Source organism: Ceratotherium simum, chromosome X (genome assembly GCF_057802395.1).
Source record: "Ceratotherium simum simum isolate JZ-2026a chromosome X, ASM5780239v1, whole genome shotgun sequence".
Taxonomy (NCBI): Eukaryota; Metazoa; Chordata; class Mammalia; order Perissodactyla; family Rhinocerotidae; genus Ceratotherium; species Ceratotherium simum.
This window is the reverse complement of record NC_141940.1, coordinates 19,729,220-19,873,398: the sequence shown is the minus strand read 5'-3', so window position 1 is coordinate 19,873,398 and position 144,179 is coordinate 19,729,220. Positions and strand designations below refer to the sequence as shown.

The window sequence follows — 144,179 nt, the reverse complement described above, 5'->3', positions numbered from 1 at the left end:
CAAATATACATACACACACCAGCATAAAGCCATTGTTCTCAGGCCATACCCAAAAGCAGCTTCTCTAAACCCTTAGAAACTCTCAGACAAAAGAAAAAAAGAACGTCAAAAGTCACTTGTTTTACATTTGAAATATGCAAATCGCCATTATTAGAACCCCCCCAAGCATGCAATATCACATATATTGGAACTGAACATTCTTGAATAGAATTTCCCTATCAACACAGATAGATGAAACGGAAGCGAAACAAGCTGGGACACACTATGCAAGCATGCGTGTGCACACGTGTACACAGACACACACACACACACTCACCTCAAATCATTACCTAAATTTTGTCCCCATGGAACTCAGAACTACATGGGAGAATGTTTAAAAACAGAGATTTAAACTTAATGTAAATTGTACTTGAGTGACCAGGAGGAGAACAAAACTGTGAAGTCAAGTCTCCAGTGGGTTTTGTAAAATCAAGAAATCAACAGAATATTGAAGAAGATATTCTGGCAGGAGATAGAGGAGCTGCCTCCTTTAAATCCACATAAACCACAGAACAGCACATGCTGCTTTCCACACAGCACTCTCCATCTCTATTCACATCATTCTTCCATGCTGTCTTCATCACTCCTTGTAGTCACTAAACCGGTTCTTCACCCTCCCTACAACATCTAATCACTCAGTACCTCCCATTTCATTTGAATTAGGACCACATGATTTGGTCACAACAGTCTCCCTTCCCAGGTCACACTCCGTGGTCAGCTAATTTAATGGTATCCTCCTCACTAACTTAGACTCTCTTCTGTTCATGAGTTTCATCTAAGCTCATCACAACAATTTGAACTCCTGGCTATGGGAAACAGCAGCCCAGCACGATGGTAAAGAATTCAAGCTCTGGAGTCAGAATTAGATTTGAAGCCCACTTGCTAGCTATATGATCTTTGGCAAATTAACTTCTCCAAGCCTCAGTTTCCTTTTCTGAAAAATGGAGATCACAATAGCACTTAGATCACAGGATTGTTGTAAGGATGAATGATATCACCTATGTGAAGTGTCTGGCCCAGAACAGGCATTCAGTAAACGTTAGCCATCACTGCCATCATCAATATCAGCAGCAGCAGCAGCAGCAGCAGCATTATTTCTGCTTCTAGTGTGACGAAACTGTCCAGATGACCCTTATACAGAAAGTTTCTTCTGTTTAACTCTGAAACATTCTGTTTGTAATATCCACTGAGATAAAGAATTCTTTCTTTCATCCTCTGCTTCTAAGACTATAGATTCATTTCAGTTGCTATCCTATGCCCCAAGTCTTCCATCGTGATGCAGTTAATTCCAGGAATTTTCTGACAGTTACATGCCTGGTCCACGGCTGCATAGAGTTGTGGAGAGCAAGGTTCTGGCTCTTGGGATACTGTGATAAAGGTAAGCACTGTCTCCCACTAAGACCATATGCAATGAGAAAGTCCTCCAAGAGAGACTGGGGCACTATTAAGAAGGAGGATATGCTGGATAGCCAAACCATGGCAAATGTCTACTACACCTGGGAGTGTAGTGTGAAAACTACTGACCTAGACCTTAGGAAGACAAATCTTAATAAATGTTGGCCAACTTCTCCCTTCTCCCAACACCACCATCCACACCGAAGAAGAGTAGATAGCAAGAGAATCATTACGTTACAGGACATTGTGTTGGTCCACTGTCCTGGGACTCTCCTCTCCAAGCAGTCTCTTGATTCCATGAAGTTAGACGGGTATCAGCTCTGCTCTCTTTGTCTCCCTCTTTTCACTCTCTCTCTCTTTTAGCTTGATTCCTTGCATGAGGTAAGGAGATAAGAAGAGGGCAGGGATACAGAAAGACTGGGGCTAGTGGTTCTAGGTATAGGGGAAAATGCCCTTGCTCTGATTCTCTGAATCTCTCTTTCCATCTTTGCCGTCTAAGATCATCCTCAATTGTTACATATTACTACTCTGGTAGCAAGAAAATACACGTCAGCCAGTGGGAAGTGGATTAAAAGATTAAGGCAACAGAGTAAGAGAGACAGAATCAGAGTCAGAGCTTAGCCCAAACGTTAGCCCAGCAGTCCTGCTTCCCAAGAAATAAAAGCCCATTTGAGCTTCTCTTGATATAACAGGTTTTGTTAGAGCTCCACCTATGTCCCATGGACCTTTCCATGTGCTCAGACCAAGTTCTAACTGCCAGGATCAGGCATGACTGCTTGAGGACTCTTTTCTCAGAACTGCAGATCTCTGTGCTGTCTACATGAGCAGCAATCTAAAAAAAGCCAATAAAGTAACACCCCCCCAGGAGAGGTGAGATGTGGCTCATAAGTTGGTGTATAAATACTTCGGCTCCCTCACCCCTTGGGTGGGATAATTCTGAAGTATGTGTGTTATACCATTTTCCATAGTTTCCCCGTAAGATTAAGTGTCAGTCCACCACTGGGGTAGCTGGCTTAGTAACACACTCTTTATTGACTGCCTTCATTTCCTTTATAACTATCCCATTCCCTTACAGGGGTTACCTGCAATTCCCAAACAAACCACTTTCATTCAAATCCTTGTCTCAGGGTCTAATTCCTGGAGAACCCAAGCTAAGATTCCATGATAACCCTTGAGTCAGTTAATAAAGAGCCCTGAATGAGATTGCATCTTCCCCAAAGTATTTTTGCTATTTTGTCTTAACAATAATCTGTATAATGAACTTTTGGTTCTTAAACCATTGCCTAATGAGAACTTATTAGCCAAATGGGATATAGAGAGAGTAATTATAGATAAGATACAGTATAATATGCTTAAATAATTTCCTCTTGAGAATATCAATCTTCTAAATGTAAGTGACGTGGAAAATCATCATTTTACTATGGAGTAGGAATGTTGCAATCAAGGGTCATTTTCACAAATTGGCAAATTAAGGGGATTAGGAAAAGCCACTCCTGATCACTAAAAACTGTAAACTTTCTCTGAATAATCCCAATGAATACACAAACGCTTGCCAAGATTTGTTTGAAAAAGTTGTTTGAAAGAATTATGGATAAAGATTTCTGGAATGAGCTGAATATATTTAAAAAGTATAAATGGAACAATATGCTATCAGCTTCAACAATAGATGAATGACAAAATCAACAAAAATAAAAACTGTCATTTTTTGAGCACTTAAGTATAGACAGTTTGCTAAATATTTTATGTACATTATTTTATTTAATCCTCACAATAACTCTTAAAGGTATTATTTTCTATCCCCATTTTACACATGTGGAAACTGAAGCACAGAAATGTCAAATAACTCTTCCAGGGTTTTTCTACTCCAAAGTGTATGCATTTTCTAATTTACCTCTTTGTTTCTCACTCATACACGTTTTTATTGCTGAATTTTGTATTTTTCTTCATGTGTGTTTATTACTTTCAAAAAAGATCAATTGTAAAATGTAGAACTAAATGTTATATAATGTTTAAGCCTTATAATAATTTATAATAGCTGTTTGTAAATAAATTCATCATGAGAAAAAAAATCCTTAGTCAGATCATGTGTTTGATCTGGGATTCATAAATTACAGTTGTCATATTCATAATGAGTCAACAGCACATCATATGTCCAATCAGATCTGTAGATTCCATACACTTGGCTTTTTGACAGAATCAAAGCTGGCATGGTTTACACTCTTGATATGGTTTTTGAGTTCCAAATTATCACATTCCTGAATCAAAACCTAGCAGAGTGCCTTGTACATAGTAGGCTTTCAATAAATGAATTGAATTGAGTTGAGTCCCAAGTTTCCTTCTGACTGATTTCCAGGCCCAAGGCCCTTGCTTAAGCTTGAAACTGTAATCAAGCCAATCACCAGGATTTGAAGTAATTGCTTTCTCCTCTCTGAAGTCAATGATGAGACACTCTTTCCTTGACCCTCCCTCCCCAGCCCCGGGCAATTTTCAAGGAGTTCTCCTGGGTCTTGAAGCTTGATTCCTAGGTCCACAAGTTTCTATCTCCTATGTTCCTGGGTGCTGACAAGAGATCTTCCCGATTTCTCACAAGTGCTCCCTGCCTTGCCGACTCTGTCTTTGTTCATAGTATTCCCTTGGTCTGGGATATCCCCCTCCCCCATGTCTTGGCTTCTGCCTGGCTCTTGTCTCAGATTCCTGAACCTTGCCTAAACCAGGTGCAGATGTAATTCCAGCCCCAGTCTCCAGTCCCTGTTCTACAGACCAGCTGGGAGTACTTATTTCAGCCTACTGGGGTCTCCAACCTTGACCTGGCCCCTCAGATCTGGTGGCTGGCCAGTGTGAGCCTGATAAGGAGGCAGAGAGCCCTGAGAGGTCGCCACCAGTATGTCTGTGTCAGCTGGAGGCCTGGTTTCCAGCATGTGCCTGCAAATATCTAACTTATTTACTCATCCTGCCTTTTGTTTGAGTTCTTTGAACACAGCGGGTTCCCCCAAATGATTTCAGACAGCATAGAAAGAACCCTGCCCTTATCAGTCCATAAGTGAAATGGCAAGTCAGACCTGTAAATAGGATTCTGTAGAGACACGCAGCCCTGCAGCACACCCCCACAGAGACACATGGCCCAGACAGGAGGTGGTAAGATGAGTATTGACATGGTTTGTGCACCTCTAGATATATGATTCTATTTGAAAGAGAGACTAGACTCTTGGTGAGAGTCCTGTTGACTTCATCAAGGACAGCATTGATGTGATGTATTGTAACAAGGGTCCTACTGGCTATTTAGAAAATCCAGTCAGTTGGCCTGAACCATGCCAACCCTCAGCATATATTGTAAACAATTTTCACACTCTCTTCTTTTATTCTTTTCAGAAAACTGAGCGTGCTTTATATACACTTCACGAATATAAAAAAGCAAAGTGTTGCTGTGTTTGCCTGAGGTACATTTTCACTCATGGTTGATGAAAGATAAGTCAGAGACTCCCTTCTTGCTACACTTGCACCTTCAACTGGAAATGAAAGCTCCAGGTGGTTGGCACCCTAACTCTCCCTGCTAATGAGCCAGCCCAGCCCAGCATAGGGGCTCCTTTCCATTATTGTGCCCTTGCAGAAGCACATGTCATCATTAGCCTGGATGCTTGTTGTTTTGTAATTGCCTAACCCTGACCATCATCCTCTCCCCTCCTCACCAACTCTGCAGCCCCCTGAAGCCTCATCATAGTCCATACTTCCACCAATGCTATTTAAAATTATTATAGCACATATATAATGATCGCTTTCAGCTCTATAAAAACATTTCTACACGTAAAAAAAGATCATCTGTTGATTTTGTTTCCAACATGTTGGTATTTTTTTCAATAGAGTCGAATCCCATTTGTTAATGCTGCCTTACTCTATTGATTGGTAATACCAGGGGGCCTTGTTCCCTAAAGCATCCATTCACACAGTAAAGGGCAACTCAAATTGGATTAGTTTATTTAGTAAGGGTGTCAGCTCTTCTCAGACATCAGTGCCTCTGAGACAACCCCTTCCATTTTAAGTTACTGTTCTTAAGAAAGTTAAGATCCCTTTGAATAATCTGAGATGTGTGAAATAAGGTTAGTCACAGGATTTCCTGCCACCAGAGCTCACAAACAAACTTTCCTCACTTCCTCTTTTTTAAAGTTCAATTTAGGCTCACTGATCTAGTTGCTTTTGTTTTAGTGGTTACAGTCTCCACCCTGTTACCAATGGTTAAAAGGGCTGACAGAATCTCCAGTTCTTTCTCTCTCTTTCTCTGTCTTCCTCTGTCTCTCTTTGCCTCTCTCTGTTTCACTCTCTCTCTCTCCACCCCCGTCACACACACACACACACACACACACACACACACACACACACCAGAGGCATTATATTAAAATGATAGACATTCTATCCATCAGAAACAGACTCAGAAAACAGTTTCCTCCAGTTTGGGCTTCTTCTCTCTTTCTTATCTGTCTTCCAATCCACAGAATTTACTATCCTCTAACCCAAGCCCTATTTTGCTATCATCCTCTTTAAATCCTCCCCAGGCACTTAGGTTGTCATCCCTCACAGAACTCCAGCCTCTGAACTTTTCCTAGCCCCCCAAAAAGTCTCTCTCTTTCTACCATGTAACCTCACCTCACTTACACCTAATCATAAGACTAATTTTCCTGTACCATCCTCATGTAAGGACAGGGCTCAGCTAAACTGTGAGCTTCTTGAAGGGAGAGGTTAGGTTTTATACATATGTGCATCCCTTAGCACTCTGCAGTCCCTCAAGGTTTGTTGAACGAATGGAGACGAAACTAATGAATCAGATAAAGTGTTATTCTTCCCAGGTAACAATATCTTAGTTCAATTAAAGTGTCTGTTTCCACAAGGCCATGAAACATAGAATCTAGTGGTGGGAATTTCAGACCATAAGGCATAGTCTGCCCACTTTGACATATCTCAGGTTCTTAAGATGCTATGTGTGATGGGGCTGGAGATTTCTTTATTCAGTTATAGGGTCCCCATTTTCACCAGACCGTCTGGATTTTCCAGTAGCATTCCTCTCCCTCCACCTTGTCCACTGAGGACCAGCACAACAAGTAATTGAGATTTATAACTAAATCTCCTTCCAACATAAAAAAAATTCCACACTATGAATTATGTACCTAGAAAGTCTCTCCCAGGTACAGTTCACTTGACTCACTTTGCACAGATGTAAGCCACGGGTAGATTCTATTCAGGATCCATCTGCTGGCATTCCTTTTTAATCCATAGGCCTTTTCTTAAAGTGATAGGATTCTGGTTGGTTCACTTTACTTCCACTCTCCAGTCCATGATGGAGCTATTATCTTTGATTCTCATTCTAGTTTCTGGAGGAGTAAGGTTCTGTTTTGTGTGAACTCCAGATGGAATCCATTTGCTTCGGGTAGAACCCATTTCTGTGTATGCAGTCTGCACCTTCATCACCAACACAACTGGTACATTCTGACTGCTCTATAAATTTTGCTTCTTCTTACCTCCCTGCCTCAGTCCATGACATAGGCCTTGTTCTCTCCATGAACATTCCCATGTACTTTTCCGTCTTAGGAGGTTCTGCCTGGCATTACCCACCACTTACATCTAGAATCCTCTGCTTTGGATCTTCCTTTTTTCCCTTCTTAACTCTTCAGCCAATCTCTGTCCCCCAGCCTACAGTCTCCTATCATAGTTTGTCTGCTCTATTAGTTTTCTTACAATACCACAATTAATTCTTCATAACATAACAAATGAGGGTCAACTTCACCACCTCCTCCCATCTCTGATCTAGCTAAGGGATCACCCTACCACCTAACTAAACAATTTAAGAGCGAGGACCATGGTTTATGCTTCCACATGTCCCACATAGCAATAAGCACAGGGCTTTACACATAGCCAATACTCAATAAAAATTTGATTTGGTTTTCTTGAATAATATCCCCCATTTAGAGCTCCATAATGCATATCTGTGTTTTGAAGACAATTTCGATTTACTTCAACTTTACTGGGAAAATACTTAAGGCCCCACATTTATAAATGAAAACTACTTCCAACTCTTTGTAGTGGTGGTTGTGGGGCTGTTCAGAATCACTTTTAAGGGAAGACGTGTAGCTTTACAGTTAGCTAACTGATAGTGGAGGTTGTGCTATATGATTAGAGGGATCAAGCCATAAACAAGAAAACCAATGACATCACATTCCGTTTGAGTGTAAGGGGAGACTTGTCAGTGCTAACCTGGGAAAGGCAACCCAATGGGTAGCACCAAATGTCCACCCTGATTTATTCAAACTTTGGTTAAATGAAAAGCAAGTGTGCTTTCTTCTCCTCAACAAAATAATGGATATGAATTCCCTTAAAAAAGATATCCCAACCACGTTACATCCCAGCCAGGTCAAATTCTGCCTCCTAACACTCGGAGGAACTTAGTTTCAGTTTCTAAGTACTTTCTTTGAGTCAGTCTCCTGGGGGATGGTATTTCTCCCTAAATAACACAAAACACCTTCATCTTTAAAAGGACTTGGGTTTATTAAATCTGATTTACAATGAGTACTATGACAGTTGCCAGATGGCAAATATTCAATAGCTGTCGGCCTTTCATAAGTAATCATCATTTCTAAGGGAAAGAGGTACCTCCCTAGTTTGAAATCTTCTGAACTGCTATAGACTTTCAGTCAGTACCACACAATATCTCAATTATAAAATGTCTTATGTTGTTCCTTGGCAAAATGAATTACGTAATTCTCCTCTTTTCAGTAAGGCTTGGAACTAGGACCTCCCTACATGTCATAGAGTTGGGCATATGGTAGATAATTATTCATTGCTTATGAGTTTCATGTAATAAACATTTTTCACTCCTGCTATGTTCCAAACACCATGGTAGGCAAAAAGGCTGGGTATACGTTTCATAACACAAGTCTTTGGCCCTTATCTCAGAGTCTAGTGGGTCAGATAAACATGTAAATCAATAATTACAACTAAACTTGTTAAATGTCATAAGAGTTTATATGAAGACAAATGGGAGCACTACATCAGGGTTAGAATATCTCACTGAAGACATTTGTTATAGGCTGCTCTTACATAGTAAGATAGACAACAAGAAGAATTTTTTCCAATAGAGTGAATAACACAGAAACAAGAAAGGTCATGAGAGGTTCAAGCAGAAGAAGAGAGCTAGTTCTAGCCAGAGCATAGGGTGTATAAGAAGGAGAGGAAAGGATGACGGAGGGCCATACTAAGGAATTAGGATTTCATTCTGAAGTTGTTGAAGAGCCATTGATAGGTTTTAAGCAAGTGAGTGTCAGGTTCAGATTTGCACTTTTAAATAGCCCACTTTAACAGCAACATGTAGGACAGATCAGAAGATCACAAGCAGACCAGTTAGGACACTACTGCAAAAGTCCAGCTGAGAAACAATGATGGCTTGGGCTAGGGCCATGGAATTGGCGATAGGGAATTGAATAGTGCATAGATATGAGAAGCATTATGGAGGTAAAATGAACAGCATCTCATGACTACTAGAAGAAAGTGTTTGAAGGAGAGGTCAGACACAGGATTATAGACTGGGAACCCTGGTAAATGGTAATGGTGTTAATCAAGATTGTGATGTTCAAGAGCTTAGAATTTGAAGTCAACACTGGAATGTTCATCACTTATCAGCTGTGAGGTTTGGGCAAGTCTTTTCACCTTAGAAACTCAGTTTCTTCACAGTAGAAGCAAAAATTGCTATGGCTTATCTCACAGATCTGTTGTAGGAATTAAATGAAATCATGTAGGAAAATAGGCTTTATATGTTGGAAGGTGCTATATACAAATGTTAATTGTTATTGCATTAACTTGAAAACTCACATTTCTTGAATCTAGCAGAACCAAACCATGATGTTTTTCCTTAGAACCAGTTGCTGACACTATGTCTATCATAATTAAATGTTGCTTGTGCAGGACACGTAGGCAGAAGAGATTATTCAAATCATAATGACAAGTCAAGACGACAAGTCAGTCACCCACACTCCCCAGCCCTCTATCCTATGCTGCCAAGCAGGAAATGGCTGTCAGGGGTTATTGTACAGGTGACAGTTAACAGCCACACTTTGAACATTCCATCAAACCTAGTGATTTGGCCTGCTTTTAGTCACATAGGTAAGGACTCATTGTTTATGTCCTAAAAAAGCAACAGTTGTAGCTGGGCGATTTGAGATTTGTTTATACCAGCTAATCAGCAGATTCTGAACAAAAATAAAAAACGTACTTGGGCCCAAGGAAGACACAAACACAAATGTAATTTTTCTGAACTGTCAATTAAAAGTCTACATAAATAATTGTAAACATGACCTTTGAATTGGTCATCACTCATATCTTGCCCTCAAACTCCTATCTTGAAAAAGAGTTGCATCTTCATTCTCTTCCTCTAAATTGTTTTCATAAAGAAAACTACATCTTGTTTCTACATGTTGACCAGAGATCATACACAGTTTCTAGGTGAATAGGTAATGTTTGCTTCTGCTTCCAGCTCTGTTTCATCTGCTAATCTTTTACACTGTTCTGAGTTGTCATGGTACTAATTTAGTTGTCAACTATCCACATTTGATTAGACCTCATATTTCCAAAGGATGGCTTTCGGGTCTCTGTTGGAACACGGGCATCCTTCTGTCCTCATGTATTTCTTGGGCTTATTTCTTACGTTATTTTAATCAAGTTTATTTCTTCCCAGCATCAAAGAAATTTGCCTGAGTTTTTGTTTTGAGGTGGTATAAATGTGACTCCACTAGTCTTCCACTCAGAATATATTATATATACTTGAGAATAAGCAACTTAAAATTTTTACTTATATAATAATAGCAAACATTTCTTGATCACTTACTATGTCCCAGACATTCCACTAAGTGCTTTACATGAACCATCCCATTTAATTCTCAAGACAACCCTATAGTAGGTACTATTATTGCCTATAAAGATCAGCAAATCAAGGATCAGAACAATTAGGAAATTGCCTAAGGCCACACAGCTAGAGAGTGGCAGAACTATAATTTGAACTCAAGTCTGTCTGATGCCAGGACTTGGTTTCTAACCATTAAGGATGCTGTTAATACAATACCATTTCATGTATTCTTATTATTGCCGGCTTAAAGCCAAATGGGGATATAAGAGACGCTTGTCTTCTTGTACTGTTCTGCCTTTCTCTTCTAGGAACATCCCTACTGCACCCCCATGTATCCTATCCTGTGCCTTTATAGTGCCCTCAGGATCTGACCTAAGTCTGTTCTTTGGGAATATGAACCTTTGCCTCTACTATCTTACCATCAAAATATTCCAGTCAGGTGTCTGCCTTAAGGCATCTCTTTTAGTTAAGTGTTAGGTGGAAGGGATCTGACAAATTAATTCATACCTGGGTGCTAATGACTGACAATAATTTATTACTCCTTTCAGAGATATCTGCATATTAACAATGGATTCTTGCCTTAACCCAGAGTAAATAAGAGGGGACCTGAAAATTTCAGATCAGGGTCTTCTCAGTGCTACTATACAGGCGACTTGTAAGGCCATCTGTACAGCCTGATGCTCATCACACCTCTGTGAACAAGAAAGCAAGTATAATCTGTTTAATATTTTGTTATTCATTCAAGAGAGAATGTAGAAATTAATAAGTGGAATTATCACAGCATTTATCTGAAGCTACATTAATAATTGTCACCTAAGTCATCAGTAGAGATTGAATCAGCATTATTAGACAAGAATTGTATAATTAGGAAACTACTATTGGAATGAGATATTTATGGAGCATCCTTTAGGGTCCTCAAAGTACCATTTTGGAGAATCATACTGTCTCTTTGTCTAGATTATCGTTACTAAAATTCTTTTGTATAACTGCATATACAAAAATCCATATAACACTGAGGAGTTACCAATATATTTGAGTTTTCAAGTAACAGAGATGGAATCATGGTGTAGATTTATCCATATTCTGTTACCCATGTTCCATTGGGACTTGCAATTGTGAAATAGCTGGCTGAGGTTAGGGTTAAAAACTATGTCCATGAAACCGAATGAGGCTAACTTAAACAAATGGGAATCGAACCACCAACTTTGACCTCAGTAATTGCATGCTCTAAACAACTGAGATTTGCCAGCATTTGAATAATATTTAACAAATTCATTTTCTGGAACTGAAAGTTTGAATTTTCTTTAGGAGTACCTAATCTACTCAGCCAAATAGATCCAATACATATTTAATTTTTAATATATCCACTGCATACTATGTACCATTCACTATGCATAAAAGTTATACTCTCTCCTCAAATATAGAGATAAAATAATATCTCTGTCATCAGATTACTGTTAAAAATTATATAATAGCTGTGACAACACTCTAAAGCACAATACAGACATAGTAGATCAATATTATTGTGATAATTAGAAGAGCCTGTCTTCTAGAAAACCAGAATCATATATATAATAACAATCAGACAGATTCATGGGAATGAATAGTGTTAAGAAGAGGAGTGACATGATCAGATCTGAGTTTTAGAAAAATTACTTTGGTGGAAATGTGGAGAATGGATGGCAGGGGATGAAGGGCATGTTAGAGTGGGACCAGGGGAGAAAGAGACACTGGCTGCAGGGAGACCAGTTATTAGGATACTATTAAACAGCTCAGGCAAGTGATGATAGATTCAAGAGACATTATGGAGGGTAGAATTAATAAGTCTTGGCAATCAATCAATGGGTGGGCTGTTCGGGGGATGTGGATATGAAGGAGAGCAAAACATAAATAGTAATTCTTCACATCTGAGAAGTAAGAACTACAAAATAGTATATACTATAAACCATCACTTTTCTTCCTCATCTACTTTAGACAATATAGAAATTCAGTTGGCTCTTCTGTATATAGTCATTGGGCAATCAAATTCTTTCCTTTCCATTTGCTTTCTGTTGCTTCTGAGAGCAGTATCAAGGAGCCACAAATCTCTCAAGTCTGAGCTCTGCTCCCAGGACTTGGTGTATCAGGCCCCTGCCTTCCATGGGGGCCTGGGTAAAAGTATTAGGTCCCAGGGAGCAGGTTGGTCTCAGTGGGGCACCCATCCATGAATGCCAACAGCAGTCTAGCAAAGATGGGAATCTGATTTTTGGCCAAAGAGGACTGCAAAAAAGTTCAAGTTGGAGAAGTAATACCAGGTGCCAGGACCTAGGGTGAGGCAAGGTGGTAAGAGGAAAAATGAGTCACGAGGTCAGTAATTAAAACAGACGGAGGAAGAGTTAGGAATGAATATGAGATAAGCTGGGGTGAATGGTTCAAGACAGAAGCCATGAATTCTGAAAGAATGAGGGAGGCCTGTTTTCATGTAGTGTGGGCAGGTCAGTACAGGCAAATACCTGATAGCTTAAAGGCACCAAACAGGCCCAGACACTCTATATAGAATCCCTAATACAAAGTATCTCTGCCTCAAGAGGTAAAGAAACTTACATTCTTATAATTATAGCAGAGCATCCTATTTGTGTTTCAGTTTCCTAAGATTTGCCATAGAAATACATATTTTCAATAAGTAAGACCATAAGTTCTTTCTCCCCCTTGAAATTAATGGGACAGATGATTTCTAATCCAGAAGTCTAAATCCAAGGCTATCTGTCTCATTCTATTGGGTTACTATTTTCAAAGACAAATCCTCTAATTTATAAACACAGACTGCTTCATTAACTGTGTTTAACAGGTAGCAGAGGCTTAGTTACTGACAACTGCCAGGCAGTGACTTGGAACACAGCCCTTGGTTTTCAAATTTGCTGTAATATGATACAGAGCACAGAACACACATTTTACTTCAAGAGAGACATCTAATTTCGTATCGTTCAACTTTTTGTTCAGGCTGCTGTAATCTGTGCCTTCTGTTCTAGGCTCTCCAAGAAGTTCATATTGGCCTTGTGATTGACAAAGAGTAAAACAAGGGAGTGCAAAAAGAAAATGCAGTGAATCTTTTCCCCAGCCCCCAAAATATAGTAGTAGTTATAAAAGGGATAAAAAGCTTAAGCAAGAAAAAGCTTATGAGGGAAAATCCAAGCTGGGAAAGCATCAGTAATAACAGCTATCTCTGATTCTTTCCCGTCTGAGTTTTAAATTTTGTTCTGCTCTAAGGCTTCTCCCCAGCCTTCTAGCTGAGGCAGTCATTGTCACCACCATCCCTGGTTTCCAGCAGCCTTCTGATTGCCCTAGCTCTCTTGAACCAGTTATGGGCAATTTCCCTAGTTCTACGACTACAGGATTGGCATTTTTCAAGTGGATTTTTACTCAGAAGGAAAAAAAAGCAAGGAAACTGTGATGCCTAGAACTGGACAGGATTCTTTATTCTAAGACAGCGATTCTTAAAGTGGGCTCCCAAGATCAGCAGTATCAGCCACACCAGGGAACTCATTAGAAATGCGAATTCTCAGGGCCAACCCCAAATTTTCTGAATCAGAGACTCTGGGACTGAGGCTCAGCCATCTGTCATTTAACAAGCCCTTTAGGTGATTCTAATACAAGCTCAAGTTTGAGAACCACTGTTCTAAGGAAACTGCGACCTAGTCTTGGGTAGCCTTAACCAGTCCCATCTGCAGAGCACATTAGCCTCCTCTTTCTTTCCTTGCATCAACCATGTTTGGTTCTGTTTGCCTATGGCCTGGTCACAAGTGGCTAACTCTACCTTTGGGCCAGTGGACTCCATGTTCTAGGCTAGCATGTGTACCAAGTATTATTGCTGCCTCCACACAGTCACATAACTCCCATGCCAGGCACCATCGTCTAGGCAGCTTGTATCATTGCATGTCAACTCATTATCTTGGCAAGCTGACTCCTCTTCTTATACACCAGCCCTTTCACATATTATCCCAGGACAAGTTACTTAACCTCTCTGAGCTTCAGTTCCCTTTTCTGTAAAATGGGGAAGTAATTCTTACCTCAGAGGGTGGCTGTGAGGATCAAATAGGTAAATGTATGTGAAAGTGTTGTCAATTGCAATAGAAATGAAAGGTGTTATTATCTCCATTCTACAGATGAGGAAACATAAGGTCAGTGTGGTTACCTGACTTAGACAAAAAACTGTTGGCTTTCCACCTGTTATTTGAGGATGCAAGGAGGCCCCTGCTCTCAAAATATCTCTACTTGCAACTATAAGTAGAGAGCCATATTTAATAAGTATTCTCTATTAAGATGAAAGTGTTCTCGGGCCAAGGTAACAAAATGGGCAGAACACAGACACATTTTGATCAAGAGAGGTGAGAATGGCCTAGAACCAATGGCCTAGAACATAGAGAACTACTGGCTTAGCCACTAGCTGACAAAATGGGCTTTGGGTAGCCAGAGGGCACAGGGTCAGGGTGAGGGGTGTGAAGAGAGGGCAGAGACTCTGCTAGGAGAAGTAGGAGAGCACAATGGATTAGGCAGTTGCACCATTTTCCTTATGGCCCAACTATCCATATTACCATTTAAACCCACATTTAGTCCTCTCTCTCTTTTTAAAACAATTTTTAAATTGTAGGATAATATACGTCAGAACAATCCTATCTTTTCATTTGTCCCTTTCTCTTTCCTCTGTTTCTCAGCTTTTCAATTTTTTTCATTTTTCTTTTCATACTTCCTTCCCACAGATAAGGTTAGTTCTCTGTAAACTAGCTGTTTACTCCTACTCTCTCTTCTTTCCTCTGTTTCTTTTTCATTATGTGCTCAGAGCACAGACAGTGTTTCAATAAGGTAGAGGTCACCAAGCCAAGTGAGGATGTTGGTGCATTTTGTGGAAACTAGCAGTGTTACACCAACAAGACAGAAGAAGCCCCAAGTAATAGTAGATGGGCCTGTCCTTGGGTTTCCTGAGGATTGATCTGACAGAGAAGGCACTATGTAAGTTTTCATGGGATGGTTTTTACATGGGGATACTCTTTCAAGCTACTTTCCTGTTTTTCCTTGAGTGAAATGTTTTTTTTCTGTAATGTAATTTCTTAAAGAAATATGGGCATGAAATAACCCAAAAGAAATGCTGACTAGAAGATGGATGTTAAAGGGAAAACCCTCTACCTGCTCTCTTTGTGGCAATTCATTCTTCTGCAAGTAATTTTTTTAAAAGATTCCATTTCTAAAGGGCAAAGCTTTCCTTTAAAGAGGAGTCTCTGTAATTTAGGCTATCAATGAAAACAGATACAAGTATAGTATAAATTACAACCATCTTGAAATACCCACAAGGAATTCACATACCATTCCTCTACTTATGTCATAATTAAAAAGGAAAAGTCACACTTGGCCAAATTTCTGGTCTATCCAGCCCAGAATTTTTAGAGGGGGACTCATAGACATGTTGGCAGTAGGGGTGGAGATGGTGTGATTATCCTCCTTAATGACAACTTCAAAGTTGAAAGACGTTTCGCAAGATTCTCTTTAAAAGCTATCTTGGTTTTATCTTCCACAAATATAGTTTAAATCCATCTTGAATCTCTTTTCAGCTCAACTTGTACTGTTGCTTGAGGTGGTGAGTTCTATAGGTTTTACTGCTCACTGTATAAAGTCTCATTTCCTTTTGTTTGTCTTGGATTTGACCTTTTTGAGTTTTAAGGTCTGTGCTGAGCTCTAGTCAGTAAATAGCTTTGATCTCTATTTACTCTGTACAAATCTTTTATGATGCTTTATAAAGAGGATAACAGTGAAACCTACCATACAGGGTTAATAGGTATTGAATGATTCAATAAATGTCAAGTGCATAGACCTGTGTCAGGCACAGAGTGAGTACTAAATAAGTAGCAATTATGAGTAGTACTACTATTAGTATGAAATTTGGCCGTTGCCTCTATCTTCATCTTTTTGGATTCAAGAATCCTAATACTTTGAGTCTGTCTCAGTATAGCTCCTTCTCATTTCTTCATTCTTGCTGACCATCTCTACACCACCTTGAGCTTCATTTTGCCTTTCTTGATTTATGGCCCCCTGAATTAAACATTATGTTCCAGGTATGGCTGCACCAGGCTTTTAAATTTATTTTCAAAAATAGGATAATGTGTTACTCTGTTTCTAGCTTGTTTTCTACTGATGCACAGCATTTTGTTGACCTTTCTAGCCAAAATGGCACAGCGTGCTGAAATTATTCCAGAAATACCTACAACTCCTAGATCTCTTTCCAGAGCCATAAGCAACAACATATCTTATTATTTGTATTGTATAGTTAGGATTTTTTTCTGTAAATGCTTTACCTTGCTGAGATAATTTATTGTTCCTTTTTTCCCATTCCCCCAATTTTGAGAGATTTTCTTGCCATTTATTCTATGTCAGCTTGGTATTTCACTACTGATAAGAGTTTAGTACCAGCTACAAGCACAGGAATACCACTGTGTCTACCTCATTTTACACCACTTATAACACTTATATAAGCCTGGGACTATGGGAATCTTAATGCTGACACTTCTCTATCCAGAGAAGTACCCACTTTTTCCTATCCTCCATTTCATTCTGTAAGTTAGCTCACCTTCCATGAGATAATGTTTCCCCACATCCCATAGGGACTGATTTAACATCAACAAAGAGTCAACAGTATGAAAGCTTGTCAAAGGCTTTTTAAAAACTCTATGTAGGGGCCAGCCCGATGGCGTAGCAGTTAAGTGTGCACGCTCCGCTGCTGGCAGCCCGGGTTCGGATCCCGGGCACACACTGATGTACCGCTTGTCAGACCATGCTGTGGCGGCGTCCCACATAAAGTGCAGGAAGATGGGCACAGATGTTAGCTCAGGGCCAGTCTTCCTCAGCAAAAAGAGGAGGATTGGCATGGATGTTAGCTCAGGGCTGATCTTTCTCACACACAAAAAAGAAAAGTCTATGTAAATTCTATCCCCTGGTTCCTTCTTATCCATATGTAATTTACTCTCTTGAAGAGCACTAATAGATTAGTCAGACATGATTTTCCCTCACAGAAACCCTGCTGCCTTCCTTCTGAAAGGTCATGTTTGACTGTGACTCTAGATTTATTATTTGGCTATAAAACAATGGTTCAGAGATTTCCAGATTTTGCTTTTTAAGAATTTTTCTCATATATTCATTAAATGTCAGTGCTGGAAAGAACCTTAAAGATGGCCCAATTCTCTTCATTTTATAATGAGGAAACTGAGACAAAACTCTTTTTTCATTTATTAGTCTTTTAACAATTTGAGTAAAATTCTTATTCTGGATTGTGGTAAAATGTTTGGGTATATGTTTTCTCTGATGTCTCAAATGAAATGTATTTTTCTAACCATGGAATACACAATAGACATAATTTATAGAAGCTAAATGTCTTCAAGAACTCTAATATTTTTTTAAATAGGCTTGTTACCTTTAACTTTATTGTCATATGCTTTAACTCACAAGTTTGCATTTTATTTTGTTATTCCTATTAAAAATTCTACCCCCAAAACATACCTGCTTTCTTGTTATTGTTAAAATCATATTGTCAAGCTTATATCGTGTTTACCATGTGCCAGGTGTTGTTCTAAGTACATGACATAAATCCTCATTTAAAGTTCAAAGGTAGGCAACATGAATCCATAATGGTTAAAGACAAGGAAGTGGATACATTTGAGCTGGAGGAGGTAGTGACTAGGTGAAGGCATCAAGACAACTCCTGGGGTGCAGGTAGTGTTCTGTTTCTTGATCTGAGTGACAGATACGTGAGTGTGTTAACTTTGTGAAAATTCATTGAGCTGTTTGACACTTATGATTTGTGCAACTTTCTGTATGTATGTCATATTTAAATAAAAGTTTAATGAAAAAATAACACTTGTTTAAGCCCTTAAATCAACTTGATTAGGTAGGTATTTTTATTACCTATATTTGACAGATGAGGAAACTGAGGTACAGAGAACTAAATACCTTGCTGAAGATCACAGAGCTAGTATGTAAACAAGACTGGGATTTGAATCTAAATAGTCTGGCTCCATGGTCCATGTTCTTAATTAGCATAATATATACCACCTCTCGGAAGTGATATTTTCTTTTTTTTTTTTTTTTTTTAAGATTTTATTTATTTTATTTTTCCCCCCAAAGCCCCAGTGGATAGTTGTATGTCGTAGCTGCACATCCTTCTAGTTGCTGTATGTGGGACTCGGCCTCAGGATGAACGGAGAAGTGGTGCCTCGATGCGCACCCGGGATCCGAACCCGGGCCACCAGCATCGCAGCGTGCGCACTTAACCACCAAGCCACAGGGCCGGCCCGGAAGTGATATTTTCAAATAGCAAGGTTATTTGCTTTCTAATCTTATGATTACTTTGTATTTGACCATAACTGTACTTACTTTCATATTTCCTCTCATTATATATCACCACCCCTTGCTTCAATGCACATGCACAAATACACACAGAAAAAAATGCTTTAATGACATAATTTTCTTGCCCTTGCCATCTCTTTTTATGCCTCTATGCATCCTTCAGAGATGTCCATGGTGAGTTTCCCCATGAAACTAAAGTATATAAACCCCAACCTGAAACTCTGAAAACATTCTCAATATAAAAAAAAAAAGCACCCTAAAACTCCATGCAACTAATCTCTAAGAGCAGAAATCCCACTGCAGTCTTTTGTTCTAACCTAAACATTTTAGGGATTCAAAAAATCACAGAAGGAAGGGAAACATTTTAGGCACTCTGGGTTCCAGTTGACTCTACCTCTGATTGCTATGTAACTTCTGGGCAAGTCAAAATGCTTTCATAGATGAGGGTTAGATTTTCAAAGATTCATGGGGGTTGCTGAGAGTAGTGGAGGCTCAGAGGAAGAGGCAAATGGACAGAGGAAAGGAACTACCACTATTTGTGAAGTGTCATTTCTGTACCAGATACCACATTTGAGCAGTTATGTTCATTATCTCATTTAATCCTCACCATCACCATTTGAAGGAGGCATTAACAACCCCCATTTTGCAGATGAGGAAAACGAGGCTCAGACATCAAGTTCACAAAGCTAACAAGGTCTGTCTGGCTCCAAAGCCCATGTATTTTCCATTAAATGGCATTACCTTTCAAAAAGTAGATGCCCCTTTGCCTGTTTTACAGTAAAATTATCAAAGGAAGAGAGAAGAAAATGGTGTGAGGAAATATATATTTTTCTTTTAAAAAGCTCTTACTAAAAGAAAGCTCTTACTCTTTACAAACAATACAAAGCTGCTTTGTGAAGGAAGAGAAAGGTGTTTTGAACAACAGCACTGATCAGTAAATTCCACTCATTACAGTGCATCACACTTTTTCATTGAGGAAAAATTATTTCAAAAATGTTATAGATCTTATTACTCTTAGAACAAAAATTCTCACCAAAAATACTGTGACCAAATGATATTAAATATTAGTGTAAATTAAGATAAATTCAAACTTGTAGACCTATGATCCTACCAATGAGGTATTCATTAGTCCTGATTTTTTTCAGTATTCCACATATAGGTAATGAAGCACACTACTCTCCATTCCTTATAATCAGTAGAAGTATAGTGGTTAGAAGCATGAATTCTGATGTCACACTCCCTGGGTTCAAATTCTGGTTCCACCCTGCATTCAAATTCTGGCTCCACCCCTTAATAACTATATGACTTTGGCTTGTGGGCTTGTCAAATTCAGCAAATAAAAATAGAAGACAGCCAGTTGAATTTGAATTTCAGATAAATAATGACTTTTAAAGTATGTCTCATGTAGAATTATTCATCATTTATCTAAAGTTCAAATTTTACTGGGCATCCTGTATTTTATCAGGTAATCATACCTTGTATGCGTTTTTGAATATCTCTGTGCCTCAGTTTCATCAACTGTAAAAAGGGAATGATATTATGATAGTAGTACCAGCTCATGGAGTTTTGGTATGGATTATCTGGGAATACATGTAAATTGCAACCATTCCTGACACAGAGTAAGCACAATATAAATGCTAGCTCTTATAATTACTTAATTCCTCTATTTATATTAATACGAGTTTGGCTTGGGCTTCTGCTTTACAAAGGACGATGAAAGAATTACTTTACACCTCATTTACTATGTGCAGAACCAAAGTAGGAGAGTGATACTGAAGTGTATTGTTATGCATACTCACATTGAATACCTTAGTGTTTTACTAGGAAACATCTTCAACAACCCAGCATTTTACAACCCAGACACAGTTTCTTCTGTTATTCATATAAATGACCTTTCCATACAGCAATAACCTTTTTATTCTTTGAGAATCTGGAAATAAATTAAAAAAATATCATTTTTTAGTATATACTTCATGAACTAAACCCATCCTTCACAACATAGTAAGCACTCATTTCTTTATATTTGCATAGCAGGAATCTGTATATTGTCAGATGCAAAAGTAACATGAAAATTTAAGAGCTGATATATTTCAGTTTCTTGTAACACCTGAGAAAAAACCAAACACATAATAAAATGTGTTGTACAAAACATTTAAAATATAATCTATTTGTATCTGCTTTCATGATCTCAGATTGTAAATGTCTACCACTATTTTCACAATTTATATGAAAAGCATGATTTATCTATGTTAATTTCAAGTTGGCATTTAGCCACTTGAATGCTTACCTTCACATATGGTAAACTATAGGGATGTGTGAAGTTTCATAACAGGTCAATAGCACAGAAAGAATGGAAGAACCAGAACAGTATGAATGATTCTGAAAAATTGAAGAAATATTAACTAAAGTTGCTATGCACTTTCACAGCAGGCAGATATCATGGCTTTGCCAGTAATCTGTGCTTTAGATTGCAATAAATTGTTCCTGTTTTTCTTTCCATTGTAGAAGACACTAACTTGGCTTCATGAAACCAGGCATGCATGTCATCTCCCACCTCATTTTCTTTTGAGTGTAGGAGGGGAAATATAATACAAACTGTTCTGGTGCACAATAATCTATTTTACAGTTGCATGCAAGAAAACCATCCCAGAAAACCTGGCAACATAGCATGCAGATTTCTCCACATCATTTCTGTCCCTTACCCCATTCCTTTCTTTACTGTCATAATCATGCATTCAAAGGGCCATCTATGTATGCAGGAACACAGCAGAAATATTTAGTAATACACTCTTATAGACATGAGATTAACAATGATTACTTTGAAGAAAACGGTATGCTTTCTGCAGATAGATATGATGTCAGTAGGCAGAGGCAGCATTTGACTGGACCAAAACATAGGCCAATTATTTAAGAAGTGATTTTCTAAATAAGTGAACGGTTCCAACTTGGTTTCTACTTTTTATGCCCTTTATTGTCACCTTGCCATGAGGTTACAAAGGATTTCTCTCTGCAATTCTCAAATCTATATTTGCAATCTGACCTCTTGTTATTTTCAACTGCCACTGGACATCTCCACTTAGTTGTCACACAGGCACCTCAAACTCAATGTACCCAAACTGAACTCTTTATCTCTTCCCCAAACCTGGTCCTCTTTCTGTATTCCCTGGCTCAGTTCCAGGTATCAACATTTACCCATTTCCCCAAGCAAGATGTCTCTGGCATTTTAAACCTCTCCCTCTGGTCCAGTCCATATCCAATCAACCGAATGCTGTTGATTCCACCTCCAAATTGTTTCTGGAATCTATCCCCTTCTCTTCATTCTCACAGCCATTAATTTAGTTCAGTCCCTCTCCTGTACTTGTACAATGGCCTACTAATGGCCTCTTAATAGGTCCCTCTGCTTCCAGTCTTCCGTATCCAATCTATCCTTCATGTACTAACCAGAGTTTGGTGTGTGTGTGTGTGTGTGTGTGTGTGTGTTTTGAAAACACAAATCTGGAGCAAATTCCTCTTTTCCTCAAAACCACTCAGTACTCCTTGGAGCCTATGGGATCAAGTCCAATGTCTTTAGCATTGCATACAAGGCTCACAGTCTGCCCCTCACTTCTTCCAACCTCATTGCTGGGATGCCTCATGTACTCTATGTTTCTGCCTATTAAACCAAACTACCAGCTAGTCCTCAAAGAAAGCTTGTCATTTCTCTAAGCTAGTGGTTCATAACCAAGGGGACACATCATAATCACCTGGGGAGTGTTTTTTTTTTTAATAAAATACAAATGCCTTTTCTCCATCTCAGACCCACAAAATCAGAATCTGTGCAAATGGAGCACAGCATGTCTATTTTCATCAGGTGATCAGGTGATGGGGGATACACACGCCTGGCTTAGGCATTTGTTCATGCTGTTCTTTCTATCTAGAATGCCGTCTCTTCTCCACTCCCTCTCCCTAATTCTCTACCTGGCTACCTCCTCCCTATTTTTCAAGGCTTAGTTCAAATATCACCTTCTTTGTGAAGCCTTCCAGGACCTACACAGGTAAAATGAATTGCTCTCTGGTGCCTGCCGCTGTAGCACTTTTTACTATACTGCTACTATGATCACGTATTACTTTGAGTGCTCCTTGTTTTTTATGGTGTTCTCCTGTGAGAAAGCAAACCCCTTGTATTTCTTTTTATTCCCAGCACTTAGCCGAGCAAGAAAGAAATGAAGGGAGGAGAAAAGAAAGAAAAAAGGGAAAAGTAGTGTGGCCTAGGCTGGCTCTGGGGCCCAAATGAAAGTATAAAATGACATTCTGTCTTCTATTTCTCAGCAAAAATCCTGTTACAGTCTACAGTCGGGGTGGGCCTTATGGTATAAACATACTGAATTTTAACTAATCTTAAAATATTGATTTGGCACAGGAAAAAAAAATGAGTAGGGTGGGGGCTTTGCTTGTCTACAAAGTTGTTTCTGCCCCAGAAACTTCTGGTAGTGCCTGATAACAGTCCTGCAAGAGGTGCCTGTTATTCCCTTGCTCTTTTCATGTTCTCTTGAGTACAGCAGTAACAAAACTATGGGAGCTTTTACCACAGGGTGACAGAACCTCAGCAAGCAAGTTGAAGGGTGGTAATTTTACACAACTGCCTTTCTTAGAGGTCCTGGCAACAACTTCCTTTTCCTCAGTGTGAGCTGATGGCATAGTCACTTCCTATTTGGTCTCAACTGCCAGTTTTTTTTCCTGTTTTTAACTGCCACCTTTGACTAGAACTGTTTTCTTGAGAAGCCTACAAGTTAAAGAACAAATGGTCAATTCAATACATTTTAAAAAGTTAATTCAGAGGGAAAAAGTATCACCCGAATTGGTTGTTTAGCATCATTTCATGGTAACACATGAAGGGTTCTCCTGTGACTAAAAACTACACACTGGAGAGCACAGAGAAGTTACCTGACTTCATTACAAAGAGCCCAGTCTCCCAAAGAATCTCTCCTAAGAAACTCCCCAGTCTCTTCAGGTACCCCTATTGGCAACACAAAACTGTCATTATAGGATGACTGGTGCAGCATGCCATGGTTCTGTCACCATTGAGTAGACTGTGAGTGAATGCACGCAGGCTTCTGAAGGCCTTCACCTTGGGTTCAAGGCAACTAAAGATCAAACGTGCAATTCTGTGCGAGTTCAGGCAGGCAGCAAAACTGGAACCAGGAAGATCTATCTTAACGTGCCAACTTTTGACTCCTACCTCTATGTGTGAATCAGATTGCCTGGGTCACATTTACCCCTCTCAGTTCTGTAACCAATTGGTGAAGGCAAGAAGTAATGAGCTCACTTCTTTTGGTACCAAAATGCAAATATTTCAAAGTGAGTAAGGGTATATGTAAAGAAATGTTATAAGCAGGAAACCACTTAAGCGGCATCTGCTTCGACCCACCTCCTCTGTTGCTCTATTCCTCTCAGTAGTGTCAGGAAGTAAAGTTAGTAAGAAAATTCAGCTGCGACGAGTCTTAGATACTAGTTTTTGTTATAAATGATACTATGGTAGAGTACTGTGCAAGCCCCAAAAGGTGCAAGGTTATTCAGGAGAATTAAGCAATTATACAGATTTAATGCTCCTTGACCAAGAATTGATTCCATAGGTTTTTCCTTGGGATGCTTTGCTGGAACAATAGCAAGGATACAACATCTGCAAGAACTATTATATCATGGTTTCCAAGAGAGAAACCAAGAGAGTAAAGAAGAGATTTGAGGTATCACATATGCTTTTATATATATATACGTATATACAAAAGACTCTTGAATGTTGTACTTCCAAATATCAGTACAGAGTCTGGTAGCTTGAATCAAAATATTCCTATCACTGGATGGTGAGCTTCTAGAATTACCCAGATAACTTCCTTTGGTTTCAAATATTCAGTTAATTGAAAGAAATTCAGATAATTGTATCCATTTGCCCTTACACTTCATACATTTTTACACTTTATACATTTCAATGTAGTTATTAGGCCCAAAACGTGAAAGTCCAAAATGTGAAACCCTACCTTTAAATTTTGTAAAGTGGGGTAAGAGGTCAAACTTACCTCAATGAAGTAACATATTTGAAGGCTCCTAGGTATTGCCTGGTACATTAGAACATGCTACATGATTAAATTATTTTTTAGACAAATCATTAAATTTTTCTTAAAGTTATTTTATGATCGATATTATTTTTCATTAGGTAGTATTCACTCTTTTGAGGCAGATGATCTATGGTTTAATACAAGGTAATATAAAAATACTGTTTTGTTTCCAGTACCCCCGTGCTGTGGCCCAATATCTTGTGAGGTTTTTTGGTGTTTTTTTTTTTTGGCCCCAGCCATCACATGGAACTGAAATCCTCAGGGAACAGTGATTCCCAAGTCTGTTTTTTGGTTAGTAACCTCTATTGCAAAGAGTATAGAGCATGGTTTCTCAAACTTTGGCACCCTTGACATTTTGGGCTGGGTAATCCCTCGTTGTGAGGGCTGTCTTGTGCATTGGAGTATGGTTAGCAGCATCCCTGGCTTCTACCCATTACCAGTAGCACCCTCTCCTCCCCATTTGTGACAACCAAAAATGTCTCCAGGAGTCAAAAATGACCCTGGTTGAGAACCATGGCCCTAATACATTATGTCACTTTTGCCTACATTAAAATTTGGACATTTCTGCCTACTTACACTTTAGCTCTGAACCAGGCCATTCAGTAAATATTTATAAACATGGATAAAGGTAAATATTTAATATTGAGGGTATGACAAATGTAGGAAACTGAAACCACAGATTGTAAATTTAAATTATTAAGTTTGGTGGGGATCAAGGACACTGTCTAACTTGGAATTCACTGACTTCGCTTAATCTGTATACAATCTTACTTTACCTATATGGTTATTAAGTATTCATCACCACTCAGGTCACATCAATCAAGCAGGTACCAAATCCTATGTGAGGTACTATGTTACATTCTATGGGGCTGCCAAAGAGTGGAAGATGTGGTGTCTCCCCTCGAGGAACTTTTTCCATCAAGCTGTGGGAATATGTTGTAATATATTATTAGACTCTGGCCTGACATTTTGAAGTAAAATATTCAAGTGTCCTTGTTGAGGGGGAGTACCAAAGCACATCTGAATTTCTTATCATTTTATTAAAATTGAAATATATATATATATGAAAAAGCATACGCAAACCACAAGGAACTCCATGTAAAAACTCAAGTGATCTCTATCAATAATAACACCACCAGATAGTTTATTTAATAACAGTAGGCCTAAACAAGGTCAAAAAGTTTACTAAGATCTTAAAGCAGTATTTTTAAGGAAATGTCTCAATAGTTCAGGTCTCAAAATTTAGCATTCAGTCTTCCACGTTCTTTCATAACTCTGGCCCAGAATGATGTCAAGGAAAGTGACTTCAAAGATATGCTTAATTTACTTATTTATTAAAATTACACAACTTGCTCTTAGGTGGTTGTGAAATCAAAGTAACTGGAAAGAATTTAGAAGACAAAAAAAGTGAAAGGTGTAACATATTATAAAGTTAACAATTTAAAGATTCAGCAAAAGCAGTGCCTAGGAGTTTAACCAGGCATCAATAAAACATACAGTGTACCCAGAGTGTGCCTAGCACTATACTAACCTCAGTGAAGAATTCAAAGGAAATCCCTTCATTCATTCACTCAACAAATAGCTATTGAGGGGTTATTATGTACCACACATTGTTCTAGGTTCTGAGGATACAGCAGTGAACAAAACAGACAAAAATCTTGCCCTCAGAGAGCTGACATCCTACCTGAATAATTCTTATGTAAGAAAAGCTGGATCTCTGGCCTCAAGCACCCAATAATCTTGTTGGGCAGAATAAACAAATGAAATGCACGAAATAAGAAAAAGCTACAATGTGGGTGCAAGAGGAGAAGTTTGAAGGAGGGCTTGGAGCAATGAGGAAGGCTAAATCAAAATCCGCACTATGGACATTAAAGTTGCGTGGCACTGCAGGTTTCTGGTCAGGCTGGCATTGTTAAGTGTGAGCTGGGCTGGTGGAAAATAGAGACTGGGTTGAGGCCTATCACCAGGTTAGAAGTAGTGAGGGCCTGGACTTGGGGAATCGGGAATAAGGAAAATGCAATTATATCCTTTACCATCTGAGTGGATAATGAAAATGTGGTGTATATACATAGAATGGAATATTATTCAGCCATAAAAAAGGAAATTCTGCCATTTGTGACAGCATGGATGGACCTTGAGGGCATTATGCTAAGTGAAATAAGACCTGGGTTTGAATTCCCAGCTCTACCACTTCTTAATTGTGTGATATTTTCTTCCTGTGTAAAATGAGAGAAAAGCAATACGACCTCAGAGGGCCCTCGTAAAGATTCAATAAGATAACATACATATAGCACTTAGCAATCCCTGGCACAAAGAAAATGGCATCCATTAATAATAACGATATTGATAACAGTAATATGCTATCTTTTGAGAAAGATTCAAAAGGAATAAGAGAAATATTTATTGAGCATCTACTAGAGCCCCAACACTGTGTTGGGTACAGACCTACAGCAACCTGCAAGGTAGGGAATTTCATCCTCATTTTAAACTGGCACTTGGATATTACATTTTAAAAACGTAATTAACCCCTTGCAGGTTCCCAAAGGTACCTTCATAATGCGATTCCCGTAATTACTATTATTATCGTTGTTACCGTTGTTATTATTAGGGTGCTCTCAAATGAGCTTGTCTCCCTCCTGGAGTGGAACTTAAAATGGAGTGGAGGCTGGGAGTTGCCGAAACCACTGCTGTGTATGCTGAGTTCAATAATATGGACTGCTAATGATCCGATCTCATTTCCCATGCCTCTATTATCCTCATTAATTTTTCTGCCCATATACCATCTGTTTTCCAATTTCCCTCTCTCTTACACGTGCAGAACTTGTGGTGAAGAGAAGCCCCAGTCTGGCCGTCCCCCACCAACTGATAGCCCCAGAGGTAGGCGTAGCCTCAGGTTTAAGTCACCTGAAGCACGTCTAGGGGCAAAGAATCCGGAAAACAGGAGAGTGGCTACGGATCCGCCCAGTGGCGCAGCCGCAGGCTGAGGAGACCGGACCGCGGGAATGAGCAGGGGTCCACTGACTCGGTGGCTCTCTGTGCCCCCACCCTCGACCAGATCAGGGAGCCAAGAAAGATTTCCAACACTCCCCAAGTTTCAATTCAAGACGTCTCCTCCGAGGCTGCGTGTGCCCCAGCCTCGCACGCCTGCCTGCAACGTGGCCGCGTCTGGGACGCTCTCATACCCCCAGGGTCACCAAACTCTTTCATTCTCTCTCCAGGCCGAGCCGCGTTCCAGGTCCCCCAGTCCTCAGGGTCTCCTCTCCGTGTGCCGGGAGAGTCTCCCCCTTCGCAGGCTCCAGCAACTCCAGCCAAACCCCTTCACTGCGTGGAGCCTTAGCTCTCCTGACACCGCCCGGCTGCGGGGCGGGGGCAGGGCCAACGGCGGAACCGCCCCCAACCGCCTCCCGGGCCAGGCGAGCGGGCGGGTTGCTGGGGCGCCTCCACCTCCTCTTCCTAAAGCGGCGAGGCGCAGACAAGCGGCATCACTCGAGCCCAGGTCCCAGCCACCGCCACACACAGCGCCCCGCATTCAGGAGGAGGAGCAGCAGCGGCGGCGGCGGCAGCAGCGCCGGGCGGGCGCCAGAAAGGTAGACTGAGTCCCAGAGAACCGCGCCGCGAGCTGCCCACCTCCCAGTCTGGGCTACGCGCTACCAGCCCAGTAACCCCACTTCTGTGTGTCCTTCCAGGCCCCGGTCGAAAAGCCTGGGAGGGCCGCGGAGCTACCCCTGGAGGAGGAGCCAGTCCGAGCCCAAGGCGCCACCGCCGAAGAAGCAGTGTGGAGCAGCAGTCGCCTTCATGGCCCACTCACCGGTGGCTGTCCAAGTGCCCGGGATGCAGGTGAGGAAGCCCAGGCCTCCCCCGCCGCCCACGTGACTGCCCGGGAGCCCGGTGCGCGCTCCGCGCTGGGCACCGGCGACGAGAGGCGGCCCCAGGGCTCCCCTCAAGGCAGGGCCGGGTGCTCTGGCCAGGTGTCCCAGGAAGCGGGCTCTAAGTTTTTCTTGGAGTTTAGGCTAGGTAGTGCACTGCGCGAGGAAGGCAGGGAGGGACTGGGGCGCGCAATGAGGTGGGGATGTGGGGGGGGGGGCTTATAAAAATAGGCCAGAGCGAGACACCTGCGCCTGCTGAGCGTGATACGGTTGGGGATTGGAGGTGGGAGGACTTAATTTTGGAGAGATGGAGGCGTCTCGGAATTTGTGGGGTAAAACGCAAGTCGTGCTGTCCTACCATACACACAAGTTGGGGCGGAGCAAGACAAGGGGGTGTCGGTGGCGGCGGCATTGAATTGGGCTCTTCCTGTGTGCGTAGAACGAAGAGCGAGGTGACTTCTTTTCCCCTTTTGGTGCTGCTTCTGAAGGGCAAAGTTGTATCTCGCTCCCCCAATGGCCCAGCCCATAGTATGGCGTGAGAAATGCAGGGTCCTAGGTCCGAGTCGCCGAGATGATGACTCCCCAGTCCCCTCCCGCTGCCTTTCCCACAAGATGACTGTTGAGTGTGCTTAAAGAAAGCTTTTTGTCCTGGACAAGGGACTACAGCATGGGACCCAACTTCTTACTCGAGATCTACCCAGCCCCCCATTATTTTTCATTTTATTAAAGAAGAAATAAGCTATGTCCATACACTTTTTATGCTATGTTTTTAAATCCGTGCATTTCAAGCTATCTACTAGATTTTATCCAAGTCTACACTACTTTTAAGCATTCACGTTTTATTTTTTTCCTTTGCTAGATAGCCTAAACAACCCATTTATGAATAGGTCGGAGGCTAGCAACACTAAAGCCTCCGTCCCTCATTATCTTCGAAAAATGTGAAAGCAAACTTTTTCCAAGTTCAGAAAAAAAATGTTTAGAGTAGTAAATAGACTGCTTATGTTTCTAGTAGAAATCAAAGTGCTGTGCATTGGGGCCTCAATTTACTAACTGATGCATGGAATTCATCCTTTTTTAGCAATTGGTCACATTTTATGCATGGTCACAAAAAAAAGTGATTTTTAAAATACCTTCCCAAACAAGGACCATTTGTGTCAGACATATATCAAACCTACGATTCCCGTGTGTACTAAGCACCAGGCCTTTTCGCTGAATGTAGGGCAAGTCTGTGTTGAGTCCCAGGAAGTCGGTGTGTATTTAATAAAGAAGAGAGGAAGAAAAGAGGAAATGAGAAATATTAGGGCTTTTTAAAAGGTTAATCCATACAAGCTTTACAAAACGCTTCAAACTTGCTTCTAAGGCCACCCCCCATCCTTCCCTCCCTCTTTCCCTCATCCATCCTGCCCCACACTCCATTCATTCAGTCCTAACTTTGATTGTATCAAGAGAATTAGTAGTTTGCAATAATAACTACAGTTTTGCTCTGTCTGATGTGGAAGAAAGTGCGAAAAATTTCCCGCAGTGCTCTCTCTTCCATTATGTGGAGGGTGGAATGTTACAGATGTAAAGTTTGTCTCTAAGGGTCTCCATGCTTCTCTCTCCATTGTGTGCGCCCTCCTGCGTGCGTACGTGCCTGCGTCAGCAGGGTGAGTGCCTCCAGTTCATCAAGCTTGTGATTCTGGGGAACACTGTGTACTGAGGAGAAAATGGTTTCTGGTCTTTATTCATTTATCTTGACTTTATTTGATTTATATGGTTTCTGGTCCTTATTTGATTTCTCTTTATTTGATTGGTTTAGGAATTGCTTGCTGTTCAGTGTTTCTTTTTGCCCCCTGCTTTGTTTAATTATCTGAGTTCACTATCTCTTGAATTTTTAAATCTTAATTAAGGTGGCTTAGAATGTGAATCACATATTTTAAATTACAAATTCTGCCTTTCAGTTTATGCCTTCCCAAAGTTGTGAATACTTTGTCCAACCTAATTTGGGGAGGGCTATCATTCAATATTAGCAAAGAAGAGAGGAATATTTATTTGTCACTTTCTCTGTCTTAATGAAATGGTAAATTCTTAACTTCTTATTTCCATTTTCTTTGTGGATGTGGTTCTTAAGCATTTGGTGCAACACAAAAGTTTTCCACAGTTAAAATTGTACAGTATCCTAAAAATAAATTTGATGGCATGCAGTGTGACTCCTGAGCCCAGACTACTTTTACTATTCTTTTGTTCAAAAATATTGCAGATGAGATGCAGAAATATACCATGAGCTTGTAAAGTTCTCCTACAGTTTTGTTAAAGAGTTAGGAGCAACTTTTAAACCTTTTGAGTAGTAAGAAAACTTGAGTTAGCCATGTGTTCCTGAAATTAATGTATAGTATTTCCACAAATCAGGGTGAAGTGGTCGACCGGCCTATAACTTTTTAACAGTTTATTTTAGAGAATTATGAAGATTGATGGAAAAAATGATTTTTCCAGAAATAAAAACAAAATTACTTTATCCGCAGTGTTTTTCTCCCCCTGAGGAGAGACGTGAAGTACAAGCTGAGCTACCTGTTCTATCACTTAAGACTTCCAGCATTCCTGACTTTCGAACAAAGAAATTTCTGTTGCCACTAGTTTAAAATAGAAAAGAAACTTGGAGTGACGAAAGAAAACCCAGGATTAGGTCCAGTTCAAACTCTTCCTTATGAATTAGTTATTCAAACTCATATTGTTGATATTTCTTAATATTGTGGTAATGAACATTTTTGCCATATTACACCAAATGTTGAGGGTATGAATTTTTCTTGTATTTAATTTGTGCTTACTTCTTTAGTATATAAAGGAATTTTCCATACCAGGAGCTAAGCTCTTGAAAAATATTTAAAGCACTAGTTTTAAAAAATAAACCAATAAACCTGTTTCTTTCCACTGAAATATTTACTCTTTAATGACTTAAAACATGTTTTTTTCTTTGAAGTTTTCAGTTATAAATCATACTTGAGTTTAAGATATTTCCCCTTATAACCTGCATTAGTATTTATGAAGACAAGTATTCTAGATAGGTTGTTAAATCTTTCATAAAATGTAGGTGGGAGAATAAAGTTAAATGTTGGAGTACTAAGTATTATTATGTTATGCTTTGTGTTATGCCTCTTGTGAAAGAATTTTTTTAAAGTTCCTGCTAAAGAATTTAAAAACTAACCTTCACATATCTTTAAATATGATCAAGGTGGTATGGTTTTTAAATGGTTGTTATTTGAGACGTAAGATGAAAATGAAGTTTAAGGATTAATGAACACTTTATTAAAGACTTTTATCTAAGACATGGAAAACATTGCCTTGCATTGGTGAACCTAGTTACTGTGTTCTGGGAAGGATACAGAAGTATGCTACGTAATCTCTGCCCTTAAAGATCTTAAAATGTGGTTGGGGAGTTAAAATCTAGCACATGAAATATCAAATAATGCAAAATCTGTGATACTTACTCTATAATAGAAGTTTCTGACTAGAAGAGTTGAAGGCTTACAGAAGGTAAACTGACCCCAAAGGATTGTTAGGATCCATATTGGGGAGGGCATTTCCAAGCAAGGAAATACCCTGAGCAAAGGCATGTAGACAGAGAAGGGCACACCCACAAGCATGCATGCACACACAATCTTTGAGAGTGGGATAAAATCACTTGGACTTTGGTGAAGAATTCCTGTAGGAAAACAATAGGGGGTAAGATTGGAAAACTTGATTGGGTCCAGGTTATGGTGGTTCTTGAACGCTAGGAGAAAATTTTGGCCTTTGGACTAGCCATTAAACATTTCTGAGTAAGGGAGACTCAATGAACAAAGTTATGTAGAGGAAGAGAAATCTCAAGATTGGATGAATGGATGAACCAGAGGACTGAGAGACTTGAGGCAGTTTGACCTGTCGAGCCTATTTCAATGGGACAATCATATCTGTACAGATGCAATGGACCTTGGACTGGGTAATTGCCTTCCATATGCCTAAGACTGTAAAGAGAAAAATATAATTACCAGATTTAATGATTAGCTAGTTACAGAAGGAGGATTCAAAGCCTTTTTGGTGTTGAGTATGGGGAACTGGGAGAATTATGGTACAGCGAAAATAAATTGGAAAGTCAAGGGGAAGAGCCAATTATGGTAGGAAGTTAATGATTTCTGTTCTAGACTTGTCAAGTTTGAGGTAGCAATGGGGATGACAAAGTAAAAATGTAGAACAATAGGTCTGTTACCTTGATTGTGGTGATGGTTTCACAGGTGTATACGTGTGTCCAAACTCATCTAATTGTGTACATTAAATAAGTACAATTTCTTGTATATCAATATGCCTCAATAAAGCTGTTTAAAAAAATGTCCAGCGAATCCTTGAAGACATAGATCTGGAGCTTTGGTCATTCATCAGACATTTACTGAGCGTATACTAGATGCCAGTCTCTTTAGTTGAAACTGAAGGATGGGAACCGCCAACCAGGGAGAGGTTCATAATGCCAGAGAGAATATGTGGAAGTGAGGGCCCTCGTGAGACAGGAAGCATAGATGGAAGATTAGCTTGTAAGAAAAGGAAGGGTGACTTTAAGATGCATGGGAGGATGAGAAACTGTGTCAGGATCAAGATTGAGAGGAGTTAACTGGGGGGAATTCTTGAACTATTTAACTTTCATCATGAAACCTAAATTGGAGTAGGAATTCAGTTTGGTTCCAGAATCTAGTATATGGAGTTCTTACCTCCTTTACACCTTCTGAAAGGACTAATCAGCTTTGCAATTTGAGGTGGAAAGAGGTGGAAAGCATTGCCTTGCGTTGATAAACCCAAACCATTGTCCTTGTTGGTAAGTGGTTGATACAGAGATGTTGAATATGCTTATAATCCAGCTGGAACAGAATAATCAAAGACAACTGTTAGCTGGGTGAGTTGGGGGTAGTTAGAAGGTATAGAGTTAGGAAGCTAAGGGCTGTAGGGAGAGTAAATAGGAATTGGACATCATAGGGCATGTGCCTTGAAGACTAATGAGGGTCTAGAAATGACACTTGAGGACAAAGGTCCATCATGTACCTCCCTTACTTGAGTCATAGAAAATGAGAGAATATAATTTAGCTAGTACTTAGGAACCATTGAACATTGTGATACTGTGTTTTTTAATTTGCCTTTCATTTATTCAGTAACCTTGAGCAAATCATCTACAAAATGGGGAATAATAAAAGCTGCATTTCCTTTGCCTCAATGACATGTTATTAGGATGGATTAAGTATCATCTGTGGAGTATATTTTGAGCTCCTTTATAAAAGGTGTTATGATGTATATGGGCAGTTCATCCTGCAAAACAGTGCTAGGCTAATCACATGAAAACATTGTCATTACCTCATCTCTCTCCTGCTTGATAATCCACATTTTTCTGTTGAAATCCATCCCCCCTCCACCACACATACCACCACCACCAGACCCAAAGTCCCGGGCTCAGCTTTCCAGACTTTGTGTTATCTGGCTTCTCTCTACAGGTCTAAACTTCGTTATCACTGCTTTCCAACAAGACCTCTCTTTTGTTGTACCATGCCAGTTACAATTCAGTGGTCATTGACTAACCAAATCCTACCTGGTTTTCAAGGTCTCCATTTTACTTTCTCTGTGAACTTTCTCTGAATGTTCCAGGCTACAGAACTCTCCCTCATTTCCAAGTACCTATTATATTTATTGTCAGCAGCATACAGTCCAGTCCTTGATTTATATACTGCTTTAGATTTTCTCTGATTATATATGTTATACATGTCTCCCAAACTAAGTTGTAAATTTCCTGAAGGGACCATGTACTTTACTTTTCTTTATACCATTAGGTATGAATTATATGTAAAAGTGTGGGCTAATGAGTGCAGTATAGACTAGACTTTTTTAACTTTTTTCCATTCTGTTTCTGTTTCTTTAAATATATTGTGTAATCCTTGAATTCTTGTAGACCATGAAGGCTAATTTATGTCTGCACAATGTAGACTTTTTATACTTACTAAAATGATTTTAATGCATTATATGTAATATGTCTAACAAAATATACTTGTAACTAATCAGCTGTCCACACACCGAAGCTCTCATTTGCTTGCCTTCCAGGGCCTTTGAGAGAAAAAGGAGCCTCATGGCTTTCGTAGTAACTAGGCCTGATTTCAGACGAATTTGTGTCTTTGGGGAAATAACCTCTTGTCCCTTCTCTCTGTTTCCACTCCCCCTACCCCCAAAAAACAAACAAATAAATAAATAAACTTTTTCAGTTCTCTGTCCCAGCTGTCGCATTAAAAAGAATCTGATGTATTTCATTCATATTAAGGTGTTTTTGATTGATGCCTCGGTGTGTGACCTCTCCCATGGATGTTCACATTTCAGAGGGAATAATGCCTTTAAAAAAAGGAAATCTAGTAGTAGAATTTCAGGCAGCTTGATAGTTTTTGACTGAGTTGTGTCTCCTGAAAGAGTGGTGGTTTTACACATTTTATTTGTTGCTAGAAAATGGAGTTAGAAGAACAAAAATTAACACTATTATAAGGTGTAGTGCAACAAACTCCTTTTCGTTTCTCGTAATTAAGACCCAAAGAGTTTCCACCACATGTACATATAAAACGATGTCTCTAGAGGAATGCCATGAGGTAACTCACTTTTAAAAGAACAAAAATCAATAAAATATGCACAACTAAAATTTTGGCTTCATCTTATGTACATTTCTCACTTGGTCATCTGCTGCCATTTTAGACTAAGGTGTTATATGGCAGGGACCACATCTTTGAGTTAATGCTTGTAGAAATCAAACATTTTATAAAGATGATAACTAATTCTTCTCAACAATCCTATGAAGTTGGAAGAGTTATCCAATAAGAAAATGCCTTCAAATTTGGATTTAGAAACAAAGGAGCACATTGCTGGCCAATCTACCTGTCATCCTCTTTATTTTCCCTCCCCCAAATCCCATATAAGTCAGGCAGATCACCTGACATGCACATTCAGAGAAACCTAGTTCAGAGCAGATCCCACACTTCTCCTCTATTCCTGCCTGTTTCCCCATCACCTCTCACCAGCATTTACCTGACTGGGGATAGAGCTATTTATATTCACCCTTAGCCTTTTCTGGACTTGTTCCAGCATTCCCCTGACAGTGGCCCTCTGGCCTTTCTTTTCTTTCATTTATCATACCATCATGGATTAGAATGATCTGTGTCCTAAAATATCAGATTAGTCATTAGTATGGCATAGCTTTAGATATTCTAGCAAAATTAGAACAAATTTGTGGTTCGTATTTCCTGGGGACTAGAGACAGCTTAAGTGAACGAGTTAAAAATATTCTAATTATCTTTTTTTAAGTGTCCACTTTCCTCCTTTTTGGTCAAGTAACTTCAAAAATGTGCTGCTGAGGAAATTCAAGGATTGGGTTTTTGTCTTTTTCTCTTGAAAAATGTTTACCGAAAAAACTTTTCAACCTTTCTTTGTGATCCTTGTAACAGAGATTGTGTGTTTTTAGTGGTATTCTTTCCCCTCTCCCTCTTTCGCTTGTTTAAAAAACAAGTGGGGAAAAGAAATCTGTAAAACCTTATCAATTTAAGATGCAAAGGACTGAAAAAAGTAGGTTCAAATCAACCATCATTGAATTTTTAAATTTGCTTATTACAGAACAATCAAGTGTGTAGCTGAAGAATAACAGTTGCTTTGAATTATAGAAATAGCTTCCTGTTATCAACTTAATGAAGTTTTACTGGATTTGAAATCCATACCACACTAGATGTGTTAGGGAATTTCTAAGCATACTAGTGAATTACTCTACCAGGTTTCAATAGTGCCTGGTAACACAATCCTAGGAGTGAATTTTTGGCAGGTGGAGGAAATACTTCAAGGACATCTGGATGCATCCAGATTTTTCTTTGAAAATGTATTTTTGAGTTGCTGGGTTACTGCCTTTTTATCCCCCTCCCCCAGCTTTCCATTAAACCATTGGCTTTGGGACATATCACTTTACAGTGTGTTATATTAGGCTAGGACTTTACTGCTTGGTGCAGTATAGTATAAATAACAGCAGTGGGTGATGGGGAAGGGATGGGCATCATAGATAATCAGGTGGGGCATAAGTTGTTATTAATGCAAGAAAATTTGGGGGAGCTGAGCCAATAGAAACCATAAAGTCATAATTTCTTCAAAAAGTCTCTGCCTCATCCTTATTGCTGCCCACTAGAGCTGAGAAAGTTTCTAGACTCCCTGGTCTCAATTTCCTGCTGCCTGCCATAACTTTAAGCAGAAGCACAAAAGAAACCAATCAGCAAAGCATGCACACATGCTACTAAGTATGGTGGTAGAAAATAGAACTTTGACCTCTTGTGGTTAAAGAGACTACAGTCACTGTGTCTAGCAGCCTCAGGGAAAGAAGCATATTTCAGATGTGTGCTTTTTAAGTGCTACTGACCCCATGGGAAGCACAGTTAGCAAACTCATTAATTAGGGTCCTGTTTGCTTCTCTAGTTTTAGTTCAAATCCTTTGTTTAAACTTAGCTCTGAGCCTTCCTATGTGCCTGTCAGTAAATGGTAATATATTGGACTTTGCCAAGTTGGACACTGGTGATCCAGGTTTAATGTTTTTACACACTTAGTCTTCATAAAACAACTAGGTGTGATTTAAACTAGAAAATTATTATCAGCCAAGTTTGGAAGGCCTACTTTGTGTAGGACATAGTGCTTGATACCTATCTTTGAGATGCAAAAAGTATGTCTCTCTGACCTCAAGAAGTTTATACTGTAACTGGAAAGACTATACACCTAAATATTTAGAGATCTGACAATGCAGAGCAATAGTGATGAATCCTAAATGAGATAGAAACTGACATAGAAGCATTCCAAGGCAGACCGCACTAAGGAAGGGAACTATCATTTATAGAATACCTTCATGCTAGGCACTCGTGCTTTTGCCACTGCACTACTTTGATACCAAGCTGGGCAGCCCTCAACAGACCCTTAAAAGAGGGTAGAAGACAGGTAGGAGAAAAGGCACAAAGAAGCACACACAAGGTTCCTTCTATAACAGAGCTTTGAGGTAGGTAGAGCTTATTGGCATGAACTATGTTAAGGCCAAATTATAAAAGGCCTTCCATGCCAGACTGAGACCATTATTTTTAACTCAGTCTACAACAAGGAGATTTTCAGCAAGAATAAAAGCAATGATTTTTTGTTTGTTTTTAGAGGATCGCATTAGCCTTTCAACCCAACAGGCTGGGTTGGAGAAGGGGAAGACTGAATGTAATAAGTGGACATTGTAATAGCCCAGGCTTTAGTTGATAAGGGTTTGACCTAAGGCAGTGATGGTCAAACTTGAGCATGTGTCAGAACCACCTGGAGGGTTTGTTAAAACACAGACTGCCAGGCCCCATCTCCAGAGTTTCTGATTCAATCGGTCTGCGGGCAGAGAGGGGGGGGGTGTCTGTGAATTTGCATTTCTAATAAGTTCTCAGCTGCTCTGCTGGTCTGGGGACCACTCTGAGCACCACTCAAGGAAGACTAACAGACCTTGGTGAGTAATTGGATATGGTAAGGGGACAAACATGATAGGAGAGTAAAGACTCAAAGATATGGCTGAGTTTGGGAGAAAATGGGTTCATTTTTAGAAATGTTGAATTTGAAGCACTGGCCACACATCCAAACAGAAGTAATTAGTAACAGGTTTCTTCAGGAGTGAAGATCGAGATCGGAGGTCCTACATGGAGGTGGATAGTAGATGAAATTGTGAGAAATTAAAATAACATGATTTTCAATTATCCTTCCAAGAAGCTGAGCTCAACTTTGTGGTAAGTTCTACAGCTTCCAAAATCTCACTGTCATCCATCACTTCTGTTTTCTTTGATCCAGGTAGGTTTGACAGCTCAGTAAATGCTCTTATCTTCAAATGCAAACACTTTTATTAAGAACATGAAATCTATTTATGCTTATAGTTGTGAAAATGCAACTTGGCTAAAGTGAAATAAAATGCCAGTAAGCGGCAATATTTCCCCGAATGACATTTTTAAGACTTTTTCCAATTTTGATACATCTCATCAATTTTTATTGCTCAGAATCCCTTTCCCTCACCCTGTTTTTACACCCTGCAAAAAAAAAATCCTGGACTTAATAACTCTGAGCTGCTATTATGTCAAAAATACCCATTCACAGTCGTGACATTCCGAAGCCAACTTGTGTTTACATATGTAAATTCCTGGAGAGGAGAGGAAGTTACTTCTGAATCATTAAGGAAATATCAAACCACTTCCTAAATGGCCTTTCTGACTCCAGCTTCTGCTCTCTAAAATATTCTCTGTACCTGTCACATTAATATATTACCATTTGCCAACAGGTACCATGTAGGAAAATTCAGAGCTTAGTTCAAACAAAGGATTAGAACTGAAAGTAAGAGAAGCAAATAGGGCCTACTTAATGAGTTTGCCAACATCAAACAATGTGAGCAAACCTGATCACCCATCTCACTCACCAGCCTTGGATCTAAATCACTTTCAATTTCTAAAATGAACACGCAACCAACAAAAACAACATTATCCTTCAGAATCAAAGATTTGCTACCAATGAGGATGTTCAGAAACATGTGTAGAAATGTACCTCTAAACACATTTTAAACAATATTTAATTATCATTAGAATAAAGTCCTTGAGTCTCTAGGTGGCCTCCTCCTCCTTTAGGGAATACAGTTTGTTTGGGTGTAAAAATTCTGATATGTTTACCTTATACCTCACACCTCTTATGTGGTAGCTGTCTCTATTCCAGGCTACTTAATGACTCTTGTGACCCATTTTTCATTATTCTGGGTGGTAGATTAAGTTTTTGTTGGGCAAAATTTATAGGAGGGATATATATGCACAAGCAATGTGTATTGTGCATGAAGTATATTTTGTGTTTGAAAACACTTTTAATCTAGTCAAGAAAATAAGGCTCAACATTTGCCTATAGAGTTTTTAATCAACTGTACCAATTTTAGACATACTTATTTTTAAAAAGTAGAAAAGTGCATTGTCAAAATAAAAATGGGCAAAAGATAGGATGGTCACTAAGTTCAAGAAGCAGAAAATTATGATTTGGCCATGACATGTAAGAAGGTCTGCATATAAAAGGAATTCAGTAAAATTTATGTAAAAATTATGTACTCAGTAAAAATTATGGTATCCATGGATTTGCTAAATATTTTTGTTATATAAAAAATATATAGAATTATTTACTGCCTTTAAAATATTTACCCTAAGGTAAATACATATATGTATATGTACCTATGTCTAAATACATGAAGGGTTATCAGGATTTTAAACATGTTGCATTTTTATCATGGCTAGTTCTTTCTGCCTTTAATATTTAAACTATTATTATTCTTGAAGAAAGTGGACTCAGCAGTCTATGCCATAACAGGATGCAGATCATGGGAAATGACTTTTAATGACATTCAATACCAGTGTTAAGCTGTTTTGGTGAATTAGAATTGAATTGAACATTATATGGGATTATATTTATCAAGATTCTCAATTCGCTGCTTAATTTCTTCCATAGAATAGTCTTACAGAGAATCATTGCATCAAAGGAACTGCTTTTGATAAATACAAATTGGTTTACCTAATAGTAAAATCAGAGGCATGTGGGTAGTATACAAATGACTTCTAGTTAACAGAAACTTGTGATCATTGTCTAAGCTCTTATTTTGAAGCTAAAATTATTATAGGTACTTTACACTATAGATTCTAAGGTGATAGGGAATGGAGGGGATGGGGCATTGGACACCGTTTCAGTGACAAACAAAATCTTGTATCCAGAGAGCTGCTTTTTTTATTTAAAGTATTTATCTCTTCATGAAAAATGGTGACTGTCACTGAAAGATCTTTTTTACTCTGTCACAAGCTTCCCAAAGGGCACATAAAATGAAAACGTGGGATTTGACTAGTTAAATAATGAATCAATTTTGAGGTTTGAGCATAGGTGCCACCTCTATGGTCGTCTTTTTGGACTGTGATTTCTGGTAATAGCAAGTGAAAAAAACTCTTAGCGCTGTTGCTATGGATCTTCTATCTGCTGAGGTTCAGGCATCGTTTTGGAGGCTGCAGTGTAAACCCTGCTTAGGGAAGGTAGAATTTCATAATACCAGAGGATTACTGCTGGCTCATGAGCAAACAGAAAATGTAGGTGAGGGAAAAGGTGTTGGACTCTGGAAGAAGAGAAACACAGTATTTCCAAGCAAGGGGAAAAGTAGTCTTTTGCTTTAAAGGTTGAGAATTCTCTCTGTATTCTTTAGAATGGGAAATTTCTCTACTTTCTGCAGAGAGGAGAAAAAGCTAACAGAAAAGGAAATTGGGGAGGTAATAGTAATTCATTTCTTTCTTGTTGCTTATGACTTCTGTGATAAAAGTTACATTTACATAATTGATTTGTTATGGCAAGAAAATATCTATAAAGAGTCTTTTTGGTTGGGAGAAAGCTTGTGCAAGATCAGGGGGAAGAGCTGACATCATAGGGATGGTGATTTCAGCTGCTTTTCTGTTTTAAGATGTGCAATTTTGGTGGCGTGTGTACTGGGCCAATAAATTGTTTCTAGACACTTGGAGTCATTTGGGGTGGCCTTTTTTTTTCCCTCTGTAGGCAAGATGAATACTTTTCATTAACAAGGAAAAGTGCCAGATTATCACCGGATTATATTTGGCTAATTTGGACTGTTATTTCAGGGGAGGAGGGAGGCTAAAGAGAAGGAATCTTTCTTTCAAATGACTGGACTTAATATTATTGTTACTTTTCCAGTAGGTTCTGGCCTTAAAATTCTCCCTCCGGGAATGATTAAAACAGTTCTTTGGAGCGTTTCAAGGCTGAGTAGCATCTCAGATTTACTTTAAAATAAGTTTACTTAATGACTTTTTAGCACCACTTGATTTATGTCTTGGCTGAGAGAAGAGTTCTAAGCAGTATGTAGTCCAATTATTTTTTTCTAAGAACGCTTATGGATACTGAATACTGTATTATTCTATTGTTAGCTTTTAACTTTCCAGTAGTTTAAAAGGTATAAATGTTCTCATACTTACAAACAAAACATTGTTTTCTGCTCAGGAGTGCCACCCGCTCCCCACGTTCCCAGATAGAGACAGCTCTCTCCCATTGTCCATTCACATACCTGAGTTCTCTGGGAGAGTCAATCTGTATGACTATAAGCATTTTAATATGATTACTTGGTGTGTATTTTTTTTATCACAGTGCGTCGTGTAGTTATAGTGTAGTATGATCTTGATTGAAAGATCAAGCATATTTTTTGAGGATTTTAAAAAACTCCTTTAACTGAAAAAATGATCTGTACATTATGAAAGAATATTCTTAGTTAATATGATCAAGTGGTTCCAGAATTTAATTATTTTTTCCTGGTAGGACACTAAATTGTTTCCTCCTAACTACTAGAATGAAGAATGCAGTGTATCCTGTTCCTTTATACTGTGAAATAATGCCTGCCCACATCTCCTCAAATGTAAAGTGAGAAGATTGTATAGATAATCCTTAAACTCTAAAACTGTGAGCTTTGGGGATTCTGCTCAGGAGTCTAGACTAGGTTATTATTTATCAAAGATAAGGCACACACAACTATTCATATATAAAAGGGATCAGGTACTCATTCCAAGCAAATTTTGAATTAGGTGTAATTAATTTTCTACTGAGACAATTTATGTGTAATTGCTTTTCTAGTATGTGTAATTAATTTTGTACTAAGAGGTAGTGAGGCTATAATGTTTGGCTTATGCTTTGGACAAATGGAAAGTTTCCTGAAATTTTGGATTTTAATTTCTCCCTAGGAAATATCTTTGAATGCCTGTATTTTTTGAAAATGATAATGATCACCTTCCTCCAGTAGTGTTTTTGGAGCTTTGTTAATCTAATGCAGCCTTTCTCATACAGGGTTGTCTTCTGAAGCACAAAACAGAGAAAATGATTTGAGTTAATGTTTTCTCAATTCTCCCAAGAAGGATACATAACTAAGACCATTCTAGATGTACTAGAGAGGAGTTTATTTATTACTTATGATGAATTCCTTAGAGCAGCGGTCGGCAAACTATAGCCAAGGGCCAAATCCTGCCTGCAGTGTGTTTGTGTGTAGCCTGCGTGCTAAAAATATTTTTCATGTTTTTAAAAAGTTGTTAAAAAAAAAGAATATGTGACAGTGATTGCAGACTGTACCTGGCCCACTAAGCCTAAGACATTTACTATGTGGCCTTTTACAGAAAAGTTTACCAACCCCTGTCTTAGGGCATGGAACCACATTGAGAATTGCTGACCTAAAGAAAGGAAGCATTTTATAGCGTTTGCTCTGAATTTGGGGATACAGTAAGATAATAGGAAAGTTTCTCTTTATTAAGGTAATTGACTTGTCTGTTGGTCCCATTATTGTAATGCTTAATTCAAGGAAATGCGCTGGATTATAGTAAAGAGGTAGACATATTTTTGTTTTCTAGACATAAATTTTAACAGTTGAATTATATGGAAAGTTGTATTGGTAATAATAATGAATGATAAATTATGTGTGTGTATCTTTCATACTTTCTAGAGCAAGACAATAAAAGTGGGCGAATTTTATACAAGAATATAAGGGAGGGCATTCATTGCTTTTATCACTATTTTAAATTGAAGGGCCATATCTGTTAGAGAAGGAAAGTGAATAGAGAATGTTAAGTGTCAGATATAATCACATTTGTTTCCTCCTTGTACTGAATAAGTGTCTTCACCCTACAATTAACATCTCAGGTACCTTGTCAGCAGTAAGGAGAATAGTACTTAATCAAAAATGCATTAAAATTATTAGGTCATGGCATATGAAATAATCAGACTCTACCAAATGCCACTTAACTACTTGATTTAGTGGGGGAGGTGCCATTAGCCATAAAACATATATTGGTAAATCACAGAATTATCAAGGAGAAAAAGACCGGCAGGCGTTATTTGTAATTTGCGGCTGATTTCCTTTATCTCCATATTCAGTTAATCATGAAGTTGTATCAGTGTTTTTTCCCGGAAGATGTCAGACATCATCCGTTCTTTTATCATGCCATTCTGACCTTTGTCACTAAGTAGACTCGAGGCTACACACAGACATGATGGAGCTACCTGAAACAGACTTTATTTTTGCACTCATCTGCTGAAATCTTTCAGTGGCTCCCTACTAACCTGACCAGAAACTCCTAGGAAAGATGAGTCAAGCCAGGCTGCTGAGATGGTCAGGAAAGGCATCACTGGGTGGCTGAGCTGGCTTTAAGACTGGGTGGGAAGAAGGAAAAGGAAGGAAGGGAATGAAATTAGTCAAGGCAAGAAAGGACAAAGGGAGTTCTAAGGTTGTATTTTTCAAAATGTTTTATGGGTCCTTTTTGGGTGGGCAGTGAGGATTTGTTGGTGAAGGGTACTTTCTCTCTGGTTAGACCTGTAAAATGATAGGGTACAAGTCAGCTCAAGTTGTACATCACAGATCTTTTTGGGTAGCACACTGTTCACAGCATTTTAATTACTTTGAATTGCTCATCAAGCTTATTTTGTCTATGGCAATTCAAGAACTAATTAAGGAAACTGTCATTTGTCTCTATCCTGAGGTTACTTGTTTGTCATTGCCCTCCCCACCCCACTCCCAGCTGGAAATCACTCATTATAAAATCAAAAAAGCCAAGTATTTTATAAGGGTCACTTCCAGTTCTAAAATCCTATGGCCCTTTATAGTTCCCAAACAGACTATATAACAGATTTGGGGGGAGGAAAAACAATCAGATTTTGTACTTGTATTCAAATTTGCTGCTGGATGTTGATTATCTTTATTAGAGAGTTATAGTTTTGCTAAGTTGATTGCTAAATGACCAAGGAATATAAATTTCAACTAATAAAATATATTATCCTAGCTATAGTTGTGTGGAGAACATGTAAACAACCTTATGTTTATAACAGTATTTGTTAAAATTAGTTGAAGCTTTTAATTTTTAGTAGATATCTCATTATTTCAGTAGCGTTTCCCCCTTTATTTGAACATTTAATTTGTCAAATGTTTTGCTTTGGTGACATGAACAGATTTCAGCACAGATCAATGAGGGTAAAAACTGGTGAATCTGTACCTTTAGAAATAGAGATTAGGATATTCATGAGTGCTATTGACAGTGGGGTGTAGGGTAGGATAGAGATTGATTTGAGAAATTTCAGTTCCGGAAAACTTGATGAAGTTCGAGAGAAGATTAATTTACAGCAAAAAGCAGAAGAGTTCTCTAAGCTGGAATTCTTTGGGAAAATGGAAATATAACAATATTTAGGGTTTTTTTTTTTCAAATGAGCTGGTACTCCCTGTGCAAGGGAAAGGGAATAACGATAATAAAATTATCATCAGTGAGGATGTTGAAATCCAGTCCCTGTTTTGTTAATGTAACAAATTTAACATAAGCTCATTTTTCATGTATGCTGGGTACATCATGGTGCTGAGTGCAGAGCTAACTTTTATGCTCATTTATAGTAGTTCTTCTTAGCTTAGGTTTTCAGATACACCTATCACACACACACATATCCCATTTTACTTGGTTTCTGAGTATATTCTTATTTATTAATGCACTGCTCTAAATCTTTTAAAGAAGTAGATAGGGCTTAAAAAGTAAAAATAAGCATTATTCTTTTAGCCCTGCATCCATGCACACACATAAACATACACTCTGATGATGTTTTTCACTTTGGGGAAATGAAAAGTAGATTGTTGAAAATATTAGAGACCATTCTTGTAGAGTATTCTGTAATCTCTCTGCTTCATTCTTAGTATTTGCTAAGATTAAAATAGTTTGCTATTGACGCCATCGTGTCATCAGTGTCATTGTCTTGGGATCATAGATTGCTAAAGTCAGCAGGACCCAAGAGATAATTTTCCTCCATCCTAAGATTCCAGCGGCTAACTTCTTGCAAATGCTATTTGATTAAATTCATTCAAAGTATAGATTTGATTAAAGAGAAAAATATTGGAGGAAAATTATTCTGCAGCCACTTTCTCATTAAGAGTGAAAAGGTAAGTCTATGTAAAATTCCACTTTTTCAATCAGTGTTAATTTTCTAAAAGAACTCATGGTGTTAATAATTTAGTGCTGTGCTTACAAGCTTCAAACCTATTGATTTTAATTGGAGTTCCACATCTAGGAGGAAGATAGGCAGTGAGCAAATCAATTTTGTTTTAATCCAATGAATTTTAATATGTGTGCTAAAGATTCACCATAACATTACCTGTAATAGTTCGATCTTTGCTATAAGAGGCCTCTGCCTTAGATTCTATCCAAAGGTGTTTATTTCTGAAAGTACTAGAATGACATCCATTTATTTTTCCTTCAGTATGAATAGCACAAAATAAGGCTGTCATTGTCCATCATGTTAAAGTGCCCTGTGTGGGTTTGATTGAATAATAGCCTGAATAAATTAGGATACCTGTTTTATCATTTATATGTGAGCAGAATCTTTGTCTTCCTTTCATTGTATGGCCTTATCCCCCTTCCCAAATGAATATTTTATAGTTAAGGCTCGTTATCAATCCCAGGGCATATTTATGTAACATCCTGTCTAGTCAGTAATAATCCTTTTAATTTTACCATTAATACTTATGGTTAAACCTGATCCCTGATTGAATTGTGTATTTCTATATGTGTTTAGTGCAACTAAATTAAAAGAAATTTACAGAAGAGCGATAACACAGACTGTGGCTCTTTGAGGCCTCTAATCTTTGCATTAGAGTATGAAATCATCCTAGACTCTCCAGGACATACAGTAGTCATGTGGCTCTGGTTAATAGTGACTGCAGATGTGCTTCCAGAATCAGATTTGCATATACCACTGATATGCATCTTTGTATGTATAACCACTACCAACTCTCCTTTGGTATCCATATTATTCAAGAACTGCTGTTTTGCAACCTAAAGAGCTCTCCAGTAGAAGGAAAAAGAAATCTCAAAGTTGTCACTTTGTAAAGTTTTTATTATGTTAATCACATGTAAGAATAGAGATTGACTTAGAATTTCATACCTATTTTAACATCGTGCCGGTTTATTGAATGTAATCTCCCTTACACCAAAAGTCAGAAATCAAACTGCAAATGAAAGGATAACCTCATGCCAAAGATTGCATTGTAGGAGGGCCCCCAGGTAGGCATCCTGCAATCATCCAAGGGCCACACAATACAAAGCACTGTACTGGGTGCTGTGAGGGTACCTGGTGCTTAGTGAGACAGAGGCCCATCCTCAGTGAGCTTACTGTTGAAAATAGAAAGGTCGTGGCAATGAAAGAGAATGCAAAAATAATAAAATGTGTGCAGTAACGGAGGTACGAACACAATGGAGGCTGTGGGAAGGCAAAGGATGAAGTAATTGATTCTGTTTGGGTGATCAGGTTTCCCTGGGGAGTTGGGAAGGTTTTTGTTTTGTTTTGTTTTAATTAGAGGTGCATGATTTCCAGAGATGGAGGAGAGGTAGGGTATTGTTGACTGAGAAAATGGCATCATTCAAAGGCTCAAAAAAACCAAACTAGAATTGTCCCCCAATGGAGCATTGCATTTGAGTTTGTATGTATAAACTCCTAATCACTGATGCACTGGGTTTGAGATATGGTAAGATATCTCTGAAATTTTCCCTTTGGGCACTTAGTTTTGTTGGGTGTTCTAGGTCCTTGTATGGGCAAGTATAACTACGTTACTTTCTGAATGCTACTTTACATTCTGAATGAATTTACTTTACAGTTAAAGGAGAGGAGGACTAATAGAATCTTAAGTCCTGTATGAGCTGAACTCCTGGTTCCCCTTGACTTCCCTTGGAGCAGTCACTCATATATAATGGGACATGGCCAGTGTGAGAGGCGAGAGGTCAGTCGGGACGGTGACTCTGCTGCTCTTTATCCATCTATCCTTGTCTTCTCAGCCTGCTTCATTATAGTATCAGAGAGTTGGGACTTGAATGCAGCCTATGAGTGATTCTGAATTTATTACTGGAATAATGGGATAGTATATAGTTTTCATTTGAGCCCTTGTATACCACTATACAATTGGTCGTGTGGCCAATGCCAATTCATCCGTTACCTTAATGATTGCTTCAAAGCTAGAGTTGGCAACTACTAGTGATAGAAGGAGGGGAACAAAGGGATTTGGCTTCTAATAGTTCACAAATTCACAGTGTCAGAACAGTAAGGGATTTAGAGATCGTTTAGCCCACCTCTCTCTCTCGTTATACAGATGGTGAAGCCAACATTTAATCACTGATTTCCTGTAATTTGCAGGATAAACGAAATTAAGCCAATTTTGCCTGACCTCTCTGCTCTCTTTACCTCTGTAATACTTATAAAAAACCAGATCTACTTTTTCCTTTGGAATGGCTCTCAAGTCAGAGAGAAATGAGCTAAATGATGCAATGGAATTTGCATCCAGCGTTTATTGTGATGATAACCTTGACTTTTGGTTTATTGAAAGAAGAATGTGATTGTTTGCAGGATGTTTCGTTCCCCTTCCCCATGGATGTAATTAAAGGTTTAAGAGAACTTCAGGTCCCAGAGAGTTAGTCAAAAAGACAAAATTAGTTATTTCCTTTAATTTAAGAGGTCTTAGATCCAAAGATGATTTACCTGGCTGAACAAAATAATCTGACATTTCTACTCTCAATTAAATTTAAAGATCTATCTAGGAAATGGAGCTAATAAAAGTGTTACCTGTTATGACTTTGTTTCTTGCTTGAGGATTTCTAAAAATGGGGGAAGTTATGATTAAATTTCTTCTCATTCTTTCTGTATTTCATTTTCTTTAGAAAAATGCGGTATGTGGTAAAGTGACAATAGAATCAAAGAAATGTTTCCTTCTTCTTTACTTGATTGTAAATTGAACTGTCTTACAAACATATGTAAAGAACTGCATTCTTCACATCCCAGAATGTGTTCCGCTTACTTCATTGTTCTTTTCCTCTGATCTGAGGTAAAGAGAAGAATGCAAGTTAGGAGGCAGAGGAAGCTCTTCTCTTATCCTCTCTTGAGTAGGTGGAATTAAGATGAAGGAATATTATCAATTATTCTTTTGTTCTTAAAGATGAAGTAGACTCAAAATTATTAATCAGGAGAAGCTCCTCAAACCGCTAGGTTATTCACGCAGCTATGTCAAAACCTTTGTAATAATTTTAACAAAGTTATCCTTTACTAAAATATTTGCATTCTAAGTATTTTTGCTAATGAGGTACATTTAAAAATAGAAATAATAAAGGGAAGAGGAAAAAGTACTTATACATTTAATTTATATTTGCCTTATGAACACATTTTTCTTGTTGCTAAGCACAATATTGCTAAACGTTTAAATTGTTTGTTGCCTTAAGAGTACAAAACGATACTGCGTGAGACCTTTGACTTGATGCTTTGCCACTAAGACCAGGGCTGCCTTTTAAGCGGGTGAGTAAAGACAGGAACTCAACTGTGAGTTGATAAAATGCTGTCTGATGACCACAAGGAAGCCCAGGGTGTTGTAACTACATTTCTGACTACATTTCATTTATCTCATTGCATGTATGTAAAACCAGACAATTTGACTTCTACTTTGTTGCAAAAGCAAGTTATAATAACCTTTGAGAGAGATGTAAAAATGTGAGTATGCCATAAAAATAGGTAAACTAAGCATATTTTCTTTATGTGCTTAGGTAAATATTTTGAGCTCTCATAAACATGGAAATACAAACTCAAATGACTGACCACCTAAAGAAATTTGACCTCAAGCCCAATTCTTCATGTTTAATTTGAAATGTATACAGACATACTTAATTTTTATCTTAGTTCTTCTTCTGTCATATGCAAAATATAGTGAAGCTGAATATTTTACTTCAGAAATATAAATCACAGAGGTGTCTTAAGAATTCCGTAAAATTTTATCAGATACTTGTAATATGAACCTGAGGTGGTGCGAAGTAGAGAAATACTCTAACATCAGTCTTCAAAAGTTTATATGAGGAGTTTGTTTTATCCTTATCATTATTAAGGTAATCTGAGTATTCGTACAGTCATTTGAACAATTCTATGCCTATATAAAACCTAGCACAAAATTACTATTTTTATTCTTGGACAGTTTCATCAATTTGAAGGTCTTGTTTTATGAAGAGAACTGAAAACCTTAGTGTTAAGGGCTACTGAATTCTACAATAAATCACTGGTAAAGCTGGAATTGGAGCTGTTGCCTTCTGGACATTGGCTCCTATGGGAATCATGGTATAGAATACCAGCACTACCTTGTTTCCCATGCTCTAGAGGCTAGCCCATTCCAGTCTAGTTATTGACATGGAAAAATATGGGCTGAGTATAGTAACCTTGCCAGAAAGGCAAGATTACATGCAGGTCACTTCTCTGAAAGATTGTAGTATGAAGTATTTGGTAATTGTGCATATATGCAGAGGTCAGTCAATTGCATAGTGGTTCAAAAATTATAAGAAATTGTATCATTCAAAGAATAGGAAAGTCCTATTTTAAGTTTTTGAGATTCCTTTAAGTTTAAATTTTTTCGAATTCTTTAAATGTAGGGATATTACTAAATAGACATTGGACAATTGTATGATCTGTTCATAATGGAAAATAATTTTTGTTTTATAGCAAAAGAGTGTAGTTTAAGTTACAAATTAATCCAAGCTGTAGTGAAAGAACCTTAGACTTAAGAGTCAGGAGACTTGAGTTCAAGTTTGAGCTTTGCCACTAGTTAACTGCCTTATATCCTTGAACAATTTATAACCTCTCTAGACTACGGTTTTCTCCCTGTAAAAATAAATTTTGGATCAGATGTTTGCTAAATTCCCGTTCATCTCAAAGATTCTATAATTCTTTTAATTCCAGAATTTCTGTTTCCCTTCTTAACCTCTCCCTACCTCTACCATCGTTTTGACATTTTGACATGGCCTTAAATGAATGCTTGTTGCTGATGGTGATGATAAGGAGTTGGATTAAATGACCTATACATTTCCTTCCAGCTCTAAAAGCCTGTGATTGTTGTAGTTCCATCCAGGGAGAAGTCAGTTTGTGCTTAGATCATATATAGCCCTTTAAAAAGACAGATAGTGTCCTGTGGTCTTTCTTGAATTCAAGCCCTGCTAAGAGGTATTTGGCTGTTGATTTTTAATCTTTTTTTTTTTTTGCTTCTGACAGTATCTTGATTAGGAAACACTCAACAGACTTTTGAGGCAATGTTCATAGGGTAATTGAAAAATCTTAACCTAGTCAATCATAATAGAACTAATTGAATTTGAAGCTCATGGAACCACTAGAGAATAACTTTATATTTATATGCATCCTACTTGTTAGATGACAGGTTATAGTATAGCCATGGAAGTAATCCAGAAAAGCATTTCCTCTCTAGCTTGGGAGAACTAATCTGAGCAAGTTAAATAGGTAGCTAACTGGCTGTATCTCTAGTTTTTAGTACATCATTAGGCTAAAGTTTTTAGTTACTCTCTGATTGTCAGGGCATCCTGAGTTCACTTCAGGCACTCCTGGTGTTACCACTTGAGAATTTGCAGGGAATAAGAGGTATTCCTTTCTCAGCACTGATATCATTAGCACATTCTTTGCTCATCATTTCCTGTATACCCCTCCTCATCAGTGAGTCACTGAAAGGCCTATACACAGATCAGTCTTTGCAAAGTGCAAAAAGTATCATATAGAAAGGGGCATTCATAGTATGGATTTTATTAAGGTAGGGAGGCAAGTGCAAAACCTAGTTTGAGTTCAGCCTTGCTCAGCCTTGTTCTTGGTTCTTGAAGGTTCTTTCACCTGAACTCAACCCTTCCTAGTCAAATCTTCTGAGAAATCTATCTTCTCTTCCCTGAATCTATGATGTTTTCACTCTCAGCTCCAGAGTAGCGGTCTTACTTAACTACCTCAGATTCAAAGAAACTATGTATATATTTTTTTATTTTTTTCCCATTTTTTCTTTTTTTAATTATTTTATTGAGGTCATAATAGTTTATAACATTGTGAAATTTCAGTTGTACATTATTATTTGTCAGTCACCATATATATGTGCCCCTTTACCCCTTATGCCCACCCCCCAACCCTCTTCCCCACTGGTAACCACTAATCTGTTCTCTTTGTCCATGTGTTTGTTTATCTTCCACATGTGAGTAAGATCATGTGGTGTCTGTCTTTCTCTGTCTGGCTTATTTCGCTTAATATCATACCCTCAAGGTCCATCCATGTTGTTGCAAATGGGACGATTTTGTCATTTTTTATGACTGAGTAGTATACCATTACATATATATACCACATCTTCTTTATTCATTCATCAGTCAATGGACACTTGGATTGCTTCCATGTCTTGACTATTGTGAACAATGCTGCAATGAACATAGGGGTGCATAAGTCTCTGAATTGTTGACTTCAAGTTCCTTGGATAAAGACCCAGTAGTGAGACAGCTGGGTCGTATGGTATTTCTATTTTTAATTTTTTGAGAAATCGCCATACTGTTTTCCATAGTGGCTGCACCAGTTTACATTGCCGCCAGCAGTGTATGAAGGTTCCCTTTTCTCCACATCCTCTCCAGCATTTGTTATTTTTTGTCTTGGTAATTATAGCCATTCTGACAGGTGTAAGGTCATATCTTATTGTAGTTTTGATTTGCATTTTCCTAATGATTACTGATGTTGTAATCATGTGCCTGTTGTCCATCTGTAAATCTTTTTTGCAAAAATGTCTGTTCAAATCCTCTGCCCATTTTTTGATCAGCTTATTTGTTTTGTTGTTGTTGAGTTCTATGAGTTCTTTATATATTTTGGAGATTAACCCCTTGTTGGATATATGATTTTGCAAATATTTTCTCCCAGTTGGTGGGTTGTCTTTTGATTTTTTTCCTGGTTTCCTTTGCCTTGCAGAAGCTCTTTAGTCTGATGTAGTCCCATTTGTTTATTTTTTCTTTTGTTTCCCTTGCCCAAGTAGACTTGGTATTCGAAAAGATGATTCTAAGACCGATGTCAAAGAGTGTACTGCCTAGGTTTTCTTCTGGGAATTTTATGGTTTCACATCTTACTTTCAAGTCTTTAATCCATTTTGAGTTAATTTTTGTGTATGGTTAAAGATTCATTCTTTTGCATGTAGCTGTCCAGTTCTCCCAGTACCATTTATTGAAGAAACTTTCCTTTCTCCATTGTATGTTCTTAGCTCCTTTGTCAAAGATTAGCTGTCCATAGATGTATGGTTTTATTTCTGGGCTTTCAGTTCTGTTCCATTGATCTGTGTGTCTGTTTTTGTGCCAGTACCATGCTGTTTTGATTACTATAGCTTTGTAGTATATTTTGAAGTCAGAGATTGTGATGCCTCCAGCTTTGTTCTGTTTTCTCAGGATTGCTTTAGCTATTCAGGGTCTTTTGTTGCCCCATATGAATTTTAGGATTCTTTGTTCTATTTCCATGAAGAATGTCGTTGGGATTTTGATTCGGATTTCACTGAACCTGTAAATTGCTTTAGATAGTATGGACATTTTAACTATCTTTATTCTTCCTGTCTATGTGCATGGAATACCATTCCATTTCTTTATGTCATTGTCAATTTCTTTCAATAATTTCTTATAGTTTTCATTGTATAGATCTTTCACCTCCTTGGTTAAATTTATTCCTAGATATTTTCTTCTTTTGGTTGTGATTGTAAATGGGATTGTATTCTTGACTTCTCTTTCTGTTAGTTTGTTATTAGAGTATAGAAATGCATCTGATTTTTGTAAGTTGATTTTGTACCCTGCAACTATGCTGTAGTTGTTGATTATTTCTAATAGTTTTCCAATGGATTCAAAGAAACTATATTTTTTACCTTTTGGTTCTTTCCAACCTGGCCCTCCAGTCTCCATTCTGCTAGAACCCCAAGGCTAATTCTAGTTCTATCTATAATTTTCTTGTTTCTCCTGATCACCTATTCCTAATGCCCCCTGATGGGGTTCAGGACACACTACCCCAAAATATAGCACCTTGGCATATTGAACATTTTAAGCTGAAGGAGTTTGAGGAAACGGCAGAAGCAGGAAGGTCACTCTGACTCCTCTGCTTCTCCCCTGAAGCGGGTCATGAGATCCTCATGTGAGAGGTGCTCTCCCTATACCCAGAGGAAAGGAGCATCCTTATCTCCAAAGACAAGGGGACACCAAGAAAAGTCTGAACAAACACGCCTTGCTAACTTTCCCCCAGTTTACTATACTTAGCTTGTGCTCTTGGCCCTATAAAATCTTTCCACAACTTTCCACCCTTCATCAAACCTAGCATAAAAACACACAGGTTTAGCTATTTCCTTGAGTCTTTATTTCCTTATGGAGGCTCCAGTATCACATAAAACTTATATTAAATAAATTTATATGCTTTTCTTCTGTTCATCTGTCTTTGTCAGTTTAATTTTCAGACCCAGCCAGGGACACCAAGAGAGTCAAGGAAAACTTTTTCTTCCCCTACATCCCCCTCCATAGTTTGTACCCACATTCTACTAGCTAACTAGAATTTTAAACTTTTACTCTTTGCCAATGTTGACTGTTACCTCAAAACTGTCATCAATTAAATCTTGACCTATTATACACCCTATTATTACATAGACTATATTGGGTAAAAAAATGTTCAAGAGTACATACAGAAACAGTATGGGATCTATTGCATGTGTTTTGGTAAATATTACATTTCTAGTCTTATTTGAGAGTAGGTACTAATTTTAGAGACGTGTCCTTAGAAGAAGTATAGCAGACTTCATTTTTAAAATATAGGTATGTATATATAAACACCAAAGTCCTCTTGGTTTTATTTTAATCTCCAAGTTGTCCACTTCTAGTGTGCAGAGTTAGAAGAGAGCCACATGCTTGCCTGGGGAAAATAAGGGTAATGAGTTCCCTGTAATCAAGGATATGAATTTCAGATCTGTCTGCTCAGTGGTTCCTAAGTGCTGATCTTAAGACTGCTGCCAACATGACTACATAGGAAATAGTTGGTAGTACTTTTATTTTATTTTATTATTTTTATTTGTGTGTGTGAGGAGATCAGCCCTGTGCTTACCATGTGCCAATCCTCTTTTTTTTGCCGAGGAAGACTGGCCCTGGGCTAACATCCATGCCCATCTTCCTCCACTTTATATGGGACGCCGCCACAGCATGGCTTGCCAAGCAGTGCATTGGTGCGCGCGCGGGATCCGAACCGGCGAACCCCAGGCCAACGCAGTGGAGCGTGCGCACTTAACCGCTTGCACCATTGGGCTGGCCCCAGTACTTTTTTTTTTTAAATACTGATCGCTGGGCCCCAATCTTAGAGATTCTGAATCAGTCATTTTGGAATGAGGCCTAGGTATCTGCATTTTAAAAGTTGTACTGGTGATTCTAACATGCAGGCAGGACTGGAGAGCACTTAGAGAACCTTTAAGAGTTCTTCCATCTGCCCCTGACTTTCCACAGCAGACAAGCAAGATGATCATCTTACATGTTTCCCTTTTGGACTTCCTAAGAGTATTTCCATACTGAAAGGTTGTTGTTATTGTTGTTGTTTTGGTGGTAATGATACTTTCTGTCTAAGACTTAAATTGGTAACAATGTACTTGGAGCTGAAGAGTCCAAATCCAAGCAAACGACAGGTAGAGAGGGTGAAGGAATAATGAGAATGTCCTGAGGTGAATCTGTGACGTTTTCATTTTCACAGACGCGTTTTTTGTGGGGCATGTATAAATCATCTACCGTTAGTTGTAAATCAACATGAAGTTAATTTAGTCATTCCTCCTATTTGTTGCTGCAGAATTTAGAGCTCCTTCCTGGGCTACGTCTTTGAGAAGGCATTGCAAATACAGATATAGTAGTAAACTATAATTTTGCATTAGAAGGAGAAAGATTTGGAAATTTTAATATTCTTAAAAGAATATTTGATTTGGGTGGAGAGGGAGCTGACTTGACTTGATTTTCTTAGAGGCTCTGAAGAAGAGTGATGTGAATGATTGGGCAAATCAGCTTCCTTATATAGGTTGCTTTTAAATTGCGTTGCTTGAGATATTTACCATTTATTTATTTGAGTTTTGCGCTGTACAAAAAACAGAAAGGAAATCTGACTTAATAAAGACTTAGGATACTTTGGTTACAGAAGCTGGTGAGGTATTATCTACTTAGGTATTATCTATCCACAATTCAGGAATTGGTAAATAGGGCAGGGATCTATCCCTCAGGTAGTCAGAGAGGTGAGGCTATAGTAGTGAAAACTTGGTTTCATGATTCCCTCCATTCTGAAAGTTTGGGTTTTGCATGAGAAGTTTTAGCCCCAAAATAAAAGACTGGGAAGTGCAAACATTGTGTAAATGATGGATCTTTCTCTTTTTCTTTCTCCAACTTGGTATTCATTGATTTAAATTCTTAAACTACATTGATGAGTTAGGATTCACTTCACAGCTTCTTTAAAATGCAAAATGTGACTTGATTTTTGAATGTTTGATTTACATACTTTCGGGAACTCATTTATTATAGAAAGCAAGAACAGCTGTGTTCTTCCTGGGGTTGATTGTTTCAGTCAAATCCTTTTAAAACATGAATTAGGAAGATTAGGATTTAATATTTGTTTCTTACAACAAACATTTCTTGTTATAAAGTTAACGACTACCCTTCCTAGTCCAGAGTGTGTTATCAGAAAGTACATACTATGTATTTTTTAATCAGTAGTATATTTACAACTTTTAGATTTGTTTTGTAGTTACATCAGAAAACCTGAAAGATTTGATTTTTTTTTTATTTTTCTGAATCCACTGAATATAGTAAGTTATAGGGAAGTGAACTTATCACCAAGCTATTTGGTGAGTATTTTTGCTACAGGGTACTGGAAAGACAAGAACCATCACCAAAAGTAGGAAGGGGTAACTTGTGGGTTAGCTACTGTGTAATAGTAATCACAATGGATTACAATGTCTTGGTAAAAAAGAGAACACCAAGGAAACCAATAATGATGATACTCAAGTTTTGGTGAAGGTATTATAACAAAATGTGAGTATTAAAGTGGCATTTGCAACCTACTGGAAGTTTAAATTATTTTTAAAAGCCCGTATGGGAAGCTCAAGATGTATTTGTTCCATGTGGGTATTGCTGCTGGGTGGGGATAACAAGCGGCTTGCAATATCAAAGACTACTACATGGCAAGTGCATCTTTTAGAAATGGAAAACTCCAATCAAGGAGAAGGGGAAGCTTATAAAGTAAGCAGGTCATATGCAAACTGTATTTTAGGCAAGTTGAGAAAGAAAGGTTGGTGAAATTCTTTAAAAATAGTCATAAGTATTTACGTTACTCAAAAGCAGGCAGTTTACTGAAGTAGTGGATCTATTTGGTGATGATGAGACAGAGAACTTGAGAGAAAAATAATAAACTTTAATGATCTCTTTGTCTAAGGTATAAGGTATACGGTATAAGGAAACACGCTAACTCTGTAATTATCTCCTGAAATTGAGGACTAGGTAACATGATAGTCAATGAACAGATAATCTAGGTCAAATTGACAAAGTAAATATAGACAGCTCACCAGAACTAGATAGCGTCCTCCTATATTTTGAAGAAACTCAAAGTAAAATTTTAGATGTAGACTAGTTAAGCACTTAAGTATAACTTAACATGCCTTTTGGGGAGGTTTGGAAATCTTTAGTTTCTACTTTATCAGTAGTATATGTTCAGCAATATGAGTTTAAGGATATAAAAATTGTGGGAATAAAATTTTAATTCAAAATTGTATAAGATAAAGGATATTTCTGAATCAGGAAAGGACAGTGAATTTATAAATCTAAGTCATGCCTATACATTTGTTAACCTAAAAACCTATGCTTGATTCCAGATTTTATTGTAGCCAAATTTTCACTTATTATAGATTCCCACTGTGAGATGAGTTGTGAAAGTTCAGCATATTACCATTTCCCTCATGATTACTAGCAATTATGATAAAGGTATAGAATCTTATTTCAGCCATTAATGAGTACATTTCATACAGATAGAATCCCAAGTAAAGAAAAAAAGGCTTGAGGGGCCAGCCCCGTGGCGTAGTGGTTAAGTGCACACACTCCGCTGCTGGCAGCCCGGGTACAGATCCTAGACACGCACCGATGCACCGCTTGTCAGGCCATGCTGTGGCGGCGTCCCATATAAAGTAGAGGAAGATGGGCACAGATATTAGCCCAGGGCCAGTTTTCCTCAGCAAAAAGAGGAGGATTGGCATGGATGTTAGCTCAGGGCTGATCTCCCTCACAAAAAATAAAAAATAAAAAAGGGCTTGTAAATTCTTGAGTGTTCTGTGTTGTTTACATGGTGGTTTAGAAGTATAGGTGGGGTGATCGGGACGTCGGAGTTGGAGAGAGTGGAGGAGAGTTGAAGGATAATATTTTGCTGGCAGAATGTTAGGTTAGCTTAGGTATCTGTCACTATCGCTACCGTTGCATTGATGTGTGAATTGTGTATAATCAGCTGCTTTATTCTCAAAAGTTCCCATCTGTTTTGCAGGCACCAGAGACCACATTTGCTCTATGGGATTGTTTATGGTAGTAGGATCAGCTAAACCCAGTTAGTGTGGGTGATTCAGTAGAATACAGACTAGCTGGCCATTTAGGATTACAATTGTTCTAACAAAGCACGTGTGGAGAGTCAAGGGAGTTTGTATGCTTTTAAAAAATGTGATGTCTTATATGATTTATTTTCCTTCGTTTAAAAAAATGTGATGCAAAACATTTGTGTTCTTTCTTTTCTTTCTTCTCCTCCTTAGAATAATATAGCTGACCCAGAAGAACTGTTCACAAAATTAGAACGCATTGGAAAAGGCTCCTTTGGAGAAGTTTTCAAAGGAATTGATAACCGTACCCAGCAAGTGGTTGCTATTAAAATCATAGACCTTGAGGAAGCTGAAGATGAAATTGAAGACATTCAGCAAGAAATAACTGTTTTGAGTCAGTGCGACAGCTCATATGTAACAAAATACTATGGATCATATTTAAAGGTAATGTGTGTGCTGTATTATTTAAGTCACAAAGTATTTTCATTATAAGTTTTTTCTTTCTTTTTTTTAAATTCTATTTTTTGAAAGGCAATGTCTTAAATTAGGATTTGGCAGTCTTTGGCCTCCAGGCAGAATCCAGCTCCATTTATAGTGCCAAAGAGACTGTTTTTAGATTTAGCAGCTGTATCCTGAATGCATCCCAGTCCTCGGCTGCACCGTTTTTCCACACCTGAACTTCTGGGTTGATGGAGCAGCAGAAATGTAGCTGGTCCTTGAGACATATCCTTTGTCAGAAAAGAGCTTTCCCCCTGGGCTTCCACGCATTATTCTTGAAGGTCCAGTCTGTCTCAGAATTGATGGAATATGTAAATACTGTATGTCACTCCTTTGAGTTACAGTGGTTATTTACACATCTGTCCCTCCAGGTTGTGAGCTCCTTGATGGCAGACAGTTTATAGCTCAACCAGTCTTGGTTTTATATCACTCAGCACAGGGCATGGCACATCTTAAGTACATGATAAACATTTGTTGAAATGGAATTAAATGGAATAGTATCTATTCCCCACCTCCTCCAAAAAAGAAAAGTTGGATTTTTAGTTTCCATGGAATTAGCAGACACCCAAAGTTCCAGCAGATGGAGATGTTACTGCATAACAGAAAACTCTTTGGTTAGTAAAACCCAAGCGTTCTTGGGTTCCAGAGTTAGAAGTCAGGATTGATGTCTATTGAAGTGTGAAGGATAAATAGCAAGAAAAATCTACCTTATGTTAGAGTTTAAATTATTTTAAAATTAATAATTTTTGTGCTCATGTTGAAGTTTTTCAAAGGAAGCCAGTATTAGTTAGATCGTTGCTTTTCAGGGTTTACAATGGGGGAACGGTGTTTCGTTTGGTTGGTGTTTTGTTCATCTATCTCTAGGCCAAAAAGGGTGTGTTTATAACTCATCAAGCTGTTGGCCTGCATAAAAATTAATGCTATCTTTTTATGTTCTGCTGACCAAATAAACCCTAGGATAATCTATCTATATTAGTCAATACTGATATAGAAATTCGTCATCAATTTTACTGCCTTTTTACAATGTCTGATTTATTCTAATATTACATGAATTTTATTAATGTGGAATGAATGCATAGTAGAATGAATCATTGAACAGCCAGTCATTGTGTGTCATACACTGTACTAGGTGATAGAGATAGAAGAATGAACAACTCACTCCTGCCATTAAGGAGCTCACAGTCCCATAGTGCACTAAAATGGTGCAGATTTTGTGATTAAGTATGTATAAGGTACAGATGGGGCACAAATAAGCAAATAGTCACTCTGTCCTTTTTCTGAGGGGTGGTGTGAAGGAAAGGCTTCCAAGAGGAGGTGATACTGCTGGTAATTCCTATCCAATTTACTTCTAAGTGTTAGCCATTACTCTATTTTACTATATACATAATTATTTGATTCTTTGTGGCATATTTTGCTTTGGTATTCTTTTCTTAAAAACTTATTTAGTGGATCAGATTCTTTTTTAGGAATCCTATGAGTTGTCGCTCAGTCTCACTAGTTTTAAGTCCCCCTGCTAATTCCTGTAGCAGACTTGGTTGTAGGTAGCCCCAGGAATTTGTTGTCTCGTGTGTGTGTGTGTGTTGTTTGCTAGTTCTGGTTTACTCTTTCTGGATTAAATCCTGGTAATTCCAGACCCACTCTAGAGCAAACCTGAACCTTTGCTATTTTTACGCACCTGTAACAGATAAACTATTTTCGATAACTGACTTAAAATATTAAATAAGCCCTATATAAAATTGGCTATTCTATATTATATTGAAAATGAGTAGTGAACAGTATGCCTGTTTTATTGGTTGCTTATAGCCTTTGTTTATTCATATTCAGTACTCTTATGGAAAATAAATTATAGCTCTGTTAGTATTATTTATTCCTCAGATTTCACATTTAAAAAAAATTCCCCTCATAGTATACATGTACCAGTCACCCAATAAATACCTAATCTTTAAATAAATAAAATGGATAGTTTGTTTTGTCCAAATCTTGATTGCAGAATGTTCTCAGACCAGTCAGTGATATAAAAGCATTATCCATGATGTCTTCTTAAAGGATTAAACTGAATTATTTTTCTCTCTTTTACCGATCATTAATTAAAGTCCATGATGTGAAAGACTACTTTGAAAAAACATGTCATTTCATGATAAAATTGTAGAAATTCACAGCTGGCTAATAATTATTCTTTTTGTCCTGAATCTGTTTACATTAAAGTAAATATGTATGCATTTATTATCTCTATATAGATGTACACATATACACACAAAGAAAAAGAAATATCTTATGATTTTATAACCCTTTAATACCATTTATTTAAATTACTTTCTTAAATTGACCAACTTGTTTATTTTCCATTTATATTAAAACATAGTGTGACTTTGTGGGCTTGCATTTTTTTTTTAACTAAAATCACATCAAATATAACAGGGTTCTGTTTATGCAGTCAATGTAATTCAAGGCTACATCCTCTAAGTACCATCAGAGAACTGCATTATCAATCGACTTATGTTCTTATTGTGGCCCAGCCTTCCATTTGAGATGACCTGGGAGATTGTGAGTCAAATTAATTGAGTAAAGTAGGATATGGGTTTTTCTCAGGTTGTCCTTACACAGGATATCATACATAACCAAGACTTCTCTAAGCTGGAGGAAAAGTTATTGCATTTGAGACAAAATTATATGCTCTCTGAAACTGTATACAGTTGTAGTGATTTCCTTGAAACATGCAAAAATGTACTAGGTATTCATTTTGACTGAGCTCGCTGTATAACTTCATTTTTAAAAACAAGAGTAAAAACCAGACAAACACATCAGTATGACCACAGTATTTTCCTTTAATTTTAGTTCACTGCAGATTTTCTTGAGAGACAAAGTTAGTCTTTATGAAGAGTGCTAAAATAAGCAAACCTTCCCTTCTGATCTCATAATATTGGAAAAATCTTTTATAAAATCTTTAAATATTTTTTCTAGTTCGATGTAAATCTTAAAATGAAGCTCACTTGGGCATTTAATAGAATTTGAATCATGCCTTTATTTGCTGCTGAAAATTGCCTTTAGATTTCTGTTTATGTTAAGGAAATATGCCCCCCTCCACATACCACCACCACTGATATTTATCAAATGACAAAAAAAAAGAATTGAATGATTGAAATAAAATATTTCAGAATAGAGTCTGTATAGATTTTTGGTCTTCTCATTTTTTCTGAGACTTTTGTGTGTGCTTATTTCCAGTTTATGATGACTGTTTCTGGAATATTCTTTAATTTTTTAAAATTTTGGAGTTTTCTTATATAACTTGAGGGAAATTGAAGAGGGACAAATTTTCTCCTTCTTACAATGTTTTTTTTTCTCAAAATAGGAATAGCTTTAAACTTCATATAACACACCTCTAAGAAGCCCCATATTGGATTCAATTCAGCAGACATTTATTGAGTGCTACTATGGATATTCCTCTCATTCTGCATATTTGCCCTTGTCAGTTTCATCCACTTCATTTTGACAACCTCTAAATTCATGTCCCTGGTTCCAGCCTCTCTTCTTAGCCCTAGATAGGTATATCTGACTTGCTTCATATTACCTGCTTATCTGTAGCTACATCAAGTGCAATAATTCTAAAACTGGGGAGTAGCATTTGAACTAGGTCTTGAGTATGATTTGGTGGGGGTTGGAGTGTGAGGGTGGGGTATAGACAAGGCATTCTAGACTGGAAGAAAATGATTCAGAGGTGGTAAAGTATCTGGCAAGATGATCTCTACTGCCCCTTACAGTTCTATAAAATTTTACATGCTGTTTCTTCTTTATTGTGATAAAATATACATCATGAAATTTACCATTTTAACCATTTTAAGTGTACAGTTCTGTGGCATTAAGCACATTCAAGTTGTTTTACAACCATCATCGCTATCCATCTCCAGCACTTTTTCATTTTCCTCAACTGGAACCCTATACACCTTAAACTGTAACTCCCCATTCTCCCCTCGCCATAGTCCTTGGTAACTACCATTGTACTTTCGTCTCTATGAATTTTACTGCTCTAGGTTCCTCATATAAATGGACTCATACAACATTTGTCCTTTGGCGACTGGCTTATTTTACTTATACATGCTGGTTATGTGGTCAATATTATGATCGGCTATTAGATTCACAGACCAGTCCACTTAATTCAACATGTACTTGATATGTAGTACAATAAGGATCTTTCAAATACATATAATGGGTATTTTAAATATCTTTTCTATGAGCAAATGAATTCCAAGTTCCATAGTACCATTTCTCCCCTCTTTGGCCAAGTGTCTGCTTTAGGGACAAACAGTGGGATTCAAAGGCCTCATGGGGTGACAGAGTTGATACTCCAGACACCAGTAATTTGTTAACACTAGGCTCCAACTTCTCCCCAGTAAATAGTACAACTCTAGAGTACAGACAGTCCCCAACTTATGATGGTTCGACTTATGATTTTTCAGCTTTATGATGATGCAAAAGCATTACACATTCAGTAGAAACCGTACTTCGAATTTTGAATTTTGATCTTTTCCCAGGCTGGTGATATATACTGTAGGACACTCTCTCCTGATGCTGGGTAGCGGCAGCGAGTGTAGCTCCCAGTCAGCCACACGATCACGAGGATCAATGACTGATATACTGACAATTATTCTGGACCCATACTACCATTCTGTTCTTCACTTTCAGTACAGTGCTCAATGAATTACATGAGATATTCAACACTTTGTTATAAAATAAGCTTTGTGTTAGATGATTTTGCCCAACTGTAGGCTAGTGTTAAGTGTTTGGGCACATTTAAGGTAGGCTAGGCTATGCTATGTTGTTCCGTAGCTTAGGTCTATTATGTGCATTTTCAACTTAACGATATTTTCAACTTATGATGGGTTTATCGGGATTTAACCCCATCGTAAATCAAGGAAGATCTGTACTTACTCTTCAGGCATTCTGAATTTTGGAACAGAGCCATTTCTTAACCCCTAACTGACCACTCATGTTGATGCAGGACTTTAGACTTACTCCTCCAACCCATTGTTAAAATATGTGGATCATCTTTTAAGCGGAGTTTTTCCTTCAGAGACTTCCTATGCTTAAATGTGCCGGATGTATGGTTATGGTTTACAGTCACTTGGCTCTTTTGGAATTGTAAACCAGTATGTAAATATCATCTTAGCCTTTTAAATTATTTAAAAGCAAACAAAACATACTTATTTGCGTTCTCCAAAACAAACATCTTTTACAAGAAATCAAAGGTAGAAGTTGTAGTCCCCCCAAAAAATACAAACACAGGGTCTAGGTTTTTTTGTTTTGTCTTGTTTATGATGGGTGTTTTCCTTGATACCTGCGGTGGACAAGGAACTAGTAAGAAGAGCTTCTGTGGGTTAAGCTTCCTTGAGCAGGGAGGAGCCCCACCAGCTCACCATTCCTACCTGTGCCCACTCAGACCTTGCTTCAGTCCCCATGCCTGCCTAGCCGTCTTCTCAATGTCCTGACCTATGGCCATCCTCCAGTGAGGCTTATCTCCAAAAGTGGCAATCAGAAGGAAGCAGCCAGAAAAGCTATCAGGCAGCTCTGGTTCCCTGCCTGTCTCAGAAGAGTCCTAGTTCCACTGAACAGCTCGCTTGCTAGGAGGAAGCCTTCTTTTCAGATCTGGAAGTTGCTTAGTCATAACTTTAATTACATTTTAAGCTTTCTGTGAATACTTTTTAGTGAAGAACAGACAGTTGGTAAGTTTCTGTTTTGAATTGTTACCCAAAAAACCCACACACATTGTTTTTAACTTGGAAAACAGGTGCTTTCATTCATGCAGAACTGCAAAACAGATAAACATGTTTTATAAGATGTTTTTCTTTTAAATGTCAGGTGAGTGGGAAGCATTCTAAATTCATAAGGTAGAATATAGTACTTATTAGAAACAAACTTGTGGCAAAAGAAAAAATTCTCAGGCTATATGGCATTGTGAGAAACACTTTTTTCTTCTCTTGAAAAAAGTATAAAGACACATCAGGTTCATAATTCTCAAATTCTGAGTGCTTAATTTCTATACATAATAACGAGTTACATGAATGATTTCTGGAACTCCTCTCTCCTCCCCCCTATTATGGAGATTTATTTCTCTCTTTCCTACTCTAGACACCACTGATAGCAAAGGCTCTCAGCTCTTTCTTTCCTCAGTTCAAGCTGGCCTGCTGTGACAGGAGAGAGTGGATGTCAAGATTGGGGGGAGGGTGGTTGTTCCTCTTTTCTCTTATACATCCTACATAGTGACAGCATCAAAAAAGAAGGGAATCCTTTCACCTTGATTTAACTGAGCCCTCCTTCCTCCGTCCCTAACCCTAAGCAACATCCCAGTTCCCATACTACAATGTCACCTAAACACTCATGTTACTGGAGTCCATTCTCCGCCATGATAAAGCCCACGCCTTACGGAGACACTTGGAAATTTTAAATGGAACTCCTTAGTACTTCCCAGGAATTTTAGAGTTTGAGGACTACCAGCAGTAGCTTGAGAATCTTCATGCCACAGCTGGGGCTGTAAAGGTGAGAAATGTGTTCCTAGTATCTCAAGTTGAAGCACAACACTGCTTATGTTTTTCCCCTCAAAACATTGTTATGGTGTCAATAGTAGTTAGTTTCTCTGGTACTCTTTAAGCTATACTATGGATACCTTTGCATTAAATTGTCTTTTGAGGGGGACTACCCCAGGAACCCAGACATTATTTTTATGCGAAAATGCTTGCTTTGCAAATTCCAAAGATCTTACTTAAAAAAGGACTTTTGGAACACAAGCCATCCACAACTTGTCTACTTGCCAGTATAGCAAAACCAACCATTCCACTTCCAGTCAACTTTCTGATCCCACAAAAATTCAGAGAATACCACTCTTGAAATGGTATGGAGAGAGAAGTGCCCCTAGTATTTCAAGCTATAGCTCAAAGAAAAAAAGATTTAAAAATTTATTCCAATTTTTATCTTATAGAGCTGAGTGATGTGTGTGTGTGTGTGTGTGTATACACTTGTTTAGGAATTCATACACAGGTACTGCCCCATGAGCCTCATTTCCTCATGTACAACTTAGAGTGAAGTTAATTCTACCTGGAGTAATCATATGCTTTTTAAGCTACGCAATCCCTTTCTCTTATCCATTTACCTTGGGGGATGAGGGGAAACAATATTCTTTCTAGGTTCCATATATGTACCAAAAATGCCCATTAATCGTGGCTGATAAAAGTTGTAAAGGACATTAAAACAAAAGCCAAAAGCTGAAATAAGGCAAAATATCCAGTGTCCTCAAACTCTAAAATCACATGGGAAGCACCCAGAAGCCCCATTCAGAATTTCTACAAGAGTCCATTTACCTCCTCATTTTTAAATGTAGCTATCTTTTCTTTTCAATATCATCATTCAAAATAATCATTTAAAGCTATGGTTCTTTTTTCTGGGTTTTATAAAAATTGTTAATAATTTAACAATAAGAAATAATAATTTGTTACTTATTTAGCTAGATCATAGGCTAAATAGATTTGGGGGAGGGTCAAGACTCAGAACTTTCCTTTCATTTGTACTCTTCTATGGAAAAAAATATTCTGGTTTCCAAACAACTAATTTTAAAACTGTATTTTAGAACCAGTACATTGGTATGTCAGATTTAACATTTATGCTCATAGATTATTTGGCTCAGGTTTATAATTATTAAATTGTTTCATGGTTTTTTACAGGGTTCAAAATTATGGATAATAATGGAATACCTGGGTGGCGGTTCAGCACTGGACCTTGTAAGTATTTTTAAATCATTACACACACACATATACATCCATACTTTAACTTTTCTTTTAATTGGTGTAAGGAACAGCTTTTGGGCAAGCTAAGTGGTTGCTTTAGTTAATGTGTTCAAATTAAACACTTTCTTCAGGACTACTACACTTAACGTAGATTCAGCCGTATTGCAGGATTGAGCATGTTGCTGACATTCTTAGAGTACATAAGAAATGCAAATAGCTTAATAAAATAAAGCCCCCCAAATTAGGAATGAGTGTGTGACAATTGCTATCAGTTTGGAGGTTTACTTTTGCAAGCTTATCCCTGAAAACACTGAGTATTCTTAGATTTTTAAAAATATATAATTCAGATAACTGTCACTACAAGTGGTTCCTGGGTTCTGACCATGTAGGTCTATAGACCCAGGTCTCTACAGAGTTCTCTCTGCCCCTCTATAGGTCATTTGGAAATGTGATGGCATTTTTGGTTGTCACAATGACTTGGAAGTGCTACAGCCATTTTAGTGGGCAGAGATGAGGATGCTAAAATCCTGCAGTGTGTAGGAAAAGTTCCACCCCGTGAAGATGTGTTCACCCACAAAATGCTTTTGAGAAACACGGGTTGTTTTCCTCAAGTTAGTGTGATTCTATCAATGTTGGTTTTTTACCTTTTTAAAATCTTTATTAATATGAAAAGAATTTTAAATTATATTTAAAATTCAATATGAATTATTAGAGGCAACTTTGTGTAGTAGAATGACCACTGGGCTGGCCTATGGGAGTCTGAGGTTATAGGGCTGGCTTTATTCATAACTAAATCTGTGACTGTGAACCAGACCCATAAATTGCTTGGACTTAGATGTCCTATAAAACAAAGAAGTTGCACTAAGTTATTTGTAATTTCCCTTCCATCTTTAATGTTATATGACATATTTTATTAGCATGCTTCTGCCTTTAAAATTATAAAGTGTGCTGTTTCTAAAAATAAAGGTTTTTTTCTTCTTCTGGAGGAAGATTTGCCCTGAGCTAACATCAGTGCCAATCTTCCTCTATTTCTTAGTAAGTGGGCCACCAGCACAGCATGGCCGCAAACCAAGCGGTGTAGGTCTGCGCCTGGGAACCAAACCCAGGCCACCCAAGCAGAGAGTGCCAAACTTAACCACTAGGCCACGGGGGCTGGCCATAAAAATAAAATGTTTTGATGATTAGGATCATCAAATAATGTTTTAATTCTTATGTTTTTAAGTGGAGATGAGTTTCCCTAACTGAAAGTGATTAAATATTTTTAAAAGGCTGTAGTCCTGACTGCCAGTGACTCCACAGTTTCAAATAATCCTGTGAACAGAAATGACCATAAGAGATTTTCTTTCCTTTAGACAGAACCATATTTAAACCGTTCGAAATAAATGGTAATTAAACTTGAGGGAGAGCCTCATGTCTTTCTAGGAATTCATCTCCGTTTAATCAGTTGCTGAGTTAGGTAATCCTTCCTTGTGTCTAATCTAATTCTTATATCCTAAAGCTTGAGCTTGTTTTTTCTTTCTCTCTCCTCTCTAGTGAGAGAACACAACTGGAGTTTCTTTATATAATAATCCTTCGTGCATATGGAGTCAAATCTCATTCTCCTCTTGAAGTTAAATGGTCTCATTTCTATTTGTCTTGTCACAGAGTTTTATTATACAATCGTTTTTTCATTAGCTCCACAAGAAGCCTCGCAATTGCTCCACAATCTTCCTTGCACTTTTTAAATATTAAGAGCCCTTTCCAAATTTATCACAGTTACCTTGTCTGGTCCCCCAAGGTGCTCACCGTGTCTCTTCCCTGCTTTGTGGGCATTGGCTTTCATCAGGATCACTGCTAGCAATGTTAAGCACTGGACACTGGGCCACTCCTAACTAACGCAATCTGTGTCGCCCAGGAATAGTTTGGTCAGTTTTATGAAATCTCTGAATGAAATGATTGTAAGATCTTAGTCTTATCCTGCCATTCTGATGTCCACCTAATAGAACAAATACCAATTAGCATAAATTCAGTGAACTTAAAATGTCCTTAGCCCCGTAGCGGCTAAAAATCAGGAGACGAGGGCCGGCCCCGTGGCTTAGCGGTTAAGTGCGCGTGCTCCGCTGCTGGCGGGCCAGGTTAGAATCCCAGGCGCGCACTGACGCACCGCTTCTCCGGCCATGCTGAGGCTGTGTCCCACATACAGCAACTAGAAGGATGTGCAACTATGACATACAACTATCTACTGGGGCTTTGGGGGAAAAATAAATAAAATTTAAAAAATAAAAAATCAGGAGACCTAGGTCCTGGTCCGGGTTCTGCCATTGACTAGCTGGCTAATATTGGGCAAGCCATTTAACTTTTGTGCCTTAATTTCCTCAGATGTTCAATGAAGAAATTAGGTTAGCAATCTCTCTAGTTTTGTTTTTCTAGCTCTAAAATTCAATAATATTGTGATTTAATTATATACCTCATTTAACTGGACATTGTAGGGAGAGCAAATGATGAGAAAATGTGCTATTTCTTCTCTATGAATAGTCCTATACAAATGATTTGGGGAATCTATCCCCTATCATTTGGGGAATCTAAGAAAGGATTATTCTTAGAGGAGGGCACTGCTACCAGGAACAAGAGAAAACAAGAGGGACACTGAGCAGAGAGTGTTTATCACTTTAAACTGGTGCCCGATTAATGGAATATGATTATGACTTGTAATTTATGTCAACATTATATAGTGTATATCTCAAGATTCCCTCCTATTATTGAAAAAAACTTAGTTGTATGTGAACAGACTTTGAGCATACTGTACGTTATTTTATTGAATTTATTATACTTCACTTCTTTCCAATAAGAATTACAGTGGCTTACAATAAAAACACATATAATATGGTTAATAGAATAAAACATGAGCACCAAGGAAAAAAGTTGGAAACAATATGCTTAACTGTAAGAGAAGGCATAACATAGCATGCTTCATTAGGAACCCGCTACAAGTCACAGGAATGTGGGGAAAATCCCCAAGCCCATAAGTATCTAGTCTTTGAAAGAGCAAATATCCCTCTCCTGCATATCCTCAGCTGACAGAGGCAAATTACCCAAGGCCAGAACACTGCCCTGGAGGCAGAGGTATTAGCTATTAGAGACGTGGCACGAGCTTCAGCCATTGGAGAGAAGTTCAATTATGCACTCCAAGGATAGTGGACCAAGATCTTGGCATTATCTCTCCCAAGTTTGCATTGGAAATAAAAGAAAACAATGTTTGTCCCATCTACTTTACCTTCCTTCTCTTTCCAACTCCCTTTTTTCCCTTTTTCTAATCATTATCGACATGGCTAAGGAAACGTTTTAACCACAAGATTTAGGATAGTTTTCTGTCTGATAATTAACCAGAAAAACCCAACTGTGCCACCATCCCATTCCCATTTCCTTGCTATGGAGTCTCCTCTCCCATCCTCCTCCAGTACCCAGTTAACTGAGATTTTACTTTTACTGAATCTTAAATTTTACTAATTTTTAAATATACCAGATAAGCTAATGGGTGTTTAGTACCCCTTTTTTGTTTGTTTTTACTTAAATATATTTTTTAAATTCTGTATTAGGTAATACACTGGCTTTTCCAGGCCATTTTAGAAGTCATTCAGAATGATAGCTAGTACCCCTTATAAGGACCTTTCCCAATTTCTTAAGTAACGGAGGGTATACCTCCTCTGGCCCTGTCAAGATTTTATGATCAGTGATGCTAATTACTAATTTTAAGTAGTATGACGTTTGTCTTTCAGTTATTTGGTTAGTAGCTCAGAATTTCATTGCCAGCAATCGATAAAATAATATGCCATTTTCACCTTTTAGAATGACTTTAATCACTACTGTTTAAATAGAAACATTTGGGGTGGAAGTTGACAGATTTGAAAGTAAATAGATAATGTTACCTAGGAACCTATTGAACTACAGATGTCCCTGTAGTATATACTATATATCCAGACCACAGTTAATATTAAATAGTGAGACCAAAGTATGGGTTCTATTTTAAGCTGTTAAATTTCAACATGAAAGTGCCCTTTATTCAGAATAAATATGGCATTCATGAAAGATGAAATACACAAGGTGCCAAAGAGCTGTGAATCCCTCCCAGTGTGAGGCAGACTGGGCAGTGTTTGATTTTCACCACCTCTTCCCTCCTTCCAGCAAACAGAGCTCTACCTCAGCTCTGACTTTCGATTCCCACCCTTTTCCTGTAATAATATTATACAGTCCACTGTTTGTGCTTTATGAGGTACCAGAATTTTAAAATAACCATTTATTTTAAAGAGAGATTTTCAGATATTCCATTACAAGTTCTCCTGAAACCTAATCATTGCTTTTCTTGTATTCCAGTTTGGAACTGTTGGCTTTGGTACAGGGATGGGGAAAGAAAGGGAAATGTGTTACAGTCATTTGAAAAACTGTATCCCTCCATGATTTGATAACTTTTTTTACAATGAAAGTCTGAATAGTTTAATTATTATATTCCTGTCTAAATTTTAAATTTGAGTCTCAAAAAAGCTCTATGCTTTGCAATGTTATTGAAATACATAAATTCTAAGAAGTGTGCTACGGTGGACCTGTATCAAATTGGGTTACTGCAGAAATCTTCTGGACTTTCTGACCTGAAAATCAGTTCAGTGTAAATATTTAATAACTTTTAAACAGCAAATGCCAAAATTTAAGTAGCTGATTTCTTTTTTCTATCTGAAGAAAAGAAAACTAGTCTGTCGTTATTTAAGCATATTTCTTAAATCTTTGATGTCAAGATTTAAGAATCTCAGGATTTGGAGCTAGTATATAGGTAAGACCGCTTGTATTATCTGTCAAGATTAAATCTAATCATTTAAAAACTCTTTGAGCCCTTTGACTTAACTTTTTTACTCTTCCTTCACCTTTTAAATTTTTTATCATTTGTTTAAATATTGGTTTAATAACAGAACTGCTTCATATATGTAAGTGATTCCCTTATTTCAGAGATAATATCAAGTTTGAACTTAATTGTTCCAAACATTTATATGTGTATGTGTGTGTGTTTTTCTCCCTAAGCTGAGAGCTGGTCCATTTGATGAGTTTCAGATCGCTACCATGCTAAAGGAAATTTTGAAAGGTCTGGACTATCTGCATTCAGAAAAGAAAATTCACCGAGACATAAAAGGTATACAGAAGTCTAATATGAACCTGAGAAAAATAGATGCATTCTGAGGAAGCTGAGGTTTTTTTCATTTCCTTTTTCCTCCTAGCTGCCAACGTCTTGCTCTCAGAACAAGGGGATGTTAAACTTGCTGACTTTGGAGTTGCTGGCCAGCTGACAGATACACAAATTAAAAGAAATACCTTCGTGGGAACACCATTTTGGATGGCTCCTGAAGTTATTCAACAGTCGGCTTATGACTCAAAAGTAAAGTGTTACCTGTACAAACTGTTTTGTTTTGAATAATAAGTTTTATATAGCTTACTATCCTCTTTAATAAACTGCCTTAATTTTCCTTCCTTTTATAGTATTTTTAAAGCTAGAATTATGTCACATGTTGCTGCTAAATCATAAGTTCCCTTGATGCTGGTAATATTTGGACCCTATTCCCATCAATGGCCTTCCATCCCACTTGGAAGTAAATCCAAAGTCCTTACTTTCACATACATGGCTCTCTATGATCTGGCCATTTTCTGCCTATCCAGCCTCATCTCCTATCACTCTCCTGTATATTCTATCTGCTTCAGCCAGAGTGGCTTCATTGCTGTTTCGCAAACATAGCAAGTACACTCTGGCCTCAGGACCTTTGCACTTGCCCTTCCCTCTATCTGGAATAACCTTCCTCCCGATCAGGTCTCTGCTTAAACATTACCTACACAGAGTAGTCTTCCCTAGCCATCCTGTGTAAATATGCAGTCCCTTGATCCTGTCATTCATTATTCTTTTATCCTGATTTATTATCTTCTTCACAGGACTTAGCACCATCTGACATCATATTGTTTATTTATTTATCTGTTTCTTCTGCTAGAACATAAGCCCCTTGAGAGCAGGGATTTTTGTCTGGTTTATTCACCCCCTGAATCCTCAGTGCCTAGAATTTGGTATCTGGCACAAAGTAGGGAATTTTATAATTTTTTTAAATAAATGAATTCTATTAATAAAAATTTATTAACATCACATTTCTTGAAACACTTTAATATTGTATGACCATTAGATTCCACAAGTTATTTTGTGGCAGGATGCTGGAATGGAGTTTCAAGGTAATTCCTTTTTCTTTCTCTTGCCTTAGGCTGACATTTGGTCATTGGGAATTACTGCTATTGAACTAGCCAAGGGAGAGCCACCTAACTCCGATATGCATCCGATGAGAGTTCTGTTTCTTATTCCAAAAAACAATCCTCCAACTCTTGTCGGAGAATTTACTAAGTCCTTTAAGGAGTTTATTGATGCTTGCCTGAACAAAGATCCATCATTTGTAAGTATATATTGCTATTACTACTGTTTTCTATTATCAGATATCCATAGAGCAAATGTGTTTTTTTCCTACAGTGAGGAATACAGTGCAAGTGAGAATTATCTAAGATGCATCCAGCAATCTGGTTCTTCCCTCTATATTGCTAATTCTGTTCAGTTCTTAACAAGATCCTTACTTCCTTTTCTCCTTCCTGTGCATCTTTTTCTCTTTTTCGTGGTCCCTAGCTTCTTCCTTATTCTATTGATCTTTCCTATTTCAGGGGGAAAGAAATTTGAGAAATAAAGTTCATTTTATAGGATGTCATTATTAAAGCATATGTGTAACTATTCACAATGATTTTTATTCAACTGTGTATTTATTTTTCATGAAAAGTTATGTTTGCGTTTCACTATTTTTTCATTTAACGTTTAGGAATTCCAACACGAAGTTGTATACTTTTCCTGAAGTCTAGTGAGCTCCACTCATTTACCTCGCAAATTTGATTACCATTGTTTTATTGTTTTTGAAATAAAGCTGCCTGGTGACTTCTAGAAACTAGAAATATACAAGAACTAAGTTTGATGTAACTATTTTTAAGTTGATAATGAATATTCTAATATTAATAAAATACTAGGGGGAAATATCCCCGCAGCACCTGGTATTTGTATTGAGATGCAGTACAAATTAATGTGCGATAGAGAAGGGATTAATCTGAGGATCATACGATGTGTGCAGATAATAACAAAGTTACAGCCTTGCTAGTTTCCATCCGTTTTTTTCAATTTACATTAAGTAAAAGTATTTAGAAAGCATTATTTTGAGATGCTTTTAAATTTTTACTTTACTTTCAAAATCCTGCCATATGTTTCTCGGCTTTTGAGAAGGCCCTACCTGCCAGTTTGCTAGTAGGTAGGCCGCCTTTTGTCCATTGGGCTTTAACAAATTGGTACCAAAGTAGTGAATTTACTTGGGTTGCCTTGAGCCACTTCAGAAATAGAATTAGCTATTGTCCTACAGCATTTTAGTTTTTCTTATGTTTACAGACATACTTTTACATCTTTCAGCTTAATAACTGAAATGATTTCTTACCACCCCTTGTAATCACAAAGAGCCTAGAAATATTCATGCATCCTTCATTGTTTTCCTTAGCGTCCTACAGCTAAAGAACTTCTGAAACACAAATTCATTGTAAAAAATTCAAAGAAGACTTCTTATCTGACTGAACTGATAGATCGATTTAAGAGATGGAAGGCAGAAGGACACAGTGATGATGAATCTGATTCTGAGGGCTCTGATTCGTATGTACAAATTATTTAATTTTTATGTAGGTAGCCTGTTTTAATATTGCATATCTTTTAACTATGATCCAGTATGCTTTCTCTAGCATAAAATGTAAACCATATCCTAAAGTTTCACTTTAGAAACTGTGAAAATCTTTTAAAATTACACTCTGTGGAGTACAATGAATTTGGAAACATGTTTTTCTTAGGAGTGAATTGCTCCAGTTTTAAATGGTCTTGGTCTAACCCCTAGTGGATACTTGAGTATATTACAAAGTTTTGGAATAAGATTCGATTCAAGGTGTTATATTAGTTTGCCCAAAGTGATAAGGGGCTATGTCTTCTCATTCTTTGGTGGCAACCTACAAAATCCCTCTGAAGAACTGACTGCCAGGCCTTTCCCACCTCTTGGCCATGTACCAAACCATGATCAGACTGGTACATTTAAATATTCATTTATATATGATTTATACCTGCTTAAAAAATTGCACTGTTTTTTAACTGCAGCATTTACATTAACATTTTAGCCTCTAAGTCCATAACTTAATTTAGACTAGGAAAGTCTATAGGCTACACCAAAATTTACTCCTTCACTGGCTGAATTGGCACAAAGGCAATACCAAATTTCTTTAAATAATACTCTCAGAGTCCTGCATTTATGAGAAATTCCCCAGCTTTTGAAAGGGATAAAAAATATACGGATAGTTTTTGTACCCTGTTCTGATACTTGTTGGCCTTAGCTGCCCATGAGAGTTGCCTGTGAAGCCTTGAAAAAAATCACAAGCCATACTATAAGAGATCCTGATCCAGTCAGTGAGGAGGGGCAGGAGCAGGGATTCATAGATGGTACGAGGTCTCCACGTGTGATTCTGATGTACACTTAGAGTTGAGAACCACTGCTACTCTTCAGTAAAATGTAGTATCTACCTGAAACTGAGATCAAATGCTTTTTTATACTATGATTTTTTATATGTTGGGACAGTTCTCTCTTCAGGGTCTGGCTGCAGTGATTTGGTATTTTCACCTAGCTGAATTATTTAGGAACTTAATAGAATTCTCTTTGGCAATCTCTTTAGGGAATCCACCAGCAGGGAAAATAATACTCATCCTGAGTGGAGCTTTACCACTGTGCGAAAGAAGCCTGATCCAAAGAAACTACAGAACGGGGCAGTATGTACATGGAGATGATCAATTCCTCTTGATAGACTTTTTCAAACTATGTAGTGAGATTATGATGGCCAAAAATTGTTAGAATTTAGTATCCCTAAATGCCTATCTACTTCTCTGTGTCCATAGTATGCTTCATTTGTAATTTTTTGAGCTAATTAAGAAAAGGTCATAGAAGTCATTTAAGTGGCCATTGGTATGTTTTTTAATGGTTTTACCTAGAGATACATAAACCCAGTGGAATCATGGATGTATATTATAATCTTAGAAGTTAGACGCCTTCTGGGTGATGGATGGGAATTAGTGATGGGAAGAAAGCATGGAGGCTTGCCTTATATTGGGTCTTTTGGGGAGGATTCAAATTAGTGCACATTTGTTATAGAATAACTAAGAAAAACATGAATGACTATTTCAATTTCATGTGTATAACTATACTATTTGTTCAAAGGAGCAAGACCTTGTGCAAACCCTGAGCTGTTTGTCTATGATAATCACACCTGCGTTTGCTGAAGTAAGTAGATTCATTAGCTTTGGATATCTATTTTAAGAAGTACAGTAACTTTAAATGTTATAGCTATTGATCTTTCTCAGCTTAAACAGCAGGATGAGAATAATGCTAGCAGGAATCAGGCAATTGAAGAACTCGAGAAAAGTATTGCTGTGGCTGAAGCCGCCTGTCCTGGCATCACAGATAAAATGGTGAAGAAATTAATTGAAAAATTTCAGAAGTAAGCTTGAAATGTGATTTTTAAAAATTATTTTTACATTTTCTGTTGGGTGTTCATTTATGATGCAATGTAATTACCTTGAATCAGTCATTTCAATTATTCCCAGCAAAGTAACTTCTTAGTAGTTGTATGCTTGAAAACTGTTATGTTTCTTGCCCATCTTAAACATTAGTTTTTGGAATTATTATCTTCAGGCATTACGAGGTACTTTTCCACTGAATGAAATGGGATTTTTCCCCTTTCCCTGTTAATAGGAGTATAGACAAAAGGTCACGGAGCATATTCTTCTTTTGGCCCTCATAAACACCCTTGAGGAATGCTTTCATGTAATTTCCAGTGCTCAAGTTCATGAGTGTAACCCCCATAAGAAAAGTTAAGGAAAGGATTTTAGGTAGAAGAACTCAATCAAGACTATAAAATAAAAGGTCCTTGACTTCAGTTTCTATACTGTCTCCTGAACTATTGGTTTAACTTTGTTCACATTTAGTGAAGTTCTCACATTTAATTTTAAAATTCTCTTTTTAAACAAGACTTTTGTATGCATACACAAACATACACACAACTCCTTAGCTCAAGCAAGTTATAAAGCAATACTAATCTTAGCCTTAATCCCATTATATCGCTTCTCAGTGCATCTTTATATTTCTTCGTATTTGTGATGCCACTGGGATCAAATTGGAACAAACTATACAGACTGTAAAATCACATACTCTCATAGGTCTTCCTATCTGATAAAGCCCACTTGCACTTATAAACTAAAGCCACTTTTAAAATCCCTTAGATTTTTTGTTTTTTGATGAGGAACATCAGTCCTGAGCTAACATCCGTGCCAATCCTCCTGTTTTTTTTTTTTTTTGCTGAGGAAGACCAGCCCTGAGCCAACATCTATTGCCAATCCTCCTCCTTTTTTTTCCCTCTTTCTCCCCAAAGCCCCAGTAGATAGTTGTATGTCATAGTTGCACATCCTTCTAGTTGCTGTATGTGGGACGCCACTTCAGCATGGCCAGACAAGTGGTGCGTCGGTGTGCACCCGGGATCCGAACCCAGGCCGCCAGTAGCGGAGTGCGCGCACTTAACTGCTAACCCACGCGGCTGACCCCCTAAAATCTCTTAGATTTTAATGGAAAACTCCCCTCTCTTTCTGATTTGCAAACAAATCAATTGGAAGTTGTAAAATTAGGCGCAGAAGGGATTTTTTTAACATCTTTATATTTTAACATCTACATGATGAGACTCAATAGAAAGAATTTAGTTTGCTGAATTAGTTCATTCATTGCAGAGTTCATACAGATGAGAAATAGAAACATGCATATTGTGTATCAATTTAAGTTTTTCTTAATTTCCTAGGTGTTCAGCAGATGAATCTCCCTAAGAAACTTATTATTATTAGCTTCTATTTCATATGGACCCAGAGAAACCCACCAAAGCTACTTCAAGCTTAACGATGCTTAACTCATGAGCTCCGTGTGCCTTTTGGATCTTTGCAACATTGAAGATTTAGAAGAAGCTATTCAACTATTTTGTGATGGTCTTTATCATTTTGTATTTTAAAGAGATTATTTTGTAAGGAATAACTTTTAATACTATAGTTTCATCAGTATTCTAGTCAATGTTGAGATACAGTTTTGCTTTTAGGTATCATTATTACTTAAGTTACTAGGATGAATACCTTTCATGTTTTGATCTTTAGTTAACTATACACTCATGAAACATACAGGTCTTTCAAAGTCATCCTAAATATTCGACTTTTGTAAATCATCAAGCCTCAAAAAGCTTTTTTTTTTTGAACATAAGCATATTCTAAAAAAATGACTATTGGTGGAAAGGTGGAAACAAGTCATACCTTCTTAAAAAAGAAGTTTTTCATAAGCTCTTGGAAATGAAACTTTGAAAAGTATTGACTCTTCTACCAAGTTGGTATGAAATTCCAGGCAGCTCAATGACGATTGCATTCGAGAGCCCTGTGTTGGAAGCATTTATAGGCAACGTGTAGCAACAGAGGTACCTTTGGTGTGCAGTATTTACCCTCTCTTTTAGAAGAGGCAATTAACCCTTATTTAACATGGTTGGAAATTTAAAACAATACCAATTAGCCAAGGATGGGTTTTTAGTAATACTGGAGGAATTAGTCAGGCTTCATTTTTAAAATCTTCGACTGAAATTGCATATTATATGCTTGGATTTGGAGAGTTTAAAAAAGCTGTTCATCATGTGATTAAATACCTGATCAACAGGTATGAATATAATTTACACCAGCATATTTTTGTCATGGTAGTAAAATGTCCTATAAACTATTTATACATTTTTGTTCTTCGTAATTATCCAATACATAAGCAGCATTTGTTCATTTTGAAAGGGTATTTAAATAAGCATTTTCTAGTTCATATGAAAATAACTGTAGTACAGGATGATTTCTGTCTGTACAAAGGTAAGTTAGACTGTACAGTTAATTTTCAGTTATATTTATGGTACTGTTATGTGGGTAATACCTTTTCTCTTTTAAGCCCAGTATATATATTATGCCTGCCTAAGTTCTGAACTGGGGCTATATTTCAGTAGTTGTAGAATTATTGATATTAATTAGCTTTGATAGTTAATGTCTGGATCTGCACAACTTGGTTTTTGCACAGAAGACATTTTTAAAAATCTGAATTGCCAAATATTAGAAGAAAGATGTTCTTCAAGTAAAGAATACAGTTTTTAGTCAAAGTGCCCATTACCTCCTCTTTTTTTGTAATAATACAGACACTTGAATAAGTTGTTGTCATATCATATGCCAAGAAAATTCTTTTCATTGGTGCCTGTACTGTAACAATACTTTTAACATATTGTATTTTGAAGTAATGGTTCAGTTAAAATTTTCACCTGCTATGTAACTGAAATTCAATTACAGTTTATAATCTGTAGAGGTCTGGAAATAATTTTGCAACTCATATCATTGATTAAATGAATATTTTTGTAAAAGTAAAAGCAACAAATTTATAAATTGATTATTTGAAACTTGACAACACAACTGTATCATGGATAGAAATTGTATTGCTTATTCATTATAGTTATTAGTCCTGTAAAATGTTTCTAGGTGAAGCATACACCAGTGTTTTGGGGAGTTTAAAAATAAATTCTTGAATTTCATGGTCCTCAATGTTTGTTTTCTTGAGGGGGGTATGGTATAGTATTTTAATTGTTTCAAATTATTTCTCCTTTGCCCTTTAATCTATTGTTGGAACTTTAACGCCAATGTTTCCATTGAAAATTAGAAGATATTCTTCACATTTTATTAAGCATTGATTATAGCTACAGTGAACATCGTCCTCATTTCTGCCTCCTGTCCTGACAAAATTATTAATAGCGTCCTCTCTTTCACTCAAAAATGTCCTAGGTTGGACAATAAATTATATGATCACCCTAATTATAGTTTTATTAGGATATCTTATACAGATTGGAACCCTATAGTTCTCCGGGGAAAACAAATTTCACAAAGACTTCCAGAAACTGATGTGAGAAATAGCATATAAGCCTGAAGGAATTTGAGTTTTTCCTACAGAAAAGGTCAAAGAAAGATGAACTTAACATAGCTTTGAGGATCCATAGGGTTAATATATAGGTGAGTGGGCTTCAATATATTCTTATTATTAAATATCTAGTCTAGACTGTGAGTTAGTTACTGGATATGATTCCAGGAGCAAGAAGGAAGGTGGTAGACTGTGGGAAAGGGGTAGAGTAAGGTATATTAAAGGGGATTTTTCTGATGTAAGGACTAAGAGAGTAAGGAAACTATTCCATCCATCTTTTCTCCCTTAAGTCGTATATAAAAAATAGCTTGCTTATATAATTTAATCATTTCTTTGAAGTTAGTACCTAAAATTATCTTATAAATATATTGTACTTAACAGAAAATCAATAAACAAAATAAAGTTCTCAAATAGAATGCTATACCTTCCGGGGGGATAATAGAGAAATTCTGAATGGGTCAAGAATAGAATTTTGGTTCATTAACTCAGTCTGGTTTTAGTACTATCCTTTTTCTTTTCAGCTACCCCAATTCTACCACTTCTCCATCCCTTATTATGCATTTTCACCCGCCTCCCTCTTTTTCCTTGTTCTCTGTCCCTTCCCTTAGTAATAGGCTAGAACCAATCACTTCTGAAGTTGATTAAAACAAAAGGAAGATCATACTTACAAATTATTTTTTAAATAAATGGATTTCCATCACTCTTTATTAAAATACTATTCATCTCATTTCCTTGCCTACATTACATACATGCAACAAGCAAAAAATCAATTCTTGCAGGAGAGATTAGATAAACCAACATGTTAACTTTTATCCTTCACTACGTATAATAGATAGTTAAGGATAGAGAAGTAATAAGTCAAACATCATAATATCTTCATCAGGCATATATTTGGCTTTAGAAGTTGATTAATTCATGAATTTTCAAGGTTTAGAATTCTGCCAGTTCCTAGATGAATTATAAACTTGTGTTCTGTTGAGAGGATCTGTGCCACCATCTCATTCCTGAGGCATAGGAGGGCCATGCTCCCCCTAATATATGTTATAAAAATTAAAGTCTCTTAACATATAACAGAACCATTTTTACTGGGCCCCACACAAATAATGAGGACTAAAACCTTTAGTCATAGTATTGTTCAAGAACAAAATGACCAACACAGTCACAATCTACTAAATCACTAAATGACATCAGAAGCCAATTTTATATGCCAACCCACACTGTCACCATTCTTCAGTGTTGAAGAGCCTGACCTTCATTTATACTGTCTCTATGAGGAAATGTATAATGGAGATGACAAATACCCACCTCACCCCGCCACAGTGCTAGTGAGGAGAGGGCGTGTTCCAGAGTCCCTTCAGAGGGAATAAAAGAGTGGAGCTTGAGGAATGAGGCAGCAGCTGGATCTTTCATAAGCTAGGTGCCAAAACTTAGAAGATTCCCTTAATACCAATGAATAGTAACTAAAGGAAATGGTTTATGCGGAAGGTTCCTTATTTTTTTTACCTAAGTTGGTAATGTGGAACTGGCCCAGAAATGTTCACAGAGTTCACACCTTTAAGTTAAAAAGTAATTACATGGTTTTGGCAAAGTCCTGTCTTCAGCAGTTGGTGTATTGAAAGAAACATCTTCATCTTCTTCATCTAGCTGTAGACTACCAGAAGACAAGCGGATTCTGGCCCTGGGTGACCTTATTCCTTTGCCATACAAAGAGTAGTAGTCTGGTTTAAGAATCTCTGATTCAGAATCACTGGATTCACTAGCTACATATCTTTCTGCTGCTCCTTGATCCATTGGAACTGTTGGAAACTCTTGCTCTGCAAACATATACGTAAACAGGTCAGCTTTACGACTCAGAGCAGGACAAGGCCCTAAGGGTCTAAATTCTGACCCAAAAGGAAAACGGATAGTTTTCATGTCTGATTGGCTCTGGGATCGTTTAGGGGTTTGCTCTTGAATGTTATATGCAAATGCATCTTCTAAATTTGGGTCTTCCTCTTCTAGATCTACATTGATGTTGCTTCTACCACTAGTCCTGGCCATAGCTTCTTGGAGTTCTTGAAAGTCTTGCTGAAAGCTCTTCATTCTGATATTCCTTGGGCTTTTTTTGGCTGGCTTCATTGCAGTGGGCTCTAGACACCTGTCTGGCCTTTCCCTTTCCTCTGCCATGATTGGAGACCTTCGGGGCACCTGGGATGGTCTGTCCACATAAAAAAAGACTTGAGGAGGCATAATATCAACCTGCTGACCAGTACAAGGGATATAGGGCACATCTGTGTAAGTTAGCTGCCTTGCTGGAGTCACTTTGCTTGTCAGGCCAGAAGATGTGCTCATGTGATTGTCAGCAAACTTACAGCTTGTTTGGAAGGAGCTTAGAGGACTCCTTTCCTCCAAGTAGTCTCTGGGATCAGTGTCAGGATCGGGGTCAGTGCTAAAGACAGGGTCTGTATAAATAAAAGAGAAAGAGGAACTGCTTTGGGACTGATGTAATGGTGTGGGATCTGCCTCTGGTTTGGACCGCTCCAGCTTGGCTGCAAACGTCACTTCCACTGCAGAGTTTCTCCTCCTACTGTCTAGCACAGGCTCAGATGCGTGCACTCCACTCACGTTTCGATAGTACCCACTGCCATATGCTAGTCTCAAATCTTCCACCTTGAGAGAAAGGACATATTATTGGTGAAAGAAGGAAAAAACTGTTGGGTTGGGGTGGGGGCAGGGATCTAAATTAACCTTGAATTTTGCAAAGGTAGTTTTTCACAGTCATTTCAATCCATGTTCTATTCGAGGGTTGATAAATATATAACAGAAGGATAATAACTTGTACCATATCCCAATTCATGTGATAAAAAATACATACAACACTATCCTTTCTCAATGCCATCCCACTCACAGCCTCCGAGTTCTCTGTGTAGTTCAGCCAGCATTGTACTTCAAGCAGTATGATTTAGCAGCTGTATCAATGGGCCAGGAGTTCTGCCTCCTTTCCTGGCTCTGCCTTTGACTTGCTGTGTGACCTTAGGCAAGTCTTCTAACCTCCCTGCTCTAGCCTCCTCCTCATTTTCTGTAAAATGGTGGGGAAGAGGGCTATGAATGGCATGAGAGGGTCATATATTAGATGGTACCTTCCAGCATTATATCTCTGTGATGGCTTTCAGATAAAAACTGCCTGTGATTTGAAGACATGAGAGTTTATGAGACCTATAATTAATTTTTTTTCAGAGAGAGCAAAAGAAAAATAATTAACATGGTCCATACTATAAAACTCAAGTGAAGCCATCATCTCACAGTTCCAGGAGAATGGCACTTCGTTCCTAAATTAAGTTGCAAAAGTACTTTAAAACCTTAACCCAAGACCGCATAGCTTCCTCTAAGCCTTAAGATTTTCATAGGTAAAAACAGCAGAGCTTTTAGTTTTAAAAATACAAAGCCATAGAAATTCATTTGCATCTGCATTTTACAAGATGTTAGCAATACAGGTTGCAATTTAAAGATGTGCCAGATGCTTCCAGTCTATAAGGTACACACTAGTGGTAGTTTACTAAATGGTCTTCTATTGGCTAGAAAGACTGAGCTGACAGAACTCCCAAGGAGGCTAACCTACTTGAACAGAGTAACCTTTTTACACACTGGGAGATTCTGGCAGAATCGATTCTTGGAAGCATTTGAAATGTGGGCGCATTACTTTTATCTAAAGAAGAAGTTTTCAGAAACCTTACTTGTTTTGACACATCAGAGAGGAGGTCTGGTGAGGACCTGCACTGTCGTTCATGGTACTGAGATGGATAATGTTTCCTGAAATCCCCAAACAGAGAAGGAATTGACATGGTCTTCATGTGAATACAGGATACATATAAATCTCCAAATTCAACTTAAAATCAACATGAGAGAGAGAAACAAAACTATGTACCTTTCAAATGGCAAGCTCTTCAACCTGCCTTTTTTTCCATATTCCAAAAGTTGCCTTTGGGTTCTTCCACTAGTATAATAACGAGACAATCATTTTATTAATGCTAGTAGTAAGCCAGTAGGCGACTAAAACTTGAAAGCCTCATTTATTGTTGAAATCAAAAGAGTTTGGATGAATGACACATGTCATGGATCTTTGGCCGTCACATGAATGATAATACTTATCCAAGGATCAGGCATGGAGCAATCTTAACTACTCAGAACCACAAAACTTTAAAAAGCCTCTGAACAGGGCTATATAACAGTTAAAAGATTCTAGCCTTGAAAACTAATATACTTTTCTTTGAAGGCCTTTGCCCTACCTCTGAATTTACACACAATTTCTAATGAGGCTATTTATCTGGTTTTCCAATCCATGACAAAAGAAAAACAGCTAACTAAACAGTAGAAGCTCTAGTCAGACACACATTAGCAAAGAAAGCCAGCTGACTGCTGGGAGAAACACAAGAGCCAAAAAAGAAATCACAAGAATAATAAAATCCAAAAAGTCTGGGCCATTTATCACTGGGGTGCAGGGTCTGACAAGCCTCCCCCACCCCGAGGCCATCACTGCACTACAGCTGCCTGCAGAGGATAGTAAGCGATGTTTGTAATAACTCAGGTCATTAAGAAAAGGGCAAAATATGCTCAGTAGCATCTGTTTAAGAAGGCAGGGATTTGTAGAATACATTTTGGAAAGATTCCATCAAAAATAAGTATGTTTTTAAAATCTCAGTTCTTCCTGGGGCAGGCTTCCATTATTTGAAAAATTTCTTATGGGAAGCATTTGATTAGAATTTATCTTAGCTAAGAGTTTTGAAAGCTTCTTACAAAGAATTCCTAATATGGTGTGTTCAAGTAAAAACAAGATCTTATTTAGACCTCGCTTCCACTCCTCCAAAGTGTTACCTGTAGTAAGGAGCCTCTACAGCAATATTGCTCAACCTTTGGAATCCCTTAGGCCCTCCAGTGATTTCTCACACTATCTTTTGCCTAACCACCACCAAAAGGATGTTGTTGAGGTTTCCTTTTCCTGGCTTGCATATAAATTGCATATAAAGAAAACAATAGGTTCATTGAATACGTTTTCTCAAGCTGCATATGTCCCTCCATCCTTGTAGAGATTCTAATCTAACCTCTTAAGTAGAGTGCTCCCCTCCCCCTGCCTCCCAGTTAGGAAATCCGGATTTAATGTGTCACACAGAGAATGAGCAGTAAAGGGTATCATCCTTTAAGTGATTGAAATGGATTCTTTCTTGCTTCTAGAATTCAAGCTCCTCTTACTGCCTTCCATGTTATTGAAAAGAAGTCGTGTGTGTAGTTTGCCTATGTGCAATATTTAATTACCTATAGCGGAAGCTAGAACCTTTGCTGCAGAGTAGGGTTTTGGGCTTTGATTTGGGCTCTTCAGAAAGTCTGAAGAAAGCATGGTACTCCACACAAGTCTTCCAGAAAGCCTTGCAGGCATCTCGGCTGGCCATGGTGAATTCCAAGGTGTCCTTGCACAACACCTGTATAAACCAATTTCCATCAAACAAAACATCCTTCAAGAATATCCAAGACCTTGAAATCCCAACGCTTCCAAACTATTGGCCCAGGGGCCCATGCAGCTTCTGCTTTTCTACTTGGCTCCCTATAGGCTTCACACCTACTGAAACCAAATGATTGGCAACCATCTGAGGAACAGACAGGGCCACTGCTCAAAAACAGAGCCTTCTCTAAAAGCAAATCTTGCTTTGCACAACCCCCTCACCTCAAACACTTTTTTCCTCCCTCTTCTCTGCCAGGAACATTTTTATAAAGTTGTAAATTTGGTTAAAATGGACATCAAAAGGTATCCTTTCAAGGTGACAAGACATTATAAATGACCAACAGGAAAGGGGAGAGAGGAGGAGATTTCCTTACAGATGGTAGGCTTTATAGGATGATTACATGTACATGAGTCTTTTTATTATTATTTATTTATTTATTTTGTGAGGAAGATCAGCCCTGAGCTAACATCCATGCCAATCCTCCTCTTTTTGCTGAGGAAGACCAGCTCTGAGCTAACATCTATTGCCAATCATCCTCCTTTTTTTTTTTTTCCCTTTTTCTCCCCAAAGCCCCAGTAGATAGTTGTATGTCACAGTTGCACATCCTTCTTAGTTGCTGTATGTGGGATGCCGCCTCAGCATGGCCGGACAAGCGGTGCGTCGGTGCGCATCTGGGATCCGAACCCGGGCCACCAGTAGTGGAGCATGCGCACTTAACCACTAAGCCATGGGGCCGACCCCTACATGAGTCTTTTTAGCATACCGGCTAGAAACACTTCTTCCTCTCTATGCTGCCGTGTTGTATGATGCTCTGTATTGCTCATTTAGCATATTCTAATCTGCTTCCGGGAAGCTTAGCCTTTCAGACTTAAAGTTCAAGTTTTCCCCATCCCCCGATTCACTATATACCCCCATATGCGCATGTATGCATGCAGCCCCGCTAACCCACTCTGCTGTCCCCCCTTCTCTTATTCTTTTCCAGGTGCCTGTATGCAGCCCTGGGACTCTCCATGAGCTTCACACTGGACAGTCTCCCAAACTGCTCACGTGAACATTTTTACATAAGACTAAGATCCAGAGAATGAAGCCCAAACTACTGGATCTTCTGTAGGTCAAAAAATTAGTTGATAAACATTTTTCATTTCCTTTATTGTCACAAAAGAACATCCTTTCTGGCACCTTTGTCTTACCCCGTACGATGCAGCCTTGACCAATAATTGCTTCTTTTGCTTAATGTACACTCACCCCCCCACATCCTGCTTTGGCATATAATAGGTATTCAATTATTTTTGCTTAAGGAAAGAAGATAAAAATACTTTCTAAAATGGAGCAGATAACATCAAATAAATATGTCCATAGTCCTAGATCTGGTCACTTCCATTTGACTCATCAAATCCCTGAAAAATGGTTTCCAAGGAGACTTGTCTTTCATCCCAACTACCCCATTTTCCTATTATTTCATTCATTCTGAACTGCCAATAGGGTTTCTTAGTGTTTTGCCTTTAGTAAAGATACGACTAAAGCTCTGGCTTATTTATGTAGAGGCAAAAGAGGGAGCATATCCCCCTCAGGGCCAGCCAGCTTTCACCACTCACATTCAAATTATTTGCAGACACAACCAAGAAATCTCAAGTGAACCGAAAGTAAAAGAATTTATTAGAAAGCTACTTACCAAGAGGTTGGCGTGAAGCTTGATGAGAAAATGCTTTCTCTTAAAACTCAATTTGCGGATTTTAGCCCAGTTGAAAGTATTGATCTTTGTATTTCCCTATAATGAAACACATGGCAAATTTCAGGATGAATGTTAGCACAAGCTGGTTTGTGACACAATGCAAACCTGTTAGAAAATGTACTTCATGAACAGGACTATCCTTGATCTATCTCTTGCACAGATGTGATCCTGTCATAGTAGGCATAAGCTATGGCCAAAGAAGGCATTCCAGGTGGGACACAAGGCTGCTCTGAAATGCAAGCAAAAAGGAGTATGCCTGGGAAAGGTTTCTAACCAGGATAGAGAGATCACAGTAGAAAAGGATTACTTCAATAGCTTCTCTAATCTCGCTCCTTCCCATGTTTCCAGATTCAACTGCTTAAAAAAATCCTATTTATCCTGTCACCCCATTTACTCAAACACCTTCAATAACACTTCTCTGTCTGCATCATCAAGTCTAAACTCTTTTGGTTGGATTTTCTTGCCCCAATTATATTGAATATTCAACCTTCTATCTCACTGGTCCTAGAAAACACCCTTCCATCCAACTCTGTACTTTCCTTCTCATAGGTTTCCTCATTCTCCTTACCCAGAATGCCTTCCCCATAGTTAAGCCTTCTTGTCAGCTCTGGTAGCACCTCTTCTAGGATAGTCTATATAATTACCGAAGCCTACACCCGTTTCTAACTCCTCTGAACTCCTCTGGCTCTCTTGGACTGCCCAGTTTTGCTCTTTTGGTTGGTAGGTTGATTGGTTGGTTGGTTGGTTGGTTGGTTGGTTGGTGGTTGGTTGATAGTTGTTTGTTCACCCGGTCCAAAAATGAAAGGTGTACAAATATATATATATTGACAAGTCTCACTCCCACCACTGCCACTCCTGCCTCTGTCTCCTCATATCCATTCTCTACAGGTAACCACATTTATTAGTGTGTTGTGTACACTTGCTGTGCAACTATAAGTAAATATGATAGATTACCTTGCTTACTTACTGTCTGATATTGACCACTATTTTTCTGATCTCTCCAAATAAATTGTGTCTTAATGACAGGAGCCATGTATCGTGATTAATGTTAGTTTTTTGATTATGCCATCCTTCATCCTTCTCAGGGCCTTTGTCTGTGTGCTTTTTCTCTGGAACACCCTCTCTCATCTGCCAACCCTATCCCTTTGGTCTGGATAACTTCCTCAGGTCTCAGCTTAAATGTTAAGCCCCTTTCACATGTGTTACCTTAGCACCTCATACTTCTAGCACAAAGCACATCATATTTGTTTATAATTACTTGTTGAATTGTCTATCTTTCCCCTATTAGAATGCAAGTTCCATGAAGTCAGAATCATTCCTATTTACCTCTGTAGCTCTAGTGCCTGGCCCAACTCTGTAAATGTACTCAAACCCACTGAATTATACAGTTAAAACAGATGCATTTTATGGTGCGGAAGTTATATCTTAATAATGCTGATGTTTTTTTAAAGAAAGAATACTACAATGAAGAACACATAGAAGGTACTCAATACACAAGTATTCTTTGATTGGATTTGGGGTGGGACAAAATAGACCAGCTATATTGTTCCCAACTGTCCACAGAAGTAATCACACTAAAAGAGATCACAAGTAACATGACGGCCTTGCTCCCTTCCACTCCCCATCTTCTCCCATGGGGTAGGGAATGGCAAGGATCAGGGCTTAGAGTGGAATGGGTAAAAATTTCCTCCTGGGTGAACACATGTGCTGTGATCCATTGGGACTTTTGTCCATCAATGTGACTCCCATGCTGTAAAGTTTACAACCAAATAAATGAGAAGGTAGCGATTCTTTTAGTCAAGTCTGTACCTGACCTGCTTTGTGACTTAGCTCAGCGCTGTAATTTGGTCCGGGGGGTCAGTGGGTCTAAGGTCACCCCTTCCTCTCTCACAAGTAATTCATTCCCAAACCTGTCTAGGTATCTGCCTATCATTTCGAAGATTAGGCAAGTGTTCTTGAACTTTAACTTGGATCTAAATTCATTGAATGCTCAGGCATGTGAGGAGATGTAATAGACTGAAAAACTGCTGAAAAAATAGCCTCTGGCCAAGTTCCCTAGAGTGAGGATTAATGATGATGGAGGATCACAGAGCCTTGAGTTGGTTTCTAACCTGGAAAACAAAGTCCTTGGGAAAAGATGAGCCAGTAAACAGCAACAATTGCTGGCAGGGTTGGTCACTAATTCCCTACCAGCTGGCACTGGGCACCTCCAATGAAACCAGTAATGGAATGAGAACACTACATTTTGGACACTTCAGGCTGTTTCTGCTGGATTTGAACAGGGTGAATGTACTTTGTGTCAGAGCCTAAGCTTTTAGGATGCCAATATCCATATTCTTATTTAGGGTCTAAAATTTCCAAAGAGCATCTTGACCTCATCTCTCCACCATGCTGGCCTGATCTAGCGTATGAGCTCCTCAGAGCCAAAACAGTCAGTTACAGACTGTAAATGGAAGCAAAGCACACTGAGGGGAGAGAACTTACCCAAAACACTTCCAAGCATCACTTCCCTTTCTGGCTGGTGGTAAGACTGAGAGGTGAATTCACCTTGGGAATGGACACCCAAGTTTGAGCCAAGATAACCCCCAAAGCTGAAGGACTTGAAAGGAAAGAGTTGTTACCCGTAACACCAGTACTCCCATGTGTGCAACAGCCAGGTGGATCTGCATCCCTTCGCCATCACTGGCGGGGTGAGGCCTGATGCCGTACATATCCAGCTTCCTCGCTATGTCCAGTAGCAGAATGTCAGATTCAGCTGGGCTCCTGCCACTACAAGAGGAAAGAACTTTTGAGCCTAATAAATGCAGCAAGAATGGCACTTTCCCCCTGAGAGCTCCATGAGGAGCTCAGTGTTTTCTTGAGCCTGAAGCTTCTCTGACTTAAGGGCTTGCTTTTTTTAGTGTTCCGTGTTGGTGGAAGCAGGTGCCAGTTAAAGTACTTACATGTGCTTCTGATGAAAGTGCATGATCTTGCTCTCTAAACAGTCTTGGTTCGGTAAGTACCGGGTTCGTGCCAGATGTTTCCTATCTGTTTCTTCATGGAAGTCTCCCAGTTCTGCTACATGACAGAAAATGACATTTTTCACATTACTGTTGAGGACTTAAGCAATGGAGCACCCAGCAGACCCTCTGACCTCCCCCAAACGGCCCTTTTTTGGTAGGCAATGCAGCCCTAGGCCTCCCACCCATATGTTATGTATATTTCTGTTTTCAGATATAGGGGGAACTAACTGGTTCTTTTTCAAATCAGAAGCAGTGGATTGCTATGAAGTCTCAGTATAGTAAGACACAGACACAGTGTAGTTCCGAAAGGCTCCAGGATCACAGATGACTATTTTGTCATTTTTTTTCTCCCACATTCTGTTTATGATTTCTTCTACTTCTGATCAGTGCCCCCGTTTCAAATGCATATGTTGAATTCCTAACCTCCAGTACCTCATAATGTGACTATATTTAGCAATAGGGCCTATAAAAGTGATTATATTAAAATGAGACAGTAGGGTGGGCCCTAATCCAATCTGACTGGTGTTCTTATGAGAAGAGGGAATTTGGACACACAGAGAGGCACCAGGAACGCAGGTGCACAGAGGAAAGATCAGGTGAGGACGCATCAAGAGGGCAACCATCTGCAAGCCAAGGAGAGAGGCCTCAGAAGAAACCAAAACTGCTGACACTTCGATCTTGGATGTCTAGCCTTCAGAACTGTGAGAAAATAAATTTCTGTCATTTAAGCCACCTAGTCTGTGCTATTTTGTTGTGGCAGCTCTAGCAAACTAATACAGACCCCTAAACTTACTCCACTCTGATCGTACATTATCAAGAAAGGAGAATAAAATGCCAACTACAATGCAAGGCAGTCACAGCCACTCATCATTCTGTACATTGGGAATCTAGTAAAACCCCAGCTATCTGGAATCCTCAATAGATGAATCATTTGGAAAATCATTCTGGCTTTTCCAAATCACTGGCGGTTTATCCTTGATCATCATCTATTCTTTTCCAGATGTCTCCAGTTTATTGTTATCAATATCTGTTATAGCACTACACCTACAAAGGTAATTGAGGTATATAGGATTATCTGCCCCTACAATAAATGGCTTCAAACTGTTTTGACTTGAATTTTTGTGTCTTCCTTATAATCTCTATGCCTTCTCCCTCTCTGTCAGATTGATATGAATCATTTCCTGGTCATTGGCTTCTCCTGAAAAGGTTTCCACTTGGTTCTAAATTGTGACTTCTAATCTACCATAAAAGGGGAACTCAAAACAATTTTTACAATTAAAATTCACATTTTAACATGAAAAAAATGGGAACCCAGATATTCAAACCTATTAGCACTTTATGAATTGTCTAAGTAAATACATACAACTCCATGGACATTGTATATATACAATGTCCATGGAATCCTGTGGTGTTCTCCTATTGAGTTAAATGCATAGACACAGGGGCACTGATTTTGGGTGCTGGAAACTTGTTATTTTCTCTTTTGTCTTGGTTTTCAATTGTGTTTTAGACAGATGGCATGCTCATTTTTAGACAGGTGGGGTGTATATATATATTTGGAAAACCACATTATAATGAAAATCTCCATATAACAAGCTTTTTTTTAAAAAAACAGAAATCAATGGCTCTTTATTTATTTTTTGCCAAAATTGATAAATATACAAATCTCATTAAAACTCAGTCAAGCCCATATGGTTTCACTGATGAATTCTATCAAATATTCAAATAAGATATAAATACTAATCCCTCACAAACTCTTCCAGAAAATAGAGGAAGGGATACTTACCAACTCATTCTATGAGGCCAGTATTACTCTGATACCAAAACCAGACAAAGATATCACAAGAAAAGAAAACTACAGAACAATATCCCTCATGAATATAGAGACAAAAATCCTCAACAAAATACTAGTAAACTGAATCCAGCAACATTTAAAAAAGGATTATACATCATGACCAAGTGGGATTTATCCCAGGATTGCAAAATCAGTTCAACATGTGAAGATTAATTAATGTAATATACTATGTTCATAGAATAAAGGACAAAAAAATTACACTCTCATCTCAATAGATGCAGAAAAAGCACTGGGCAAAATCCAACACCAATCCATGATAAAAACCTTCAACAAACAAAAAATAGAAGGTAACTTTTTCAACCTGATAAAGATTATCTATGAAAAACCTACAGCTAACATCATAATCATACTAAATGGTGAGAAATAGAATGCTTTCCCCCAAGACCAGAAAGAAGACAAGACTGTCTGCTCTTGCCACTTCTCTCCAACATTGTCCTGGTGGTTCTAGTGCAATCAGGCAACAAGAAGAAATATACAGAATTTGCACTGAAAAGGAAGAGATAAGACTGTCTTTATTTGTAGTCAATACGGTCCTGTGTGTAGAAAATCCTAAAGAATTCACACAAAAGCTCTACTAGAACTAATATATGAGTTCAGCAAGGTAGCAAGATAAAAGATTAATATACAAAAAGTAATTGTATTTGCATATACTAGCAATGAACAATCCAAAAATGAAACTAGGAAAACGATTCCATTTCCAACAGCATATAAAAAGAATAAAATACTTAGGAATAAATCTAACTAAAGTGGTATAAGACTTGTATACTGAAAATTACAAAACATTGTGCAGAGAATTTTTTAAAGGTCTGTATAAATGGAGACACATTTCAGGTTCATGGATTAGAAGACTCAGTATTGTTGAGACGGTAATTCTGCCCAAATCGATCTATAAATTCAATGCAATTCCCACCAAATATTTTTGTAGAAATTGACGAATGATCTTAAAATTCACATGGAAATGCACAGGTGCAAAATAACCAAAACAATTTTGAAAAAGAAGAACAAAGTTGGAAGACGTACACATCCCTATTTCAAAGCTTAATACAAAGCTACAGTGAAGAAGACAGTATGGTAATGGCATAAGGACATTTAGATCAATGAAACATAGTTGAGAATCTAGAAATAAGCCCTTACATTTATGGTCAGGTGGTTTTTGACATAGGTGCCAAGACAATTCAATGCGGAAATGTAGTTGCTTTTCAACAAATGGGACAAAAAAATCCACATGCAAAAAATGAAGTTGGATTCCTACCTCACAATATACACCATACAAACATACAAAAAAAAATTCAAAATGGATCATAGGCCTAAATCTAAGAGGTAAACCTATAAAAGTTCTAGAAGAAAACCTAGGAGAAAATCTTTGTGACCTTAGGTTAGGCAAAGAGTTCTTAGATACAACACCAAAAGTATGATCCACTAAAACATATTGAGAAAGTGGAAGTCCATCAAATTAAAAACTATTGCACTCCAAAAGACAGCACTAAGAAAATGAAAAGTCAAGCCACAGATTGTGAGAAAAATTTGCAAATTACTTATCTCTTAAAGGATTTTTAATCAGAATGTATAAAAACCTCTTGAAATTCAATAAGAAGACAACCCATTTTTAAATGGGCAAAAGATTTAAATAGGCATTTTACCAAAGAAAACAGAGGAATGGTTATTAAGCAGATGAGAACGTACTCAACATCATTAGTCATTAGGAAAATGCTATTTATAATTGCATTGAGATACTTCTTCATCCCCACTAGAATGGCCATAATCAAAAAGTTAGACAATACCAACTGTTGGTGAAGATGTGGAGAAATTGGAAATCTCATACATTTCTGGTTTTATTGTAATAATTTGAAGAACAGTTTGGCAGTTTCTTAAAATGTTAAACATAAATTTACCTTAAGATGAAGAAATTACACTCCTGGGAATCTACCTAAGAGAAATGAAAACATGTGTCCGCACAGAGACTTGTACATAAATGTTCACAACATAATTCAAAACAGCTAAGCTGGAAACAATTCAAATGTCCATGATCAGGTAAATAGATAAACAAAATGTGATATATCCATAAAATGGAATACTACTCAGCAGTAGAAAGGAACAAACTGTTGTGATTCATGCTGGAACATGAATGAATTTCAAAAACATTATGCTGAGAGAAAAAAGCTGGATGCAAAAGACCACATATTTTATCATTCCAATTACACGAAATGTCCAGAAAGGGCAAATCTATAGAAATAGAAAGTGAATTAGTGGTTGCTGGGGCTGAGCGTGGGAACAGGGAGTGACTGCAAACAGGCATGAGAGATCTCTTTTGGCATGATGGAAATGTTCTAAAACTGCATGGTGGTAATGGTTGCACAACTCTGTAAATTTACTAAAAACCATTCCGTTGTAGACTTAAAATGGGTGAATTTTATGGTATGTAAATTATACCTCAATACAGCTGTTTTTAAAAATAAATTAGATACACACACAGACCAATCTTCCTGTTTATTAAGCATAAGACCCTAGGTTGACCCTAAGGAAAACATAAGAACACATAAGACTGTGCTTGTTTTTCTCTCCATGCAAGACTAAGACAATCTAGGAAGGGACCTACGACATACAAATGAGTAAATATCATCAGTAACAGAAGGTAGCAAATGCTATGAGCATCTTCACTGTTACCACGCTGGTCCAAACTACCACCATCTCTCTCTCCTGCAATAGCCTCTTATGTGGTCTCCCCACTTCCACCATTCCCTCGTAAGGTCTATTTTCTTTCTCATATTTTTATTGAATAAATTTCAATAATGACTTTTAACATTGTGTAAATTTACGGTGTACTGCGTGTTACTTTGATACATTTATATACTGTAATGTGATTGCCATTGTAGTGATATTTATCACATTACATCATTATAGTCAATAATATTGTCTATATTCATTGTACTGTACATTAGATCTCTATGGCTTATTTACCACTCATTGCAAGTTTCTGTTTTCACCAGAGCAGCCAAGATGATCTTCTTAAAACCTAATTCAGATCATTTCACTCTTCTGCTCCCAATGCTTCTGTGGCTCCCCATCTCATTTATAGAAACGTTATAGGTCTTTTATATGCTTTTAAGGCCCTCCAGGAATATCCTCTCCCTCTTTCACTCAGTTCCAGCCAGCCACAAAGCCTGCTTAATGTTTTTTGAACACTCCAGGCACACTCTCGTCTCAGGCCCTTTGCACTGGATGTTCTCTCTGTCTGGAACTTCCTTCACCAGATTTGTGCATGGCTTGCTTTCTCACCTCCTTCAAGTCTTTGTTCAACCGTCACCTTCACAGTGAAGCCTACCCTGACGACCTTATTTAAAAATTCAGTACCCACGCCCAGAATTCCCTCATCTCCCTTCCACACTTTATTTTCTCCAACACTTAGCACCTTCTAACATACATTATATATTTCCTTATTTTCTTTATCATCTGATTCACCTCCACTGCCAAAATGTGAGCTCCATGAAGGAAAGGATTTTTGTCTGTTTAGTTCACTGCTATGTTCCCAGGGCCTATAATAGTACCTGGCATGTAGTAGGTACTCAATAAATTTTTGTTGAACGAATGACAAAGAAGAGTTACTAAGGGTGTTTATAAAAGGGAGGCTTCATTTGGAATGTACAAATTGTGTTTGGGAGGCAGTATCTGGCTAGAGCCATAGGGATGTGTAAGAGACTTAAGCAATGAGAAGGTCAGAATGTGGAGATTCTTGAATGCCTAGAACATAAATAGTGGATGAATGAATAAATGAGCAAACGAATGAGCAGTCTGGTTGTGTTCTGCACACTGCCTTAGCATCCGGAGAAATAGTCTGACCTGCATGGATTGAGAAGAGCTGACTCATTGAAACAATAGCTTTTTGCTATGGAAAGAGCTTCTATTGACAAAATATCCTCTAGAAAAGCTGAATTGCTCTATGCTATGCCTGAAATGGCCACTAGGGAATGCCCAAATCCATAATGCTGAATCATTAAGAATGAAATTGGGCTCCCCCATCAAAGGCTATCTGGGGAACCCCAATCCCCTGACTGCTGCCTTAACAGGCAGCTAACGGAGAAAGATAAGTCTTCCAACATTGCTTTCTCTATGTGCCTTACCCCATGCCCCCTACCAAGCCAAGCACAATACTGGACTTATGGTTAGTGTTCTTGGCATTCAAGGCCCTTCAAAATGACGCTTAGTTTTCCGCTACCTGTCCTAAACAGACCCTATGCTTGAGCTGCACTTGAGAATATACTTCTTTTCCCACCACCATTTTTTTTCATGCTCTTTTCTCTGCCTATCACTACCTATCCAATTCCTATGAGTCCCTTTAAGGCCCAGCACAAAAGCCGCCTCTTCCATAAGACTCCCCTGATTACTATTGCTCTCACTTCTCACTTCCTTCCTGAGATCCTGGGGCTCTCATCAACTGTCCCAGTCAGGAGTCACTAGGTAAACACTGATTCAGACACTGTTCCTATCCAAGCACTTCATTCTTGAGTTCCCAGCGAAATCAGAAATCTACTATTTCTGGACTGTAAGCAAGGTAAGGGATAAAGGTAAAAAATGAACTTATGAAATAAAAAAAAGGAAGTTATGATCCTGCAGGAATAGTAAGGAACAGCCTATTTTTGGAAGGACTCTCTAGAAGAGAGAGAAAATCCAGCCATCTCTATAAGAAGAGATACTTTCTCCAGCTGCCTAGATTCTGCCCTTAGGGGCACAGAAGCAGCCTAGCCAGCCCAGCTTCACTCCCTCCCAGGCAAGCTCCCACTGTTCCCCAGGCCTCCTTCTCCCTACCTTCATTATTCAGCCTAGTCCAACTACTTGGCTGCTAGGATATGGGGAACACTAATAGACGCCTGGGGCCTTTTTCCCTTTTAGCCTTTCTCCACCTGCTGTACTCTGTGCTTTGTTCTCCGGAATCATGATAAAGAACAACATAGAAATCACATCAAACGTGACAATCTGCTGCAGAAAGCACGTACCAGAAATGTATCCTGGGGTAAGCAGAGGGAGTGTGGGCCTGCCTGGCAAAGTCCATGCCCAGATTAGTCCAAACCAGCTCCTGGACAGCAAGCCCCAGGCAGTGGGAAGGAAAGGTTAGACCGAGATGAAAGAAAATTAGCATTTACTTTTAATCTACACGCCACTCTGTGAGAAGGTATTCTTGTCACTATTTTAAAGACTAGGAAACTCAGGCACAGATAGATGAGGGGATTTCACCCAAGGCTACAACAGTCAGAACATAGTAGAGACAGGATTTGAATCCAAATCTCAATCACTACAATGACCAGCCTCTTTCTGCCGGACCATGCTATTTCTACATATTTTATCCAGGCTTTCTCTCCTCTGTAAGTCCTAACACAATGATGGACATGTTGGGGGTGCTCAGCTCCCTTGCTTGGTTCTCTGCCTGGCTAATAGGCCCCAAAGCCGACATTTGCTACTTACATTGTAAGATGTGAGATACCATCAACGCTGTACAGTTGTCACTGCATGGCAGCCTTCCTAGTGCCAAATCCTTCTTTATTTGAAGAGTAAAAAGATACCTGCAACGAAGTTGGGAAAAATCTCTTAAGAAACAAGAACAAGAAAGAAGCATTTCCCTTCTCCCAGATCCAAGATGTTTCAAGAAAGAAACGGCGCCCCCAGTCAGTGAGATGCCTTTTTGAGGTGGTGAGTAACACACAGGCTTTGCTTCAGCCCCAAACCAGTGCTAGACCACAACTCGGCTGATCCAGCACTTTGGCAGGCCTCATAGCCATTAGGAATCACCCCGGCCAAACCCTCCCGCCAACTTCAGGGAGTTGGCCAATCATCCTCTGGTGGTTTCTGCCACGTTGCAAAGCCACATACCCAGCAGAGAGAAAGGGAGATTTAGAAAGAATAAGCCCACTCAGGAGGCCAGTACTTCTCCGTTTACAAAATGCTAGCAAGGACTCACTAACATAACAACTTAGGAGGTTGGCCAGGCAGGAACAATCACCCCATTTTACAATTATGGAAAGACAGAGGTTAAGTATTTTGGCAAGGTCATTTCATCCAAAGGTAGTGCAACTGTGGCTAGAACTCAGTTCTGCCACTGAAATTAGGCTGCCTCTTATCCAAAAGTGTTGCAGAAATCAAAAACTTGAGACCATGCTTCTGCTCCTTCGCCTGGACTACCTTCTCTGTATCACCGAGCCCGCCCCAGGGCTTTGCACAGAGCAGGCAAGGAATTACCATGTACTGCATGGAATGAAGCCAGAATGCCCTTTTTCCTATCAATGGCCCACTGGGGACCCAGCAAGTGCAGCTTGGTATCCAGAGTTTTGCCAAACAGATAGCATTTGTCCCACACTTTCAAGCCCTTATCAAAAGAGAATCAACTTTGGAAAAGATGTGTATAATTAAGATTCAATCACTGACTGCTTTCTTCCATGGTCCAAAGTTGGTTCCAATATTTTATTTTATACATTAAAACATTGATTGTGTATCTACTGTGAGCATTTCCCTATATAAGATGTGATTTTCTAAATAAAGTTCTATCTGGAATTTTTTTAAGCCAATTAAGCCTTGAAGGCAATGTGGTGAATCGAAATTAATTGCAGGTGATAGATGAACATCCAGATTAGAAAAAACAGGTAAATTAGTAGGTGATTATTCAATTTACAAAAGCATTAATTATTATAATCCTTCAAATTGTGAGCTCCCCTAATGGATTAGAAACGATTCAATTAGAAAAATTATATTTGCACACCACTCTCAGAAACTCATGTATTGGCCCCAAACAAAGCATCCTTATAAAGACAACTACAGTTAAGTATTCTTAAGTGGACCAACGGGGAACAAATAATGGAAGTCTAAACTTTGCCATTGCCTGCTTTCAAATATAGATGTAAATGAGAATAATCAGCCTCAGTTGCTAAAGGGAAAGTGAATTTCATTTTGAATTTCTCCTAGCAAGAAAGAAAGGAAACTTCTTGTCATTTGACACATTCCTCGCTGTTAAGAAGGCAGCTGCCTGCTACAAATACCAAATCCTGGCTCCGAACAGCTGATGAATCATTTATCATCACATTGATTTTCTCTTCTTTTTTTTTTCAGAGAAAGTTTAACTCCACCAAAATTGGTCACAATTTGAGACTCAATAGAAATGGGTTAGCAAATGCAAACTGATATAGATACCAAGATATCAAGTTTTCTGGGAAAGTGGCCTATAACTCACAAATGTGGAGAGAATTGGGAGAGAGACTGACTTGTGAAAAGTCACTTCTGCAAGACCCCTCAGAGAAGAAGTCCCCCTGCACAAAAGGGAACTGGCCATGAACCATGTTAGGGGGAAGGCTTCAGGGAGAACTGCCAACATTCTGTGATCTTGGCCAAGTCACTCTAGCTCCCAGCACCTGTTTCCTCATCCATAAACCAAGAGGGCTGGACTAGATTCTCTCTTATAGCCCTTCTACGTGTAAGAGTCTCAAGTCTAGAAAGCAGAGTAAAGTTTTGGGGAGTGTTATGTTGACAATGTATTTTTGAAGAAGTAGGTTTACATTGTAATTTTAAAGGACATTTTTTATAAGTACAAAAATACTTTTTTAAATGTTTTGTACTTTTAGCTTTTACCTTTTTTACAAGTATAAAATACTTTTACTTATATAAAATTATAATTATAAGTTATTAAGATTATAGAAAATTAGCAATAATTTATAATTATTAAGTAATTATAATAAAATTATAAATAATTTATAATTGTGTTATGAATAATTTATAAAAATATTTTTTATACTTTTTATTTTTTTAGTTTTTAAATTTTTATAATTATATGTCATCATCATTTCTACCCATGGGATACATACAGACACACACACCATGGTCAGTATCATTGGAAATTAGCTGGCATCATACTTGTGCTGTCAAGCTGCCCTCTGATTGGAGCACAGACGCAAGGAAGGCAGACACTCTTATTGTTGTAGCAGTTTGTGGCATAACCCCCAAGTGGGCACCCAGACTGGCTACAACTTCTAGAACACTACCCCTCCTTCTCTCTGAAGTCCCCACCCTTTGGAAGATCAACATTTTGGGGACCAGCCAGGCCCTCTTTCTCTCCAGCTTCTCACCATCTCCCAGAGAGTGACTGAGAGCCAAGCCTTCCAAAGAAGGCTAGAAGCCCATTCCCTGACGAATGGAGAATAATTATTCCTAAGTAACATCATGCAGCACACACACAGGTAAGTACTATACCTTGTAAGCTCTTCTCGCAGATGTCCAGGGTCCACTGGGAAAAATTTCACCATAAATTTGAAAACAACCTCCTTAGGATCTTAAAACACAATATCTTCATAAGTTTTATTTAAATGTCCATCACAACAATTATAGGTCTTTACACACATGCACACATACACACGCTCCCTTCACTCTTCCCATCACTCCCCCCCACAGACTTTTCTTTTAAATTTCAATTGTTCACATTTGTAAGATGCTGCTATTTCTGGATTGTGTCTCTATGTAGACAGTAATTGGGAAAGTTCCCCTGCCCCTCTTTCTACTCTCTCTCCCTTTTTTATAAAGATGTGCCCCTTTGGGACCTACTGTGTCCTCTCTTAAGTGTCCCATTCAGAAAAACATACTACTTGCTACTTGCGATTCTGCATTCCTGGCTGACAGAAGGGCCCAGCTTAGAGGGAACTAGTAGTATGGACTGATGCCTCTATGTATCTTAAAATCTACATTAAGAAAACAAACCTACTTGCCTTCACTGTTCCTTGCATTTGAAAACAAGGAACTCTTTGCATCAAAAGCAAACACATACATATAGCATTAACACCATTCATTCAGTAAATATTTGTTGAGTGCCTATTGTATGCCAAGCATTGTACTAGGTAGGTACTGGGAATAAAAAGACAATTAAGCACTCACAGTCTGATAAAAGAGACAGACACCTAGACAATTACAACACCGCAAAGTGTGATAAGCACGAAACAGTGGGAATCACAAGAGGAAGACCAGTTTGGAGGAGATCAAGGAAGGCTTCCTAGAGGAGTTGACACCTGAGTAGGGCTGCCAGATTTAGGAAATAAAAAAAACACTCCCAGTTAAATTCGAACTTCAGATAAACAACGATTACATGGGACATACTTATACAAAGAAAATATTCTTTGTTTATCTGAAATTCCAGTTTAGTTGGACATCCTCTATTTTATTTGAGAAGCCTACACCTGAGGTTAGTTTTGTCAAAGTCAGGAGAGGTAAAAACATGAAGTGGTCAGTGGCAGAGGTAAGGTTAGAAAGGCAGTCAGAGTCCCTTGCTTAGTGGATCATGCTAACGAGTTTGAACTTTGTTCTAAGAAAGCAGAACAGTGACGTAGTCAGGTTTGTATTTTCAATAGTTCCCTTTGGGAGTAGGATAGATGATGGATTGGGGGGAATCAGTTAGGAAGCAGTTGGAATAGTGTGACAGACTGTCATTACGCGATGGGAACAGACAGAACTGTGGGAAACATCAACAAACACATAAAGAGCACAGATGTGAAGAAACACTAAAACAGCATTTCTCAAAGTGTTGACTGAAGTCCACCCGCATCAGAAACACCTGTGGAATTTGTTATAAATGCAGGGTGCTAGCCCCCAACCTGGAACGAGGCCCAGGAATCTGCATTTTAACAAGAACTCCAAGTGATCCTACTACACACTAAGATTTGAGAACTATCACACTAGATTGTGAAATATGGGATGGGAAGATATTTCATATACCATAGGTATTCAAATATGATCTGAAACGAATGGACAATGTCTGTGACAGCATAAAACTAAAACATCTTCAGGCAGAAGATGAATGGCATTGCAGATTGACATCAAGGATGCTTGAAGCTTTGCAGTGCTAGAGCCTGAGATATATTGCCAGAGCCAATCCACAGAGTGCTGTAATTACTAGGGTTCTTCAAATTTATTCAAAGATCCAGCAGCATGATTTTCTTCATCTCAGGTAAAGTTAAACCAAATTTTTAAATTGCTAAATTTACTGGATGTATGAAGGATTAAAATAATACATCAAAGCCCGTTTCTCCCATTATATTAAGGTGAGGAATAGTGTGGTGTTGCTGAAATATTTTCACGTTGTAACTGGGAATTATATTCCTTAAGTGATTTTCCATACTTACTTTTTACTTGCTTTGTAATGGGCTTTAGAAGTTCCAACCAGACCTGTAATAACATTAATGAAAAAATTGGTAGAACATGGCATTGAGTGCAGCTTTTCTTTTGTTTTTTTGGTAACAGATAAAAGTCAACATGAAATAAACAAATACCAAGACTATTTAGACTTCTAAAGATAGTTAGAGCAATGTTAAAGAGATAACGTACCTCCACCACACTCAATCTGCCCCCTTATATTTTCCCAATGACAGTGAACATTGTTGATCTATAAGCTCTTTGTTGTTGACATTTGAATCACTGCTCCCCTGCCTCAGTAGGATGACATAGGTGTCACATACGAGGCTCATTAGTTGCTACAAAGACTAATGAAGGCGTTTGGATCCACATTTGAATCCTACAGCCCCCAAATGCCAGCTTAACAGTCACAATGAGCCTTTCTGGGAAGGTGCCAGACAACAGACATGCCAAGGCAGGACACAGCGGGAAGAACATCAGGAATGTTAGGACCTGAGAGAGGGGAAAGGAGAGTCCCCTGAGTACTCATTGGTGAGGTTAAGAGTCTTAATTCTGGAGGTTGAGGTCCAGAGTCTGTAAAGTCAGAATAGATAAAGCGTAGAAGGCTGTTCACAGAAGGACAAAAGAGGAGCATGGAGTAGAAGAGTTTGCGTTTGGCAAACTGAGGCGACTTTTAATAGACAAGGAGGGAGGAGGGAAAATAGTTGTTAAATTCAGTCATTTTGCAAGGGTTTAAATGATTTTTCATTTTTCAATCAGGTGTTTGAGCCCTACATACATAGCTGCAAACTGCATTTAGAAGCAATTCTAGACATAGAGAACCTTATAATGAAATCAACTTACATTATTTCCAGAATGGCTACAGAATTCTAATCCAAAATATTCCTTTTCAGCAAGATTTAGATGGCTGCAACTCAGGTTAAACAGCGCCTTCCCGGATGACTTTTGCTAAACAAAACAAAGAGATCATAGCACAGTTTGCGTTCCTGACCTGATATTGTTACTGCAGTGTGGAGTGAAGGGTAGAAGCAAGGAGACTTTCGTTAAACACTGTTTCCTTTGAGCAGTGTTTAGAGGCCCTGCATCCTCCCAAATGATGTTGAGTTTTACAGATAAATATATGCATCTATCCGTAGATCGTTTTAGGGGTACTCCCTAAAAAGCCTCAGACTAATGACAAACCGTCTTGGAAAAAGAGAGCCTTGCACTTAACTATGGCTAGACCTGCAAATCTACCCTTTCAATGGAATTCTTTAATCAATTCATCCCACAGGCAATTTGAATGATTTTCCCCAAATTGACAGATAGTTTAATCAAGATGCAAATCTGACCTGCTTAAAATCCTTCAGTGGCTCCCCTCAGGATGAAGTCTATATTCCTTAGCTCCGGGAGGCTGGGCCCTCTCTCCCTTATGTGGCCCTGCCTACCCCTCCAGTCTCATCTCTTGCCCCTCCCCCTTCCTGACACTTTCCTTTCTAATAAATCAGCCTGCTTATAGTTACCCACACATGTCAAGTAGTCTCATGCCACCTTGCCTCTGCTCATGTCGTTCCTTCTACACAGACCGCCCTTCCCACCTTTCTTTGGTTTGGCTTACTCCTACTCAGCTCAGATGTCATCTCCTCTGAGAGCTTTCTCTGATCCTTAGCAGCAGCAGTTGAGCCAAGGGCAACCACCCTGCTCCCAAACAACCTCGCTCACCTCAAACACAGCACTTCTCCTACGGGATGTCTATCTTCCCTGTTAGACTGAATTCCTTTACAGCAGGGACCTCGCTTTACTTTTCTTGTTACTCACCAGGTCTAACTCAGAACCTGGCACATAGTAGGGGCTCTTGAATGTTTGTTGGCTCCAACATGAAATTGACCAAATTACTCATAGGAGCTCCATGAGTAGATTTCATTTTGCAGCTTTCCCCACCAAATCTGTATTTAGTATGCTCCATTCACATAAGGCCGCACATATTTTTTTTCTTCATAAAGCCCCCACACACTGTGAGCACAAAACAGTCCCTTTCTTATGCTTCTCTGAGAACAGGAGCTTTGAAGAACTCTCTGTGAAAATCTCTTTGAGCTGAGTATGGCTGGGGCTGATCTTCAGCCGCCACCATTGCTGAACGGGAGGGTTGCTGTTGCAGGGAGGACTATGATGGGAAAATTGGGCTCTGGCTGATAGGCACAAAGACACGCTGCTGAAAACCCCTAGTTAAATCCAAGTCACGCGGTGCCTGTAGTGCTGCAAAGGAACCTGGGCTCAGGGAACTGTAGTTGGAAATCACCGACCCATAGAATTAACGGCAACCTTGAGAGGTCAGACAGTCCAGCCATCCTCCTCCCTCCCCCGCCCCTCTGCCTCAAGGCAGAGCCCACATCTGGGATTTAATAGCTTCCAGGAAGGCGGCCTACCCGACCCCCTTCCTCCAATGACCAAAAATACTCCCCTCTCCCCTGGACTTCTTTCCACTTGGTTACACTGTCAAAAGCTCCACCAACTCGAGATTTGAGATTCGTGTGGGTTAACTAGGGTCCTATTTTTAAATGCAAATAGGCCGCCAAGGGTGAAACCTACTGCATCCCTCACACCTGGAGAGAGAGCTGAGGGAAAGGGGGGTTGATATTATGTGGGAGGTCACATTGGAGCTGTAGTCCAGGAAAAGGTCAGCCCACTCTTGATAGGGGGAGGTTGTGGGGCATGAAGAGCATTGGGGGGTAGTGGTGGGGGGGTCTGGTAGGGAGGAGGGAGGGGAGTGTTGCCTATGTGGCAACCTTGCCTAGGGCAGGTGCTGACACAGACCATTCCAGACAGATGAAATCGCTCCTATTTTTAAAGTCCTCCAGACAAGGAGCTGCCACGGGATTTTTATAACGAAAAAAAAAAAAGAAGAATTTCTAAAGAGAGAGAGATATGACAGCAGTACTTTTTCCAACACCAAAGAAACATTTCAGTCATGAGGACCAAATTCCATCACAGACTCCAGCTTTTTGGCAAACAATTTAGGAAACTCAAGAGTTTCCTTTTTTCTCCTCATTTTTTATTCTTTTTTCCACCAGGGTGCTTAATCTTCCCCATCAATGCTGCCACATTCAATGTGTGTGTATATTTAAATGTTTCTGCAATCACAAAGAATATATAGCCATTCTTGTAAGGTTTCCAATCAAGGCTTCCTTTTTGCTCACTTTTGTAAGATCCCATACCATGTGTATAAGAATAATCTCCTGATTCTTCCATCCCTGTACGTGTTGCCAATTACCGCTGAAAGCATTTGGCATTTATGCATTTGGAGGTCAGGCGCCCACGTGGCTCAAGCTCTCCACCCCCGTCTCCAGGAGAGGCATTTCCCTTCAGTCCTCCATGGTGCACGTTGAAATTGGCCAACCTCGTGGAATGTGTTGTGTAATAGGTAAGGTCTTGGTTCTGTCTCAACATGCAGCTTTTAATTTTTTTCCACCATTATAATCCAATTCCTCAATTTTTATGTTATGATTATTTTCTCTCATAATATCTCTTTACATACAGCTTTCCTATTTTCTCTTTTCTAGACTTTGGATTCTTTTTTCAATTGCTTGTTCTTGTTTAAGCTGACACTTTTCAACATTCTAAGCAAGCTCCTTAGTGGATCTAAATTCTTTACCACAGTCCTTCCATTCAAGGAATTGGAACTCCAGTCCTGAACCTTGTCTCATCTTCATCTCCCCTATCTCCCTTGGATTACAGTAGAGCAATGTTTGCCTTAAAAGAAAATATATATATATATATAAGTATAATTTTAAACTTTTCAGAACTTATATTTATAATCTCTAATTTACAAAGATGGTCTTAACTGTTGGACACGATTTCTGAGGGCTCCAAACTCATCTTCTCATGGAAACAGTAAATATCCAAGGTGGCTACCTCTAAAACCAATCTACCAAATCTTCTATGCACCTAGAGCTGTCATATAACGATTTGTTAAAACAAACCTGGTTTGTCATCCTGCTCTACCCACTTGCTGACTGGATGAATTGGGGCAAATCTTTTAGCTCACAATTTGACCTGCCTTTTCTGGGTACTTGAAGACAGAAACCATGTGTTTGAATACTTGGCATTATGTACAGTGACTGGCCAAGAGTGGACATTCAACAAATGTTTACTGAATAAATAGATGAATGGATCCAAACATTTAACTTGATTAATGTACATTAGTAAGACAGTCCTCTCAGGAGGAAGAACGAATTAGTCACTGTGTAACCCAGGGCAAATTATTGAACCTTCTGAGTCTTGATTTACTCATCTGCAAAATGGAGATAATAGTAGTAGTCTCTCATAGAGTTGTTGTGTGGATTAAACAAGATAATTCACATCAAGATTTTAAGTACAGTGCCTGGCACACCATATGACTTAAGTGATGCATATGTATAGGTAAATGCATGGAAGACTTTGGAAGGATACACACCAAACTGTTAAAAACATTATTCCTGGAGAAAGGATTAGATTAAAGGGAACTTTAACTTTTTACTATGTACATATCTGGATTTTTTCTTTTCTTTCTTTCTTTTTTTTGGTGAGGAAGATCAGCCCTGAGCTAACATCCGATGCCAATCTTCCTCTTTTTGCTGAGGAAGATTGGCCCTGGGCTAACATCTGTGCCCATCTTCCTCTACTTTATGTGGGACTCCGCCACAGCATGGCTGCTGCAGCTGAGTGCGCGCACTTAACTGCTACGCCACCAGGCTGGGCCCCTGGATTTTTTCTTTTCTAATGAGCAAGGACAGTAGGTCCTCTCTTAACCACTCAACAATGCACAGAGAATGCTTTCCATTCCCTCTTTAAAAGACTGATGGATGCCTATGTCATGATGAAAGCTCATGGCTAGTGGCTACTCTAATATGATTGTGCACTTCTACACCCATCCAATGTGTACTTCTACACCCATCGAATGTGTACTTCTACACCCATCGATTAAGTTCCATGCTTCATAATAATTTTATTGAACACATTTTTGACAATTCTACTTGTTATTGTATGTACACAATTTAACTAAATTGTATATAAATCAAAAGAATTGTGATCACTAAAAGCAAGAGTTGTTTCTATGATAACTAAGTCGATCACTTTGCAAAAACGCCGTAAGGGAGGAATCCCAAAAAATATGCTATCAAATTAGTTTTGGATATGAGAGCAGTAAAATATTGGGGGACAAAAATCTGGAAGGATTCTATACTCAAATTACTTTGCAAGCATCTACATTCTTGTTCCATGTTAAATAAGCAAATGCTGGAAATCATAGATGATGCATTATGGGTATGATTTATGAAAGAAAGACAAAGGGAACACCAATCAGAAGTCCTTACTCAAAAAGACCTTGACCCTACATCAAAAGATTGGCATATGAATGTAAATGTATATGTTTTATGTCAAAATAAATCTTAAGGTATTTGTGTGTATGTATATATTAATTATGATTTTCTAGTTTAGCAAATTTTATCAACTAACTGACCAACAGCAACCTTTGACCACATTAGATGAAGGAGATTCTAATGTATCCACATATTGATTGTGTACTTTAAAAAAATATAGACTATACAAGTAAGATTTCAGAAAAGGATAAACTAGAACAAAATATAGCATATTATTAACAATAGCATAGTGAGTTATTTTTATTTTTTCCTTATACTTGTCATATTTTCCAGAGAAATGTGCTAGATATTGTAAAATTTAAAAGCATAGTGCCATGCAATGAGTCTTATAGGTGCTTCTCCTTTTTCCAATGCTGATTTTCACATTCAAAATATTTCTCATGCTCCCCTCAGGAAATTGTTCTTGAAGTCACAGGTAATAATCACTCATTCTCTTGACTTGATGGTTATGCCTCATTTTTTATCCCCAAATATGACTGTATTAGCTCCAGCTGCCATAACAAAATACCATAGACTGGGTAGCTTAAACAACAGGAATTTATTTCTTACAGTTCTAGAGGCTGAAAGTCTGAGATCAAGGTGCCAGCATGGTCGGGCTCTGGTGAGGGTTCTCTTCCTCACTTGCAGATGGCTACCTTCTCGCTGTGTCCATACGTCTCTCTTCTTCTTCTTATAAGGCCGCCAATCCTATCAGATTAGGGCCCCACTCTTATGACCTGATTTAACCCTAATTACTTCCTAAAAGCCCTATCTCCAAATATAGTCACATTCGTCACATTGGATGTTAGACGTTCAATATATGAATTTAGGGGGGAACACAATTCAGTCCATAGCAATGACCCAGCTTGATAGCCAACTTTTAGTTACCATATTTGCTCTTTATGACTTTTGGCTCTTTCCAAACGTTAAATCTACTCTCAAATAATGAAGATTTGTGAGGCATTTTGGAAAGAATGTGCCCAGTTACAGAAGGCTAAAAAAGAGTTCCAAGAATGCACTGAGTACCTGCAGTAAATATGGGGAGGCAGCACATCATGGTGGCTAAGAATGTGGGCTCTGGAGCCAGACACACCTGGGTCTGGTTCTGACCCCTCTCCCTGCTAGAGGGGTGATCTTGGGCAGGCTATTTAATCTCTCTGAGCCTCAGTTTCCTCAATTGTAAAATAGGACTGTCAGAAGCCAAACTCAAAAGGCCACATATTATATGATTCCATTTATAGGAAATGTCCAGAACACGCAAATCCACAGAGACAGAAAGTAGATTGGTGGTTGCCTGGGTCTGGGGGGCAGAGGGAATGGGGAGTGACTGCTAATTAGTATGGGGTTTTTTGGAGGGGAGGACAAAAATATTCTGAAATTAGATAGTTGTGATGGTTGCACAACAGTGAATATACTAAAAACCACTGAACTGTACATTTTAAAAGGGTGAATCTTATGGGATTTGAATTTTATCTCAATTTAAAAAAAGAATCAGAGTGAGCATCTAACGAGAATATTCGTGTCAAGTACTTTACACAGTGTCTGATCCATAGGAAGAGCTCAAGAAGTGTTGTCTGTAAGGTGATCATATAATTTATCATCCAAACTGGGACACTCTTGAGGGTTGATGGGGATACTAGTAATTATTATATTGTCACTACAGGTGTAACCAGAACTGTCCTCGACAAACCTGATTTCTGGTTACTTAGCTATTCGCATTTGGATCACCTAAAGGGTCTGTTTTGACAAGGGCAGCATTTATTTGAATATTCAAGATCTGAAATATTAAGGATGTCACACAGAAGTTTCCCTTCTTAGAAACAGTGCCTGTTGATCATTCCTTCACCAGCAAGTGAACGAAATGCCTTTCTGTCATGTTAACCCTCTGATTTCACATATTCATAGGTAAGGCTCAACCACACAGCCACACAAAAAGACAGGAACAGAGAACTGCTTCATCAGTCTTAACCTTCTCCTTAAAAGCCAATCCCTTACCTCTCCTTTAGCATATTTTTCTCCATTCTTTATTCTCTTTTTCTAGTTTTTTTTCTGTTGTAATTTCCCCTGACCAAACTCCAGGCTTACTTTTCATGCATCTGCCTTTGTCCTTCTGTATATGCCTTTACCCTTGTGTGACCCTTTCCACCATCCCTTTGATTCAGCACATTATTGTGCACCTGTTCTGTGCCAGATACTTTCCTGGCTCCAGGCATACTGCGGTGAATAGGGCACAGGCATTAGGACCAAGGAATACATGGGCTGCCAGGCAAGGCAGGCACATCAATAGGTAATCACAGTAGTTGGGGCTAAACGCCCTTGTGGAAGCATGTATGCAGGGCGTGATACGAGAGCACATCCAAAGGGCACCTAACCCAGAAAGATGAGTAAGGGTGCAGCACAATGGATTTTTAACAGAGGAGACATCTAGTTCTAGACAGGAAGCAAGAGGTGGAGTTAGCCAGGTGAAGAGAAGAGGAGAAGGAGGTCAGAGGCAGAGGAGAGTAGAAGACCTGGTGTGAACAATAAAACTGCAAGCAGCGTGCTCTTCCTAAAGGAGCAAGTGAGATATGGTGACTGGAAAAGTGGGCAGGAGCCTTACCAAGATGGGCCTTTTGTGCCGTGTGAAGCCACAAACCTGAAGGTAGGGCAGAGGTAGCTGAATGATTTTAGCAGGAAATCGACATGGTCAGAGTTGTGTTTTAGAAACACCATCCTGGCAGTATTTAGGACAGAGCCTCCCAAACTGTAAATTGCATGTGACTCACCTGGGGATCTTGTTAAACTGCAGATGCAGATTCAATAGGTGTGGAGTGGGGCCTGAGAATCTACATTTCTCCCAAGCTCCCAGGTGAGACTGATGCTGCTGGTCTGTGGACTATACTTGGAGGAACAAGGGTATAAAGAATGGATGGAGGAGGGGACAAAACAGGTGACAGGCAGACCAGGTGGGGCTACTGCAGCAGTTCAGGCGAGAGAAGATGGTAGCGTGGACTATGGCAGTGGTAGTGAGAATAGAAAGAGGTGAGATGTGAGACACATCTCCATGGTATGTGCAATCGGACTTGGGGAGGTAAGAGAGAAGGAGAGGCCTGGAGATCCTAGTATTCTCTTTGCTTGCTCCCCTTCTGCCTTCAGCCAGGGTCAGGATTTGCATACAGCATGGCTGACCTTAGGCTACATTTTGCTACCTTTTATTCACCTTTATGCATCGCTTTGCTCATCTCTGACATTTGTGTCTTTACCGGTTGGCCCTCTATCCACATGTACAGCAAGGGGCTACCCAAGCAGCAGGCCTCACTCACTTCCCACCACCCCTTAGTACTGAATTCTTCCCATACCCACCTATCTGAGAGTGGGGACACTTGGAACATTCCTCACCAATGTCTGCACATACTTGAGCCCCTCCTTTGACACTCCCTATCCTTTGTGCAGGTCTGGAAAGAAAATCACAGCTTGTCGTATCCAAAGCTTTATGCTGACATAAACATAAAATATCTTTTTGACACTTCATCTCTGATGTGTTCACTGATTCCTTTTCAAGTCACCCACCTGGTCTTTTATGGTGCCTCTGAGGGCTTCCTTGTGTGTTATTCCATTTGCAACTTACCCCAATTGCCCACTCTGGCAAGGGTCCAGAATCAGCTCCACGCAGAATAGTATAAGCACATTGCCACTCAGCATCTTTATGGAGACGATTGTGAACTAGTCCCTTCTGGCTGCCCTGATGGCTAATTTCCATGTCTCCTTTTACTCTTCATATCCTGAATGGCATTTTGGAACCCAGAACGAAGCAGAACACTCTAGTGAGAGGATCTGACTTGTGCTGTGTAGAATAGAAGTCTGGAGATATTTCTGCATTTTGGTACCATTTGGTGTAGTTCCAGACTAAGCGTGTTTTCGGTGACCCTGATTTAATTATGGCCATGTAGGGAAATCTTGTTCTCATTCAGGTCTATACTCCTTCACCTCAATCCAGCTCTCTTTTTATAAGCAGCAATAGGCATGCACCTCATTTACAGTTTGGACCCCTCCAAAGGTAAGTCTTTCTCCTTTCTTATCATCCACAGGCTACAACCAGAATTCTCAGAACCCGTTAGGGATTAAACCCTGGGACTGCTCCTTTTAAAAGGTTGTTTTACTTTTCATTAAAAGTGTGAATAGCCTGACATTGCAAAAAAAAATAAGGCACATATCTTACACATTTATCAATATGATCAGATGCAAACAGTTTTCTAAGAACGAAGTTGGACGTAATTGCAAAGTTTGCACTGGGTGAACCACTCAGGGAACTAGGAAACGTTAACTCCTTCAGGGCAGGGCAGAAGAAATTATTGGCCAATCTGTAACCCTTCTGGGGGGCTGAACTTCTGGTCAAAAGAGAACTGCTGAGAGCAGTGAGAGGCTAATTACCAGGTAGCAGCAGTTCATTCTAAAATGGAGCCCTCTCAGCAGGCAGTCTAATCTTTTAGCATCTGGCGGAGAGCAAGGTGCAGTTAGACACATCAAGGAACAAAGAATAAGTAGGAAGTCAACTGAGGTCCTTTTCCCAGAGCCCATAGGACTCAGCAATAAACCCTGGAGGGAAGCATAGTTTAACTGGGTACTTAAGATTTCCTGGTGGCGTTAAGCAGAGAGAACAACCCTTGTAGTTGCTTGTGCACGTGTGAAAGTCACACCAAATTACAACTGGTTTTTATTTTATTTCTGAAAACGTAAAGCAGTTCAAAGGACTGCATGTGTGATAGATGGAAGGCCTAAAGTTGCTTAGGATTAACTACTCAGAAAGATTTCCAGCCCACGTGGCTGTCCTTGGGGGTCTCAGAGAATCAAAATGAGCAGCTGCCTGGCCACTACGCTCTTCACCAGCAGCCATAGTGATACTGACTAAACTACGTTCGGAAAAAAACTCTGGAATCAGAGAGCTAATCTAGCATCTGATAGATACTTTCTGGCAGACACCTTTTTCAAGTTACAAGGGAATGATTGTGTCATTGCCTGAGGCCTCATGTAGCCCTGGCAATGACCTGAACGGCTTGCATCTGATTCACGCTCTTTGCTGGATGGTGTCTAAGAGACTCTTATTGTGCAGAGTTACCCTTCATGCTAAAGGGAAAAAAAAAAAGAAAATAAAAGCAAGATTACCACCCTAATAGCAATCTTGCCCCCACTCCTGGGACGTTGAAATTACCATGCCTATATTGGAAAGGCTGTTGAAAAGTGACAGTGTAATAACAGCATTCTCAAGACAGTGCTCCCAAGTCTTGTCGAAATTACTAGCTACTCTGGGTAATTAAAACAACTATAATTGTTTTTTTCCACGTAATGCTTTAGCACTAAATCCCTGTAGTGTGCATGATGCACAACCGGATTCCAAATGGTAGTTGGAATTCTCTTTTAAACTTGAAGTTGATAAAACGTTCTGTATATATCTAGCAATATGAGACATTCAGGACACAACAGAGACCATTAGATGTCATGTAGTCCGGCCCCTTCATTTTATAATTGGGGAGATTTAGATCCAGAGCAGGGAAGAGACTTGCCCAAGGTCTTTCAGCAGTTTAATAGCAGCACTGGGACTGGAACCCAGGTCTTCTGGCCTCCAGTAATGGGCTCATTACGTTACACCAGGCTGTCCTTAAATGTAAAATGAAAACTAACATCTAGGTGTATGAAGGACAAGAAAGAGAGAAACACCTAAAACTTGTTCCTTTAATTCACTTTTTCCTTTCACAGTCACTCTGTTTTATCCTAACTTGATCTTTTCTCAACTTTTGACTGTACTGTTGACTCATTTTTCTCTCTTTTGCTTATTACTCCAATATCTCTCCTTCTTTAGCCTCCCTTTCCTCACTCGCTCTCCATTCCTCTCTCTTCTTTCCTAGAATCAGTTTTACTCCATTTATAAAGAGTGCTCAGTATATCGCCTAGCAGGGCTGTGAGCAGGTTGGAAGCCACTCTGTTCTGACAGGTTGTGAATTTCACAGAAACTCTATAAAGAAACCATTAAAGGATAATGCCTTTTAAAACATCTACTTAATAAGAGGCCATGAAACCCAATGTATTAGAGTTACTGTGGAGAATCTGTGTTGACTGGAGAGAAAATATTTTAAAAATATATTCAGGAAACCCTTCCAAACTAAATAGGATGGTGGAGGCACAGGTGGAGTTTAGGGATCCGGAAGAAAGTAGTATTTCAATGTACAAAATATACACCAAAATACACCCAGTTGAAATCTGGGTGATGGGATTATACTTGAATTTTATTTTCTTCTTTTCGTTAGCAGAATTTTCTAGTCTTTTTATAATGGATTTATGTTCTATCATATAGTGAAACTGGAATTGAAAATTTAAAAAAATAACGAACCTCTAAGGGCTTCTGATTAGCAAAATGAGACGTCATGTGAGCTATCACTCAGACTAATCTCCCTGTCACAAAGTGTCTCATTCCTCCACGCTTTCAACACCCCCATGTTAGCCAGGTGTACTTGCTTGTCTACACCTGTGGACGACACTAAGGGCCCAGCTCTGCCCTGCAGCAAGAAGCCTATAAGGGGCCCCTGCCACAGTTTCGACTTGGCTTCTTGCCAAGCTCCGCCCTTGCAGAAGCCACTTAGGACCTGTTATTTCATTCCTCTTTGGATACCCAGACATTTGCCTGAGTTCCTGACCCTTCTTCACCTAGTTTCTTCACTTGGGCTCCTGCTGTTTGGTGCTGGCTTGGACCTACAATGGCAGCCAGCTAGGCTCCACTAAGCTCTGCTCTCTTCTTGACTGATCTTCACCTCTGTTGTGCACATGGCAGGTGCTTCATGAAGATTTGCTGTATCTATGGCTCAGCAGCATAATTTAGCTCCTAGGCCTGCTTTCAGCTTTCTACCTCTTTCCTCCTAGCCTACGCTGGCATGTAGCCATGCAAGTCCTGATTGCTAACTCACACACATGGGCCTCGGGGGGACCTGGGCTCTATCACCCAAAGCCTAGGGATTACTTATGTTTCTCAGTCTGGCTTAGCCTGGGGCTGATCCCAGGTTTGCAGACCTCTGCCGTCCTCCCTCCTCAAGGCTATTGCAACATGGCGGATCTATTGTTAGGGTGTGAAACATAACTCAAAACAGTTATATGAGATTCTCTAACTGTACCCAGGAACAGGCACAGCCAAGCCCAGACAAATTTTAATTCATACATTGCTTTTAAATACTACACATCTAAAATTCACATGTACGAGAAAGAAAAAGAAAGCCTGGTTCAACTTGCAAAATGTAGAATTGTGGGAACCTGAGAAGGGGGTAGCAGCAGGAATTGTTGCTTATTGGCAATCTTTAGTGGGAAACTGGGTCCCAAGAGATACTAACCTTTGTGTCTTAAAATTAGTTGCACACTCCCCATGCAAGCTTTTCCAATACCTTTCTCCTTTAATTGCTTAGGTGGAATTATTTGTGCAGAAGGATCTGGTTAAGCTGACTCATTGCTATTTATAAATCAAAACCAAAGATATTCCTCCCTTCTGAATGTTAAATTTGACATTTGCTTGTCCCAGCTTAGGAAGCTCTAATCCACATTCCTCCAAATGCAGAAATGAACAAACATGTTCATGGAGCCATCCACACACAGATGTGGGGAGGCTTTATAGACTATTAGGAGTAGAGATGACCTCTCCTTTGTTGAACTTTGGGGGAGCCTGAGTCAGGGCATTTCTCATGTCTGGCAACCCCATTCCAAACAGTCAGCGAGGGCTTACTGTGACCACACAGCTTTACATGGGTGTGGGGCTGGTCCAGGGAAATTTTGTCACTGTAATACATGAAATGTTTGTGCCGCATCTCCCCTGACTTAAGATTTGACTTCCTAGAATGTTTTATTAGCTAACTGACATTTTATCAGCTAACTCATTGGAGCAGGGTTTAGCTGCCTGGCAGCAAGAAGAGAATTCATTCATTCCTTGCTTCAACAGGTAGTTATTGAGCATCTACCATGTTTCAGGTTAAGCGCTGACTATAATATAGACAGTCGCTGACTTCACTGAATTAAGAGAACACACTGCATCCTTTTGGATACATAACGCTCCCCCCATTGTGCCCCAAAGAATGACCTATCCTTTTTAGCTTCATGCAATTCTCAGACATCCTATACTCTATCTTTCTAACCCTGCCCATTTCTCTGCACCTTTTCCATTGTCCATCTGTCCCATGAGAACTCCCTAACAGCTCTAGGAGGTCCTGCTTACCCCAAGTCAATTTTTCCTTGAGACTGCTGACCTTGTTTTCTGCATCACCACTCCCAACACACACAAGAGCTAACTGCTTAAGATGTGAAATGCCAAGAAAACTCCAACACAGTGGCTCTTGAAAGACAATACTTAAAGAGCAGATACAGTGCTCAAGGGCATGGGCTCTTAACCCAGAGTGCCCTGTTCAAATCTTATTTTTACCACTTGCTACTCTGTAACTTTGGGCAAGTTACTTTATCTCTCTGCCCAGTTCTTTCATCTGTCAAATGGGGATACCGATAGTACCTACTTCACTGAGGATTTCAATGAGCTAATACACGTAAAATACTTATACTAGTGCTTAGTACATTTTTTGAATATATATTAGCTATTATCATTACCATTTAGGTTGGAAAGGAATTGAGTAGTAATTGTGGGCTGGTGGGCAATGGGGTTGATATTTTGGGGCAGGTGCCTGGAACCTCCACATATCATATAATGTGGCTCTGAGCAGATTGGAATGTCTGGCCTTGCCATTTTGAGAGGAGTCCCATATTTCGATTGCTTATACAGGAAATGGAACTTATACAGCAACCATTTTTTTAATGAAGTTTCTTCATTTCATTTTTTTCCTCATTCAGAAAGCAAAATATGCTATTAAAAAATCAGGGTAAGAAAGAAACGGAAAAGCAAGAAGAAATAAAGTGCTTGTAATCCCATCCATCAAGAGACAGACAGTATTAAGACCTTAGGGTAAAACTTTTCAGATAATTTTCAATGCATGGGATACAATAACACTTTTTGGTGACCAACACTTTAAAAATTTAGTATTATATTGTTAACATCATCATAACTTACTGTATAGGAAACTACCTTGTTGGACATCAAATTGTTTTCTCTTTTAGCTATTGAAGCAACACTAAGTAGACATCTTTGCACACAGAGATGTATATCCATCCTTGCACACAACCTGAATCATTTCCTTAGGATAAGTTTTTCCAGAAATTGAATTTCCCAGCTTATTCAAGTTGCATTGTTGGTTGTTTGTCTTATTTTTCTTTGAGACTTTTACTTAAATGTTTCATTTTTTGTGTAAAATTTTAATTAAATACTGAAATGCAAATTGTGGAAAAGATTCATGACAGTGATTGCCCTTGCTTGGTAAAGCAGTGAAAAGATTTTATGAATCCTAACTTCCTACTGGGTATCAGAAGTCTGGAGGCAGCAGACTGTAGAGGAAAGAGTTGGGGCTCTGGCGTCAACACATCTGCTTTTAATTGCTGACTCAAGTACTTACTTGTAGTTGTATGACCTTGGGCTCATATTGAACCTTGCTGAACCCTAATTTCTTCACATAAAAAATCCCTTTTATGACTTGGCCCATGCTTGTTTCTTCTATCTCAGTCTCTCATCATTCTCATAGCACTCTCTGCCCTCAATTTTAAGATCCAATCACATCGAGCTACTCCACGGGCCTTTCCCTAGGTTTCTACCTTTGTCTGGACCAATCTTCAACTCTGCTCCCTCCTGTTCCCCCAACTCCCCATATCTAAATAATTAGCACTGGTCATTAGGGCTCAAGTCAGACATCACCTCTCTCAAGAAAACCTGTCTGACAATTCCCTCAACACACACACTTCAATCTGGGTTAGGTGCCCCTCCTCTGTTGTGCCATTAAAAAACTATCCTTGCCACTGTCATTTATATACATCATACTATAGTGTACGTGCCTGTTTACATTTCTGATTCTTCCACTAGACTATGAGGTCGTTCAGGTCTGGTACTATTTTTTATTTTTGTCTGCATCCTCAGTATCCAACACAGTGCATGGAGGCAGTGAGGGCTCATAAGAACTTGTTAAATGAGTGATGAATGAATGAAGTAGTATAATCATACCTATTTAACAAACTTATTAACTAATGATTGTATGAAATAATGTAAGTGGAAATTCCTGGAACATAGTTAGGTCAGGAAATGGTATCTCATAGCGTTAAAGGCAATTGACAGTAACTTTGTGACAGCTCTCTTGCAATCACTTAAAAAGTTCTGAGTGTGAAATTCTGGAGAACCTTTGTTTAAGTCAGTTGAAAGGTGAATTTTGTCATCACAGAAGGAATCTCAGAGGACAAAGGACCTCTTGTTTAAGACAGATAAACCCAGCGATTAGTGGTGAGGCGCCTAAGTGCTTCCAGGGCCTGGGGTCAGCTCACCCAGACAGACCTCCCCTCTCTGGCCCCACACCTTGGACCCAGAAGAGAAGGAGGAAGTGGCTATACAAGAGAGGGAAAAAAGAAAAGGGGGCTGGAATAAGATTCTCTGGGGGTAATAATTGTAGCTTTTGCACAGCAGCTGTGTTGAGAGCAGAAAAGCTATACATCAGAGAGTTCCACAGCTGCCAGAGAAGTGCCCCCCTGAATGCCTGTCACCCTCCATTCTTCCCGAGCTTTGCAGCCTTCAGCAGATCTTCCCTGTGGTGCCTTGCCCTGGCACCTCATTGGTCAATTCCCCACTACTTCCTGTGGTGCAAATGATCTAATAAGGGTGGATCTCTCAGCAGTAGAACTGGTCTAACCAAATGTTTTTCCAGTTTTGACAGTCTGGCGCAAAACTGCTTAGTGGCACCTAGTATCACAAAGGCCACCACTGCTCTCTGCTGCTGGGACGGCAGGCTCCAGATCTTTTCAGGAAATTGCTGGGTCAGTCTGGCCACCTTCTGGTTGGTTCTGCCCCTCAGGCCATACCCTTTTGACCTCAAGACATTGGACTCAGCTCAGTCAGTTTGAAGAATTTCTGTCCCTAAGTTGCAATTGACAACGTCGTTGTTAAGGCTCAGCTCTTATTGGTGTAATATATTTGTATTTGCGACAAGTCAAACGATGCAAATACAGGGTAAATGGCATTTAAAAGAAAGAGAGATACTCCTACGGAATTCAGAGAAATCTTGCCCTTTAGCAAGTTTCACTCAGAAGGAAGCTCCGCAGAGAGCTCTAGCTGTAGCTAGTTCCCCCAGTGCCCAGGCAGCAGGCGGGGCCCTGCACTGTGAGGAAAGGTGAAGGGGTGGCAAGGCCCCAACTCACTGAAACTCTCCACAGAGATTCCCACGAGTGCAGACTTGAACAAACACCCAACCGCCACCTACCCGACTCCAAAGACAGTTCTCCAGTCCCCACCCCCCGTGCCTCAAATGTTCCTGGGTTTAGGTTCCCTCCTCCTTCCAGCTGTGGGGAAGAGAAGGGGCAGGGGAGTGGTGGGGGTGGGAAGGCTTGAGTCCAGGCCTCTCCTCTGAGCTGAGCATCAGGAGGGCAGCCTGGCAGCCAGGTGACAGCAAAAGCTACGGGGCCCCTAGAAGGGTGGGACAGGAGGCACCTAAACCACTCTTGGCCTGCTGCTCAGCCTGGCCCTGGGCCCGACAAAGCACAAGCACTTTCTTTCTTTTTCAGTTCAATTTATTCTCTGAATCAACAAACCTTAGGCTATGAGGGGCAAAGCAAACTCAGTAGTTTAAACAAAGGCATTCATCAGACAGCTGGGGGCCCCTGCAATGACAAATAAATCCCTGGCAAAGAGGGATTATGATTCCAGGATGATTTTTCTGACATGGTTTAGAAGCTCCTTCTCTTGGAGTTCTTTGCACAGGCAGGGGGTAGTGATGAGTTCTTATGGTCAGTCTATTGGTCAGTCTGTCATCAAATATTGATTGAGCATCTAGTGTGGGGCAGGCTGCTTGGAACTAGAGGATATACCATGACATCCTGGAAAACCAGGAATCTTCACAATACGTGCAGCAATCCCCTTTGGGTCATAAGCCTACCACCTAACCAATGACCAGCCAGGGTTTTGAAGCTAGACAGACTGGGACTTGAACCCCAGCTCACCCACTAACTTAAAGAGCAATGTGACCTTGGATAAGTCAACCTCTCACCTCAGTTTACATGCCTGTAAAATAGAGATAAAAATCATATTCCAGGCCTCATCAGCTTGGAATATTGCTGCTTGGACATAGGTAACAGGACGTGTGTTCATCATCTAAATTTGGAGCCAAATTCCACAAGGCATCAGCATAGCAAACATTTTTATAGCACTTACTGGCACTATTCTAAGTGTTTTACATATATTAATTCATTTAACCTTTGTAAGAATCTTACGGAATGAGTACTAACATTATCCCCATTTTGCAGATGAGAAAACTCAAGGCATAGAGAGGTTATGTGACTACCCTAGATTGTGGCACTCACTTATTTGATTTATGTGAACATTACATGAGATAGTGCATGCAAAATACACCTAGAACATAGGCTGTCAATAAATACTATGATTATTAGTCAGTAATATTGTTGTTGTCATTATTATTGACTGTGTTGGCATTACTGAGTAGTTACCACAGAGTAACTTAAAATGTAGTTAAACACAAAGGGTTTGGCTATCTCCATCTGCTTCCTTAAAGGAAGCCCAACATTATATTAGGTAACTCTAGACAGTTATTATGGACCATCCTAGGATTAATGACTCCACTGGGAAGAAAAAGTCCCCTGGGGCTGCTGACTGAGCAAAAGGCAAACTGCTCAGAAAGGCAGGATAAATTAACCCTGGGAAACCCCAGAGGAAAAGCAGACCTGGGGAAACACAGCTCTATAGCCTGGAGAGGGGCTGCAAAATCAAATGTTATCAAAAGATATTCCAAATTGAGGGTTATAGACGGTTCTATGTTGGTTTGCAAAGTGTAGAAATAAAGAGGTCTGTAAGCAAGGGAGAAGGGAATTAACAAGCTTTGAGTACCTACTTGATGTCAGGAACCTTACCTCTGGTATTTCATTTATCTTCGTGATGACTTGATGAGGTAGTGCTATGATTATCCCAATTTTAGTGATAAGTGCACAGCTCAGAGAGGTGAAATGACTCACCTGAGGTTCCACATCTTAAAATAGTTAGAGCTGGGACTAGAACTCAGGTCTGCACAGCTCCAGATGTATTTCTCTTTCCACAGTCCCATCTATAAATCCACAACAAAACTCATTATCGCCCACCCTAAACTTGCTCCTTTTATTCTGTTCTCTGTGTTTGTGAACAGGGGCCACCATCCAACCAGTCACCTAAGCCAGAAACTTGAAGGTCATATAGATTCCTTCTCACTTATCTCCCATATTCAGACTGGCATCAAATGCTTCTAGAAATTCTACCTCATTAACATCTCTTATATCCATCCTTCCTGTCTGTCTCTACCATTCCCTATCAGGCCGGAATATTGATGTTTGGGCATATGTGTTAGGACGTAGATTGGCTATCTAAAATTGGAGCCACTGAACTTGAAGCTATTATCCAGATTCTACCTGGCATCTCAAGCGCTTAGAACACATATTTCATTAAATATTGGCTGAGTGAACGACATTAAATATTGGCTGAGTGAATGAATGCATAAATTGAGTAAGCAGATGCTAATATTCCCATTTTGAGCTTCTTCAACTCTTTAGTGATTCTCTATCACCTTCAGGATAAAGCCCAAACTTCGTATATAGACTACATGACCGGAATGATCTAGCTGCTGACTACCTCTACTGCAGCTTCATTTCCAGCTAGGCCCCATCTTCCCTTCAACACTCCACTCTTCACTCAGATTGACTTTTTTTCCAGGAAAGGGCCATGTTCTCTTTTGTATATTAGCCTTCAATCTTTCCTTTGTGTAGACCACCATACATCCCCCTAGCTCCCACTCTTCATCTCCTTAGCGCCTCCTCACCAACTTAAATGGTTTATTCTTTGGAAAGATTTTCCTGACACCCAAGTCCAAGTTTTTAGATTTGACAGAGCTAAGTCTCTGACAAGCTAAGTGACTTGCCCAAGGCCACACAGATTGTAAGCTGCAGAGTCAAATTTATCCTGCTTCATTAGACTCCAAATATACATTATATCATTTATATTACTCCTCACAACAACTCAAGGAGCTAAGGGTTAAGTGACTGGCCCAAGATTACACATCTAAAATGGTGTAGTTTTTGTAGCCCCAAATCCAGGTACATTCTACCACGCCAGAGCAATTCTATCTCATGGAGTTAGAAGAGCTTTGTCTTATGAAGGGGGGTGGCGGGGTATCTATTTCACCATTGACAAAACTACAAAAGATCCCTCATCATTATCAATTGAAAAACCAGCTTCTGGACAAACATCCCAAGGGTAAATACCACTACCAATAAAAAAATCACTTCGGCAGTTCTTTGCTTTCTTATTTAGCTGGAATAGTGCTCAGTCCTGGCACTGCCTCCCCTCTGCCTCTTTTAGAAAATAAGGCCTGGTGGCTTTTATAATGGGCCCCCAAGAGAGTGGGGTAAGCTGTCTCACTATAGTCTCTAGCTGGGCAAGCCACTAGATACCCACTGCGCTGGCCAATTCAGTCACCGAGCAATCAGGTAAATGTAAGTTTTGAGATGTTTCAAAACTCTTATTTTGACTTTAGGCTCCAGAAACCACCAAATGAAATGTGCTTTTGGAAATTCACAAACAACAGCTGTTCTTCCCCTCGACTATGCTTCTACAGAGACAGAACTGCAAGAGGAAGGGGGATATCAGACAGAACTGTATCAAACATGGTGATGGGATTATTGTTTTGAAAACTCTCTCCAACTAAACCTGAGCTAAGCAAACAGTTCAGGCTTAAAACGAGGTCGCACTCCAATAACACTCATTACTGCTACTGGTATGTGTGAGTATTGGGAGGATTCACAGTGAAGCTAGAAACCTGACCTTCTCTACTCTTTCTAAGAGCTCAGAAAGCTTTAGCTTTGGTCTTATCCTCTCTTTTTCTTTTTTTTTTTTTTTTTTTTTTTCCCCCCCAAAGCCTCAGTAGATAGTTGTATGTCATAGTTGCACATCCTTCTAGTTGCTGTGTGTGGGACTCGGCCTCAGCATGGCCGGAGAAGCGGTGCATCAGTGCGCGCCCAGGATCCGAACCCGGGCCGCCAGCAGCGGAGCGCGCGCACTTAACCGCTAAGCCACTGGGCCAGCCCTATCCTCTCTTTTTCTATCAAGAAAAGTCCCAGTCCCCATGTTGAAGAGGCGAAACTGAATTTACCCTAAAGTCTGCAATTATTTTTTAAATAATGGCTTTATTCCATTTCTCCTCCTGCCTACCCACTCCCATCATCATTCTAGATGGACCTCCTTGATTATCAAAGGATATGCAGTCCATAATAAGTGCAACATTAGGGATGATGTTGATATTTGACAATGATCAATTTTATTAAATAAATGAGACCTCAAAAAGTAAGATGAGATTTTCACTAAATACATTTTCTTCATTGGATTACACTTTAGTAGGCACATTCCAGCAATTCTGAAGTCCCATATCTATCCTGCATCCCCCAAATACTCTTGGAAATTCAGGAAGAAACAGGTTGACTAATATTCTCTGAGAGTTCATCTATAAAATCAATACATGGTTTCTTAGATCATAGATATGCAAAGAAACTTCAAAAAACCAGGACAGCTCTGGGGCCTCTTCCCAGTAAACTAACTGAAGGCAGTAACAAGTTAAAGACAGGTCAATCACAAAGGGAGTTTGTCAACCAAGCAATGAGAGAAAAAGGAATCACTGAAGCCAAAGTTGGTAGCTCCTAGCCAGCACTGTCCAAGCAAGAGTGTGCCCTTGCTCAAGAACTTTACCTAACCATATGGTAGAGTCTACTGTGCCCAGAACAGAGCCTGGAACATATTAGGACCTCAATAATAATTTGTTAATGAAATGACTAAATGAATGAATGAGTGACCAAAAAAAAAAGGTCTCAATGACAAGGCCTTTTTTGAGATGGATGCATTATCAGGCCATCAAATATTCAGATCACAGGTCCAATTCCTTTAAATCTGACTCTTCTAACATTTAGCATCTGATATAACTGATGAGAAGACCCTAGTGTCCCCATTCCTACTGTAAACGGTGACACTAGCATCCTGATGTTAAATATCAGTCTCTGACTTCAGTTCTTGTGGAGTGCTGACAAATAATGCTTCTGAGTCTGTAGTCCTGAGCCAGATCTTGCACACCAGCAAGTTCACCGAAATAATGTTACTGGGGGTGGAGTAAATGGTTCTGGATATCAATTAGCCTTACCCAGGAGACATTATTTTATCTGACCATGCGTCCTTTTCATATTTCTACTATTGTACTTTCTGTAAAATCAGCACCAATGCCCAAGACTCCATTATTTTTCCCCATGCAGCCAATTATTTTAAAAAATTTTATCTTAAAGAACACTTCTCCCTGGGACTGATCTATGCCTCCTGAGACTTGAGTCAATTTGGGGATCAAAAGCTCCTCTGTGTGGCTTTTCTTAGCTGCTAATGATTCTCTTAACTATGGTTCCAAGCATTTCTTCATGCTGTTTAAGATATTAGTACTAATAAAAGAAGATATGTTTAAGTTGCTTTTCTTTTCCATCCCCATTTGAAGTCCCCCAAAGTGTGGCACTGGGGTGCATTTTAAGGAATTATTAACAGGTCCGAGGGACCTTTTTAAGCTATTGAATCAATGAAAAGATTCACACCATGGTTTCCTTGACCTCTAGGAACTACTTTCTCACATAGCTCCTCATCCAGGGGTAAGGAAAAAAGGATCTATTAATTGGTTCACAACAGTCATCAAAGGTTCACTGTATACCAAATTCTATGCCGTTTGAAGGCAACAGAAAATAAATAATGTGCATGAGCAATATTACAGGACTAGAACGCTACTGACAAATGAGTCTTCTGGATACAATTGTACGTGGAATAGTGAGGAAAGTTCTGGATTGCAAGTCCCAGCTCTGCATTTATATGCTGTGTAATCCTGCACAGGTCACATAAGCTCCCTGAGCCCCTATCTCTTAATTTGTAAAATGGGAAAAGGATGGAATGGAGGATAAAATTAACTAATGGATGTGAAATTGCTTTGTAAATTTCAAAGTGTTATCCATTTGTGACTCATTACTACTGCTATCATCATCATCATCATCATCATCATCATCAGTCTACTATTTTTAAGGAACGAAGGTACTGTTGGATGACCGGATGCTAACTTAAGGTTCCATTTCCCTCAAGACAAAACAAAGCTGCTCATGGGACTGCAGTCAGTGCTCTTGCCGCTCTCGGTAACACCACAATTGCTACTTACAGAGTGGCCTTCCACAAAGCAAAAGGGATCAGATGCTGTGACATCTGAATTGCTGGGTATCAAATCTCTCCCATTATCTTCCTAAGGAACACAATGTGTTGCAGCTGGAAAGAGACAATCTGACTTGAAGCCAAATCGTGCTGGCTTCAAGTTGCTGGAATTGGCTCCACAGAAGGTAAATTTTGTGAAGCTATGGTACTGTGCCTCCCACCCCTCATTTAATTGGATCTGAATTTGAACTGCACATTCAGAAAGCTCTTCTGTCACTTTTTGTCAAAGATTTCTCTTTGAGTTTCTTGAAATATCTATTAAAAACTTAGCCTAAAGCAGTGTCTTTTGAATCCCCAGCTCACTAATTCAGGTACTGGAGCACTGTGAGCATACACCGCCAGCCTGCAAATGGATAAACTGCTCAAAAGACATTTTCCACCCCTTAAATATAGTTCCAAGGAAGAATAGGAAATGCCTCATACCTCTAATGGAAGCTATTTGCTACAAAAACAAATCATTCAGGTCCGTGGACCTAGAAATGCCTTCTGCAAATAAAAGTGAAAGGAAGAAACAGCAAAACAGCAGCTGAAGCCATGAAGTCATCACCACAAAGCACATGATTCAAATAAAAATGAAATACTCATTTGAAAAATGGGTTACCCACACACCCAACAGCAGTTGTCAGTTTATGTATAAAAGAAAACAACCAGCATTTTGTATGAATTTCAAAGAAAATGAACTATTTGTTCCTTGTTAGCAGCTAATGTAAATATCAGAGCAAATAGTCTTTTTTGTTCCAAGAAAATCGTAGAACATTTCAAAATGCTCATACATAAATCCTGACATCAAAATGTACAATCTTAAGATACAGGAAGATGAGCCCCAAATGATGTACTTAATACATTTGTTCTTTCTTGAGGAGATGAGGTATAATTGTACGCAATCATCTCGTAGCTAGGAATTATATTAAGAACCCTGAACTGTAAGTACTAAATCAAACTAAATAGTCTCTTATCCTATTTTTCTCTTTCATACTTGTCATTACTTCCTGAAGTTCTCATTACAACTGCATAATTCTAACCCCCACCCCAACCCCGTAGGTTTTCTTCAGAAAAGGAAGGTAGCTTTCCCCTTTCTCCTTTCACTCAGAACCACAGTTTTCTCCCCACAAGTGTTCATGGGGTGAGACTCACAGACAAATTATTTCAATGAGCAATAATACCTTTTTGGGTAGGACAACTAAGTTATTGCTGCTTTGTCTTATTATAAATATTTAGCATATCTTTAAAACCTGCATTTGTTGTCCCTTGAGAAAAGACAACCTGTTCTAGAAGAAAGGTTAATGGGAAAACATGAGCTACATTGTGATATTAAATACAGATTTCTTTTTCCAAAGCTAAAAACCACAGTCCTCCTTCATTTGGTCGGAAAGAAGACACAACATCGCCAGCTAACGGGCTGTCCACAAATGACCAATATCGAATGAATAATAAACGAATAATAGCAATGTGATTTCCACTTACATCGACCACAAAAATCTTCTGGGAATCATCCAAAAACTGCACTTTTAAATGTAGCATTCTCGGAGACGCTGTTGGGCTGCGAGCAGGATCAGAGTGCTGTGGGTGCTGTGACAGGAAGGGGGCTTTCTCAAGGAATTTCACTCTCAGCTGGATGCAGTGTGCTCGGGTCCCGCCACCCCCACCCAGGCATCCCCACCCTCAGCAGGGCACACTTCTCTTTGCTTGAAGTGATGCACACCCAAGGGCATTTGTGCTGCCGAATTCTGTGATTGATAGCATCTGAGCAATCTCCTATTTGGTCAACGTCAAATCCAACTGGACTCTCTCTAGCCCTCTTAAACTCAGTTCCTTTCTTCAAAGAAAAATAATAAGAAGGAAAGCCTTTGCAATGCCTGGGTATTTTCTTTATTTCACAAGAGCACAATTTGAAAACCCTAGATGAAGCTTCGGTAAACTGAGAACAGCCATTCTCAAAAGTAAAAGAATTAGTTTCAAGTAAAAGAGTCGCATATTGTACTAGAAATTTCATGGCCAAACTAGGAGGCTTTATAGTAGTTTTAATTGTTTGAATTTACATGATTTAGAAATGAAAACTATAAAAAAAGGAATATACGAAAAAGCCTCCCTTCCACTTTTGCCCCCTCTATGCTGTGCCCCCATCGCATCCCTATCGGTAACCAATTTTATTAGTTTTTTCTTGTTATTATTTAGCCGTCAGTGTTTCTTTACGCAAATACTGAACAAGCAAGTATGAATGTATTTCTTTGTAGGTAGCACACTATTACACTGTTCTGTGTTTTCCTTTCCTTACTTCACACATCATTGTGATATCTCTTCAGCTGTGCATGGAGAGCTTCTTCATTTCTTTTTACAGCTGCATAATATTGCACTGTGTAGGTGAAACACAGTTTACTCAAATAGTCTCCAATTGGTGGACATGGGTTGTTTTCAACCTTTTGCTATTATAAACAAGGTTGAAATGAATATCCTCGTACATATGTCATTTTATATGTGTACAGGTATAGATGTAAAATAGATTTCCAGAAATGCTGGTCAAGGGTAATGTATTGGTAATTTTGATAGCGATTTCTAAATTTCCCTCCATAAAGATTGTTATGGGTTGAATTGTGTCCCCCAAAATTCATGTGTTTAAGTCCTAACGCACAGTTACTCAGAATATGACTACTTGGAGATAGGGTCTTTAAAGAGGCAATTAAGTTGAAATGAGGTCATCGGGGTGGGACCTAATCCAATATGATTGGTGTCCTTATAACTAGAGGAGATTAAGATACAGATAAGCACAGAGGGAAGACCATGTGAAGACACAGGGAAGAGAAGATGGCCACCTACAAGCCAAGGAAAGAGGTCTCAGAAGGAACCAACCCTGCCAGCATCTTGATGTCAGACTTCCAGCCTCCAGAATTGTGAGAAAATAAATTTCTGTTCTTATAAGCCACCCGACCTCTGGTACTTTTTTATGGCAAACCTATCAAACTAGTATAAGAGTTGTACCAATTTGCAGTCCCACCAACAATGTATGGCAGTGCCTATTTTCTCCAGGCTCACCAACAGAGTGTGGTGTCAAACTTTTGGAGTTTTGCAAAATTGGTAAGTGAGAAAAAGAATCTCAATGTAGTTTTTTTTTTTTGTTAGGAAGATTGGCCCTGAGCTAACATCTGCCAATTCTCCTCTTTTTTTTTGCTGAGGAGACTGGCCCTGGGCTAACATGCATGCCCATCTTCCTCTACTTTACATGGGACACCGGCACAGCATGGCTTGACAAGCGGTGCATTGGTGCGCGCCTGGGATCCGAACCGGTGCACCCCAGGCCGCCGCAGCAGAGTGCACACACTTAACTGCTTGTGCCACCGGGCCAGCCCCTCAATGTAGTTTTAAATGTTTCATATTATGAGAGAAGTTGAGCATCTTTTCAGATGATTAAGGACCACTTGTATTTCCTTTTTTGTGAAGTATCTGTTCATGTAGTTCCACATCCCCTTTTTAAAATATTGGTCATTATCCTTTCCCCTCAATCTCTAGGAACTCTTTAAAAATTAGGGAAATTAGCCCTTTGTCTGTGATATGAGTCACAAATATTTTCCCCCATTTGTCCTTTGTCTTTTTTTTTTTTTTTTTTCCCCTAAAGCCCCAGGCGACAGTTGTAAGTCATAGTTGCACATTCCTCCAGCCGCTGCATGCGGGACGCGGCCCCAGCACTGCCGGAGAAGCAGGGCGTCTGTGCGCGCCCGGGATCCGAACCCGGGCAGCCTGCATCGGAGCGCACGCACCCAACCGCTAAGCCACAGGGCCGGCCCCTGTCCTTTGTCTTTTGAGTTTACTTGTGGCGCACGTGTGTGCCACGAGAAGTTTTTAATTTTTGTGTAGTGAAATTTATCAATCATTTTTTAAGTGGCCTCTTGATTTTGAGTCGTAGTTAGAAAAGCCTTCTTCACATCAAGATTTTCTTTTTATTTTTTTATTTCATTTTTATTTTTTTTTATTTTTTGTTTATTGCAGTAACATTGGTTTATAACATTGTAAAAATTTCAGGTGTACATCATTGTACTTCTATTTCTGCATGAATTACATCATGTTATAGTACTTTTATGGTTTCATTTTTAAAAATTTAAATTCTTTGCTCTATTTGGGTTTTATCTTGATATATGGTATGATATATGGATCAAATTTAATCTTTTTCCAAATGGCTACCTTGTTGTCCCAATGTCATTGATTAGAAAGTTCATTTTGGCTTTCATTGATTTGAGACGCTACCTTTATGATATATTAAATTGCTGTATGCATTTAGGTCTGTTTTGGATTTTTATTCTCTTCTATTCATGCACCAATTCCACACTGTTTTAATTTTTGATGCTCTAGAGTATATTTTAATACCGTAAAGCTGCTCTACACAGCATTGTTCTTCATTTACAGAGTTTTCCTAGACATTCTTGTTTACTTATTTTCCTTATATAAGCTTGCTCAGTTCCAGGAAGGGAATGTAGGTATATTTATTGGGATGTGTTAAAAATTGTAAATTTTCTTATGGAAAACAGATATCTTTCTGATGGTTAGTCTTCTTATTCATGGGGCACGTTATGTCAATTCGTTCAGGTCTACTTTTATGTCCTTCTCTTCTGGAATATTGTATTTAATATACATTTTCAAACATACACAAAATTAAAGAGTTTAGTACAATGAACTCCTGTATGCTCATTATCCAGACTAAACAGTGTTATGGGATGAACTGTGTTCCCCCAAAATTCATATATTGAATCCCTAACCTCCAGTACCTCAGACTGTGACTGTATTTGGAGATAGGGCCTTTAAAGAGATAATTAAGTTAAAATGAGGCCTTTGGGGGGCCCTAATCCAATCTGACTGGTGTCAGAAATACAGAAAACAGAGAGAAATACCGGGGATGTATGAGCACAGAGCAAAGACCAGGTGAGGACACAAAGAATGGGCAGCCATCTGCAAACAAGGAGAGAGGCCTCAGAAGAAACCAAACCTGCCAGCACCTTGATCTTGGACTTCTAGCCTCCAGAACAGTGAGAAAATAAACTTGTGATGTTTATGCCACCTAGTCTGTGGTATTGTGTTATGACAGCCCTAGCAAACTAATACAAATAGTATTAAGATTTTGCCATTTCTCTCTCTTTCTCTCTCTTTTTGTCTCTCTCTACCTTCCATAAATTATTTTAAAGTAAATCGTAGATATCATGTCATTTCATTCCCTTAATATGGTTAGTGTTCATCTCTTAAAAACATGGACATTTTCTCTTATGACCCTAAGACCATTATCACGACTAACAAAATTATCAGACACATTCTTATTATCATATAATACCTAGTTCATATTCAAATTTCCTGAATTGTTTCAAAAAATTTTTTTACAATTGTTTGGTTTGAATCAAGATCTAAACAAGTTCCACACATTGCATTCGGCTGTTACGTTTGCTAATTTTTTTTAATCTACAGCAGTAGCCTTCCTCCCTCTTTATGCTTTTGATTTGTTGAAGAAACTTGACCAATTGTCCTATGGAATGTTCCATGTTCTAGATTTGTCTGCTTGCTTCGTTGTGTTGTCATTTAATTTGTTATTCTACCTCTCATATTTCTTATAAATGAAAGATAGGTATAGATGCTTGATGAGATTCACACTCAACTTTTTTGGTAAGGATACTTCATAGTTGATACTGTATACTTCATATTACATCACATCAGGAGGCATATGTCTGGTTGTTTCTAGTGATACTAGGATTGATTAATAGGTTTAGGTAATGGACATCAAAGAGTTTGAAAGTATTCCTTATATAGGCTTAGTGTATTTCTTATACGTTCCCTCCTAGGTATTTAAACTTTTTGGTTGCTTTTTAATATGGGGATCTTCTCTTCCATTTTATCTTCTATCTGGAAGCTGTTTGCATATATGAAGGGTATTTTTATATATTAATTTATATCTTACTAACATACTGAACTTTCTTAAATGTTTGTAGTAGTTCATTTGATTCTTGGATTTTCAGGTTTAAGACAATTATATTATTTGTGAATAGAAATGGTTTTATCTCTTCCTTTCCAATTCTTATAACACTAACTTCTTTCTTTTTTCCAATTGAGTTGGCTAATACCTCCAATGAAACGTTAAATAATAGCGGCAAGAGTGGGCATCCTTTTCTTTCTCCTGACTTGAACAGGAATGCTTCCAGTGTTTCTCCATTAAGGAAAACAGTGGCTTTTGAAGGAGACATTTTAAAAAGTACATTTAAACCTGATTGGGAAAGAAGCCCAAAACACCACCCTAAATAAATAGGCTGGCAAAATTAGACCAATGAAATGCTGTCATCTGATGGACAGGAGTGCATACGTTTGCTAATATTTTGACAGCTCACAGCACAGTCTCCACAACAACTCCAAGTGGAGAGGCAGCTGTGAGGCTGGTGGAAAAAGCGGTTGCTCTAGTGACCAAAGAATCTATTTTAAATCTTACCAGCAGTGTGACCTGAGGCGGGTCACTTCAGCTCCCTGTGCCTCAGTTTCCTAACCTAAAAAGTGACAATTCTAATTCATAGGATTGTTATGAGAAATAAAAGGTCTAGATATGTGAAATCATATATTTCGGTGCCTGGCACACAGTAAGCACTCAATAAATGTTTGCTGACTGGGTGAATATTAACGAAATAAATATGAATAAATTACTTTTTGCTGAAGTTTAAAATGGTATATAAGAATGAGTTCTCTCTTTTCCTCTCTTTTTCCCCCTAAACTTTATTCCTTCAGTTATTACTGGCAAAATATTACTAATAGACTGTGATCCAAAACAGGAAACTGTCCTAAAGGAAATTTTCATATTCTATTTTAAAGTAAAAATCCAAAGTTGAGCTCACTCTTGAAAAATTAGCCTGGCCAGTCTGTCTTCACTTAGTCCCTCCACACATAGGGAGGTGGAGAGGGAGAGCTGGGCCGGAGGCCAGGATAGGAGCAAAAGGAGATTGGGGAATGGATTCCAGGGTTTGTGAGCTAGGATGGAAATAGAAGAGTATACTACAGAGCTTTACCATTATCGTTTAAAAATAAATAAAATAAACCTAAACCCAAAATGAAAAGCATCACACAACTGTTTTTTCCTCAGATCCAACAAGTGATCTGTAGCGTGACTTGAGGGATAAATGTTAAGAATTCTGTCCAAAATTATGGCCCCAGTTCCTGGCATTTCATCATTAGTGCCTTATTTCTTTGGGGTTCAAGATTGTTCTTTTTCAGAGGTCCCTTATTTTTTCCAGCTTTATTGAGATATAATTGACATATAACATTGTGTAAATTTAAGATGTACAACGTGATGATTTGATACACATATATTGTGAAATGATTACCTCAGTAGAGTTAGTTAACACCTCCATTACCTCACGTAATTACCATTTCTTTTTTGTGATGAGAACGTTTAAGATCTACCCTCTTAGCAACTTTCAAGTACAGTCATGCATTGCTTAACGACGAAGATATATTCTGAGAAATGCGTAGTTAGGCAATGTTCTGTGAACATCATAGAGTGAACTTACACACACCTAGGTGGTATAGCCTACTACACACCTAGGCTATATGGTACTAATCTTATGGGATCACTGTCTTATATGCGGTCCATCATTGACCAAAATGTCATTATGCAGCAGTGTATGACTATATAATACAGTATAGTTAACTATAGTCACCATGCTGTACATTACATCCTCAAAACTTATTCATCTTATGACTGGACGTTTGCACCCTTTGACCAGCAATTTCCCCATTTTTCCCACCCCCAGCCCCTCCAAACCACCATTTTACTCTGTTTCTGTGAGCTCAACTTTTTTAGATTCTACATATAAGTGATATCATATAGTACTTGTCTTTCTCTGTCTGACTTATTACACTTAGTATAATGCTCTCACAGTCCATCCACATTGTCAGCAATGGTAGGATTTCCTTCCTTTTCATCGCTCAATAATATTCCCTTGTATGTATATATACCACATCTTCTTTATGCATTCATCTGTAGACTGACACTTAGGTTGTTTCCACGTCTTGGTTATTGCGAATAATGTTGCAATGAACATGGGAGTGCAGTAGCTCTTTGAGATCTTGATTTCATTTCTTTTGGATACATACCCAGAAGTGGGATTGCTGGATGATATGGTAGTTCTATTTTTAATTTTTTGAAAAACTTCCATACTGTTTTCCATGGTGGCTGTACCAACTTACATTTCCACCAATAGTGCACCAGGGTTCCCTTTTCTCCACATTCTCACCAACACTTGTTATCTCTTGTCTTTCTTATAATACCCATTCTAACAGGTGTGAAGTAATCTCATGGTGGTTTTGATTTGCATTTCCCTCATAATTAGCGATGTTGAGCACCTTTTCATGAACGTGTTGGCCATTTGTACCTCTTCTTTGAAAATATGCCCACTCAGTTCCTCTGCCCATTTTTTCACCAGATTGTTTGGGGCTTTTTTGCTGTTGAGTTGTATGAGTCCCTTATATATTTTTAATATTAACCCCTTACCAAATATATGATTTGTAAATTTTTTTTCCATTTCATTGATTGCCTTTTCATTTTGTTAATTATTTCTTTTGCTGTGCAGAAATTTTTTAGTTTGACATAGTCCCACTTATTTATTTTTGCTTTTGTTGTTTGTGCTTATGGTGTAATATCCAAAAAATCATTGCCAAGACCCATGTCAAGTAGCTTTTTCCCTATGTTCTCTTCTAGGAGTTTTATGGTTTCAGGTCTTATGTTTAATTCTTTAATTCATTTTTTTATTGAGGTAAAATTGATAGATAACATTATATGTTTCAGGTGTACAACATTGTAATTCAACATCTGTATACACTACAAAGTGATCAACCCTAAAATCTAGTTACCATCCATCATGTTTTCTTCTAAGACTTTTATGGTTTCAGGTTTATCTTTAATTCTTTTATTTATTTTGAGTTAGTTTTTGTGAGTGGTGTAAGACAGGGGTCCAATTCATTCTTCTGCATGTGATTATCTAGTTTTCTCAACAGCATTTGTTGAAGAGACTATCATTCCCCACTGAGTATTCTTGACTTCATTGTCAACTATTAGTTGACTGTATAGGCGAAGGGTTATTTCTGGGCTCTTGATTCTGTTCCATTGGTCTATGTGTCCGTTTTTATGCCAGTAGCATACTGTTTTGATTACAATAGTTTTGTAGTATAGTTTGAAATCAAGAAGTGTGATGCCTCTCGCTTTGTTCTTCTGTCTCAGAATTACTTTGGTTACTTGGGGTCTTTTGTAGTTCCATACAAATTTTAGGATTTTTTTTTTCCTGTGAAAAATGCCATTGGAATTTTGATGGGGATTGCATTGAATCTATAGTTGGCTTTGTGTAGTATGGACAATTTAACAATATTAATTCTTCTAATTCATGAACACGAGATATATTTCCACTTATTTGTGTCTTCTTCAATTTCTTTATTCAATTCTTATAGTTTTCAGGGTACAGATTGTTCACCTCCTTAGTTAAATTTATTCCTAAGTGTTTTATTGTTTTTGATGCTATTGTTAATATGATTATTTTCTTTATTTCCTCTCCAAATATTTCATCATTAGTGTATAGATATGCAACTGCTTTCTGTATGTTGATTTTGTATCCTGCAACTTTACTGAATTCATTGATTAGTTCTAATGGTTTTTTTGGTGCAGTCTTTAGGATTTTCTATATATAAGATCATATCATCTGCAAACAGTGACAATTTTACTTCTTCCATTCTGATTTGGATGCCTTATTTCTTTTTCTTGTCTGACTGCTCTGGCTAGGACATCCACTACTATGTTGACCAGGAGTGATGAGAGTGGGCCCCTTGTCTTGTTCCTGATCTTAGAAGAAAAGATTTCAACCTTTCACCACTGTGTATAATGTTAGCTGTGGGCTTGTCATATAGTACAGTCCTTTTCTACACAATTTATTGAGAGATTTATCATGAGAGGATGATGTATTTTGTCAAATGCTTTTTCTGCATCTATTGAGATGACATATGATTTTTTATGTTTTATTTTATTAATATGGTATATCACATTTATTGATTTGTGTAGGTTGAACCATCATTGCCTCCCTGGGTTAAATCCCACTTAAGCATGGTGTACGATCCTTTTATTGTGCTGTTGAATTCATTTTCCTAACATTTTGTTGAGAATTTTTGCATCTATATTCATCAGGAATATTGGCCTGAGTTTTCTTTTCTTTTTCTTTTTTTTTTGTGAGGAAGATCAGCCCTGAGCTAATATCTGATGCCAATCCTCCTCTTTTTGCCAAGGAAGACAGGCCCTGGGCTAAGATCTGTGCCCATCTTCCTCAACTTTATATGGGACACCGGCACAGCATGGTTTGAGAGGCAGTGTGTCAGTGCACACCCAGGATCTGAACCTGTGAAGCCTCGGGCCACCAAAGTGGAGCGCACGCACTTAACTGCTGCGTCACCCCGCCGGCCCTGAGTATTCTTTTCTTGTAGTGTCTTTTTTTTATTTTATTTTATTTTTATTTTTTTCCCCCAAAGCCCCAGTAGATAGTTGCATGTCACAGCTGCACATCCTTCTAGTTGCTGTACGTGGGACGCGGCCTCAGTATGGCCGGAGAAGCGGTGCGTCGGTGTGCGCCTGGGATCCAAACACGGGCCGCCAGCAGCAGAGCGCGTGCACTTAACTGCTAAGCCACTGGGCCGGCCCTCTTGTAGTGTCTTTATCTGCCTTTGGTATCGGGATAATGTTGGCCTCATACAATGAGTTTGGGAGTGTTCTCGCCTCTTCAATTTTTTGGAAGAGTTTGAGAAGGATTGGCATTAATTCTTCTTTAAAGTTTTGGTAAAATTTCCAGGGAAATCATCTGGTCTTGGGCTTTTGTTGTGAGATTTTAGATTATTGATTCAATCTCTTTACTTGTTATTGGTTTGTTCAGATTTTCTATTTCTTCATGATTCAGTCTTGGGAAGTTGTATGTTTCTAGGAATTATCCACGTCTGGGTTATCCAATTCGTTGTTGTATAAACTGTTCACAGTAATCTCTTATGATCCTTTGTATTTCTGTGGTATTAGTTGTAATGTCTCCCCTTTATTTCTGATTTTGAATCTTGTCTCTTTTTTTATTTAGTCTAACTAAGTTTCGTCAATTTCATTTATCTTTTAAAAATCCAGCTCTTAGTGTCATTGATTTTTTTCTATTGTTTTTCTGGTCTCTATTTCATTTATTTCTGTTATGATCCTTATTTCCTTCCCTCTACTAAATTTGGGCTTAGTTTGTCCTTCTTTTTCTAGTGTCTTGAGGTATAAAGTTAGGTTGTTTATTTGAGATCTTTCTTTTTTTTAATGTAGATGTTTACTGCTATAAAATTCCCTCTTAGTAGTGCTTTTGCAGCATCCCATAAGTTTTGGCATGTAGCGTTTCAATTTTTTGTTTGTTTCAAGATATTTTGTGTGTGTGAGTGAGGAAGATTAGCCCTAAGCTAACATCCAGTGCCAATCCTCCTCTTTTTGCTGAGGAAGATTGGCCCTGGGATAACATCCGTGCCCATCTTCCTCTACTTTATATGGGACGCCGCCACAGCATGGCTTGACAAGTGGTGCGTCAGTGCGTGCCTGGGGTTCCAAACCTGCGAACCCTGGGCTGCCAAAGTGGAGCACAATCACTTAACCACTATGCAGCCAGGCCAGCCCCTGTATCAAGATATTTTAAATTTTTCTTTCTGATTTCGTCTTTGACCACTGGTTGTTCAGGAGTATGTTGTTTAATTTCCACACATTTGTGAATTTTTCAGTTTTCTTTCTGTTATTGGTTTCTAGTTTCATACCATTGTGGTCAGAAAAGATACTTCATATGACTTCAGTCTTCTTAAATTTGCTAAGACTTGTTTTGTGACCTGTCATATTAATTACCCTGGAGAATATTCTGTGTGAGCTTGAGAAGAATGCATATTCTGCTACTGTTGGGTGGAGTGTTCTGCATATGCCTGTTAGGTCCATTTGGTCTACAGTATGGTTCAAGTCTGGCATTTCCTTATTGATTTTCTGTCTGGATAATCTATCCATTGTTGAAAGTGGTGTATTAAAGTCCCCTACTATGATTATAATGTTGGCTATTTCTCCCTTCAGATCAGTTAGTATTAGCTTAATATGCTTAGGTGCTACAAGGTTGAGTGCATATATATTTATGATTATTATATCCTCTTGATGAATTGACCCCTTTATCATTATATAGTGACTTTCTTTGTCTCTTGTTACAGTTTTTGACTTAAAGTCTGTTTTGTCTGATATCAATATAGCCACTCCTGCCTTCTTTTTGTTTCCATGCATGGGATATCTTTTTCCATCCCTTCACTTTGAGCCTATGTGTGTCCTTATAATTGAAGTGAATCTCTTGTAGGCAGCATATTATTGGGTCTTGCTTTTTAATCCATTCAGTCACACTATGGCTTTTGAATGGAAAATTTAATCCATTTACATTTAGAGTAATCATTGATAGGTAAGGACTTACTAATACCATCGTATTAATTGTTTTCTGGCTGTTTTATATTTCCCTTGTTCAGGGGTCCCTTATAAAAGGGCCAATAGTCTTGGATGTTAATCAACTTTATTATAATGGATTTAGTAGAATTCAGAGCTGAAAGGACCTTTCTTAGGTATAATGATTTATTCATTTTCTGTATCTCCTATGAAAATAGTTTTTATGATCATATAAAAAAATAATTGTTCATTTTTTAAAAGTTTCGCAACACAAACATATAAAGAAGGAATTAGAGTCATCTGAATTTAACTCAACAAACCTGAGATAATTACCATTAGCTTCTTGGTAGCCATCTTTAAAAAATTATAGTAGCGATCCTGGTACTATAATTTGCCAACTGAGTGACTTTCGATAGGTTATTCTCTAAACCTGTTTCATCACTTATAAAACAGGGATAACATGCCCTGGGTAGCAAACATTGTCAGTGTGTCAATGCTTTGCCCATATCCTCCCAGATATCTTTTAATATTTTTGTGTGCCCATCTTCCTAGCTTTTATGTATTTTGCTTTTAATGGCCAGCACTTGCAACTCTTTTCAAGAGGACTGTCCTTGGGTGATTGGAGTCACTTTTCCTAAAGTGCAGAAAATCAGAAAATCCTGGGAGTTTACATCCCTCCAGGGTAGCCCTTAGCCAATGGCTGACACAGAAATATATAAGTCTAGCTCTGATGTGTAATTTATGTGCCAGAGCTCCCCTGAAGGATAAAGCTAAGGCTAGGACTTGACCCAAAATTGTACCCCTTCTTGGCTTCTTCTCCTTCTGTATCCCACTTTCCCCACTATTTTCAGTTCTTCCAGGAACAATTGCTTAATAAACCACATGCAAATGAAACTTCATTTTAGTGTCTGCTGGGGAACCCAGCCTAGGACACTCTGGTTGCTTACCTCACAGGTTGTTGTCAAGATGACACAAGAAAGTGAAATTGGCTAACCTTGCTAGGTCAAGGGCATTCCCATGACCATCCTTTCTGCTTTTCTCTTGAAGGATGAGTCTACGTATGACTGACTCTCAGGATCCATACATAACCACCTCTCTAGAAGTGAATCTCTGTCCCTGCTTAGAGTTGAAGAAACTGCCACTCTTTCTAGCATATTCTTTCTTTCCAGACATGTTAATCCAAGAACACTAATAATTATAATTACTATATATCAAGCTCTTACCATATTCAGAAGGTTTGAATATGTTATCACGTTTTATCCTCACAACAGCCTCCTGAAGTTCTTGTTAGGCATTACAGAAGGAGTTCTTATTATCATCCCCAGTTTACAGATAAGGAAATGGAGATCCAGAAAAAATAAGTATCAGCAAATGCCATGCTGGGATTTTAACTCTGGTCACAGATTCATGATTTCAGTGCCTAACTCTTGACCACTACACATACTGCCTCCCGCTTTTCACCTACCTCTCACTCAGGGAACTCAGAAATCCTGGTTTTTCTCCCTGTGTATGCATCAGAATCTCCTCACTTGAAACATGCCTCCATTACATCTTAATATTTGCCCCTCATCAAGTCTCTGAATTTCTGTAGTATTCATCCTTGATTTTTGTTTTGGGACTTCTGTATAAAGCAGTTTATCTTTAAATGATTGTTCTGAGACTTCTGGGAAAATGAACTTTTTTTTTTTTGGTGAGGAAGATCAGCCCTGAGCTAACATCCATTGCCAATCTTCCTCCTTTTTTTTGCTTTTTCTCCCCAAGGCCCCAGTAGATAGTTGTATGTCATAGTTGCACATCCTTCTAGTTGCTGTATGTGGGACGCTGCCTCAGCATGGCCGGACAAGCGGTGCATCAGTGCGCACCCTGGATCGGAACCCAGGCCACCAGTAGTGGAGCATGCACACTTAACCACTAAGCCATGGGGCCAGACCCGGAAAATGAGCTTCTGTTGAATGTTCATTATGAGTTAGGTTCTTTGCTAATCAGCTCATTTAATTTCCACACAAACCTATGATGTGGGTACTATTTTTATCAGAAAAAGAATGAGGATCATTTTGAAGACGGAAAAAGTGAGGATAAGGGAGGTCTTACCCAAAGATCACCCAAGCAATAACTGGCAAACCTGGAATCTGGGGCCTGTTGACTCCAAAGTTTGAATTTGTTCTCTTTCCATCAGGCTGCCTGTTAACTTCACATGCCCAAATCTCAAATTTGACTTGTTGGCTACAGAGCTAAATGTGTTGCCTCAGTTCTTACTGATGCACTATTATTGAAGAGTGTGTTTGCTTAATTGTGGCACATATTTGTTTTTCACCAGGTGCTCAGTCTGATTCTTGCAAGCTGTGTCATTTGCCCAGGGGTTTTTGAGAAGGTGGGAAAGAAATGATGAAGCCAAAGTCACTCTGTCTGGTGTCTTTTTGTTCCCTGCACAGCCAGTCTCCCATTACACACCTAACCATCCTAGGAGAAGAATAGCAAGAGGCATGACAAGGTAGCTGGGTGACAAGAGAGGGCATGATTCTTCTCCCAGGTCGAAGTTTTTTCTCACACCAACAATATGTCATTGAATTTGCAGCAGGGTTTTAGTTAGGTAAGGGGCACTAAGATTTTCTTGGGTGCCTATTATGTGCCTGCCTTCTTCAAATGCTGTTCATCCATCATTCATTCAAAAATCTCTCTTGAGCCCTGTTAGTGTAAGACATTGTTGTCCACATTGTAGCTGCAGCCATGAACAAAACAGGCAAAGTGTCTGCTGTTCTAGAGCTTACATTCTAATGGAGAGCAAATAGAATCCTGCTTTTCTTTCCACAGCTCCAGCGCCAGCCCCAGCCCCAGCTCCAACCCCTGCGTCTTTGCTTTTATTTATTTACTATGTTGAGGTTCCAAGTGAGAATTCATTTGAAAAAGGACTCTGCTGCCTAGAAAAAAATGAAGTTTGAATAAGATCATTCTAAACAAATCAGATAATTAGATCTGAAGTAAGATCCATAATTTAAACACAGTCTTTTGGATCTTTAAAAACCCCTTTTGTTGGAAACTAAATAGATGTTTTTTTCAGAGAACATCATTCTAAGTATGAATCAGTTCTGAGTAAGGGCTTTTGGCTGAGACAGCAAGCAAGAGATTTGAACTCTTTCATTGTCGAAACTGCAACAAAACCCCAACTAAATTAAAATATTGTATTTTAAAATTACCAAGTGAGGGTTAATTACAACAACATCGCTCTCTCATTTAATTTTCATTGCAACTGCATAAAGTAGCTGCTATGATCATCCCATTTTGCGGATAAGGGAACGAAAACTTGGAGAGATTGAGTTACTTGCTGCTAGGGAGCAGAAGTAGCAGGGCTTGCGCGGAGTTGTGTTTGTGTTTCATCCACACAGCCCATATGTGAAAGAGCTGGGATTTGAATCTAAGTCTGGTTAACTCCAAAGCCCGGACGCTTTTTCCCTGAGCAGATACTCTCTTTTAGGACTGAACATGCCTGTTTCTGCTCACTACACTGATACTAATGAAAGACAGTGTTCAAGAGCCTTCACTAATGGTTTGGCTAAGGAAGAGGAAGAGCAGTGTGGATGCCACAGCATGTATCTCGGCTGGACTTTCTTTGGGAATCATTTGATCAGAGACCCCTGGTATTGACGATGCCAGGGAGGGCCTGCATTTGAAGAAAGGCAGTCTTGCTTCCTGTCACATTCCAGGGATTGGATTTCAATTGGCTGTGAAGGAAAGGATAGCCATTTATTAGTTCCTTTCCACTCCTTGAAAATTTCCAGTGATCCCTGCAAAGACAATCCAGGTTCAGGGAGGTGCAATGAAACTCTTTAAGAGAAGCGGCATGGGGGCACATTGTGCTGCTGAGAAAAGCCAACGAAGCAGTATGTATCCAGCTGACTGTGTTCCAAGATTTCAGCTTAGAAGCATGAAACATAGTACATTCTTCCTTTTTTGCCCCTCAACTCTGTCTTCCTCAAATACCAATCCCAGAGTCAGTGTACAGCTGAAATATTCAGTAAGTCATGGATGCCCTCAATTGGTAGAACACAGCCAAGTCTTTGAGAGCAGATACAGTGAAATCCACCAGATGGTGATGTTTCCAAACAAGGTGATGTGGAGCATGACTTGGAGCTGCCTGGGAGGTCTGAACTGTTTACTGATGCCAAACTAAAAGAACGCTTTACATGTTGGTCAGAAGTCAAAGGGCATCTCTAAAAGCCATGAAGGTGATGGGTCCATGCAGAGGGAAAAAACACCTTGGGGCAGGCTGCTTGGGGCCAGGAATCAATCATTCATTCTCTAGACAAGGAACCCTTTAGCTTACCGGAGACTAAGCCTACCCTCTCCGAGGGCCCCCAGTACTTTATGACTTGGAGAAAGAGATACATGACTAAAAATTAGGGCTGATGTCAGACATTTCAGCAAGAAAGCAAGTTCCAATGTCTGTCCTAAGATCAGCCCAGATGAGGCCCCGTGTCCCACACGATCTATATCAGTGGTTGGCAAACTTTCAGAAAGGGCAGGCCACAGCTTTATTTAGCCCCTCTAATTTAAGGTTGTGCATGCCAGGAATACATTTGAGCATTTGAGGTCTCTTCACTCAACCCTTCACATATGTACAGCAAATATGGTTTCCTAAGTGTTCAAGGACCTTCTTTTAAAATTCAGCTGCAATGGCGATTTGGCCACTTTCGTGTGATGTCCTGCCTTGACTTTGCCTTGCAGAATATCTTCATGGAAGCTTTAATCTACCTTGACAAAATGCAGCCTCCGGACATCACTTGGCCTGTGCCACTCTGTGCCTTGCAATTTTCCAGGGGATTAGAGAATTTGTATCCAAAGGGCAAGCCACTGGTATTCTCTTTTCCCTGGCCCTCAAGGCCCTTCTTTCTTAATTGTGGAGCACATGCAGTCCTTCCCTGTAGGTGGCCTCAATTCCTGCTAGGAATGTTGTCCAGCACACAGAGCACCCTAGACATAGCAGAGACCACCAAAGCGTCCCAGGCACTCTCACCCTCCTCCTCTTTCTCTTAGCCCTCTTCTCCAAGCTAATTTACTCATTCGCCATGCCTGTGCCTAAATGGCACTGTTGGAGCTGAGATGTCTTGCCTGATTACCTGGACCAGAATAGATTCCCCTCTTAAGCATGCTCATAAGGCCCTTTGTAGCACTAATCACAACTTTAAATTAAAAATTATTTAAATATGGTTTATTTTTATTTATTTTTTTCTTTAAGCATGATTGAATCAGAATTTTATTCATAAAACCCTTCACTATTCTTTTTTTATTTTGTTTATTTCAGTAACATTGCTTTCTAAAATTGTATATATTTCAGGTGTACAGCATTATACTTCTATTTCTGCATAGAATACATCATGTTCTCATGTTCACCACCCAAATACTAATTACAACCCATCACCATACGCGTGTGCCTAATTATACCTTTCGTCCTCCTCCCTTCCCCCTTCCCCCTTCCCCTCTGGTAACCACCAATCCAATCTCTGTCCCTATGTGTTTGTTTGTTGTTGTTATTATCTACTACTTAATGAAGGAAATCATACGGTATTTGACCTTCTCCCTCTGACTTATTTCACTTTGCATAATACCCTCAATGTCCATCCATGTTGTCACAAATGGCTGGATTTCATGGTTTCTTATGGCTGAGTAGTATTCCATTGTGTATATACCACAGCTTCTTTATCCATTCGTCCCTTGATCGGCACTTAGGTTGCTTCCAAGTCTTGGCTATTGTGAATAACGCTGCAATGAACACATGGGTGCATGTATCTTTATGCATTGGTGTTTTCACATTCTTTGGATAGATACCCAGCAGTGGAATAGCTGGATTGTATAGTAGTTCTATCCTTAATTTTTTGAGGAATCTCCATACTGTTTTCCATAGTGGCTGCACCAGTTTGCACTCCCACCAGCAGTGTATGAGAGTTCCCTTCTCTCCACATCCTCTCCAACACATGTTGTTTCCTGTCTTGTTAATTATAGCCATTCTGATGGGCGTGAGGTGATATCTCATTGTAGTTTTGATTTGCATTTCCCTGATAGTTAATGATGTTGCACATCTTTTCATGTGCCTGTTGGCCATCTGTATATCTTCTTTGGAGAAATGCCTGTTCAGGTCTTTTGTCCATTTTTTAATTGGTTTGTTAGTTTTTTTGTTGTTGAGATGTATGAGTTCTTTATATATTTTGGAGATTAACTCCTTATCAGATGTATGTTTTGCAAATATCTTCTCCCAATTGTTAGGTTGTCTTTTCGTTTTGTTGATGGTTTCCTTTGCTGTGCAGAAGCTTTTTAGTTTGATGTAGTCCCATTTGTTTATTTTTTCTATTGTTTCTCTTGCCTTGGTCAGACCTGGTGCTTGAAAATATGTTGCTAAGACCGATGTGGAAGAGCGTACTGCCTATGTCTTCTTCTAGAGGTTTCATAGTTTCATGTCTTACATTCAAGTCTTTAATCCATTTGGAGTTAATTTTTGTGTATGGTGTAAGGTAATGGTCTGCTTCCATTTTTTTGCATGTGGCTATCCAGTTTTCCCAACACCATTTGTTGAAGAGACTTTCCTTTCTCTGTTGTATGTTCTTGGCTCCTTTGTCAAAGATTAGCTGTCCATAGATGTGTGGGTTTATTTCTGGACTTTCTATTCTATTCCATTGGTCTGTGCGTCTGTTTTTGTGCCAGTACCATGCTGTTTTGGTTACTATCGCTTTGTAGTATATTTTGAAATCAGAGAGTGTGATACCTCCAGCTTTGTTCTTTTTTCTCGGGATTCCTTTAGCTATTTGGGGTCTTTTGTTGTTCCATATAAATTTTAGGATTCTTTGTTCTATTTCTATGAAAAATGTTGTTGGAACTTTGATAGGGATTGCATTGAATCTATAGATTGCTTTAGGAAGTATGGACATCTTAACTATGTTAATTCTTCCAATCCAAGAGCACGGAATATCTTTCCATTTCTTTGTGTCTTCTTCAATTTCTTTCAGCAATTTTTTATTGTTTTCAGTGTGCAGATATTTCACCTCTTTGGTTAAGTTTATTCCTAGGTATTTTATTCTTTTTGTTGCAATTATAAATGGGATTGTATTCTTAATTTCTCTTTCTGCTACTTTGTTGTTAGTGTATAGAAATGCAATAGTATGTTGATTTTGTATCCTGCAACTTTACTGTATTCGTTTATTACTTCTAAAAGTTTTTGGGTGGATTCTT

At 38.8% G+C, this 144,179-nt stretch overlaps 2 protein-coding genes across 2 annotated transcripts; one reads left to right on the top strand and one right to left on the bottom strand.

Moving 5' to 3' along the window:
* Positions 1-28,216: 28,216 nt before the first annotated feature.
* Positions 28,217-79,147, top strand: STK26 (serine/threonine kinase 26). The gene is made up of 12 exons (XM_004437275.2): positions 28,217-28,361; positions 28,461-28,611; positions 58,354-58,584; positions 66,348-66,404; positions 71,457-71,565; positions 71,651-71,808; positions 72,671-72,856; positions 73,985-74,133; positions 75,192-75,285; positions 75,731-75,793; positions 75,874-76,010; positions 77,358-79,147. The coding sequence occupies exons 2-12, from the start codon at positions 28,570-28,572 to the stop codon at positions 77,380-77,382; spliced, it is 1,251 nt and encodes a 416-aa protein (XP_004437332.1). The 5' UTR covers positions 28,217-28,361; positions 28,461-28,569; the 3' UTR covers positions 77,383-79,147.
* Positions 79,148-80,204: 1,057 nt separating this feature from the next.
* Positions 80,205-102,679, bottom strand: FRMD7 (FERM domain containing 7). The gene is made up of 11 exons (XM_014792823.2): positions 102,581-102,679; positions 101,728-101,770; positions 99,812-99,890; positions 97,043-97,140; positions 89,671-89,785; positions 89,350-89,497; positions 86,669-86,764; positions 84,812-84,975; positions 83,427-83,495; positions 83,236-83,311; positions 80,205-82,171 (listed from the first exon to the last, which is right to left on the bottom strand). The coding sequence occupies exons 3-11, from the start codon at positions 99,862-99,864 to the stop codon at positions 81,077-81,079; spliced, it is 1,914 nt and encodes a 637-aa protein (XP_014648309.2). The 5' UTR covers positions 99,865-99,890; positions 101,728-101,770; positions 102,581-102,679; the 3' UTR covers positions 80,205-81,076.
* Between the last annotated feature and the right edge of the window lie 41,500 nt (positions 102,680-144,179).

What these genes read in the sequence shown, in the direction of transcription:
- STK26 (XM_004437275.2), top strand. Translation starts at nt 28,570, where the DNA reads ATGGCCCACTCACCGGTGGCTGTCCAAGTGCCCGGGATGCAG. An exon ending in ACTATGGATCATATTTAAAG is followed by an intron (nt 58,585 to 66,347) that starts GTAATGTGTGTG and finishes GGTTTTTTACAG; the next exon opens with GGTTCAAAATTATGGATAAT. An exon ending in AGAAACTACAGAACGGGGCA is followed by an intron (nt 75,286 to 75,730) that starts GTATGTACATGG and finishes ATTTGTTCAAAG; the next exon opens with GAGCAAGACCTTGTGCAAAC.
- FRMD7 (XM_014792823.2), bottom strand. Translation starts at nt 99,864, where the DNA reads ATGGTGAAATTTTTCCCAGTGGACCCTGGACATCTGCGAGAAGAGCTT. An exon ending in GGTATCTCACATCTTACAAT is followed by an intron (nt 89,786 to 97,042) that starts GTAAGTAGCAAA and finishes TCTGTCATGTAG; the next exon opens with CAGAACTGGGAGACTTCCAT. An exon ending in TCTCTGATGTGTCAAAACAA is followed by an intron (nt 82,172 to 83,235) that starts GTAAGGTTTCTG and finishes CTTTCTCTCAAG; the next exon opens with GTGGAAGATTTGAGACTAGC.